General features: G+C 38.6%; 2 protein-coding genes and 2 long non-coding RNA genes across 5 annotated transcripts in view; 1 reads left to right on the top strand and 3 right to left on the bottom strand.

Annotated features, from left to right (window-relative positions):
• Positions 1–5,082: 5,082 nt before the first annotated feature.
• LOC104152899 (ubiquitin-like-conjugating enzyme ATG10) lies at positions 5,083–91,160 on the bottom strand. 2 transcript variants are annotated; one of them, XM_068928412.1, is made up of 8 exons: positions 91,063–91,160; positions 88,980–89,105; positions 83,717–83,836; positions 36,767–36,893; positions 28,842–28,939; positions 8,299–8,396; positions 7,906–8,025; positions 5,083–7,518 (listed from the first exon to the last, which is right to left on the bottom strand). In XM_068928412.1, exons 2-8 carry the CDS (start codon positions 89,103–89,105, stop codon positions 7,506–7,508), a joined length of 702 nt encoding a protein of 233 aa, XP_068784513.1. In that variant the 5' UTR covers positions 91,063–91,160; the 3' UTR covers positions 5,083–7,505. The 2 variants fall into 2 exon arrangements, with proteins under 2 accessions (XP_068784513.1, XP_009686768.2); XM_009688473.2 differs by lacking the exon at positions 91,063–91,160 and adding an exon at positions 90,386–90,953.
• On the bottom strand, positions 90,615–91,574 carry LOC138064808 (proline-rich protein 2-like). Its single transcript, XM_068928782.1, has one exon. It carries the CDS (start codon positions 91,572–91,574, stop codon positions 90,615–90,617), a length of 960 nt encoding a protein of 319 aa, XP_068784883.1.
• Positions 91,575–97,209: 5,635 nt separating this feature from the next.
• LOC138064715 (uncharacterized) lies at positions 97,210–98,761 on the bottom strand. Its single transcript, XR_011137958.1, has 3 exons — positions 98,646–98,761; positions 98,435–98,565; positions 97,210–97,530 (listed from the first exon to the last, which is right to left on the bottom strand). It is a non-coding gene; the product is annotated as an uncharacterized lncRNA (long non-coding RNA).
• An 18,591-nt stretch (positions 98,762–117,352) lies between these two features.
• The window catches only part of LOC138064667 (uncharacterized), a 23,199-nt gene continuing 10,922 nt past the window's right edge, over positions 117,353–129,629 (top strand). Inside the window, exons 1-3 of the long non-coding RNA XR_011137912.1 lie at positions 117,353–117,462; positions 121,050–121,142; positions 122,638–122,763. This is a non-coding gene — a long non-coding RNA (uncharacterized lncRNA). The remainder of the gene's footprint in view (positions 117,463–121,049; positions 121,143–122,637; positions 122,764–129,629) is intronic.

The raw sequence follows: 129,629 nt of genomic DNA on the forward strand, positions 1-129,629 counted from the left end.
GAGTAAGCCTATCAAGATTTTTATGTACATTCCTTAGGACAGATTTCCAGCTGGTGAAATGCAGGTTGAAGATTTCTGCCAGCTTTGTGCTGGCTCTACACTGACCTGCAAATGCCAAGCAATGGGGCAGAGAGGCAACAGAATGTGTCTTTGAAACAAGTTTTACAATTTGGTTTTGTTTCAGCAGGGGAAGAGGAAAGCAAGAATGCAGAAGATAGATAGGTACGTTCTGTGCTTTTAGGAGAGAAGGGAAGAAAAAGAGGCAAAGAGGTGTTTGGTGTAGAGAAGAAGGGTTGAGACAGCAAGAGGCATGGGAAGAAGAGTGCTGAAGAAGCAGCAGAATTCCTTCTGTTGTGAGACAGTTGGGGATAAGGTGAGGAAGAAAGAAGACGGTTTTTAGGCATGGTTTACATGAGGAACTAATATGAAAAGGTTTTTTGAACCTTTGCCAGACGAATCTTGGATATGGTTGAAATCCAAGTACCTGTGGTGCACTTCAGTCAACTAACACATTGGAGCATAAGTCAAGAGTAGAGGTTGGATTGACCATGCCATCAGCTATCCCCTCTGCTCCCCAGAGTAGCCAGTATCACCAGTGTTTTACTGTGATTTGTGGTGTCCTAGCCCTCATGTTTTCTTAAATAGTAGAGGTTAACTGATAGTAATTTTTTTCATGTCTGTGCTGGATGTTTTGTCTTTTCATCCAAGATGTTATGCAGATGGATTTTGAGGATCTTCTCCATCTGCCTAGTATTTCTGACAGCTTCATTGAATCTAAGCTACTGTTTATACACAGTAACTTCAACCATGCTACTGTACGCCCAGAAATCCTAGGTATGTCTTTAGCGTATGCCTGCTGTGGCTGTGTCTAATGCCTCTGTGAAACATGGAATGCAGATGCAATAATCTCATATAGGCCATAGTACAGATGCATAGTCTTCTACAAAGTCTCTGAATTCTAGCCCTAATCTAGGAGAAGAACAATGTAAGGAGACAGCCAGGTTTGAAAGAATTGGCTGCCAGCAGTACAGCTGTATTTACTAATAATTTGCCTCAAATCAAGTGTAGACACACATGTGATAAAAATCAGCTACAGAATTACATGCATAACAGATAGAACTTTGCCAGTTTTTTTCAGGTGAGTCTTGATTATAGTAAGATTGAAAGGTACTGGATTAGCGAACCTGACCATTGAACTCAGGGCTATGGTTCAAAGCTTGCTGGTCTGATCCCAGTTCCTGGTGTAGAGACAGATCCTAGTCAGCTAACTTTGGAAAAGGATTCTACTGCAGCCAGCAAAAAGTATTATTAAAGAACTGGTGATTATTTAACTTTTCTAAAGCCAATCTGACAAAGCAAAGCACAAGAAGAGATAAGATTTACTGGGGAGGTAAACAGATCTATACCAGTTTCTGAATGTAGGGTATTGTTGTGAGGTAGTCTTGCCACTAGATGTCGCTGTCAGTACAATGAGGGGGAAAACTGAAAAATAAGAGGCGTAAACCAAAAAGTTGCTTTTGTGCACTTTTAACAAAGGAAACCTTCAAATTGGCAAATCTAGCTTTTAACTGATTGAATGAGTTTCCTGTTAGGAGAATGGGATACTTGCTGTTTCCTTACTGCCTTCATGTCCCTCACTACCTGCCATATACAAACACAAGAGCTTATGAAGTAAATTCAGCTGAAGCCATGTTAAGACTGCAAAGCATGGAAGAGAACGCAAATGCTTATTACTCCATCAGGCATGTGTACCTTCAACAGATTTGGTTAAATTAGGGGCTTCTTTTAACTTACTGCAACGTAGCAGAAGTGAGACTAAGCTATTATTAAGATGAAGGGATAACATTAGCTACAAGGAGTGGGAGAACGTGCAGAACTGAGAGCAGGAAAAAGAAAGCATAAAGTAATTTAGTTATTAAAGCTATGTTTTGAGCTATGTTTTGTTCATTTGCTTTATGAATGTGTTTATGAGGTCACAGATCTAGTCAACACTTAGGCATCACGATTCTTCCAGCAGATAAAAGATTCTGTGGATTCTGTCAGAGCTCAGGAATAACTTGTGTTATCTAGATGTCACAGAAGAGAAGTCAAAAGAGGATGAGCCAAGCCAAACTTAATCACCAAATCACTACTAAAGTGGTTTTAAGCTTAATAAATAAGCCTTACAACTACGTATTATACAACCCAAATCCTCCAGAACAGAAGGGAAGCCAGACAGATCCAAGAACAGAGATGAACTTGTCTGATAGATATGGCAATCCATGTTTCCATGTTATTAGCAGAACGTGTATAAATATTAAAGTACTTAGCTAATCATAAGAAGCCAGTTCTACCTGACTGTCTACTAGACACAAGAGAATGAACCTTGTAAAGCCTGGCGAAGCAATCACTGCTTGGCTGAGCGAGGCCTGGCTGGAATCCACCAAAATTCAATTCAGGACTTGATTTGGATCAGGTGCAAGGGAAAGAAGGATTTGTTCATTCTTGCAGTCTGCCAAATCTTTTTCCACACACGCGGAGCCAGTGTTCCACCATGCTGTGGACTCTAGCTGCCTCTGGAAGCTGAGCAGCATCAAATGTGCCGCTTACTCAGCAGAGGCAAGCCTCTGTATTTCAAGGTAATGTATTCCAGAAGAGACAGACCCAACGTCAGAGATGTTTTGGTGATGCAGATGACTGCTGGTGAGTATCTGCTCACAGAGATACTTCTCTAGCTATAGGCTAATCCTGGGCAGCAACAAATATGGGAAATGAAGCACCTGAATAGTATCTTTCTCCATCCGGCCTCTGCTGCTGAGGCTAATAAAAGGCTGCTGAACCTAGCAGAACCACAGAGAAGCACACAGCCTAATCTCTTTAGACAGGGTTACCTCTTCCACTGTGTTGTACTAACAACATTATTGAAAAATAATACTAGAGGAAAACATGTTGTTCTCTAACAGGTTTGAGAAAAAGAAGGTGTTCAAGGTAAGCTTCTGTAAAATCATTCTCTTTTCAAACACAGCAGTAAACAGTTCTCTCATTTTAAGTAGAAATTCATGCTCAATAGGTGACAGTTACAACAAGCTCTCAAGTGGTTAAGTGAAAGATTCCTTGCGGTGTAGGGTTTTCTTTTAAGACACTTCAAGACTCGAATGAAAACTAGTACATAAAGACAATAGGCATAACACCTTTCTAATTCTTCCTAAGCATTCAATACACGGTTCTTCTCTTCCAGACTACTCTCCTAGCATGACTCTTACCTGGCTTTTTAAATTTAGGAATTAATGCTACAGCCACTTGATGTCACAATTTTGCAACTATGAATGAACTTTATCTACGCCTTTTTTTTTCCTAGATGGTAAGAACTTATTGCTGAGAGATACTCTAAATTCTTCAAAACACTTTTGAAAGCCTACATGTTATTAAAAAGTGCACAGATATACATGCACACTGTATCCTCTAGAAGAGTTTTGGAGGAATTAATTTTAACTCCACAGCTCAGAGGAAAGAGAAATCATTTTCTTTTGTGCTGGGCTGAAATGCTATGCGATATAAATACAACGTCCAAACTTACCAAATTGCAGTCATAGCAAATGGCAAAAAAAAAAGTTACTGAAAAGGTTTTGCTGAACTTCCTGGAGTTGCAGCAGGAAGTGATATTGATTTCTTCACCATATTCAGCTCTCATTAACTAGCTCAGTGCGTTTACTGTTGTGAAAACAAGCATACAATTTGACTGAGGGAATGTTTCTTTTAGTAACTAACTAGAACCAACCAACTACAAGCCTTCCGGCAGACCAGATTGGGGGTTAAATTCTAACCTGATTGTGCTGACACAAATGAGGGATTATGTAGTTAGTAATTGCGTTCCAAAGAAAAGCATTTTTTTGGCTTAGCTGAACAAGTAAGAATTGTTCTTCTGGCTGATTCTTGTAATCAAGGGCAGGAATGAGTCAGTTCTCTTAAGAAAAAGTCCCTGAAAGCAATGGTCCTCAAGATGTCTTCCCAGATTAACAGGGATGAACAACTGAGCAAACTCACAAAATTCTGGATCCAGAAGTGTTTTCTGCTATTCTGCAATATTTCAGATAACGTATGTAGCTAGAACCCAAAGTTCAAATCTAAGAATCTTCTAAAGATCTGCTAAATAAAATTATAAAACAGCGCTGCAGTTAGTTAACTTGATTTTGAAATAAAATAAGACTTTTGAAAGTAAACATTTTCTGTGAAATGTTCCACAAGTCATTAAGGCACAGATCTAAAGAGGGAATTAGATGCCTATATTCCACTTAAGTCATTACAAGTAGTTACCTAAATAGGATACCCCTCTTTGGTTCCCATATTTATGCTCTCTCTTATTTGTTTCTCAATCTAAGCTTAGGCTATTTCTATTAACTGTCCTGAATTTTTGTTTTGGCCTCCTGGACAAATTTCAGGAAAATATTGACATTGATGATGATACTGCTCTGTTACTTAGCTATTTATGGTGCCAAAAGGTTAAGAACTGTAGTGGGGCAGGGGAATCGTCAGATTGCTCATCCATTCCACGCACTCCATTATCATCTTCATGTCTAAGTAGCTGTGGGAACAAGGTCAAGGCATTGCAGATGAATTTGGAGGGGCTTTATCAGCAGGAAGGAAGCAAGGCAGAGACAGCTTCAGAAACTGGGAACAACTTGAGTTTCTAGCCAAATGAATGTATGGTTATAAGATATCTAGGAGGTGGAGTGATTACTGGCAGAGGATGTCTACAAGTTAGAGTGTGACTGTCAGGATACTGACAAAGCAGTATCCTGCTGTGTGCAGCCATCCATTAGACAAGTGCCTAGGGTTGTCTCTGACAGAGGAAATCTTGAGTTTAGTACAATGCACAATGCCTTGTCCAAATAATCCTCAATTTTGTTTAGAAATGATAAATTAAGCTAGAGAGTAATGTGGTGCACTGAGAATTTCTGCACCTAAAAGAACTATTTATTTCTTATCTACATAGAAATTTCATTTTTCTTGTAATTCTTGAATAAAAGAGGAAAAGATTAAGGTTCAGTGGAATGCTAATGGAGTGGAAAAGGTGACTGGCGTATATTCTCCCAGACTCATTCATACACGCTTTCTTTTGTCTCTAATTACAAGCTGTAAGTTACATAGTCTGATGCACAGTGTTACAAAGATGAGATGCTGACATTCAGAGTAGGACAGTGATATTTCACAGACTTGCAATAAGCAGTCTTGTGTACAGTGAGGAAACCCAACTGGTCAAACCCTATTATGAATTGTACGGTCATACCACGGTTTCAGATTCCAAGAGAAAAACAGGAAGAGCTCATCTCCAAGAAATATCTATGACACTATGAATATACATGTTGCACAGCAGCATCTTGGCAGCTGAAGCTTCTGAAAGTCTAAAAACTAGTACTGAAGATAGTACTTGAAGGTGTTCAAGAGTCACTATTTCTTTCTTTATCAAGGATCCTCTCTTGCCCAGGATATTAAAACAGTGAAACTAGCATTCCAGCTATAAATTATTCCAAAGCCAAAGCCACTCTGTATTCAGGACTGCATTCTATTATTTATGTTCTTTAAAAGTGGAATTTCTTCTGCATATTTGACCCACAGCACAGAGCCAGGTAACATCTGTGATGCTATGGGAAAATGAGCATAACTGATCCTCAACATATGCCAATGTAGCATTCAATGTTGATGGTTTATATGAGCAACTCTGTCAATTTTTTCCACTTCCCTGATCCTAAGGACAGTACAAGCTAATTCAGACCCTGGTGTAAATAAAGCTACCTGAGGCCAGCCGGGGAATAAGGGTCTCAAGGGCTAGCCAGCACGTTGTGCCAGTCTGGATAGAGGCAGGAGAAGCTGATGTAGAGCTGCCCCTACAAATGCTGGGTAGCTGAGAATGGCTGAGTGCTTTTACCGCTTTATTCCACTGCAGCACTAATGAAGATCACGGAGCAGGCATGAACATTTAACCCTCTATATGGGGCTCCTAAAAAACTGTTATCTGTTTTTTGTTTCTCCTCCTGCATAAATCTCCCTTAAATATGAAAATGGGATATGGATGTAATTATCAAGCATATGTTACCATAAGTGTTAAAAAAGACAGTGTATCTGCTGTCCTGTTACACGAACAGAAGGTGGTATTTCATAAATCTAACATGGAAAAATGGTTTTTCAGATTATGATCCAGAATGGGATAAATGATGTGCTTTCATTATTAATTCCAAATGACTGACAAAAGAATTTAACTGCACCAATGGAATTTTAAAGACTGTACTGTATTTCAACCCACCAATAACATATGATGCAAGTTAAAAATATGCAACCAATCAAAACATCTGAAAGCCCAGAATTTGAAATCCTGTGCGTTTTACGTTTCCACCTCTGATGTGGCGTACGTTGGACTCAGTATGCAAGTGACATATTGCTGAACATACAAAGTAAAATCCGTAATTCCATCTCAATTGCTCAGGATTTGTGTTCTGTTTTATACTACAAATAAAATGTGATTGGGAAGGAATCCAAGATTACTTATATGAAGTTACTTCTAATCTGTTTTTCACTGATTGCACTACTATGCAGTTTCTGCTTTCTCAAAATTCAACAGCTATCAGGGGAGGCTTGCATAAGGGCTGCTGGATGGGGACTGAACTTGTGAACAAGTAGGAGTACAATGAGAAATACTAACTGACTACAACAGTAACTCCCTCAGGGTATGGCAAAGCTTCCTTTGGAGGCAGTGAAGAAGGGAAAAGCCAGATGTTCTCCTAGAGCATGAGGCATTTTGAACTCCAGAACTGTACATGCTTAGTCAGATATAGACTATAAGTACTCTATTTGTCTAGAATCTGGATTCTGTTTGTTCCCTGAGGCATGACATACAAAAAAAATTCTCAGCAAAGTATTATTCAGTCCTGGGATTAGCACCACGGGACAGGATACGTTGTGTGCATGGTGCAGGCAACAAAGTGTATCCTGATGTGGAATACGCAGGAGGGCCCGTGTGTCAGTGTGCTGGAGAAGGTGGTCCCTAGGGAAATCAGTCCCAGCCCATGCACTGATTGCTACAGGTTCAGATGACATCCTAAAACGTGTTTTGCTGTACGTGTCCTCACATATGGTGCACGATTTTCTAGAAATATGATTTTTAGCGGATACTTCTAGCAGATTCAAAACCCAGCACTTCAACTCTATAACAAGGCTTGTGCGTTTGGGTGCAGTCCTGTTAAGGCCACAGCTCCCGTAAAACAGAGGCAAAGAAATGAGTAACTTTAAGTGGTCAATGCTATCACAAGGGAGTTCATGTCTTGGTAGCACTTGAGGGTCATTGTCCCAACTGTAGCCAGCTCTTAGGTCTTTAACGGTAACCAGGCAAGCTCTTGTCAGGAAAGAGACCTGAACAGTTGTCTTCCCAAGTTGCATTGCTTACCACTCAGGAGGGATTCCTTTGGTCTGTGTTTGTCTGATTCCTAGGAAAGTCTGCAGTAGCTTTGCTTCAGCTAACCATAATCTGTCCTTCAGCTCAGAGGCCTGAAGGGGGGACAACAAACAGAAAATGGAGAAGGAATGAAATTCAGATCACTGCAGCAGAGTTATGCTAGGTAACACTATCGACCAGGTGCTGGAGGCACTACTAGAAAATGCTCCGACATAGCTGACACAGACGCCAGTACGTCAGGGACCTCCTGAAAGCCAGAAAGGGTGTTGGCAGTGTGCCACGCACGTCTCCTAGTGCAACCTTTCAGGGCAAAGTAAAAAAGGCAATAAGCAGCTCTGTAAGCAAATTGTCAAAAGGTGACTCCTAAATGAATGGAACCAAGAGCTCCAAAGGAGGTGATTTTTTGCCAGCTGTCCGTCTGATGTTCTTCTTGAATGGGGAGTGGGGACAGAAAAAAGGGTGATTTAATTCTCTCTTACCTTTCGATTAAATCAGCGTTTGTATTCTGCTCAGATGCTAGTTTTGCATAACTCAAGGGTAGATTTAGACCCACAACTGGGCCCACAAAACTCAGCCATGATGTAATGTAATTTGTGCGTCTAGAAAAAAACAACAACAACAAAACCCCATAAACACATTATCTCAAACTTTTCTGAATTGCAGACACACCCGACAGTCATACAGTAATTTCAAATGAGGTTATTCTTTCACTTTATCTACACCAAGCTTATTTTGTTTTTCAGCTTTTAAGTGACAACCCAGGATTTTATTCCACTTGGACCAAGGGAGTTGTCTTGACCATGTCTATTTCTCAGCTGATTTATTTTACATGCATCACATAAAGCCTCACAAAGCACATTAGTGTTTCTCACCTATTCTCTTTCCGTGAACTGGTCAGTACAGAAGACATGAATTCATTAGTCCGGCAAGGATGTAGGACAAAAAATGGCTGCCCAAGTAAGGGGTGCTCCTAAGAAGGAAATTCAGCAGTTTTATTATTTGAAAAGGGCAACAGAAAAGACACAGTTTGCATTGGAAAAAGACAAAGCAAGGGCCACTTAATCCTTAATGCAATTTTTCTTGTTTCAGAATTTAACCCACTTTGTTCTTCTAATGATAAAGTCACTGACAAATTCATGTTTGAGAGCACATTCTCTTATCTCAAAAGAGATATAAGACTACCAGCCAGGTTATGTCACAGTGTTACCTAAAATGTAAAGGTTTTCAGAAGCAGCTCAAGTTACCTGTATCAGCACTACCTGAATGCACGTGAGCAAAGCTACTGTGTAAACAATTGTTTGACCAAATGTAGAACATAAAACAAAGATGCTCCATCAAAAAGCTCTGTTACAGCTTTGACTCTTTATCCTTGGATCTTGTTAAACTGGTGCTAGGACATAAATATGTAAGAGCCTGTAGCCTGTGAGGGGGAGCAAGAAGGATGCAGGAAGAGCCCTCGTGGTGGCTTTAACTTCCACGAGATGGGATGTCCTCATTTTAGGCTAGACTAACAGAAAAGGTCCAAAAATGCAGTTGTCTCCCAAGAATCCCAGCTAAAATCAGCCACAAGAAAAAGAATACATCTAGTGACAATTAAGTGTGCAGTCAGACTCCCTACAGCATAAAAAAGACTTTCTATGTTCCTTTCCACCTTCACACTGCACACGACGCTATTGAAAAGTCAATCCAACGCTCCATAAAGTTTTCACTTTCATCTCCAAAAGACATTCAAACAGAATATGTGTCCTGACTTAATCAAACTTGCACTCAAAATGCAAAACCGTAACAGTGATCTCATCTGCTCTTACACTGGTGACACCACCAGAGCAGCACATCTGACTGTCTCACACTCTCTGCACTAGGGAAGTGATTTTCCTTTAATGCTGGTGAGGTCACTGTTACTGCTGCCACACCAAAATAAACAAATCCTACCTCATCCCCACACTCAATAAGGGGCATAAGCATTTAATATAGCACTGTGGGGAACAGCTGGAAAGTGATTTCAGACAAGAAAGATGTCAAATATGAGACACCATGATAGCCTACTTACAAACGAACATAGACTGTGTTTAGCTGTCACTAGGCCCAGGACTGTGCCAGAGCTGAGAGGCACATGATACAGGGCAGAGGGGTGAGGAGAATTGGGTATGGACCATGACTAAAAGAGCAGCAGGATCACCACCCCTACACCGTGCTTTTCACTTAGCTGTGGGTGGCCAGTCCACTGTGCTATGCTGCTCTCAAGAGCCACAGCAGAGATGACTGAGGACTGATGTGATGGGTGCTTTACTTTAGGTAAAGGCCCTTTTCCTTAACTGCTCTCCTTGTGTTGGCTCTGTATTTGGATGGCAAAGAAGAAACTAAAATAAGTTTATGCTCCTGAAGGGGCTTCCTTTGACCAGGTTGCTATAGTTGCAATTAGACTCCAGAAGTTCTGTAACTGCATTTTTTCTCAAGATCTAGCACACTGCCTGCACTAAAGAGAAGATCCTGACAGACTTAGTCTTTCTGCTGTATAGTAAAAACTCTTTCTCCATCCTCCTGCATACAAACAAAAACCAAATCCTGTCCCACCAGATGTTTTCCGTCATCTTCAGAGACCAGGACATGTTCGATATCATTAAATATTAAATCACATCTCTTACAGTTGAAGGACACTTGGTTCTTATGCTGAAAACACACTCATGAGGACAAACCATTTTGTCTCTAAGAGAACTTTAAATAACTCCCAGAAGCTTCAGAGTATATAAAAAACAATGTTCAGAAAGCTTTGTTTTACATTTCAGTGCAAATGGATAACTTATGCAAGAATGCTACCATCTGCTGTCGGTAGTAGTGAACTGATGCTGTTTTCCATTGAAAAAAAAAATGACAGTTTACATTAAAAATCCTTTCTAATTGTCTGCTGGCTTAAATGAGCCTACATCTCTAAATCATGCTGGAAAAGACAGAGTTGGTGCCGATGGTATTCCTCAAAGATAGTAACAAAGATAGTTAACAATTTTTATGGAACTATTAAGCAGGGAAAAAAATTAGAGCAAGTAGCAATTTAAGCCAACTTCCTTATATGAAGAAAGAGTGTAAAGAGAGAATACATGCTCCCTGAAAGAATGAAATGTCTTTAAATGTCTTAGTGCTCTGAACAAACCATAAAAACAATTTTCAGAGCTGACCATTCAGACAAGTTACTCCCAATTATCCTGTGACCTGGTCTTTGATTCTGTCCTGAGCTTCTTGCTTGAACAAATCACCAACAAGTGAAGAATGGAGGCCAGAGCTGCTTTTTTAAAAATAGCTTATTAACTTTATATTCTGTATCTTTCTTCTTTTAGTTCTTTCTCCTCTTACAACACAGTAGAGTGAGCCTGAAAAACATCCCAAACTCTAACAATCAGATGTATATATAAAAAAGCAGAATGCATTGCTATTGGGTTTTTCAAAAGGGTAATGTCTGTGGTCCCGTCATCACTGATATCAATCTATGGCTTAGGAGCATGTGATAGATACGAAATCTGCTCACACGCAGCATTCCCTGCAGTCTCTCCTCCAGTCTTCTAGGAGATGGAAAGGCACTTTCTTTCCTTCCTGATCCAGCAGATGTAAAGGGAGAGGTTTTTGCTACAGGACCAAGCTATCAGCTTCTGGGTTGATATTAAGGCTCCAAGCACATTTGGTCTCAGTTACTCAAAGCTTCCTCCTAGCTAGTCCTCCATGTTCTCCTTTGAACACTGTCAAGGGTTGCTTCCTACACTTTCTGAAGCAACAGCACTGCCAGAGTGATGTAAATCTCACTGTAATCCACAAAATTGCGAATTGTAAACAGGAAATGATCTACGATTTTTGTTAACTTCATGCTGCTCCTCAGCCAGGCTCTGAGAATGGCAGATGCACTAGAGCTGCCTACTTTCACATTCAAGAAGACAGAATTGCTTGGTTTCTGCTTAGCACAGTATCTTTGCAAACTAAGTGCTGTCAATTATTTGTTTACCTCTAATCCAGGAAACTGAAGTTCATTATTATACAGATCCTTCAGCAACTAAAGTCTGTAGGCATCATGTCAAGAATAGTGGTGTCCAAAGTGGGAATTTTTCAATAAGCTTACTGCATGCATGTGCTTTTTCACCCTAAATAATAGGAATGAAATAGAAAGAATGCCATACTGCTCAGAACTGTTGAAAGCCTGAGAAATAGGAATATGCCACACGCTGCGTGTCTGACAGGAAAAGCACAAAAGCACAAGGGATTAAAAGAAATCCTGAGCCAAGGCCCATTAAGCAGGAGCCCACAAAAGCCTCTAAAAAGGGAAAAGGCTGAGGCAAGGAAGAATAGCTGTTGAGCGATCAGGGAAAACATTCTGCTAGCATCAGATCTGATTCAGTCAAATCCTAAATTCCAGATCCTGTATATAATGGCATCCCCACGAGGCTTAATGTATACTCAAGGTTAAATCACTGACACAGCATTCTGACGAGGAAGTAGCAGACAGCTGCCAATAAAAATGTAAGAGTTATCAAAACACTGAATTTTGGAATTGATAATGGGCTACAGAGGCTTTTTATTGCCAGGTCACCTGTTCAAATCTGGCAGAGGCTGCCAGTAGCTAGAAAACATTATTGTACAATGGCCATATATGCAATTGTCACGTTTTACACAATCAAACTGATATTAATTAGTGCCCTTTGTTAGTAGTCACTGCAGGTGAGTTCAGAACTGAAGATAGTGCTTTATCTTGTCACACCCTAGGGTGTAGCCCAGGTAGGTCAGCCCTGAAGCACCCTGACAGGAAAAATCAGGAATCTTGCACTTTTACTACTCACCATATGCCCTGAGAGAGGGCTGCAAATCTCCAATACAATGAATCCCAAGTCCTTCTCAAACACTATCAAAAGTGTATCTTGCGAGAATGAAGGAAAGTTCGTGCTGCATCAACTTCATGAACATATTTACCATCCAATGCAGTCGCGTAATAGAATGATGATATTCCATGTGCAGTGAAATGTGTCTTGAGCTAAATACCACAGCAGCAATACTAGCCTTCAGCTACTCTGATCTGTGCATCAGTTACATGAAAAATATAAAGTCATACTGGGATTTCATGCAAAAATTCAATCTAAATAATAATAAAGTCTTCTCATGTTTTAGTTTAGAATTAATCTTTTCCCAATATGTCATATAGAAATACATTTTCAGAGCAATGTGTGTGTTTCAAGTCAATAATCACAATTACTCGCTGGCACTGTACAGAAAGAACCCATCTATGGGTTGCTCAGCTCTTTTGGACAGTAATGGGCTGATAGATGGAGACAGCTTATTTGAAATCAACAATATTACTTTCTTCATTGACTTATAATACTATCTGTTCAGCACCATATATCATAATCCATCATACATCTGCCTATCCCTTCTGAGTCTGGTCCAACTTTCATGGGAAATAACTGAATTTTCACAAGCAGTAAAGAGCTCCAGTGAATCTGTAGGCCCAAAATTTTGCTTCGTTTACTTTCTGCAGAAAGACCTCTTTATTAGGTGACAACAAGAAAGATTTGTAAGGATGTTCAGTATCCATTTCCATAACTGTTACCTCAACTTCTCTCATACAAAACCACATAAGAGAGAGATTGATGAAAGATGTGGAATGTTTCATTGGGTAGTTTGAAAATGAATGCAGTTTTGTTTAGGGATGCTACCCAAGATTGAATGTGACTGAGCGCTGGCAGCACAACAGCTTACTGTTCGTTAGCTGAGCAACTAGAACCATCCGTGCACATTTTCTGAGCTACCTTAGTTGTGAGGTTAAAGTCGCGAGCTTAAACCTCTTTCACTGAGGTTCACATTAGATAGTGTGCCTGAGCCTTTTGCTACAGCAAAAAGAAACAGGCTACGCTACAGGCTCCCAGAGGACTGAAAAACACTTCAGTTTAGCAGCACCTTTCTCTATGTGTTTGTCAGGGATGTGTCTGTCAGGGACGCGAAGACTTGATCAGCTGTCTTTCACCCGTTCTGATATCGTTTATTAATGAAACTGGACTTTCCTTTCCGAGGTCACAGAGATTTAAAATGTAAAAACATAACTTCCTCCCCTATCTTGTGCAGGGCCTATAACACAGTGAAATGTTAAACATGAATCTGAACAATGGCAAAAATCGGGTAGTTCCTAAGTACAAGCATAATTAAGTACAAAACTTCCATTAGATTGGATTACGTCGGTTTATCTAGCAGTGCACGTAGGAAATATTATCAATGTTAGATCTAAATTAAAAATAAACATTACTTCAGGTAACGGGTAATTGGCTGCAGGTAGCTGTACTGTGTTCTGCTCTTCTCTTCCTCAGCTAGCAGGTATTTTGTTGTTGGTACATCTCTTGAAACAGCACCATTTATTTTCTCTGTCATAACTGGAGCTCTTCGAGTAGTAATGGCTTCTATTTTCTCCAGTGCTACATTAAACTGCCACAGAGCATCCATCATAACATTTATGGCCTCTCCATTTATGATAGTGCAAGGGATTTGTGTCCAAAACTACCACTGCCTTCATCCTGTTTGCATGATGTTGCTTTGAGAAAAATCATTCATGGAGGGATGTCCAAACTTTCATGCAGAATACTACTACTGAAGGCCACGGCTAGCACCAGTCATTTGCTAGCAGTGTTCTAGCAGTGTTCAAAATCCCAGTCATTGGGTCAGAAGAAGGCAGGATTAATAAAACTTGTTCCCCATAATCTCTTTCATTTTGGGAAATGCAAATAGTGATGCAATAAATAAAATTGCACGCCTTCCTCTTTTCACCATCTTAGAATTGTTAGGTTTAAAGTCAAGCCATCAATTTTTATTCATGCTTACTGAAACTAATGCCCATTTTTAAGTTAAAATCCTTCACCCAAGCTTATGATACTACAAGCACTTTATGTTCTTGAATTCACAAGCAATCTCCTTCTCATTCTTTATTTTTATATATGTCAATAATAACTTTTTGTTGGGGGGGGGGGAACACATACTGCTCATTCATAGAGAAACTCATAAAATTTTGTTCTTCAGATTGTCTGCATTGTTCCCCGACCAAACAATAATTGTGCACTTGAGGAACTTCAAGCACATTGAACTTAAGGTCAATGGGATTACTTTATGCTTAAATTACACATTGCTAATGGTAAGGAGTTAAAAGGGAGCAATATTTTTACAAATGAGAGCTAGGAAGACTCTAAGCCTGAGCAGTGAAGCCAAACGAGCACAGGCGCACGTTATGTTTACAAGGCCCAGCAGCAGTGCTTGCAGAGGCAATGGGACAGCAGCAGCAGCGGGCAACAGAAGGTACTCAACTCTTTCTCTCTCTCTCCCTTTCACTTTCTCTCCCCTTCTTCTTACAGAAAATGAAGAAACCGTTTCTTCAATAATGGAATTACTGCAACAGAAATTCCATTACTATAGAATCACCATGTAGCAGAAGCAGCATTTTTAAAGGAGCTGCAATTACACACGGAACTTCTGTCATCCTGATAGAAGCTATAGATCATAGTAACAAAGCTATTAGAATACTAATTGTATAGGCTCTTTCATTCTACTGACAGAGGTTGCAACATTTCTATTGAAACAGCTGTTTCATAAATATAATGTTTTAGTAATAGGACTGGTATTGGTTACAGAGGAATGATAATTGAAAAAATATTCAGAGAGTGCAAAATGGCTGGTGAAAGAGATGTGCTTCTGTAATGGCCATCCACTCTAACAAAGCCTAAAAAAAGCTCCTTTTGAGGGTATGGGATACCATATATAACCTGGAACAGGAAATACATTTATAGTTGTCTCGATTTCTATTTACAAACAGAAGCCAAGTCACGCTACTGATATAACTGAGCAAAGTTCCTAGAACTTTGCAGCAAAACTCACAGAAGCACTCCCACTGCTGAGCCCTCTGAAGATATAAAAACCTACTTCTATCTGTAATGGGTCAGAAGAATGACTATGAAAGTGCAACTACTGCTGTTCTTCTGCATTTTCTTAGATAATCAAAATAAATCTGCAATGGTACTGAGCCGGGGAAAACTTGAAGGGACCCTGCTGAGACAAAAAAAGGGAAAACTAGACCCAAAAAAGCAAAACTGTCATTACTGAACCACTATTTGGAGGAGAAGGCTGCAGAGAGTTTTTGATTTATGTTCAAGTTCTTCTTTGCAGCGGAACAGTTACAATTGTCTTTTTTATTCCATATATTGGCTTCCTGTGTATTACCAAAGACATACCAACTAAGTTTAGCGACAAGTAAGGTTGTATTAATACGTTTATTACTACTACTAACCCCATACAGCCAACTAAGGTGGAGAAAAGTGAGCTGGACACTATTCTTTCTTCATGCACAATCAAGTATGAAGGCCAAGTTGAAGGGGCAATTAATCAAACTGCTGCAGTTTTTCCAAGGAAAATTGGGTTGCTTTAGCAGATTTTGCAACACAAACATAAGAGGGTGCTTAATGCAGCCAGAATTTCTGTAAGATGAACCACACCTACCACTTCATACCTGCTGCTTCAAACCCATCAAGGCTAAGAAGGTGGAAATGCAGGTTCTGAAGGAACAATCACATCACAGTACAAATTGACACTGTTCTTTTCATAAAGGACGCATTAAAACCCAACTGTCATTAAGCCTGGCTGATCACAGCCAGAATGCAGCCTTTTATCTACAGCTTGCTAGAAAACTTCGTCTCTGCCTTTGGACAGAGCTCCATGATCACTATGTTCCACTCAGACTTCAACTCTGTTTTGCTAACTTACTGCTACTTATGTTGACAGCTGCAGCTTCTGCTGAATGCTGCACTTGTTCTTTTGTCATCCAACTGCAGATGCATTCATCAGTCTTGCTTTTCCACTTTTAAAGCTATTAGAAGTATCAGAGTACATCCAAAAACAAGAATAACACCCCATCCATGAACTTTGAAGATAGCTATGCTTCTCCTGTGTAACGTACAGTGCAATTTAGAAACTCACAGACAAACCGTTTACCAGAAATAAAGTGTTCTTAATAGTGGCAGATGACACACTTGAAAGAAATGGGTGTAAAACAGAAGTTTTACAATCTTTAGGTCCTTCCTATTTTACATGGATTGAAAACATAATAACATTCTTCCAAATAGTGACTAGGAAAATGATAACAACAGAAAAGAATGCCGTAAGATCTAACGTGCAGATGCATTTTTGTGCAAATCTAACTTATTATTGCAATATTTTGATACAACAGAATACAAAATGTACAACAGGTAATAAACAGATAACCAAGACCTATTTCATATTGCATCCCCCAAAATCAGCTCACCTGCATGATTCTAGAATACTTACAGTTTGGAGGAGAATGTGATCCTTTTTTTTTTTCAATATATATAAAATATATATTTATTATTTAACATCTAACACAGTATCCTTGAAAGGTGAACCTAAGAGTTACTGTAGGATGAGCATAACACTCATCAAGAGTCAAGAATAGCCAACACTGCTGTTTTTTCTGCAAGTCTTTCATATATATATATATTGAACCAGCTTTGAATTATTAAATTTAAGAATGAGAAGAATCAAAGCGCTAGGTGACGCTCAGATAAAACTATGTTTTAAAAGCCTAAACTGCTCTGAAGCATGTAACTTGCAGTTAGAATTCTTCAAGAAAATTCTATAGCTTAAAATTGGCAGGTCCGTAATTATATTGTCACAATTGGCAATTCAGCCATTTTCGCAAAAAATAAACAGATGATTCTTTTTCCATGCTTGCCAAAATAAGATTAATTCAGTTGTCACCATTTTAGCTATCTAGCATATAGGCTTAATTAATTACTATTTAAAATCTGTTCTGAAGTTAAGAGATTCATCTATGGTGCAAAACTGAAAGATCTAACAAGCTGTGGAAGTATGGAAAAGATGAGATTGGAGCCAGATTTCCTACTCTGATTAAGAAATAATGAGTTAAGAGGAAAAAAATATTTCCACATTGGCATTTGAAAAATACACCCCAAAAGGGTTTATTTTATGATCCAAGGAATTCCTGGACAAACAGATATTGGGAAAAGAGATCTCTCAAGACTTTTGAGCTTAAAATGTTGTAACCAGCAAATGAGATATATTCCTACGTCCTCTTTACAGTTTATCAAGAAGGTAATACGACTGATAGCTGTAACAGAGTCATAAGACAGACAGCTACCACAAGGTAATGAACGGAAAGCAGATTTCTGCTGCAGCAGAGCAGTAGAACACTAATTTAACTATATCAAACATAAGAAGGCAATGAAGTGTCAATAGAGGCGTGACTGAGCCCTCATTTTGAGCTTCAGCCAAAAGAACGCTTTCTTTGTTTCTTTCTCCCGTATAGCACTAGGTGATCGTGTTCCTCTCCTCCATTTAAAGCATTATATACTGCCTATTACTTGAAATAACTTTTGCTGGACCAGTAGTCTGAACTGCTACTGAAACTGAAAATCCTATGTTCTTGCACAGGCACTGCAAGACTGTCAATATGAGTGGTAATTCTCCTAATGATAGACACAAAATAAGGCTACAAACATTGTGCTGCGTAAAAGTCAGTCTATTGTTAGCTTGCCCTAGGCACTTAAGGATCTCTACACACAAGTCAGTAAAGAGTCACATGTTTCAACTGGGATTAGTAACAACCAGCACAGTGAACGCTGGCACAAAAAAGGTAGACAACAGGAAATGCCAAAGGGACACCAAAACCATGTCCTGCAGGGCTGAAGTGCCTGTCTCAGGATTGCAGCTAATGGCTTTCACGAAACTGGGATTCAGAGTTGAAAAAAGACTTTCAGTACATTAGTGTCTCTGTCCATAAAGGACTGAAGTATTGAGCAGTCTTGAGAGCTACAGCTTGAGGCGGCTTGAACCCACAATTCCTGTAGGAGCCATATCTATAGTCTGCAGAGCATTTTGGGTAGTCTCTCTCTCTATTCTCTAATTAGGCTGTCAGGCAGCCAGAAACGTAATACACCAAAAGAAGGACCAAAAAGGGGCTTTGATTGCCTTTGCAGCTTTAAGGATCCTCAGCTGGTTTTGTGAGCTTGCAGTTTGGCAGCGGACAGCAGAACTCAGGCCTGTCTTGTCACATGTGACTGCTCTAACCAGCAGGACAGAATTAGGCTTCTTCCTGCCTGCTCTCCTTCTGCATCTACGGATTTTGAACAGCTGGCTGCACAGTAGTCCTGTCTTAGTAGGAAGCTTGGAAAGAGTTTCCTCCCAGGACATCCTCCTCGTTGCCAAAGAGGCAAAACAAGGAAACATCATAGGCCATTCTCCTGGATGCTATCTCTTTAACACAACTACAGGGTCTTTGATAGTAAGGAGAGTCTTCCAACAACTGTGGTATTACCAAACCAACACCTCTTCTTCCTCAAGGCATTCTGAACAGCTTTGTATACAAGTCTGATTACACAGAGCAAACTTATCTCCTTCAACAAATTCATTTTCTTTTTTGAATCTCAGACTTACGAATAGAAGTGCCCTTCATCAGACCAGTGGCCATCTAGCGATGGATTCTGTCTCCAACAGGGACAGTGAGAAAGGCTATTTTGGGAAAGCACCCAAAAATGCCCCAAGACCCAAAGTCTGGACACTTTGCGGTTCACTTCCTTTGTACTGCTCCAGCATGTTGTATTAGGGATGTTGGAGGGTACCCTCCTGGCTACTGGTAACTTTGTACCCGTTTATGGGCAAGTGGTCTCACGAATTTGTCTAAATGCTTTTGAACTGCTGATACCATCTGCTTTCATAACTTGGTAGGATAGGTGCTTAGGCATAAATTGTTTTCTGTTAACATGGGTACTTTACTTCCATTTAAATGGCACCTTCAAATCTTTTTTTTTTTTTTTTTTTTAAATAAAATACCTGCCAAAGGGCTTGACTAAAAATACTTGTTGCAGAAAATAAAAAGGAAAATAGTTTAAAAGTTTTCAATAACTTGAGTCATATATGATTTATATGATCTTCACTTCCCTCAAATTGTGCAATCCACGTTGAGGGTTTTTTATCATTTTTCCTGAAAACACTGAATAAAGAGGAATGTGCAGTAACAAGCTTCATTCTAATAGTGAATGGTGGAGGTCCACAGAGCTTCTAAGAGGTCTGTTAGAAGTCACTGCTGGGTTGAGGCAGAAGAGCAACCCACCACAGCCTACATCGAGCAATGTCAGCACAGGGAGGGAATCCATTACTAGAAGTCCTTTCACAAAATCTCTACTAGTGAAGCTCCGTGGCACACTACCGTGGAAGCAAAACCACTGCTAGAGAAATTATCTCCCAGACTAAATGGAACACGTACATGGAAACAATTTTTCCACAGAAGTAGAAAAGAATCAATACAATCAATATTATTATGTTGCAATTCATTCAGTTAATTACATAGCTGTGTGGAAAACATCGTTAAATCTCCATTTCAGAATACCTATCGACTCAAGTAACAACAATACTACGACTTGATATTCTACCCTAAACTGCGCACAAGAAATTGGCAAGAATATCCTACCTCTTTTTATCTCCACATGTAAGTTATCTGTTAAGCTCTGTGTGTATACTACATTGTTTAGTACAAGTCCATCAACTGGGCTTTTGCCTCCCATGGAAGCAGCGGACTAGCCTTCGGCTAGTAAAGTGTTTAACATCATACTGAGAAACACATAACTAAACTGTAGGGCAGCTATACACTATGAATTAGTGCTTAGTTTCAAAATAAAACCTATTTTCTAGGTTGCACAATACCATTGCTTGGTTTAAACACAGAAGTTCAATGTATCACAGGAAATTTTACTTAGAAATAAATATTCACCTAATTTGCCCATTCTTAAGATTTTTCCCTCTGAAATAGCTTTCTAGTCTATGCTGGGAAGACTTCCTTTCCTGAGGAAGTTGTACCAATAATTTTCCAAAAATATTAGGAGGGGATCCATAGCAACTGTTGATATGACTCAAAGTGATTTAAAAGCGATCTTAGCAACCTTCTGTTAAGATATACTGTACACAGCCTCCCCCACTTAGCAAAATCCCACAATATGGCAAGAAAGACTTGTATGTCTAAGAATAGCTACCTACACACATTTTTCAAGATGACTGAGCCATAATGATTTAAATCTTCCCTACCACAGCTTCAGCAAGATGTGCCTCTATAACACTGTATCAGTGTTCTCTTCAAAGTTTTGAATCTCTTTCCCTTTTTTTTTTTTTAAAAAAAAAAAAAAATCACACCATTAACATCCCTGACATTTCAGAAATAATGTTTATTGATTTTTCTGTTAACACTGCTATAAATTAAGTGATGTAATGGACAGGATTATTGAAGTGCTATAAACAGTATGTCTTTCAGTTTCTTAATTACATATTGAAAAAGAGCAGACCCTGGATTAATATAAAAATAGTATAGTTCTGTGCTGTTATTTGGGAAGTTTAGCTCTGGATGACTACTTTTTATATGACAGGATGGACATATAACAGGGATAATAGGACAACTGCCTGCAAAGTGTCAAATGGAAGAAGAAAAACACCTAATCCAGATGAAATCAAGAAATAAGTGTTGGAGAAAAAAAAAAATCAGACACAAGAATCAGTGGTATGAAAGCTTAAGATCAGTAATTCATGCAACAGAGTTGCTAACTTAATCCCCTTTTGAAATATAAATGTTATTAGTAAATGCAAACAGCTTTATTAGTCGTAGGTGAGGACTCAAAAAGGGGCTGAATGCTGTCTTTTTAGAAATGCACTAATATTTCAGAGAAATTCATCACTTTTCCATTAGATGATCTGAACCTGAAGATGCATGAACAATGCAGGATGAAAACTGCATAATCATCTTCAGTCCTCACTCAATCAGCATAGCTATCAACAGCCCACACCTTTTTATTTTAAGGGTTATACAAGGTCAGCCTTTAAGCTGACTTGAAGCGTTGTGGAGAATCTTTTAATAGATCACCATATAGACAACAGTGATAGTCCACATAGACAACAGTGATAGTCCACATTCAAGAATCTACTAGAGAGGCTGCCGAATGGCAGGAACACACCAAAGGAGAAATAAACTTTGAAGGGAAGTGTTTTTTCCAGAGATCACTATTCCTTAGGTTAGACCATTAGGTTTACCTTTTCTGTACTGCCATGAAAAAGAGAGGCTCATGAAAAAGAAATTTTATGAGAAGAGAGAGTGACAAAATACAACCAATGCAATCATAGGAAACTTCTCATTCAAAGAATCCCAAAGCTTTTTGCACCCTTTTGGGAGCAGAATTTCAGGTTAGCAGAAGATGAGATTTTATATAATTTTGAGAATTAGATTTGCGGTGTCCTCACAAACTACTGCATTTACAGTCAGTGTCACAATGCTCTCAATGTCATTTTTGGAGTGTCAGCAAAACACTAAAGCAAGTAAAATACTGATCAAATACTGGCTGGCAAAACCAAAACTGAGGTACCATACAAGAAACATCCCTTCCTGCAGCTGGGAGGAGTGCCTCACAGACAGAGTTCGAATGCACGTTTTGATAATAGAGATAACGGGATCTGAACAGGTCTTGGGTTAATTGAAAGAAAAAAAAAAAGGGGGGGGGAGGGGAAGAACATTCTCTGTGCTTCCAGTCTTTCGGGAGTCCTGACTCTCGGATTACTTTTTTAGATAATTTCTGCAGGATTTTCAAGTCACCAAGCTTTCATTCTTGTTTTATTGGGCAGTTTTTCAACTGTTGAGCCTCCTGTAACAAGGCAATTTCATTTCTGTCCTTGGATGTTTGATTTTACATTCCCTCATCACTAAACATTGATTAAGCCTTAGCACATATACTTGACTGCGCTTATAACTTTGTTTTCTCAGGAGAAGGTCAGGGTTTATGACACCATTATACTCTTAAAACCAAGTTTTTTTGGCAATACTTGGTACTGGCTGTGATCAAGTTGCTCTTCACCAGCTTTTAAAATTCTCTTGCTAGTTTGCTTCAAGAGAGGAAAAAATAAACGAGACATGGATTGGCACAAGCAACAAGAATCAAAAATGGACCATGGCACAAGCCATTAATGGGCTTATGTGTAAAATCCTTATTTATGCCATAAATTAATTATGTTAATTCTCTCCCAGAAAAATCCTGCATTTCTGCCACTGGGCATGTGCATAAACAACTAAATCTTAAAAAGATTGACCAGTTTATGGCCTATGCCCTGACATAACTCCTAGAGTACATCTGTTGCAGCCACGTAGGCATTCACACAGCGAGCCAGCCAAATCAGGTCTTGCACAAAACATATCAAAAAGAAACATGAGATGGCAGTTATACCTCCCCCCACACTCTGCAAGAGAGTAGAGAACTCATCTGAGACAGAAGAGACCTAGATTCATATTTCTTTTCTGCCCGATTTAGAGTAAGTCTCTTAACTTCCTAGGAGAGCAGCTCACCATTGACCTACATGGTATTCTGAGGTGGGAGTCTCCCGTTCTCCCCTGTTGAAGTTGTTCTACTTAGTATACATTTTTATAAATATCTATCAGGACAAAAAGAGGATGAAAATGACTCCTGCTTTAACCCATTTTCCAATCTGGTAAATACTTTAATATTTTATAGCAAGTCTCAGAAGGTCTTTGTGAAATAAACAGATCTTTCTAATAGGTAACTGTTTGCATCACCAATCCGGTGCCAGTTCACACTCTCCGGAGAAACTAATGACTTAACTGAATGTGAAGGCTACATTATTGTCTTTGTCTTTGGACGCAGCTGCTCCAAAATAGGTTTGAATCACCTGGCCGGTCTAAGATAAAAATTTTTGCACTGCTGATGCATATTCCATACCCATTCTCAGCAAAAAGGGCTTCAATGTTGAAGACTGTCATCTCAGCATCTTTTCCTAGACAATCAGTTATCTTAGAGTTTGAAAAAAATGTAAACATGAATCAATTAAGACATATTAGCATCTCTGTTTAGTTTTTTTTATTTATATTTTAGAATAGTTCAACTATTACTTGAAAGTCTAGCTGTTAGATATACTTTAAAACTTTCAAGGCAGCTTTACCATTATGTGCAATAAAACATGTAGCTTATATGGAAGTGTGTATATAGTTAACATGCCTGATGAATTAGTTATTACGCTCTTAAGTCTTCATGATTTTCAGGCAAAAACTTTGAAAAGCAGCTCTCTAACAATTAGAGGACAAAATCTGACAGCCTCAGGTACTTAAGGTCTCTGCACTTCCAGCTTCTACAGCTAGGAACAAATATGATGTAACCTGAGGCCAGAAGGTCTGGCTACAATCACACAGTCACCTTCAACTTCTGCACATCTCCATTCATGCTGGGGGATTTTTCCACTACGATAAAAGGTAAAATACAGCCTTTAGAGAGGAAGTAAACTTTAGCAATCATTGTTTTTTACATTGCTAGTTGTTAAATTATGCACTACTCTGTGGTAAAGTATATTTGCCTTTAAAATCAATAAGATTTCTCCTCCTTCATTTCAAATGTATTCTCTGCTGTCCTTTCTGTTTTTGAACCTTTTTCTTATTCTTGTAGATTTTTTTTTTCCCTCCTTTAAATCATCTTGTCATTTAGCAGCTCACCATGGCACTTTTGGACTGTTGCCAACTCACTATGTCTCTAGTAATATCATACCTAGAATTTAATGTGGTGGATCTGCTGTTCAGTTAACACAAAGACGAATCATTGTATTTGAGCTGTGTTACACAATGCCACTATGTATTTACCTAAAACTGCACTGGACTCCTCTGCTGAATATCAGAGTATCAAACACATGTCTCTCTTGCTGCCATCTACTCCCCTAAGAACCTACTTCATCTTTTTCTTTTCTAGACTTTTCTTCCCGTTTACCATATTTTTCTTTTGGCTGGATACATTTGCTTGAGTTTTTGGAGAGTTCTGCTTTTTTTATTTTCCATTAGTAACTGAAATCTCTCCAGGATCCTTAATATTATTTTTATATTCACTCTATTACAAATTCTCTCAGTTTGCCATACGAATCTTTTTTTCCCCCCCTCTCCCAAACATCCAGATTTCTTATTTACTATTAAGGCAGATACATAACTGGCTCAATAAATACTTTTAAAAAGCAACACAGTTTGCAAAAAAAAAAAAAAAAAAAAGGGAACAAGAGAACAGTGCCCTAGGAGGGCTGACAACCAGAGAAGCCCAAAGGTTATCCAGAGCACTACCACACTGGATGTGGGGGCTGGCATTCCAGTCTACTGTAAACTGAAAGGGAGAATTCAAGTGAGGGACAACCAAGGAAAGCTCTGTCTGTTTGCAATTCAAGAAAGGTTACAACAAGGACGTGGAAAGAAGCTTCTTGTAAAGAGCACGTTTCTAGCATCCACTAATCCAAAAAGGGGAAGAGACACTCTTCTGAAATAGGTAGAGAGAAAGAACTAATCCAGGATATCCTCAAAAGCACTCACCAGGTTCCAGGTAAACTATTTAGGACACAGGCATGCAACATCTCAACCCCCTTCCTAACTCTTTGTAAAAGAAGCTAAAATCAGAGTTGGCAACGGTTCTGAAAAGCAACAGTAATCCATAAATACTCCGTAATTTTCCTGTCAGTGCAGAATTAAGCTACTTCCAGCTCACACAGATCTTACCAGGTGTGCTAAATTGATGTCATTATAAGCCATCAGGAAATACCCACAGAGACCTGTAGCAACATTTAGAAGTTTTGTTAAACAGCTGTGTGTTATAATTGATTTGTATTATTTAAAACAGCTAAAGCAAGTTATCGCCGGATGTAGAAAAGGGATGACTGAAGACTCTAGGGAGATTTAACTCAGAAGAAAGCCAATCACTGGAACTTCATTTGAGCGTTTTAAGATTATTACTAGAGGAAGTGCAATTAAATCATCACCATTTATCAACTATCATTATAAAATACTATGCAACCTTATCATATTAATTTATTTATGAAAAGGTAACTAGCTGACTTCTGCTTATAGCAATAAAAATAATCTAGTCAGTAAGAATATTTGCACACACTGCCCCTGAAAATGAGCATGACTTTCCACAATAATAAAAAGCAACCAAAAAAGTTAAAATATTACCTAAATACTGTAAATCATATTGGCAATTAATGCTAAACTCTTTGGAGCTTAGGCAATGTCTCAATTCCTGATCTCAGGCATGTTTTACGGTGCGGCCAAAATACAGCTGTATCGCAAATGTGCAAAAGCAGGGCACCCACATTTCACGAAATACAGAAACCTAAGTTCCCAAAGAATTAGAGCAGGACATTGAAGCTGTGGGACAAAAAAGCACCTCAACATGACTATTTTCCTAATTGGTCTGCCAACTATTGAATCAAAGTACAAAATCAGCCCTACCTAAAAGTGAACTGACATTATGCATTGACCGTGGCTTGCTCAAATTTTCTTCCGTGCGGTGAATTGTTTGTAGAATTTAAATGTTGTGCTCTATTTTGGGTATCCTAAACTTTCTCTGACTGCTGTTCATGTGCACTGAGAGTTCAAGCCTGATTTGGTAAGTCTGCACAGTGACTTCCACTACACAGTTTGTGTCCCTGGGGGCAAAGCCTAACCCATATAACAAAATGGGTCAGCAAAAAGCAGAAGGGGAAGAGAAAACTCGGTATTTCACTTTAGAACTCTGAGCCATTTGGGGAAAAAAAGTCTTGTAGCCCTAACTCTTGTTTTGATCTGAGCCTTGTAGGCTACTGTGTACAGTATGTTTTTATTATCTTTTCTAATTCCTTTGAGAATACTCTGATTTTTACTGCTGTTTTATATTTGATCTGGCATATGTATCTCTCAATTTACAAGGGAAAGGGTTTGTTATACCAGTGGTTTCTGGCACTGAAAATACGATTGGCACTGCTAATTGTACTGGTGCTCTCCTCACTCTCTGATTCAGCTCCAGAGACGTACACTTCCACAAACTATGCGCTGCCTTTGTCTTATCACTTGACTGAATGACCATGAGCAAATGCACCCTCACTGCCTGGTGCCTTTCTGCTTTGGTCTAAAATTAAAACTGTAGACCTCTTAAAGCTGCTTTCCCGGAGGCTCTCTCTCGCAGCCATGTGGGAAAGCACATTTCCAAACCAGGAATGCAGCTGGGGCCTTTGGACCAAGTTCAATACTGATGTAAAGGAGGCTAACCTCACTGAAGTAGATGGAATTCAATGGCCTTAAGCCACAGGTACATGGCCTTCAGGGAGCAACAACTACACACAAACCCGTTGATAGCATGAAAAACATAGAAATAAAGTTAAATAATTCTAAATTATATAACGGAATTACTGGAGGATCTTAACTTCTCTAGCTTCTACCTGCCAGCATTTCCAACGTTATGCCATCAGCCTGAGGCACAGTCTATTATTCTGGGAGAAACAGTTTAACTTAGTCCGTAATCTCCCTACTTAAAAGTTACCTTAATGTGATGTTCAACAGTATTTTACTGCTACAACTACATTAATTTCTACAAAATGTTTTCCTAATATCTTAGTTTCTATTTGCCACTGTACTCACAGGGGCTGAACTGCCTCTGGAGAGGTGCCACAGAGACAACAGGTTCAGCATACCACACATTTTACCACTCATAAAACTTGTTTCTGCAAGCCTTTAGATGTACGTATCTCGTACACATCTTTAGTTATTAGATGCATGATAGTTTTATTTTACTGCTCCTTAAGAGGTAAAAATAATTTCTGGGTGGGAGTGACCTGGTTTTCCTTTTGGCTTCCATCACTCTGATTTTACACATTCCACACATATTATTTATGCTTTATTCTCTGTAGTATTGTATTATGATTTATTACCTACACCAAGCCATAGGTTCTTGTAGTGCTTAGCCGACAGACAGAAAGAGAGAGAGCCTGAATGTGGCTTCAGGCCACAGGAGAACATCGGAGAGCAAAGAGACGGCACAACGCTTCTGGAGCGCACATAGCAGATTCTCCTATACTTTTTTGCAGGTGGGAGTATAGTCTATCCACAAGCCAAAACAGCTCAGCTAAAAATACCAGAGATGTTAGCCCTAAAGGATTCCTAGCATCTGATAGCAGGGTCACGGGTCTCTTTGTACTAGGAATGCAAGAAGGTGGATGTAATGAAGGCAAAGTTAATTGAATATTTTTTTCTCTTTATGCAGTAGTCATGTTTTAGCTATAAATCATCAATATCAGCTATAAATCATAAAATTTTAAACTGCAATATCTTCTTGTGGAGAAAGTTATTTATCTGCTACCAAACGGTACTATTTTATTAAAATCTAATTTGCTCATCTTCCTTCTGCAGAAGGCAAGTCTGATAATTAATAGTGTATTTAAAGGTATGTATTAAGGAGAATCTGCAAACTCACAGTTAAGCTTAGAAACGCTCAGGAAATATCAGACCACCAATGCCTATTAGGTTCTCAACAAGCTATTGTCATACAAATAATAGTTTGTGGCTGCAAAAACATGAACACTGCTTGTGTTCCCATGATTGAGTATCATTTACAAATAGGCACCCTGTAATTAGATTGTAGTAGCTGAATTATGGAAACACCTATAGACCTCAATTGAGATTACTTCCCTGTTGTGCCAGCTGCTATTGTGTGCCTGAAAACAGCTAAGAAACATCAAGAAGCCGATGAAGGAAGGGGTAGGAAGAAAGGAGACATCCTTATCTCCATCTGACAATGGAAAACTCGGACCTGGAGACTCTCTGTTCTTTGTCCAAAGTTGCACTGGAGGCCTGGAGCTCAGTGAGGAACTCAGAGCAACCAACTCAGCTCTGAGCCATACCCCACTCTGTCTATGTGCAAATACGACTGTTTTCAAGACAACCTTCATCACAACTCTGGGAACAGTACATAAATTACTGAAATAATCTGATGACTTTAAAACCACTTTAAATAAAAGTGATTTGATTCACTCTAAAAGAAGGTAGTGATATCACAAACTGTTTACTCATCTGCTTTTTCTTGTGTTCATTAACTAATGATTCTTAAGCACATTAGTCAGCAATAATTATTTGATTGACAGAAACATTTTTTTTCCTTCAATCCTAAAGATTATTGCAGGCCTATTTAAAATTGAAAATTACACAGTCTTTTTGGTTCATAGACAGTCTGTGAAATGTTACAGTAATATAATTTACTTAGGCAAGTCTACTATTATACCCATATTTACCCAAACCAAAGATTATTCAGAGATCATCAAAAATGTTCAGGGTTAGCTTAGGAAAAGTATTTTAAATGAGTGAGACTGCCTCATTTAGTCTTAGAGGGTGAACACTGATAACATCTTTAAAATCCAGGCTTAAAACTACTGTTGGTAACAGGCTCAAAACAGCCTCAGTTGGACTTTTATATATCTTATTTGTGTCCAGGAGGGAAACAAGACCATTGAGGATTCCAGCATATATTGCATTCATCAATTTCGTAAAGGACGAGTGGCTTCTCACCTGCTGTGTAATAGTGTCCCAGGGCCCCTCCAGCAGCCGAGCCTGGTAGCATGCATGAACGCTTTTCCATATTTCATCCAGAGTTAAAGGCCTACCATCTGCGGGGGGAGAGGAGAACAACCACACACATTCAAAACTCTCAAGCAGGATATGTCACAGAATACCAACAGCAAACCTGAAAATACTGATTATTTGGAGGCAGATGAAATAAAAATAAGAGCAAAACATGGTTGAGCCAGTTCTGGCCCCATAACTTCCCAACAGCATTGCTCAAATCCCGACTGCATGTGCCGTCTTTCTTGAGCTGAATTTTATAGCATTGTTGCATCAGGTTTTTATCTGTAATGTCAGAATTACAGACTAGTGTCAATCACTAAAAATAAGTATGTCCATTTTGCCTCAATATTTGTTTTTGACGAACAACAACAGAAGATTTTGATACATTTTCAATAAGTAGCTTCTTCTTGGCATTTATCAGGTGTCAGACACCATTATTTTATGATAAAGAGTTTTATTCCACTGACATCTTCATGTCTGTAAAATGAACATACAATTAACATTTGAATGCCATGTTTACATATAAGTTGAAACCAGCTGCCTAGCCTCTGTTTCATCTTATTTTCTACATACATTTATAAAACAGCACCAAGTTCTGCCCTTACATAAGCACTACGTAGCAGAAACATTAAGATATGAGGCAAATTAAGCATCTGAGAGGCAAGCAGAATATTAAATAGCTATACTTTGCCATCCTCAAGAACATGATGCTTCTTAAGACATGTATGCTCTCTCTTCTATGATGGCAGATATCAAAGCTATGCTGGGGATGGTCTAAAGTTTACTAAGAATTTTGCTACAACAATTCTTAGAGCATAAGTTAACTTTGGAAGCATTTAATAGTGCTCAGATCATCTTCTGTGTGTACCTAGCACCAGCTGGCACGGATACTTGCAATTTTCCATGTTTTCTAGTCAACCTGCAAAGGGAATTCAATGCAAATCCAAATGCAAAATCTAGAACACCACAGATGTATAACATTCAAATGCAAAATTTGATTTACCACTCTGGATTTTGTTCTGTGCATCTTTCTTTGTATCTGTGCATTTTTACAGTGATACTTGAGCAAACTGGATGGATTACTCAGACCCTAACCATCTCATTTATTGAAATGATCATAAACATTTGAAATATTAGTCCTATTTTAGTTAAAAATTACCTGAGTTTCATCTTTTCCTCATGGATTTTATTTCTTCATGTATGAAAAATAGTACATCTCCCATCACATCTCAGGATAAAATTACTTTCATTTCAGAGAAAGCAGAAATAAATCTGAACTCCAAGTGTGGAAACACTTTTGCATCGGAGTGAGATCACAGTCAGTAAAATACTCAATTGTTAATACACAGTAATTGCAAAGTTTCACTCAGGAAAAAATAACAGCGATCGAGGCATGTGGATTAAGTACTTCTATACTGAAATGTGTTCGGATTTAAATTTCCCTAAGTTAAAATTCCCTAAATTTCGGATTTGAATTTCCTGCACTACTTTCAAAATATTTCACTAAACTTAAAATCAGTTTAAAGTCATCTGTTTTTTAAAACTGAGTAAGGTGTCATACATGCTTCCAAGTATTGTGTTCCTGGAAATTTTTGCTGAACTGACTAGCTCAGCTTCCTGGAAGATGTAAGGACAGCTGCAGCAGGAAAGAATAAGTGACCAATACCTAAAACGGACACGAAGGTCAGCTACATGGCTGGGAACTGCAAGACCCTTGCAAAAAGAGAGGGGATGGATGGGCAGCTTCCCCATCCTCTTCTACAGCATGAAGACTTGAAAGTATGGTGGTTTCTCTCTTAAGAAAAAAACAAAACAAAACAAAATAAAACAGCTGCGGTCCCAAATGGCTGATGGAAGGATTAGTATGCTACCAAGCATCTGGGGAAGAAGGGGGAAAGTGGGAAAGTTTGGAGTTTTTGTAGTCTGTTCTGGTTTTGTTCTTGTTTCTCTGTCAGAAGATAAGGATGGCTGATAAAGGAAACATATTTCAGGTAATCTGGCTGGAGGTCTGTTTCATGTTTTAAAACTCATTGGTTTGTGTGAATTGGGTCATCTGCTTAGGATGATGGACATTTTATCACCCTAAGAAATTCACAAGCTCCCAGATCTGCACAGATCACACTTGCATATTCTTTGGGCACTTTGAGGCCTTCTTTTCCCAGGGCTGCCAGCATTCACGTGTTTAGCAGCCTTCTTACACATTCTTGCAGCCCACTGAGACCTCAAATATCCAGCTGAGCTGACACAGTAGTCTGTAATTGTTGCTGCTAGCAACAAGGGGCCACTGTGGCACCTGCTGAGCCAAGCAGCCTCTCTGCTTCTTGTCTCATTGCTTCCAGTGATGGAGTTGAACTCAAATAGCACAGGCAGAAAAAGAAGGCGATAGCAGCATCAAGCAAAGAGAAATGGCAGAAAGGAAAGGTGCAGACTTCAGATTCACCCAACAGTGTATTTATTTATCATCTACCCACAATGACACAGCTGCCGAGATGTTTGCAGCTCCATGTCTTATTCTGGGTATAGCTGGGAACAGGTGTGCTGACATAAGTGAAACTTTGTGGTTATATATACGTTTTGTATAATCCAACCCATGAACTAATTTACAGATTGCCACATAGAGTGAAATGAAATGTATGCCAGCCAGCAATAACTGCTTGTGTGTTGTGCCTGATTTGCTATACCTTTGTCTGAAATTCCATGCCTGTAAAGCCACAAAGCTGGCATATGACACCTCCTCAGCTCATTACTAACTCAGGCTCTACAAAATGCAAACTCTGATGCAATAAACTTGACATCCACCAGGCAAAAAAAAGGCCAAAAGAGACTAGGAAATAACTTTTTTTTTTTTTTTTTAAGAGAAATGAGCTAAAGGATGGGAGTCAAGAACTCCAAAATATCAGTTCTGTCTCAAGCTCACTATGTGGGCTTGAATCAAGCAGGTCATCTGCCTCAATAGTCAGGCAAGAGTAACAATGGTCTTTCTACCAGAGACTCAGATTTTCATTATTTAAACTTTCTTGAATATCACAAACTGTTCTGGGAAAAGCCTCTTGATACTCCACTTGGGGTTAACTCATTTCTACCAGCAGGAATAAAAAATAGCTAACAAGCGGATGGCCGAGTGCCCCATCACAGCAGCAGTGCGTGGCATTAAGACTACAGGAGTTGCACAGTCCCAAATGACTTGGCACCTTCATTTCTGTAGACAGCAGAAATTCTTCAGGCATACAAATTTCAACTAGATTTTCACAGAACTTCACTGCAGGCTTCCCAAGCTGCTGTATTATATTTTCTTGTCATTTACTGATGGGTTTTAATAATTTAATAGATTTCTAACTAAAGTTTGTTGGTTTGTCTTTTTTTTCACATTATTGCACAGTTTGACCTCCACTTAGATTAAGGCCCAGTATCAAGTTTCATGATCCAAACTTTAAAAAATGACTATTGAGAATTTTGGTGAAATGCTGCACAAATCTATCTGAGGCTTCATTCTGGCATACTTTCCAGATACTAGCATTTTCTACTCTTAAGAAACCATTGCCACACAAGAAAAAACACCCTTCACAGCTTAGGAGAGTATTTGATGACACAAATTATTCAATTGTTTTATGTTTGAAGCCATGACAAAGCCAGTTAACATGGGACAGCTATGGATAGCATCGTGGTCTTAAGAGTAGCTACTTTTTCTGAGAAAGGACATAATGGTTACATGCTTGTGAGTTCAGAGAGTAAGTCTGATTTCTGGAAAAGTGCATCAGTCAGGCCCAGTACTGCTATGAATACAGGCAGAAAGTCATTCCTTCAGGACTGGAGGAAGCTGCATTACCTTAGGCCTTCTCTCTCTAACTACTTTTTAGCATGGCTTTTCCTGGCAGGGACCTATACATCAGAGAGCCAGGCTATAGCAGGTCAGCTCGAAAATCCTATTCCTTCTTTTTCTTCTGAGGGAGTGAGGCTGCCATCTGTAGTGATTCCCATTAGTCCTGCTCTTTCTTTCCTATGTTTAGCTAGCATTCACGATTCTTCCTCTACCCTTGTAGGGAAAAGAGGAAGACGTGTTAGTTAAACTACTCTTTTCGTGACACGCAGGGTGCTTCCTGAAGGATGCCCATGCCCACCTATAGTTGCGTTGCTGCCAGCTGCCTGTCAGTGCAAGGGGTGCTGGAATGGATGGCTTTAAGTTGATAACGGTTCAGAAAAGACCAAAGTTTCTTGACATCTTAAAGGCTAAGAAAAGGGGAAAATTACTCCACTGATTAAAGAAAGCTTACTGGACCTAGCCCAGCCCATCTGGCTGATGCCAGCATCTAAGGGGAAGGCTAATTGCCTATACCATCTGTCTCTAAGAAGGCTAATTGCTGACATCAGATCTCAGTGGGGGGGGGGGGAGAGGGGGGTTCATGCATTTCTTCAGCTACCTATTTGGTAATCCCAGAAGCCAGAGACAGAAAGAAGGTCTCCCATTACTGAAAGGCAAGGCAGCATGAGACTGACTTTGGAGAAGACAGACCTGCTCTGAGACTCTGAGGTACTGAAGACCACTGTCTTGAGCTCCTAACTGAGTGGGTCTACAGTAAGCTCCCCCTGAAGAATATATGCTTATGAACAGTATCATGAGTTACTGAAAAAAGTCTTTTACATGTGTGCATATATATGTGCTCTAAAAATATCTTCTTGTATCCTAATGTTCCCAGATATTTTTTCAGACAGAGGCATCATATTTAATCATTATTTTAGCTGAAAGTATTTTTCCATGCACAGAACAAGGCCTTCCTTATAAATCACTCCCCAGAGACTACCAAAAAGTTTAAATGGCATTTGAAATGTTTTAGTTCTATTGCAATTCAAATTTCAAACCTTTTCCCTGCACTACCTTACATATCAAACTTCCTCTGAAAAAAAAAAAGAAGTTTAAAGATGAATTCCAGAAAAGAAGTTATTTCATCCAAGTTAGAAAGAAGTAGGGATACGGACACAATACAACCGTCTATTTGCAGGAAGGACTGATCTGTAATGTTTGAGCACAATCATTAGCAGAGAGGAGGGAAACCTTTATGTCCTCACTGACGCAGGCTTCTAAAGATGCCAATCATGCTGATGCAGCAGTGGATCACAGGAAAAACTCCACAGCAATTATTTTGGAAGCCTTTTTTCTAGGAGAGACTGCCAGATACAAAGTAGTCTGTGAAAACTGGACTCAAATACCATGCGAGAAAGGAAGGTTTTAATTGTTCTAGAACAGTTTTTAAAGAGTCTATTTGGAAGACCACAGATTTGGACAGGCTGGCACCAGTTGCTATTATAACATACAAAGTGAGGAAGTGAATACTGCAAAACATGCAAAACTATTTAGTCAGGTTGAACAGAAGAATTATTATTTCCTAGGCTGGCCTCGAGGCGTAGTGGCCACTTAATGTAGAGCCAGAGAGGAAGTAGAGTTTAGAATTCAAACTCTGTGCCCTGCTGCTGGGGAAGATATGACAGAGCAGGGCTGTGGAAAAACGGGAAGGGTTATAGCTCACCTTCACCTCTCACAACTCACTCTTAATTAGCATGAGGAGCAATATGAACAGGATTCAAGGGAAACCACAAACAGCTTATAAGAGGGTTGGAAATAACCCATTCTGTTAACTTAAGCTATAAACAATAGTAGGAATTTAGATTGTGAAACTGATGTAGGTCTCAGAGGAAGATTTTCCCCCATCTATTTCAGGTAACGGATGCCATGAATATTACTAGATGTCCAAGAAACAGGTGAAGGGGTTATCACAGGAAGACTATTAGCTTTCTAAAGAAAAGACAAAAATCTCAGGGCATTACCCACTCTTCTTCATATTAGATCCAAGGCAAGACAAAAGGTTCTTTGCCTAAATGTCTCAAGTGATTGCGAGTGACCATGACCTGTATATCCCTGAAAACCTCATGTTGGGATCTTCAAATAGCACTGTACAGACACTAGGTAAATAATTTGCAGTGATGATAGAATTTTTCATTTGCAAAAGTAAACTATGCAGAATTACAATGAAAGAATACTAGCTGAACACCTTCTTGGAAAAGTACTTACTGCCAGCGTTTTGTATCCTTCTCCCTTAAAGGGTCAGAGAATATTAAATGTTAAAGAGGACCCAGGTGATTATGGGAATTAAAACAAAAAAATCCTTGTTTTCCATTTTGAAAGGTTCCCAAGAAATGTTTTAAAATGTAATTATACTTGTAGGAACAATTACAGTTTTGTACTGTGAGGGGAGCTGTTGGCACATATTAAGATTGTGCATTAGATCATCCACTAGCTTCTGTAATATCCACTTCCAGCTATAAGGAGTCATGTTTCAACACCTCCGATTCCCTGATGCTGACAAGCTAAACAACTTGTTTTGTCTCTGGGAGCTCTTCTCTGGTGATTAACTGCTTATGGTGAATACTAATTATATGAAAGTACAGTACAGTAGAAATCGTGTCCTATTTCCTCTACCTGCAGCATCTCCATCCCCTTGTGTAGAGACAGTGTACTGTTAATTCAGCTAAACCCAAGACGAAGACATTTTTCAGTACCACAAATAGGTTAATCTGCCTCCTACAGCAAAACTTTCTCTATCCTTCTGTCTGCACAATAAGTTTAAATGCAAAATATTGCACATATTTGTAAATGCCTGTAATAATTCCAGGAATAAATTTACAGCCGGATGTGTGCAAATGAATGTTCTGTTGGTGGTAAAGGCAGAGCAACATCCCCAATTCCCCATGTCCCAGTCTGAAAATCTACCCCAAATTATCCAGTCCCTGAAACTGCACCTCAGACTAAAATCTTTTCACCAGGGAGTCTATGAGAATTTGTTCTTCAATTTTAAATCTAAAGTGCCTTTTAAAATGCTAACACTGCAAAATTAGAAACCATTAAACAATATAAGGCAGAGAGTGATTAAATCTACCAAACACATTCAAAGCAGCTTAAGCCACTTTTTAATTAAAAAGAAAAAGATATCACTGGCAACATTCAGACATCTTCATCTAGATAAAGTTAGGAGATTATTCAAAACACAAAAGATGCTGATGCTACCATGCAGGAGACTGAATGAAAAGACTTGAAGATTTCAATCCCCCAGCCCTAGATACACAGTCTTTGGGCAGAGAGGAACAGAGCACAGACAGTGCTGCAGTGTGATCACTCTATGTTTGCTGATTAAATAAGTGACACTAACAGTGGCCTTGGAGGGCGGCTGTATGTTCCTCCTTCCTTCCTGACAGGATGGTGAGTGAAATCACAGTGGCTGTAGCAATTCCGTAATGAGTAGCAAGATGTACATATTAGGGAGGAAAAAAAATCAGTCTGTATTTCAAGAACCAGTTTTAATACATAGAAAATGACTAAAAACAACACCATATTGGTGGGGTTTTTCAAGCAGCAAATTTAAGTAGGAAACAGCATACAGTTTTAAACGTACATTTAGACCCTAGCTTTGCAGCTCAAATTCAGGTTTCACATTAACAGATACAATTCTGCTGAAGCCACTGTAATTATGCCCACTTATTTCATAGCCAAATTCAGACCTGCAGCTTTAAGGCTTTTTGTATTCATTTGAAGAAAAGAACAAGAAAAATGACCAGCAGTTTTAGTCAACCACAGGCAAGATGCCAGGAGCCAAAGATCAGCCTCCTTCAGGCTGAGATGATATCATCTACTCCAAGGTCCTGAAGCTCAGTGTCTGGAGTATTAGAAAATTTACTGGTGAACAGTCTCATCTCTTATTTTCTTATTACATATGACCATTACTTTGTTCCCTAGTTCAATACAAAATCTGTGTTTTTAACATCTACTAAATCCTGCATATTTTTCATCTTCTCTTTGTCTAACAGAAAACTGGTCTTACCTAAAAAGCATGCCCTAAAATAAAGCACAGGTACTTGGTAGCTGCTGGAGTACAAGACATGATACTCATAGCGAATCACTTCTGCTGCTGCACAAACTCCATCTACTTGAGAATCATCCAAAGATTCCTAAAACAACAAGCATGAACAAAATCATCCATCAACTTGTGTATTTGCAGCAAGGGGAAATTAATTACCACTACTGTAATTAATTTAATAAACATAAAGAGCAGACATAATAGGGATCATCCCTTTCATAGCACTACTTATTTGAATTCCTGAAGACATTTCTTAATACTAGCAAGTAAAACACTGAAGTCCAAAATCTGCAATGACTTCTTGCAAACTTATCTATATAAACTATGAACTGTGTACAAGAATTTGCAGAACTGAGGTCTTTCTAACCGCAGGTTGCTTTTGTAGACAAAAGAAAAAGACAGAAATCTCTCTAAACATTTTATGGTAGAATACTTGTACGATAAGGTGGCTACAGCTGCATCTCTCCTCATTACCTTTAGTATAGACCATTTAAAAAGCATATCCTTAAATAACTTGTTTTTGCTTGCCAAAGTATAGATCAACTGTATCCTCAAAAATTCCTCTGTTTTTAAAAGCTTTTTGGAAAATGTTGCTTTTGCTAATAACATTTCTCAAGGTGAGATAATTTTCTCCTCTTATTGTATGTTTCACATGTAAAGTAAGCAAGGTTTACTGTAGATTTGAAATAAACTGTAAGAGGTGGAACTTTATCAGAGCATTGAGATACAGCCCAGTAACAACGTAAATCTCTCAGCATCTTTAGAAATTTATTAGTTTTGAATGAATATTCAAATAGTGCTAAGCACTCTGTTGTTTTGTCTTTTCTAGAAGCTGTTGATACTCAACATCTCTGAAAATTGAGCTATAAACTTAATAAACCTATTAAGATTAAATATTTTAGAACAAACTTTCCAAGACGACACTATGGGCGTGAACTTGTTCGGTTCTCAAACCCCCAGAATTACATGCATGAAGTAAGCAACCATAATGCCCCACAGGTTGGGTGTGCATTTCACAAGTTCGCTTTTGCCAACCAACTGTGAATATTGGCTCACTATTCCCTGTCCAAGCAAAATGAAAAAGGTTGAACAGAAAAGAAAAACCAACACCCTTTCAACGTCATGTTGGTTTAACACTAAAGAAATTTATTTTGTATTTTTATCTCACATCCTCAACTCACCTTACTTACTCCTCAGCCATGAATCATTCTATGAAGAGATACAAGAACTGATAAATTATAACAGTAATCACAAACAGAATACTTTAAACTTTTTTGATAGCCCAAGTAAAAGTGATTTCATCCAAAGTAAGCATATTAGACAACCAGATGCTGCTGAGGCACATGGAGAGAAGATCATCAACAGAGAGCCCAGATCCTGGGAAGCTACAGACCTAGGTATTGTAAATACAATTTTAGACCTTAAATGAGAAAATCACAGGTACTCAAAGAACAGAAGTATTCTGGGAAATTCTGGACAGCTACAGGAATTCTTGATTTTAGCTTATCAAGAAACAGATATCTAAAGCACTGAAATGGAACATTAAAGAAAATCCTCTCTGTGTTAACCTACCTTTAAAAACTGTGTGTGGAGGGATATTAAAGACTACATGCCAGAAGGGGCAACGGTGATTGCTGTATCTGACTTCACAGGCCAGGTAAAGTTCTGTATACTCTACCTAGCTCCCATAAAAATGTGTAGCAGACTCAGAAAGCAAATTCTTTTCCTCTTCCCACATGTCAGTCCCTATGATCAGATATGAAATATAGGGCTAATACTATTTTAAAAGTCTCTTGAGGAAAACAGAATACTATTTCTTCTCTTTAGTAAACCGAACTTGCTTTAAACTGGATACTTTTTCATTGCTTCAGTGAGGAGCATAGTAAAGGAAGGAACAGCAGCAGATTACTTAATTACTTAAGAAGGTGGTAAAAGAAATGAAAAAAAAACCCAGAACGTGGCTTTCAAGTTTGTAGGGATGGGGAAGGGAAGGACTCCATCTTCAGAACTCAACCTAGATTAAAATTTCAACCAGCCTCCTTGAAACAAAATCACCACGTGGTACAGACACGAATGTTTCATCAGATATTATGGCCTTGCCTATTGCCTATTCACTAGCTCACCCTGCCCAGTAAGAATGACTCTAATCTGTAACAATATAAATTAATACCCAATTTATGATGATTTCAGACTAAATGAAAAAAGTCATATTCTTTTTTTACTTCCTAATACTTCGGAAAATACATAATTTTACTCAAAGCTGTATACCCTTAGGGAAAACATGCTTTATAAATACCCCACTATCTCAGAAAGTCATAAATTAAGCTACGAACAACTCTGTCATTAAGAATTCAGCTTGCTGGTTTAGCAAGGATTGCAGCTGTAAGCAAATTCTACCTTCATTTTCTGGATTAGGAAAAGGAAAGCAAAGGAGCCAGTCAGTCTTTCTAATTTCGCTGTTCCTTGAGATGGCCGGTGAGGAAACTCTCTTGAGAATTCCTGCCATTACCAGAAGGACGTTAGACAGTGAGCTACTTCCCAAAACATCCTATTATTTCCAGAGAAAGGGTGGTTTTATCCAGAAGTGCCTTTCCCAAAGATCTGTACAGTTCGATAGCAAGAAATGCAGCGGACGGGGAAAGACGCAGCTTTACACTGAACAAACTACTGTTATGGAGAGCAGACTATTTGTGGACACATTCTTTTGGCATTATCCTGTGGTTCTTTTTCTCTGAGTGCTAGTTCAGGCAGAGTCTGAAATCAAGCATTCAGCTGAATGCGAAGCTCAAAGAAGATTTGAAAGTCACACTATTCTGCTCTGTAACAAGATGGACTTTAGTCTACTATGAATTTTCTATGCTTATTCAAAATAGTTCCTGATAATCAGATCTTTTTTTTTCTGCTGCACTTCTAGTGACAAGTGGGTGCACTGTATTTGTGATTTGCATACACAGACAGATACTTGAATCCTTCCTAAAGCCATTTCTAATCCTTTTGCCTTTTGGTAAGCAGCAGTGGAAAGACTCCTTACATAAAAAGATATAGCATCGATGTGTAATCCTGTACTTTCACAATCTCTGTTAGTATGACACCATAGAATTTATGTAGAGAAAATACATTTTGCAGCCTAAAAGTTTTGATGGTATCTCTCTAGCTGATGAGATGAACTTTGCTGATGAGATGACTAAAATGAGTACAGTCATTTTAGGATAATCTTTGGAATACCTAAAAATCTATGTATGGCTGAATAAAGCCATGGAGCCTGAGAGAGTATTACAACAACCCAAAAGGCAAGGTTTATTTTCTGCTCTTCAACCAAACAGCCTTCCTTTCCATAAAATTACTGATAAAGCCATAAATACAAAAAGCAGATAGAAATTTCAAAAGAGTCACAGAATTTTATTCTTGTCACAAATGTCATGTGATAGCCTCTTTAAATATTTTGAATGCAATTATTCTACTTTCCCTTTTTATGTATACTATCGTTCTATCTTTTAAGCTAATACTATATTTTAGTTTGAATAGAAAATAGTGAAATCAATTTTAGCATGGGAGGATTGCCCAACCGCTTCCAAAGATTCATAAACTGTAAGTACAATCAAACAACAGGGTTTGCTAACAAAATCATAATTTTGTCTAGATCCTTGCTAAGATAAAATAAACATGCCTAAAGAAAACAATTTATTAAAATGTTAACAATGAAGGTTTTGACTAAATTGCGACCCTTAAAAATGATGAAAAGAATTTAATTTCTCAGTTTTTTGTTTCTGCATTGCAATTTGCTTACATGGCTGCCATGCTTCAAGTTAAAACTGCAAATCCAGGACACACTGACTGTTTCCTAAACAAATTGAGAAGTTGTCATCAGGAAGCATCTGCTACTCTATTACTCTCACGTAAAAGCATTCTTGTGCTATCATAACAGACTATTGAGCAGATGTTTAAAAGCGCTATACCCACAGCCATGTATGTACTATACAAGAGATACACAGCTACCACCTAATTAATTATATTAGTTTCTCCATAAATGAATTATCACTAATTTTAATTGATATAAAGTTGTTCTCAACATTTAAGTATCCCCTAAACTAATTGAGTTGATTTGTTCCTTTTAAAATGCTGAATTATTTAAATCAATAGATAAGAAATTATGTTGCATGTCATTCTGAAGACAAAATCACATATTTGTATTCTTATCAAAAGTTGCTATTTTTTTTCCTCCTGATGAGGAAGACAAGTTAGAAACCACTGGGAACAAGTGAATTTGATAGCTGGAGAGGCAGATTGTCTGGCTACTCTTTAGCTGGAACTGTGTTCACAGGCTCAAGAGCAGTAGCAAGGTGTAGATTAAGGCAGGTTGCTTCTGGAGCCAGGGCTCCAATGAAAAGGAAAGGGCCAGGGAAGTGACAGATAGAGTAAGCTGGGAAGAAGACAGAATTACCTGATAAAAGCGGATTTTTCTCAGCTGACACCAAACATTTCCCTCCCTCCACCTACGCCAAGGTTCCTTACTCAGCCCAAATTCCCTCTGAAATGCAGAAGTAAGCCCTAATGTCTTTTGGGAGGGAAGAGGGGAAGAGAAGCGTTTTATCCTAGGGCAGGCACTTTTCTCCTGGATATCAAGTCACTGTTGCCTTTTTCCCAATTCCCAGGTTTCTCATCCTTTTTTGGTGCCTTGACCTCAATTTCCTCCTGCTTCAGGCAAGCCTCCTGGGAAACTCTCCTGCACAAGCATGGCAGGATTGCTCTGCAAGCAGGAAAGAGAGGAAGAGGTGACGCAGGCACAGTTACTGGTACTGCTAGTTTAGTCGTAAGAAGGGGAAAAAAGGAGATGCAACCCAGATTAGTAAGCAAATTCCATTTCACTGCTTAGAATACATTTACACTTAATTTCATTTCAACCTCTAAACCTGAACACAAATGTCCCATGCTTGTCCTTCTTTAACTATTTCTCCTGTGCTGTGGTCCTCTTTCTTCAAAATGACTGTGAGCTACCGTGTGAAACACAAGAGCTTTCATGGAGTAGCTCCCCTCCCAATTCAACACTTTCCCTTTGGCAAATACAGAGATCTGAACACGAAAAATGAGTGGTAGGACAGTGCTCATCAGATAGAATTAAAACAGAGCTTAATGTGGTGGGTGCGGCAGCGTGGTGAGATGGTATCTGTGTTCTTTATTCTTCCTCTTGGGTGTTCTCCACATTTATTTGGACTGTGTCTCACTTTTTTGCCTGCAGCCCCCACCATTCTAGTCTCTGCAGGTCACTTTGCAGTTGGTTTTGGTCCCTCTAATGCAGAATCTCAAGGCCTCCCCCACCCTTTCACAGGCCTCAGATCTCTGGATCCGATGCTCCCTTCCCTTACTACACTGAAAATCCAGTGTAAAAATCACAGCAGTCAGTGAAGTAACCCTGGCTTGACAGGCAAATCAGACCTCTTGGCTACAGCCCACCTCATACCCTCAACAAGCACTTAGAATAGTCAAGATAAACTGGGTGACGGCAGGAGACAGTAGCCTGGCGGACAGAGTCAAGGCTGGACTGCAAAGAAGCCAAATGCCTTGATTCTAGTTCCAAATTGAACTATTACTTGAAAATTGCACGGAGGCCTATAAAATTTTTCAAAAATCTCCTCACAAAAATAAACATCCTGAGGAAAAGAAACAAAACAAGACTTGCAAGAACCTCAAAACCATTTTAGCATGTTTTTTATTTTAATATAGTGAGACAACTTCAGTTTGCATTAAGTGATTGTCAGTATTTTCCTTTCACTATTAAATATTCATACTATGCTAAAATTTATAGGCTCTAATCAAATTCACCCCGCTGTATCATGGCCTGTAAAAATGCATAAAAGTGTGGACATCTTCCTGAATAATTTAAGTATAAGACAAATGGTATACAAATGTCTTTACCACTACTTTCAAATTTTTTTAAAAACATTACTAAATTGCTCTTTTATCTTAAGTACATATGGGGAATACAAACATCTCCATGTGTTTTCCACAGTCGCTATCATTAGTTACTGATGAGGCAAGATGAGGATAAGAAGAGAGATCTGAAGGAGCACCAAGTTGTCTTAAGGTTTTGTTTTCTGCATGTGGCTACAAAATCCTCCCTACTATCTCTCTTAGATTTCTTCAAGTTCAAATAGCCAGGGGAAGAACTTGGTTAAATACTGCCCTTCAATAACTAAAAAAAAAAAAAAAAAAAAGGCCCTTAATTTAAATCAATCAGTGATGTTACTAACACTAAGTCCAAAGAATCTTCATTTTGGAAAACAGAGAGAGAAACACTGGATCATTTTAACACTACGGCTGCCTTGAAAAATTATTAAGCTACAAAGGGAACAATTCAAAAGTGAGGTAAGGTAAACAGGCAATGGATTCCTATGGGCACACAGATTCCTTACGTATTTCATTTCCCAAAGGAAAATCTTTTAACTGCAATCAGCCTTCTGATTATGCCACTGTTAAAGGATCTAGTCATTATTAGAATGATCATTTTTTCCCAGAAAAATACAGGTTAGTAAACAAAAAGCACAGCCTTTTGTCATCCAAAGCATATGGAAAGCCCCAAACCAAAATTTCCAATCCAAAAAGATGCAGCACAAAAAACTGTAGTAGTCCCTCATGCATTAACAATCATTTCTAATGGTTGGAAATTAGATTTGTCTTTTGATTGCTTTAAAACTGTTATCATAAGTGAAAGCAAAATCTATTCAAGCGAAAGAAGCAATGGACCATGAAAACAGAACAGTTGTGAATTTGTTCGTCGTATAAAAGTGAAGAATTCTTTCAAAATCACTCTTCATTCTTCCTGTGTTGTTGCATATAAAATGCAGAATTTGATGGTTTCATTCCTCCCCCAAAAGAAACATTTTCTTATCCGTTCTGTAATGTAGTAGGTACAAGACTCCATTTTGAGCAGGACTTAAGCACTGAAACACAGCATGTTAGAAAACCTCTTCTGGTGGACTCTACAGTAAACACCTAGCAGAGCTGGGAAAGTAAGCAAGGAATCAAAAGAGCGGCACTGGCAAAGCCCATCTGCCAAGGGAGGAACCAACTAACCTGGACAATGTGAAATTCCAAAAAGAAGGGCACATCCTAAGCTATACGCCTCTCAGAAGACCTGAGCCTCACTTGTAAGCTGTAGGGATGCTTTTGCTTCCACTATCCCCAATGAATATTAATATTCATTGTCATAACTCTTCCTTGCAATTAGGCATTTACAGCAGTTGTTCTTACCAAGGAGGCATGGCGAGCCAAGCAGCAATTAGAAGTGGTAGTACCCGTATCTCTTCTTCTTTGCTACTAGCCCATTTGAAAGAAAATTCATCCAGCATAGATAAGGTACAGACACCACTCTGTATACGTATACAATACTTTTACGGATGCAGGGGCAGGAACTCTGGTCTCTCCTTTCAGGTAAGTATTCTAAACATCAAGCCAAAGAATCACAGTCTTTTCCTCCGTCTCATCCAATATGTACTTAATTGTTTCATCTAGTATAGAACAACTTGAACAGGAGAAAGAAAGAGTGACATTCCAGAACACCTTAAAGCCCAATGAGTAAGGCACTCTTCCAAAGCAGCTTCAAGTCCCTCTGCCAAAGGAGAAAACTGAAATCAGGATTGCCCAAAACTTCCCTTATATTATGGGGTGATACAGAAAAACTGTCATCTCCTCTGGGCATCAGAACACGTTCTGGCACTTGTGTTCTCAGAACTCTTGTTAGATCCGACCCTGGAGGCAAGACAAATGCTCCAAGTCCATGGCATGACCAAACAGGCATTTAGGCTCTTAGGGCCCCCAGGCATGCCCCAGGCTAAGACGGCAGGTGAGAAAGCCTACTGTGGGTCTAAATTTTGGCCAGAGCTGCCATGGGCATCCATGTTCTTTGGTGGATACAACCTCAAGTGATTTAGGTCTGTGAGCTTTTTTATTCTAGGAATAAGAAAAAATATATTTAATAGTAAGTTTTAGAATTTCATTCACACTACTTTATAAATAACACTTGCAGATCATGCCAGTTCTCAACAGTGTTGCTGTATGAGAACACGCAATGCATTTATACAGAGGTGCACACAGTTATTTAAGGTTCATGAAGAACAAATGAAATTGGTATAACTATACATTGTTTCACAGTTAGTTTGACAGAATGATAGAAGTAAAAAAAATTAAAACACTGAGTATGAGCAAAATTGTCTATCACTGAATTTCCTTCAAACATAAACCAAACTGTAGTATGTTCCCATTATTTTTATTACTACCTTGCATTTTTACAAAAAGTTTTTGCAAAAAGTTACTGTTACAAGGCTAACTACTCCTAAATGAGATTATTGCTTTTTAGACCTGAGTGCTTCTTAGACTCTACGCTTTATAATATGCAAAAAGAAAAAAAAATGCTACATTATAATACAAAGGCAATAGCTTAGCTGTATTTTAAGGTCAATTTTTATCTTTTTAGAACAAGGATTATTACTTTTGCATTGAGAATCTCAGCAGCAACCCAGTTTTCGCCACACTCAATTCAATGGGGAGACTGATGGCAAATTCCTGCAACCCTTTACAGAAGACAAACTTAAATCTTCATTAAATTCTCAGATGGGGAACTATATGAAAATGATGCTAAGAGTGACAGTATTTAGAAGTAATTCAAGTGAAAAAGTTATACACAGAAATGATCAAATGTCATAAACTCTGGCATTATAAAAACAAGAAATTTAAAGTTAAAGGCTACAATTAAAAGCGGCTGAAGGGAAAACAGGGATGGCGCAATTCTAAAGTCTTGTGCTACGCTACGCGCCTGGCAGCTGCACTGGGACAGGGGCAAGTGTTTCAGGGAGGCTTTGCCAGTACTGATGCCCTGCTGCATTCTGTTATAATAACAGAAATGCAGTGTCACTGGCCCAGTGACAATTGTACCAGTCAAACTACCGATGATTAATACCTCCTTCACACCACACAATTAAATTAACTATACATTAAGACTGAAGCACACATATTATTCTCTTATTAGGATAACTGGGAGATAAAATTAAAATATAATGATCCATTTTAAATTCAAAATAATCTTAATTCAAAAATCTTTACAATAATTCAAAATAATGATGAATTTACTTGTAAATTCTCAAAAAAGCCTGACTTTTTTCTGGATTTGTTATATAAAACATATTCGCATACTGGGATCCACCATTTTTTTCCGTTTTGGAGAAGAAAGGTATAAGAGTTTTTCTTTGCTAGACTACGGTTTATCACGCAAATGAATTCCTATAATTTTTCCACATAATTCAGTCAATCTTATTTTTTCTCCACTAAAGCTGAATTGAAAGATGATTAGTATATATTTTTCACACTCCAACTATCTAAAAGAAATGCACAAAGAGTACTTTTCTTTCATTCCTACTAAGGCCCTAAAACTGTTTCCTATGAGGAAAATTTCCTACAAGGAAAATCCATGGGTTTTTTAATGGAACAAGTTAAAAGCTTTTGATTGCTCTTAAAAACTGTTTATTTTTTAAATATACAATGTAATACAGATGTACTTAGTTCCTACACTTCAATCACTGTTACATAAAAAATACAAAGATCTGAATTCAGATTTGGACAGGTTGAAAGCCCTTCAGCTCACTTTCAAATGAAATACTCTATAAGATAACGTTATCAAGTACCACTGATCACAACCATCCCAAATGTATACTCCGGAGACATTTATAGTGGACAGAAAGAAAATACTGAATGACTTCTTTTATTAATGTGATATCGGAGTAAAACTGCCTTGCTGTATTACGTGACACTAGTAATTTCCAGGAATGCAGTACATAATAGATCTCAATGCAAATTTAACTGCTAGCAGGCTTTACCAGGAAGTAATTGTAGTTTGATTAAATGTAGCTAAAAAATAAAATTCACAAAATTCAAATGAGAAGACATAATGCAATGAATTCTCACAATTAAAAATAGACTGTTAAGGCATTACCTAACAATACGGACAGCTGCACTTTATTACTGTGGTTGAGTAACACTGTCAGGAGACTTCTACAAGCAAATAAATAAAGTACATATATAAGTAGAAAATAATCTCAACTGTGACAATATACCATCAACAGTTTTACACAGCTCAATATAACTGCACCTTGAAGCCTACTATACGCCAAAAATAAGGATTTTTTTTTTTTTTTAATTCTTTAAGTAGAAAATCTGTATGAATTATTTACAATGTTCCTAACTGGAATGAGCCTTCAAACAGTCTCCATCTTCAGGCAAATTTTGTTTTATTTGACTAAAAAACCTGTTAAGGAATTAGGAACCCAGCTGCAGTATGTGGTTGAAAACACTTGCAGTGGTCAACAGTACTACACGAATCCAACAACCAAGCAACAGCAACATAGCTGAAGGATTACAAAAATCAAGAAATGGTACACATTGTACATACATACACTTGGCCAAGCTGCTAACAGTGTTGCTATGACTATTTTACACAAATGCAAAATTCAGATAATCTCTGAACTATTAAATGTGTAGATTTACGTTCATTACACGAACTTCTTTTTGTAGCTGAAGTAATTGCTCAGTAGTACATGGAAGGACTTGACGAAATCGTTCTATTCACAATCATACCACAGGCGTATCTAAACTCTCACAGAATCACAGAATCACAGAATCGTTTAGGTTGGAAGGGACCTCTGGAGATCATCTAGTCCAACCTCCCTGCATTTCCCTCAAATGTTATAGCTAAACTACGTAAAATACTTTAGGCCATTAACACATTCTAAAATATATAGAGAGATTATTTAAGCTTTTTTTTTTTTTTTTAAGTGGCAACAGAAAACTTGAGGAGGAAAAGGAGAGATGGTCTCCTTGCCTGCTAACCCTGGATGGTGCAGTCGCCCAACTTGAGAAACATTCGGGTTCAGTCCCTCCTTCTGCTTGGAGAAACCTGAAGGCACTTTTCTCCTCTCTCAGACAAGTACTTCACAACCACACTATAGGGCACTGCCAGTGAGAGCGCTCCTGCTCTGCTGGGGATGAGCCACTGACCGTCCCTGGGTGCAGGGAACCAACGCAGGCGCCAGGGAAGTGACTCCATGCTATACTAACCTCTGCATGTGATTCTTGTGTGCAGAGGGCACAACCTTTGAGAAGCTAAACAGTCCCAATTTCCTTCAACTGCATCAGAAAGTGACTCAGTCATTATCCCATCGGATCAGAAACTCAGGGTACCAGAAGTAAAAAACCCAGTAGTAATTGCACACAGATGCACAGAAAGAGCTAGAATGTAGCTCTGACTGTTTGCTACATTATATCTCCTCTAACTTCCCTCAAAAGCTACTCTTATGGCTACCGGAGTTCATTCATTCATTCAAATTTGATTAAGGTATCTCAGGGACTATTTTATATATTTGACCCTATTTACAACTGACTGAAATCATATCTAAGAGATGAAGTACTTAATTGGTTAAATTGCTCTTGCTTTTCAAAACTGAGATATTCCAAGTGTCCCGAAGGCATTTAATTCCAAAACAGGAAGCCAAAGAGGAGAACACTCAGTAATTCTAATCTTGCGCAGATCTCTTGGAAAGTATTTTCCTAAACATTTGCTGAAAGAACCTTTTATTGTGCTGCGTGCTGCTGCATGTACCCTAAATGGGGTCCCACAGAAACTGCAACATATTTACTACTTAAGTTATTTCTAGTTATGTAAAGGAATCAATCTAGAATCAACTAAGAGCATGCTTTCCTAAATACTAAACTTCAGCACCTGCAAAATAAAGAACGTGGGAGAAGAAAACACAACTAAAAATATATGAAATATATTTTTAACAGCCTGGACTATAACTTTATTCATAAGGCAGAGGCTATGAATCATTGTGCTGCAGCAAAATCAAAGACATGATTTAATTGTTTTTTTCTTAACTTCTGTTTATAGGTTTCTGGAACTCAACTACAATCCCTGTAGGAATAATTTTAGAATAAAGGCCTGGTGTCCATATGATATTCTAAACATTACTGCTGAAGTCCATATTCTGTAATGTGGCAGGTACAAGAGGATCTCTGCATTTTTGCAGAGCACAAATGCCATTGCTGAGTCTGGAAATAATATGTGAGCAGATCAAGGATTTACAGTTGTAGGAATCAATTCCTGATTACCAGCACATTTCATATATTGAATTCTATAGAACTGTATCTAGGTAACAGAAAAAAGGCAAAAGTTGGCTTTTTATATCAATGCATATATGTTTTCATACACATTTGCACATGTATGCACACTATGAGAGGAGATATATAGATAGGGTTTTGTAACAGACAGTAAGCTGAAGCACTTAAATGTTGGGAGATAAAAGAATTAAAGTTGCACAAGCAGTTCAGCTCCCTTGAACGCAGGATCTAGTTATATGATTTCATAATCTTTTTCTCAAAGGACTCTTTACCCCATGCCGTGCACAGGACAAAGAGTTAGCAGCAGTACAATGCTTTTTTATTCTTCCCATTCAATAAGCAACTTCCAAGTCACAGATCCAGACGGAAGTGTGGGAAACTTTACTTCGTGTCCTTCATATTGAGACAAATGATACAGCCATACTTCTACAAGACTTCTACAAGAGAAATGACTCACAGACACTACACCAGCCAGAAGAAAACGCTCAAAGAAAGATTTAATGGAACTTTCAGTGGAAAATCTGTGATTCATTGGGATTTACCTTTTCAAGAGAAGGAAAGTGAAGGCATAATATCATTGCGTTGATTGACAGATGATTTATTGATTAACTTTGTTTGGAAGGCCTGGGATATTTAGTCATTGCTAGGCTTTCACCACAGAAAATTGACTTCTCTCAACAAAAAGATATCATTTGAGCATGTGACACTACTGTTCACAGTCAAGTCTAGCATAGTTATTAGGGGCTTTAAAATAAGAAAATGGGAGAAAAAAGTTGTGAAACATTTGTCTTTTACCTAAACAAAGAATAAAACTGTAAATGAAGAAACAATAAATCATAAATAACAACAGAGTAAAAAATAAGGCTGGAAACAACGGAGAGAAAGTGCTATCTTTGAAAGTAATGATCACAGTTAGCATTGTATCTGACTTACTTATATAGGAAACTCAGAGAGGTCAAAGTCAGTAGGCTGACTCAAGGATTCTGGCCACAAAGGAAGAAACAGGGACTTCTGGTGGACTTCTGGTGAAAGACATGGAATTTTGGATATTATAGTAGTGCAATCTATGAGAGTGCAAGTCTGAGAGACAATACTTTCAGTGCCTATATTCCAGCTGTGAATAATGTAAAGAAATATGAGTTAGCATGGACGAAGGTAACTCAGCCTGAGTTAAAATCATCTGAGGGAAAAATTATAAGCATAGGTTTATACTAATACAAATAGGACACACGGGATTGTATTTGGATAGAAATCTCTCAAATAGCATTAGAGAGATGAGGACTACCAGGAGCTGCAAGGGACAAACTTTGTAGCTATAGATCTCGGAATAAACGTTTTAAATGTTGGCAAGACAAAGTTTTTCTTAGATGTGATACTTGAATTATTTCTTCATCAAAAAGTCGTTCAATTAACAACAAATTATTTTTATGCAGATTCACAAAGCTGCAAGAGTATTACAGGATAGCTGCCCATGCAAAATAAGTCTGACTCAGAGATTTCAAAAAAAAAAAAGTAAAAACAAATACAAAAATATCAGTCCATAAATACATTAAGGGCACTTGACTGCTGTGTCTTGCTCAAACCCTCAAGAACAACCAATTGCAAGATTTCAAATCATGTGGGAAATTCTCCAAGGTCAGACTGGAAGAGATCACTAGAATTTCATTATCTTGGACAGTAGAACAGTGTGTGCTCCACTTTCTAGGATCAGCTAGCAATTTTACAAATTAAAGAAGTAACTTTTGTTTTTTTACAATGTTTATAATTGCATTGAGAAATGTGTTTAGGCCTGTAGTATGCAGATGCTCACAGAAGAGGTATTTATGGATCTTCCTGTACTGTGTATCTGTTGAGAGAAACCGGTCATGAAGAGCCTTTCTAAAGCCTGTACGTTAAGATTTTTTAAAACTTTTGAAAAATTAAGGGAGCGAATGAGTTAAGGCAGCTGAACTAAAAAGATGAAGGACTGGAATTTGGAAAAGGCTCAAATTTATTTAAATCAGAGATGCAAAAACTGCCTATAATTTGCATCCTGAACCACTGAAAAAACATTGTAGGATAAGGCTCCAGACTTAACTCACTGAATAATCACCTCAGAAAGGATAGCAAGAGCATGCAAAAAACCTACAGAGAATAGAAGAGGAATGACATGCAAAAAAAGCTACATCTTGAAGCCTAAGTTAGAGGCAGAAAGTGAGAACTGCCAAAATCCAAGCTGAATTTACACTTAAAAATGGCAAAAGACTCACTAGACATAAGTAAAAGAAGAACAAGGAAAAAAGTAATGCAAACATGTAATAAGGCTGAGGTTCAAATTGAAAATAACAAAGGAACAGCCCCAAACCTAAATTCAAATTTCATCCCCGTGCACAGTATAAACAATAACATCAAACATGGGAAGACTGTACAGTGGTTAATGAGGAGGAGGGCACATTTGTCTCATGACACATGACCAAGGCACACCTTTGTCACTGGTAAGAGCCAAGGTAGGGGACCAGAATAATTGCCAGTCTAAAGGCTGAAAGAATGGACACATGTAATTACAGATCCAATAGCAGGGAATCAGGTGAATCATGCTGGGGAGGTAACACCTGAATGAAAAATAGCAAGTAAGTGCAGCATTTACAATCAAGAAAAGGAAAAGAATTATCTAGGTAACTGCTGTCTGACCTCAGTGGTATACAGCAGTTAGAATAATTTTTGAAGGAAAGAATAATTAAACATACAGAGCTATATTGAAGATGGGATAAAACGTTAACATTGGTTTACCAAAGGAAGAGCATGCCAGACTAACTTGATATCTTTCTCTGATAAGATAACTAAATTAGTGGACAAGGAAATGAAGTAGATTCAATCTATCTGGATTCAGTAAATCATGTGACACTGTGCCAAATGAGAAATTATTATTTAAATTGGAGAAGATAGGCATTACATTAAAAAATGTATACAAAACTGGAAAAAGGGCAGATAATAATGGGATGTGCTGGAAGGAGAATTATTGACGTGGAGACAGTTGATTAGCTGAGTACCTCAAAAACTGGTGTGTATAACAATCTCGCTTCATTTTTTCATTAAAAACCTTAGCACAAAAGGAAGAGATTGCTGACAAATTTTATTGATGATACAAATTTGAGAAGCTCTCTCTACAGCGCAGGAGAGAAATGCTCACAGGAAGTACTGGAGGACTTTGTGGGGTGAAATTTGCTAGTACCAAGTATAATGACATGCATTTCAGGACAGCTTGCAAGACAAACGTAAGGTACAGACTGTGGTCCTACTACCCAGACATGACCCAAAAAGAGAAAAATTTGGATTTCCTGGTCAAGGGATGAATGTGAGTAGCAACATGACACGGCCTTCACTAAGGTGGAGGAAGTTTTAGGGTAGTTGATCAGTGGAGACTCCTTCAGCTGACATAAGGAAGTATTAATGCCATTATACAAAGCTCTTATCCAACCTCATTTTTATCGAGTGAATTTTTATTCACTCAATTTATGGAGAAATTCAAAAATGGTTTAACCATAAGAGTACTGAGCGGCTGACAATAGAGGTTAATGAGAACAAAAAAATCTCTTCAGTTTTAAGATTGATATAAGAAATAATGGGTGATATAACGCAAGAGCCTGGACAGCAAAGGAACGGAATTTTTAACACAAGAGTTTCCACTTCAAATTTTGCACAAGCTAATTTGAACTCTACCCTCAGAAAAGTACTGGCAATATCAGCAAATAAAAAGATGAATACCCTTTATTCTTATAGGGAAGCCATGGATGCTCCTTGACATTTTACAAATCTCAGTTGCTCAACCATGCTTTACAAGCAAAAATGAAGACTCTGAATGCTGAGATCCAAGCAAATTATCACAATTTTCATTCCATAAATATTCTAGTATTTTAACGTTTCTCTTTAATCAACATGAAAGTGAAATATGAACATTTTTCACAAAACAAAAACTCTGTGGTTGGAAATGGTGAAATGCTGAAAAAGAAAATGTCACTGCTTCCAAATTAAAGCATGCCACATCAGTTTGCTGAACTGACTCACTTAGTTAATTCATTAATCAGCTGGACAATCAACTTTACTACCCTAGTAGTGTGCATTACCTAACAGATGCTGTCACTCAAGTCTGATTCTCAGTAATAAAGCAGGGTCTCTAGCCAGCCTATGCCCACCATGACAAACTCATAGGCACCTGAATACTCTAATGGCCACACATAGAAAATAATGCACTGTACCAGTGAAAGTATAATGCAGTTACACTTTCACCAGAACACTGGGAAAGAGCTAAAAAACACAGCTCTGCTGGCCAATGCATTTCGTTGTTGAACTGTTGCTAAAGAATATTTTCAGAAGTTTAGTACATTGTCACGCTTCCAGTAGGATTAAACGAATCCTAGGTAAACTACTTCGGTTTCATTTGTCTAACTAGAAAAATAAATTCCTGATGAAAAATTTGACTTTGTAGAAAATTAATTTTCCATAAAAAAATTCTCTGTAAGCCTTACCTCTCCCTTCCACAGTGTTCATTTAAACAGCACTAAGCAAAAGGGAATTGCATGTGTATAAATCTGACTGAAATTATAAACTGGATTGACTGGGGAAAGAAAAATAAGGCCACTTGCTAGTCACACAAAATTCATCTATTGCACATTGATATGAGGGATTTCTCAAGTCATTTTATAAGGGTTTTACTGTGTGAACATACTGAGCATACTAAGTACTTCATGAGCCAAAGCACAGATTTACATGACACACTGTAAAACCAAAATCAATTTATTACAGCTCACCATGTACAAGGCTACTTTTACATCAGTTCTGTTCTGTGTCTCTGAAAACAACTGACAATACACAAATCTGAATTAAAATAAAATCAAAGGTTTAACTTCAAAACAGTCCAGCCTCCAAGGTCTAGAGTGAGAGCACCTACAATCTCTATGGCTTTGTCATATTTATCATCTAATACAGCCAAGGCGCTCAATAATGCGAAGAAGTGGGATAGCAGTAGCCTCTAGTATAGTGCAGGTGCAGTTAGACGAACAGACCTATGGTTTTATCAGCTAGTTTGTCTCATTTGGGAGAAGGGATGGTTCTACTACCACAGTACAAATCACAACTGTGGCAGTTTAACTATGTCCAGAGTAGCAGCAGTTTGCTGGTATGGCTTGCTGGCAGAGTATACTCAGTGCAGACTTGGCTTTTTATTGAGAGACTTTCAAGTAGTTTCTTATATTCTTCTAAAAGAGCTTTGGAAACAGCTATATTTCAGTGGAATTAAAAATGATGTTCCGGTTTTCTCCCTCAAGTACAAACAATCCTATTTACTCATTCCACCCTTCCTAGCAACTGGAACGTATCTAGTAAGAAGAAATAATATCTTCCTCCCACCCCCCATTAGAGACCCAGACCTCCAACAGGAAGTTGTATTTCAAACTAAATTCTAGGGTAGAGGGGGTTAAGCTAGCCCTCCAGTCTTGTTCAAACGTCATTTTTTTTGTTGTTTTTGAATTGTCCTCCAATTGCTCAGAGATATGGGTCACCAGAGAAATATGTAACCACTTACAAGACAATATGTTAGTACTCAAATAGAAAATGTGGTTGCTACTCAAGCCGAATAAACAACCTGCAGCAGGGGAATCTATAATGATATACACGCTCTCATTACTACAGAACATGCAGCAGGAATTCCTCAGATCATACGCTGTGTTTCATTTGGATAGCCTAATGTTTCCCCTCTCCTCTGCTCAGGGAAAACTGTAAAGTTAAAAAATGGATGACAACAAAAACAAGAAAAAATGGGGTCAAATGTTTCCCTTGCCTAATTCTATGTGTTTCAGTGTGTCACATGAAAGACAAACGTAGACTGTTGTGCTAAACACTGGTTATATACAGTTTCATTTGTTTGTTCTAACTTTAAATTTAGGTTCATCATCTATAACATAATTACCAAACAGTTCCGTTTTGAGAATTTTTCCTCACAAATAGTCTTTACGTACACAATTTTTTTTAGTGCCACTATGTTTGCTTATCCTACAATTCCAGCTTAAAAATAGGTAAAATTCTTAATAATGAGCCCGGGAGGATCAAAAGGTAATAAGGACAGAAGGTAAGATCCTAAATACAACTATTCATTGTTTAAGCTGGGAATGGCTGACAGGAAAGTAAACATAGGACAATGAGGGATTAATTCAAGGTAAAGGTCTTGACTTAGCAATTTTATGGGATAGTATGAAGCAGGTTTCCCTTACAAAGTGACATTGCAAGGTTTACTGTTTATTCTGTATTAAGAATACTGTTCAGAAAATATTTTGTTTTGTTCATTTCTACCCCCCTACGAACAAAAGCTGGTCTGCGAAACCTAAGATGGAAAGGTGAAGCGCTTTGATCAAGCTTATGCGTTAAATTAACAACAGAACTGGGAGCAGAGTTTAATTCTTCTGACTCCTTGCACTGCAATGCTGTGTATTTCCAAGTATTCAAAATAATAATTAGCTACCTTAGAGTTCCATTTTTTTTTAGCAAGCAACTTCAAAAATAGTTCTGTAGGCAAAGCATTTATGAACGTTAGCAACCTTTAAATCAATGGATAACAGTAAAATACACCTTAAAGACACACTTTTGTTTTCTAAACAAAACATTCCAGAATGAAGATCAAACATTATCAAGCTGTGTTCACTCAGTGGTAAAATATCAATGCGTTTAGAAAGTCTTTTTCGTAACTGTTTGTATTTAAAACTGAAATCAGTACTAACCACGCTTAATGGTTTATCAAAAGGTCTGTACCAGCTTTAATCACAGGATCATATTAACCTAACCATGTCTCAGAGGACCTTAAAATAGCTCTTGGAACCTTCACAGCTTTAGCCACTGTTGAAACTGTGCTTTGAAAAAAAATCAAAACAAGTAATATGAAGGGGAGTAATGATTCTCTATATTAAATATCTAAGTTTAACAACAAAAAAGACTGACAAATTGTTCTATGATCTATGAGATAATGTGTTTTTGAAAGCTGGATGCCCCTATGTCAGCAAAAGTAAAATTTACTTTCCAAGAACAGGGAAGAACTAAATGCAAAAATACCTCAACCTGGCAACACCAAGATTGGTGAATTTCTTTGGGTGGCACAAGACTATTACCAGTTATAAGTAAGGAAAACAATACCCTTGTACCTGTAACTAATATTATCGTGCTAATAAATAATTCCTAGTGTAAACTCAGTCAGAGAATTTGATACCTGAGAAGCAGCAGTAGATGCAAGGTATGTTTGTATCTTTAGCTTAAAACTCTGACGGAAACACTGAGAGCGTTAGCTCCTTCACAAATCTCTCTCCTGTTCAAATAAGGATTCAAATAAGGATTCTCTGATTTGCAGAGAAGTAGATGCTGAAAGCGTACTTAAAACACAGCTTTTCGCATTCTGACTGAAAATTCTTTTCCCAACACCTTTTCCTGTGTAAGCATTCCTGTTAGCTCCTCATAGTTTTCCTCATAGTAGAGAATCTTAATTTTTAACATAAAACAGTAGTGAAAAATCCCAAATCTTGATGTAGTCTTCAGAGGAAAGTAGAAATGGGGAAAGAAAAAAGAAATATGAATTTGATAAGAACAACTAACTGTATCTGTATTTAGTGACAGCTATAATGGATGACGCGTGTGTCAAACAGGGCTGGTCTAAAGCTTTCCAAAAGTGACTGACTGGCTATAGGCTATGTGCATGACACAACTGCTGATTCTCCAGGTGATTTGGTTTGTTTCTTTTTGCTGTGGTTGATGGTAGCATAAGCAACCTTCTTGACACACAACACAGTTTTACACAAATCCCTTTGATTTGGAATAAAAAGGAAAAGATATAAAAATAAATGTGGAATACCTGAGTCGTGCTAGGCTGGCAGGTTCCATGTTGGGCTTCACTGAGGTCCAGGTTTTCCAAAATGAATGTGTATTAAATAAAAGTCATGTCCACACATTAACTGAAATACTCAGTGTAAGTCAGATGATTGTGAACACAGGAACAGCATGAGGCCTCAAGGCTAGTCCCTGTCTTACGCAGCAATCATGTCATGCATTCCCTGTTAGATGCTATCTCCATCTTGAAACCATTAAGCCTTGCCCCACTTCTCCTTCTGACAGACAGCCTTGAAATTTCACAGTGAGAAACCATCTAATTTTCAATAAAATTTCAGTAGCTTTCATCACTCTAATATCAGGTGCCCTCGAAACAGCTAACTTTCTCTGGCTTGTCTGTTAATCACATTGGTACTAAGGGAAATGTTAGCATTACAGATATTAAGTAATATATATAATTATTGAGCCAACAGATGCATACCATTTGAAATACATACAAAAAAAGAGATGGTAGATAAAACATACAACCTTCCTAACTAAAAATAAAAGGAAACAGTTATACCTAATCCTTTACTATAGAGGTAAAACTCAAGAAAATAGCAAAAATCATATGCCCTGTTGGGATGTTAAGAAATTGAATGCAGATTTTATTGTGGTTTTAAGTCTTAAGGTTAGATTCTGTTGAGAATTACCAGTTCCAGAATTTATTTTACTTGTATAAACTCTAAAATCCTCGTTTCTCTCCCTAAAAGACGATGTATGTATGTGCCTAATTTTGTTTTTGTTTCATGTAACAAGCCTCTTTGAGACGCTATGCATTAAACCATTCCATGCTGTTTCAAATTTCTGAAGAAGTATTTAGAAAAAATCTGTCATTAGCTATGGCTGAAAGTGGTTAGTCTGACTTTTTTAAACGTCCGTTCTGTTTTACATTTACACTTTCCTATTTTCACATAAGTCTTTGTCTCTGGTACTTTACACGTTAGTTCTTTCAGCCTCCATGAACTCATTCTTTAGGAAAAAGCACAGCAATCATGTCTCTATCTGTGCAGAAAGCAAACAATTATACTGTCTGCTCTAAGGCTTGTCATTTTGATGAAGAAACATGACTTAGTGCTCATATTATTGCTATTGATTGCCAATCACAATTGGGAACTGTCTGAGTCACTCAGACAAAATTAACCTAAAAGGAGCACATTAATATGACATTTTCTGGTATAAAACCATAATTCTATAATCAAGGCTAACCATTTTTTTCTAGTACAAACCTCTACTAAGAAACTGACTATACAGATGGTATATCCTCTGCCCCACTTCTGACTGTATGGACACTCTTTACCAAGCACTTTGTCTGACCAGATATAGGATAGGCTTCTAGAAACCTGTATGGAGTATGCACTAATTGTTTATGTGCTACGGCTTTGTTTTTTGGGGATCCTTTTGAAGCTTAGAGGCACATTAATGGGACAGCACTAATAGGCTTGTAGATCAGCGCCTATAGAAAACCCAGAACTACTGGCCATAATTCTAGTATGAGGCTAAAGGCTGCTGAGTAGCTGGGTATTAGAAATGAAATAGAAGTAAACATAGTATTTCTGAAAAAACAGAGAACGCTCCTCTAGTTTAGAAAAAGGAAATGAAAATTCAACGCATTTGTAGATGACTTTTTTTTATTCAGTCTTCATTTTATCATTCTCAAAAAAGTATTCACCTCAAACCCTTTCCCCTGCATTGGCTCGTTTTCCCATCATGAAAGTAAAATCATAAGCTTGAACCAAGTTCAGGCAGATAACGTAGGGTTGAGAGCAAGGGCAAGGGAAGTTAAGAACAATGTTAATATTCAAAACTCATCTATTTCAGTAGGGCAAGTTTTCAGCACAGATACGTAAAATGGCACTTTCAAAAACATTTATTCTTTTTCCAAATGACTGCACCTGAAGCCAGAAGGTGGTAAGTAATATGGACCATTAATAGCACATATGCTTCACCTTGTAGCATGGTTCCTTAGCACCAGTCATTTGTAATGATTAGTTAAAAAGTGCTTCTCTGAAGCTGGAAGCTAGAAGAACACAATGATCTGGGGCTCTGCTCTACTCCACCTGTTCCTCATCTGCCAAGACTTTTTCGTAGACCAGTCTGCAGCTGATGCCAGGTGCATCCTGATTCCTCTCAGTTGGCAGGAGGCGTATGCAGCTCCAGAAAATCCCAGCCTTCTCTCAGGTTGTAGATTGCTCTATGTGACAGCTTTACAACCTGCTTTCCTAGGATACATCTTCTCTGGAGAAGTAAGTTTGCCAGGTCTGTTCATTTTTAACAGTGGATGACTTATAAATGAAAACAAATTTAATCTAACAAAGCAAAAGATTACTTTCTTGGTTATAGAGCTGGAAACAAGACTATAAAGAAAAAAAGCAAAAAGGCAAACTATGTATAATCTAAAATTGTATTTCAATAAAAATAGTATTCTTGACTAGCAGAGTGTTTCTCTGCTTCAAGGCAAAGCTCAGCTACACAGGTGAAGTAAACGTCTAACTTGGCAGTGTTCTCCTTCTACAGTGCCATCCCTCTGAGCTGAGCTCTAAAGCTAAGTTGCAAGGCCAGGGACCAAGCTTTCACACTTGGCGGCTGCTCTGAGACAGCAGCAGCTCTCAGCTCTCTTTCTCTGCTTTGTGCTCAGGATGGGATCGCCCATCCCTTCTCCTTTCTGGCTTTTTAATCACTTCCAGGTTCTTTTTATCTAGTGAGAATGCAGTTTTTAGACCAATAAGCTAAAAATGGCTATGACAACTTCCATTTCAAATTCAAGAAAAAAAAAAAACCCAAAGTAGCTATGTGGATTTAATATTTTTTATCTCATCCCATTGCAATTACTAAGTGTCTAAATGCTGAGTACACAGTGGACATAAGTTACCTGAGGCCTATAGGCACTGCTTAGCACTACTAATAATGATACTTTACCTAAACTGTGGAAGCACAAAAGTTTCCAGTGCAGCCTTGGGGGGGGAAGCAGTGCAATGAGTATCAAACTCAAGCAAGCTTTAGCGGGGAACAGTATTAGTCCCTATCAAGGACTGTCTGCTTATTTCAGATTCTCTCTGTATGTTCCCTCCGTGGCCCTCCTCTTCAGATTAAAACTGTAGAAAATACTCCTACCCTCTTTCTTACATGTATGGAAGTGTGATCATGTGATCTCACCCTCACGTTCTCAGCCTACTTTAACTAAACCAAGTTCTTTCCCCATTTTCTGTTGAAAACTTCCATGCTGCAGACATGCTCCCAAAGAAGTATAAACTGGTTTTGAGCAGGGCCAAGAAAGGTGGCGGTAGGAACTTTTCCATCCAAGCCTGAGAAGCAAGAGGTAAGATCAGAAAGAACTACTCACTGATACCGGCACCAGCAGCATGGCTCTTGGGAAGTGAGCTATCAGTAGCAGCAGCAGAGAGCGTCTGAGTCTAACAGAACAGTCACAAGCTCGTCCTGCTCCATGGACTTCTCCGACTTATTCCACAGACTCCCTCAACGTTTATCCTTCCCCTTTTGTTCCTTTACCATATACCTAACTGCCCGCATAGACATCAGCCCAGCATAGCACTGTTGATGTGAGGAAGGAAACTCTCTCTCAGTTTCTCAGCACATTTTTGTATCATCTCAAACCACTAAACAGTCACTGCATTTCCAATTGCAATTTAGAATGTTACACATTTTCCCTCATATGTTCCTTAGTTTACCTGCCTCTGCCACTGTTTAGTGCAAAGGTTCAGTTTTGTAAAAAATCATAGGTTGTAAAAAGCATTTCATTTACAATACAGTCTTGAAACAATTTTGGTATCTAAAATTCAAAAAAAGAACACAGGTAACAGAAGTCAGTGGGGGGGGTGGGGGGGGGGAAGGAGCATTCAATCCCCCTACGAGGTTTCAGCCAAGGAGAAAGTTCCATTGCTTTGTGCCCTAGAGCAGACTCCATAGGCAAAAAGATAGGCTGGTATTTGTTTAGCCAAATGTCATCTAAAATCATTATGGCTTTTGCTAAAACACTTATTCCCCACGCTACATTGGAGTCTCAGTAATGAAGCAAGACTCCAAACATTAGGGGGAAAATGCTCAAACAGTGACTTGTTAGCATAGTCCTTGAAAAACGTTCCTTATTTTCTTCCCTCTATATTTCCTCTGCAGTAAAGTGTGTCTTTAATCTGTTTGGGGGAAGGACAGAAAAGGAGAAAGAACTCCAACACAACTTCATGTGAAATTAGAACTTAGGAGCCAAATTTTCAAAAAATAAGATCTGAGGAATTTTCAGGATAATGTTTTCTCAAGATTAGATCCCACATTTTTAAGATCCTTTATTCAGAGCAAAAGTGAAAATCTCTCTCACATAGATATTGTAAAGATGGGGGCCCTATTTTACAGGGTCAAATAAGCACTTTGCGCAACCCTTGCTCTAATATTCTGATCCTTAGAGCAGCTTTGCAAAATGCAATATATACCAACAAAGGCATTAATTCTAAATATGTGTCTTTAGATAACACAAAATGATTAATAGTAATGAAGGAACAAAGGAGGGGAAGGGACATCCTGAGTCATTAAGTTCAGTCTCTCATTATCAGAGGTATCACACATTATAAAATAACTTTTACCAAATTTATATAGTTTTATCTGAAAACTAATTGGTTTCAGGATACTATCTTTCCTTTTGGAAAGTTATTTCAGAATCTCTACTGGTTAAATCGGTCAATTTCTAACTTTTAATTCTAGTGCCAACATTTCAGTTTAGCTTGAACAGCTCCTTCACTCCCTGGCATTTAAAATCTCTTTTTCCACAATGCATTAACAGAGATAAATCATATTCTCTTTCAGGTTTTGTATTTTTCTAGGCTAAACAAGGTAAACTCTTCTGGTCTTTTCTCAGAAGATAGGCTTTCCTTTTGCCCAGTCACCATAACAATTTTCTATACTATTTTGTTTGAATTTCCGTTTTTCCTGAGTAGGAGAGACTAGAACGCTACACAAACAGTGCTCCAGATGAGGCCTCAGCAATGACTGTATAATGCCACTAGTAACTAGCTCAACGGGGAGCACCTCACCAGACAGGACCCCATACTGTCCATATTCTATTCATGACCACTTAACATAAGTAACTCACAGTCATCCTGTGATCAACTAAAACAGGCATTTCTTTCTTCTCTTCCACCATTTCCAACTAATGAGCTACTAACTTCTGAAACAGAATTATCTTGTCCTTACTCCCTAAGTACATGACCTTATATACTTTGCACCAATAAATTTCATCCCATTTCTGTTACATCGGTCCTCAAGGTCCTCTGGTTCTTCCTGTAGTAATTTTTTTTCTTCTGCTGTATTGACAATGCCTCTGAATTTTTTGCCGTCAGCAAATTTAATTAACCCTCTCCTACTTCTCGTACTATAGCTAATAGTTAAAATATAAAATTTTGTCCAAAGACCAGTTTTTGAGTTAGTACCACTCTTATTTTCCTGTGTGCTACTAATATAAACAGATTAGAAGCAATACCTTTTATTTTTCCCGCAAATCAGTTATTTTGCCAAATAATATATCATGGTTCAATCAATACACGCTCTACCTTTCATAAACTCATCTTGCATTCCATCCTATTTCCATTTTCAACCTTTAACCATTTCTTCTTTAAGAATTTGTTCAAAAACTTTGAATATTATTGTTTCAGGTTAATGAACCCATAGCTTTTGCCTGTTTAAATAGAAAAAACAAGTTTATTTTTTGCACTGCAACATTATCACCCCAGAAGAGATACCGGAGAACTCTGGAACAGAAATCTGTTATTTTCTACTTTAAAGTCTTCCTTCAAATTATGCTTCCTTCTGGACTGATTTGTTTACATATACCCATTCTCATTAGCCATCCTGCCTTTTCTGAAATTGTCTTTACTGAAAATAATTCATTTTATTTACTTACAGGAGTAAGTAAATTCATTTTATTTACTTAAAGGTAAAAAATATTTGTCTGCAATCTTTTCCCTAGGCTTGCTTCTCTTGTTTTAAACTTTTCATGTGTAGGGTTAAAGAACCTTTGTCATTTGTCTTAGGATCTTCTCAGACCTATTTTCAAGATCTAAGACACATTTACTTTTTGACAATTCTCACTTTATACCAAAAATTTTACGCTGTATCTTTCCTCCATTTCTTGAGGATGCTTTATTTTCCTAATAATCTTCCGACAATGTTTGGGTTTCAGATTGTTTGAATTGAATGCACAGAATGAAGTCCAAGCATCTTCTACATTCAAATACTTAGGTTTTCAGCCAACATCATTAAATAAATTTAAGAAAATAAAGTTTTTTCCTTTTGCAATTAAGACTTAAAGACTTAAATTGTTCACTTATTTTAAACAAAATGAACTCACAACACATCCATTCAAGCCCGTTTTCTAAGGCCAGCTATTCCGTAATTCTCATTACATTTAGATCTGCTAAAGCCAAATCTAAATGTTTCCCTTTCTGTTGACTGAGAAACCCAACTGGTGAAAAAAAAATCTGCCAGCTGTCACATCCAAAAGAGTTTTATTTTAGTAATAATAAATGAATAATAATTAAATTTAGTAATACAATACTTATCAACAAATTACTTGCAATAGATTAGTAGGGGAGTGTAATTTTACAAGCTTGCCTTCAAATGCTATTATTGACGTGGTGAAAATTTCTTGTTTCAGCCATTATTTTAACCGAAAAAGCTGTAAATCCTCCAGAACTGATTTCTAGTTCCATGGCAAATATTTTTCTTAACCTATTTTTGGAGGGATGAGTTGTGGAAGTTTTCTGTATTCTTCAAAATACTATGGATATGATTGCTATTTATCTACCATTACTAAAAATACTCAAGAAGAAACATTATCTATAAACTGCAGCAAAAGGAAAGAAGGAAAATAAGGAGTGGAAGAGGATCATAAGTACTCCTTTTTATTTTACAGTAGGACTCAGGGAATAACACACTATTGAATATGAATATGGAAGGCACAGTCGGACGGAAAACATTCAGTGTAAGCAGTCATTTTATTCTATTGTTTGTACTGGTTTCCTCACGTTATCAGTATTAATCATCTGCATTAGCAAAAGCTTATGTACAACTTCTAGAGGTATATGGTTCAAGTATCAGAAACAACATAGCCATATTAGCATGATACTCTGGTTGGGTTAACATAATACCCTACTTCTGTACAAGGTTAATTACGTCTAACAAAGCAATAAATTAATACAGCTACTCTGTTTCCATGAGTTAGCACTTACAACCACTTCAAAAAACAGAAAAAAAACAAGGTCTCTGAAGAAAACAGTTTACAGCATAAGTTATTTCCTGGATTTAGCTAAACGTTTGAAAAATCTGAAAAATGTTTTTTCTTTTTATCTCTTTTCTGTGATTTGTAACAAATAATATGTAATTACAAAATGTTAAGTGTAGTAGGAGAAGGTATTTGCAAGGTTTCTTCCCCCTCCAGCTGGCATGCTACTGGCTAACTCAATAATTTTTATAGAGCTTAATTAACACTTTGAATTTCTAGGGATTTTCGTTTGCTTTCCAGGAGTTAGGTGCTGCTAGGGGAGAGCTTAGGAGAGAGACCAAAAAAAGAAAAAAAGGGGGAAAAACATAATTCTGTTCTCCTTTCTACTCTCCTGATCCTGAAAGTGAAACTATCTTTAATCTAACTTATGGCACCCTGCAAACTGCTCTAAAATTAGTCTCTGACTGACTAGAATGGGCTCATCTGTTTCTCTACTAAAGTATTGCATCAGCTCCAGCTCAGTCCCCTCCTACTCACAACACTCGTTTCTGTTCACTCATCCACTTCTTGTATGTCTACATATTATTAGTAAGTTCAGTTCAAGGTGTAAGTGCTCCATTCTTAATAATTATTATTTTTAAATTTCCTAGGCACTTGATTCTGATTTGATCTGCCTGAGCACTTTGTTGTTGTATTGCTCATGTATGGTTATTAAATGTTCTTCAGTCACTAAAGAAAACTGATTATGTTTTTTAATTACATATTATTTGTATCTTTAACGAGTGCTGTCCTTTCTGAAGAACTTCATACATCTTAGGGAACAACAGTAAGATTTCACCACAGCAAGATTTCTAGTCTTTTATGAAAAATGAGATAGCATTCTCTGGAACACCTATAACAAAACCAGCTGTCAAAACTGTAGAATCTTATAAAACTGGTGTTTACAGGTTGTTAGGAGATCTATGATAGAGGGCTGCCTTTGAAAAGCAAGAGGTAGGTAGAAGTTAATCTTCAAACATATGGCTTAAAATAATATCAACAAGCGAAAGCTAAATGTACCAGCTAAATAAAATATTGTGAGGACACCTCCCAGAAAAATAAGCATATCAGATTACAACAGGGATTTCAATTGAAGATAATAAAGTGCATTAACTGAAAGACATCAATAACAACTCTCTCCTGTGGTATTTTTCTGTTCCATCCCCTTTGCCAATATTTCCATCATAGTGGTCTCTGAGCCGTTTTCAGAATGAAGACTTTAAAAAAGGTCATTGAAGTCTAATAAAGGGCATTAAAGTCTAATATTGTAACAGGTATTTCTAGAGATGAGTTTGAAATAAAATTCACTAGCTAGACTCTACTGTGGCAGCAGAATGCCCTTCTGATGCAGAGACAAAGAAAATACATAGTGTTAGAACAAGAAGTGAAAAACCTGGAGAACTACATGGAACATAAATAAAGTGTAACACAACAAATCTGATCAGCAGTGGCAAAAAATACGGTATCTAGATCAGTGATGGCCAGATTACTCTGGAGGTCCAGGAAGCTCTGCATAAAAAAATATTTAGACCATCTAAAATGCTTGAAAATAAGGCTTAAAAATACTTTTACTTTATCAGTAAAGTATGATTCGGTTTGATTCAAAAACTTGGACATAACAGAGTCTTGCATGTGTGGCAACTAAGTCTGTCACCTGAAAAGCAGGATCACACGCAGTTCACAGTGGAGTCAGACAGAGCAAGTCCTTTTACTAACTTCAGTGAAAGCTGGATAGGTTATTTAACATACCCTTGCTCTGAAATCTGCTAAAGCTACCAATGCCCATGCAACAGTATAGTTACATAATTTACAAAACCAACCAGAAGAAAAAAAAAACAAACAAACCATCTTCAAATACGCAAAAAGACTGTTAAAGCCATCCATAAGGGAAAGTATTTCTCATACGGAATTAAATATGAGTATTCCCACTATATTTTCCTTTAAAAGATAGCCATATACCATATGTATGAGGGATGCTATACCATGCCTGCATGGTTAAGTCCAATGTTTTCCCAAGAAGTGGGAACTTTTCGCACAGATGAAGAACTGGGTAATAAAGCCTGGTGGAATCATTGGACTTTCTGTATAGGTTCTGGATTTATTTTGCATGTATGTTTAGTACAACAGACATGCCCAATAGCTACTGATAGGAACATGTATGTCCAGAATTTAAGGACAGATTTATCAAGTCCTGAATGTCTATAAAACGTAGGATCAAAAATTCATACCAGCATAAAATGATGACAGGCTTATATGTTGACCTTATGATCTGACAATGAGTGGTAAGAAAGCTTTGGCACAGTTCTGCTATTCACACACATATAAATCTTCCATTCATGGGCACGGAGTTGTCAGCTAAAGGGATGCTAGACCACGCTGAAGAGTGCAATGTCTTAATATCCATATACCCAGCATATTCTGAAAGAGCCATAGGCTGCCCTTTAGATACATTGCTTTACTTACAGTTAGTCAAATGCACTCTCTGTGTTCCCACAGCACAGGTGTTTGAAGGAAGGAAAAAAATCTCAATAGTAAAAAGCAATCATTTATTTATGTAAGCACAGTTCTTTAATCAACGCATGTTTGTTTTTCCATATTGCATCAAATTCACACAACAAAACATTTTGAAATTGCTCATCAAGTTGTTTGTTAAATATTTCACATTCAAATTACCTTGAATTATTTTGAAACATTTTGTCTGATTGATTTTTCTCTCTTTCAGATTTGGGTCTTGTGGTCAATTGAGTTTCAAGGAAGGTTCAAGGAAGCACAAGGCTCTTCCTACAGCTGGGACATATATAAGGTCTTTCTCATGTGGATTCTCTGCCACATAGCACGTTATCAGATCATGCTGCGAGTTTTTCCGCATGCAGGGAACTTCTACAGTCTCTGTCCCCTACTCAACCATTTAGTTTCATGAAACTTACAGGAGCTTAACTATCTTTAAAAAACTCTACCCTACTCCAAGGTTGTGAATATCATTCCACTGATGGAAGAATAACTGACTAGAGGCTAGGGCAGAGACAGAAACACAGACATGATTATATTTTGTTTAATAAAAATATATTAAAAATTAGAGAAACTCGTGACAGTTTCTTCCATTTACATTCATATTTACATGGCTGCAGTTGTAACATTTAACCTCTGGAAAGCAAAATAATTCTAGCTAACACCAGACCATAGGATCACAATTTTAACTACATGCTCTCTTCAGGTGTTCTTTAACTGTATTTCTAAATCTCCGTCAGTGTCACTGAACTGGTTAAAACTTATTTCAATACAGACTAAAACTGATGCACAAGTGCAGGAAAAAAATTCCTATGTGAATTCTTGAATCCCAGGCATGAAGTTTCTTCTTTCTCTTGTATTCATTCTTGTGAACCAGCATAATTACTCAAGACAGCTAACAGGAGTTTAGCTTCTAAATCTTGGACAAGATTCTCAAAATCAAAAACTTCCATTTAGATTAGCAGGATTCCATTTTCGGGGCCTATGTGGCCTGATTTTCCAAAGCACTATGTACTCAGAAACTTCCACTATAAACAGTTAAAGGACTCATCACTGCTAAATATCAGGTCAGTTCAGAAACCTAAGGATTAGTTTCTAGGAATTACTGAAAATCTTATGTCCCAGATGCCAAAAATGGGACAATCTTTAATCATGTTTAACTAATTTCTCTCACTTCCCACAGTATCAGTATCATTTGCTAATATTCCAAAAGTGAGCATTTGAATGAGCAATGCAGAAGAACTAATGAAGCTGGAGATGGGATTCAGTTTCCTTAAACTAGACCTTAATCCATGTGTTTGTTTTACATTTAAGGGAACAGTGTTCTTAAAGGACTAGAGTTCCGACTTGGTCAGTGGAGAAATAACTGGCTTTGAAGGTCTCCTAAAGCAGACCATGTCTGCATGACTACTGCCTAAACTCAGACAGACAAAATCTCCATTTGGAAATACTTAAAAGCGCTTACCTCTCTCCACTGACTATACAGGAACTTGGACCCTTACTTTAGGAGGACTACCCTATTAGGCACAAATACTGGTACACATCAGGTGCTTAAGGCTATAGCTGTATCAGTAAGTAATCCAGCATAATAGTAACATCAAAGTAGTTGGTGTAGAGACCCCTACATCTACAGTCATCTACAGCATGCGCAGATGCTGGATTTTACTTCAGAGTGGTCTTAGTCTGATTCTCCGAACTTAAAAACCCATGACATATGGGTTTTAGGTTGTGCAAAAAAATCACTCATTGGTTTGGACACTTGCATCCTCATTAGGATTTGGTGGCACCTGGAACAGAGCATCCAGTTTAAGTTCCTCCAAAAGGACTCTGGTTTCCTTGCACCTCAACTGCTCTGTGAGCCAAATCAACTATGTGGGGACAGTCAGAGGATTTGCTCCGAAACTACACCTGAACCATTGTACTAAGGTAGTACTGAAGTACGGTACTAATGCAGACACAGATAAATCTGAGGATCCCACTATGGTTTCTGCTCCTTCTTCCTTCTGCCTTTTCTTCTTTCCCAGGTGGAAATTAGTCTTTGGAGGCCCTTACTACCAGGGCCTTTCTCCTCTATCTCACTGACTAGTTTTGCAAAACTTGTTAGGAACTTAGTGACTTTGAAATATGAAGATATTCTGCCAAATGTTACTAAAATTGGTCAACAACTTTTAAAGTACGTTATGGTGGAGTGACATGGTGGTATGACCTCCTTAGACCTGTTTCCTTATGAAATCAGTCAAGAAAACGGTTAATGACCACAGTCACTGGCTTTCTCAAATTACTGCCTATAGGAGCTATGCTTCCATCCTAACATCCTCGATACTAAAACTCCTAACACAAAACCTTAGCATAAACTTCACTATGTACAAAGTTTCACATGAATTTAAATTATTTGTAAATGTTATAACACAATAGCTGGTTGTTCGAAATGGAAATGTGGAAGTTATTAGCATATTATAATAATGAATCATAACAAGTGGCAAAGTATGAACATCTTAAAACTATGTACCGGGAGCACAGAGTACATTTTTAAAGAAGTTTTTATAAGGACATTTACTGCACAAACTACAACGCTATATATCTGTATGTTTATATCTTTCCAAAGTTCTGCAGTACTGCCAGCCTACCAGCTACAGCTTGTTTTTTCAAATTTCTCTCATTAGCTGCAAGACTAAATGCTTCATCTAATTGTGTCTCTTCTGCTTTCCATGAAATATTGATTCTTTCCCCACAAGTAACATATTAGTAGTTAAAAGAACATCAGTGATGTTCTAGCAGCTGTAAACTGGTCCTCTTTCAGAAGGGTTCTCCAGTCCAATAGCTGCCTGTTAGGATTTCAATCACTACAATGGCAGCACTTAAGTAAACAACATACAGTGATCAGCTCCATAAACAAACTAGCATAGATATATCATTGCAAAGAATACCAAATCCTCAAGAAAAGAATAAAAAAGACAGTTAAAGTTGCACAGTTAAATATCTAAAACCCTCTACACGCCAAAATGAATGCTCCACACGCACTCTCAGTTCAGCCCCTTGTTCATGCTTTCTAAAAGCAAGATAGTAAGACTTACATAAATGCATATTGTTATATAACCTTTAATTATAATGTTAATAACATTATAACATTTAATTATAACTACAGGAATTCCTATAATATTTTCAGGAAAACAATTAATACATGTATTTACTTGCTCATTACTGCAGGACTGAAAGGACTAGTTTCTTCTCTGGGAGGAGAAAATGGAAGATAGGTGAAAGCTAACCTAGCAAGCCTATGCTGCTGTGAGCCTATCATCAAAGACTGTTACCATAGGAATATAATTATTTCAGAGAATCAGGAAGGATCAAGGTTTGGGCGTTTTTAACAGGTTTGTGCTACGTTTCTCCCTCATCTCCTGGTTTAGCAAGAAATAAGCATCCTTCCTCTGCACTTTAATCACTTTCCTCCTAACAGAACTTGCAACTTTTGTTATGAAAATTGTAAATATTAACCCTGCCAGCAAGCTGAGAAGTCATGCTCTGCTCATTGCACCACATGCTCTGGTCTATTTCTTTCTGTTGATATGCACACTTTTCTCTCCTGACCCATGTTTCTTCCAGACAAGCCTATGAGAGAAGAGAGAAATAAGGAGGCAAGTTCCAAAATAAAGTTGTTCCCTTTTGTTCCTGTGAGTGAAAAAGTCAACTCCAGTTCTCTCCCATCTTTTAGTTCATAACACCTTTCTTCCTTCTCAGAATGACACCTTCCAGTAGCGATCTCTCAATCCTGAAAATTAACCAGTCCAGATGTAACAGAGAAATTAGCTACAGAAATCCTAGGAGATAAAGGAGTTTTAAGGCTGTGATGTTAACTAACATAAGCCAGGAAATTTAAAGCAGAAACTGAAATTTCAGTCCAAGACAGACATGTTGGCACAGATATTGCATGATTTTCCTTTGAGTATTGTCAGTCAAGATCCTCACTCCTGGGACTACACCTTCACAGAACATTCAAATATACACAACATGCAGAGTTACTTTAAAAGCTGATGGTATTTGCATTTGGACTGACATCTTCTTGTAGTACGTTTGACACTGATCACTTCTGCAACAAAGAACTGTGCCGGTTTCAACCCAAGACTTTTCCAAAGAATAACGGGCAAGCTACACATGAATGAATAAGTGAACAGTTTGCTACAGTAATGAATGCCTCTGAAAACAGCAAGTTTGCAGGCACCAGATGGAAGAAGAACATTATTGCAGTTCCTGCATCCCATTGTGCAACAGCCAACAGAGCCGTTAACGCTTTCTGGTGATTTCTAAGCTTTTTAATGTGCTTCCCTTTGAAGGTGTTTTTTTGTTCCCTGTCAGTCTGTATGCTAGGTTCAGCCGCCTTGGAAAGAAATTTTATTGGCAAGCTATCAAATAGGGAAAAATAAAAAATATAAATGGAAATAAATACTTATGATCTTATTACAGAAATGACTAGATGGACACAAAGCTTATGTTACAAAGTATGACCTATTATTTACAGCACAACATATCCTTTGCCTCTTACAAGCCACATCTGTCTCCTTCTTCTACGTCTGTCTTTCTGCATCTTAGTTTATCACTTATCCCACAGAAATAGCTACCTCTTCAATCCCAAGGAGGGCCCTTATGCCTTACTGGTTTTTTTCTTTTGCAGAAAGCAAAACTTAAATCTTATTCAGCATATGACATTAAGTCATTCTCCAGAATTCTGAGGAAAATGGTAAATGCTCTTTGAGTTCAATTCAGATTACCTATTTTCTTTGCTACTGCCACAGGTCACCATGGGAAATCTATCATTGAGCAACATGAAACACCCCCAGATGTCAGTTTATGCCAAGCAGTATATCCTCCTGTCCCCAAACATATATGATCATTTAAACAATGTTCCCTTTACTTGGAATCTGCTTCCAGTATCTTGTGTATAGTACAAGTGTGAGTATTAAATTTAAATTGTCAATAAACATGTCTAAGCAATGTCTGAACTAGTCCCTGGCAAACCAGGGCAGGAAGATTACATAACACTAACAAGCTGAATTCAAGTTTAAAAAAAAAAAAAAACAACCCTGCTTTGTATTAAAAATATATTGTCTTATGCATTCAGGAAAACACCTGTATCTCATACAAATTCATACAATCAAATTCATTCCTGCTGTAAACTAGAGCAATAGTTTTGAAGTTAGAGGTGTTCATAATCACACTAATACCAAATTTTAACATTGTGCTTTGTTGGTATCGTATTGAATACCAGTCTAGTATGAAAAAAGCATATTTTCATAGCTTTATTTTTTAGAGGACACACACTGACACTCGACCCTTGTAAAATAAGAAAGCAATCTCTCTTCATAGTGTGAATGTCCATATGAGGCTAGGTAAGTTACTATTAGTACTGACATCAAAGTATTTAACTACGGAACATATTTTCCTACAGCACAAGTTCCTAAATCTCAATTAACGTTAATGCTATTTAGTTATATCTAGGAAGGACTAGGACTCAGAATCACATACAGACTACTCAATAAACTCTACAATATATCTGAGAGACATTTTGCATTCTTATCTTGAGAAGAAAGCTACAGTGAGAATATTAACATCAAAGCAGCTGTAGCTGCTTTTTTTTTTTTGGAAGTAGGATTAATAGAGGAAGTTAGCAGTATAGAAAGAACTAGCAGACAGAAGAGTATGGGATTCCACCTTTTCCCACAAAGAAATAGGAATAATAACTGTCCTTTGTAAAGGAGAGGGGAGAAAAGGATTGTTTCATGTACCTTGAGAGTGATCCATGTCAACCAGACAGATCCATCCAGAGACAATGATGCTGAGATGGGGCAGGGGGGATGGGGCAGAAAACCAACAGTTAGACCTCATAGTTAAAAGGACAGTAACAATGATTAGCAAATCTTAAGGTGGATAAACTCACAGGAAACTAGGGCTGTAATTGTGTGGCCTAACGTTAGCAATAACAACAAATCTGTTCAGAAATAGTATACTCCTTTTAACTTTTAAGATAATTTGCTGCTTACCTTTCTGATATATTTAAAGTTTTAGTGGCATGACTCAAGGTGGTCTAACATCAGCAACAATAGGGGATGAAATCAGGTTCTACATTCCCCTGCTCCCCACCTCCCAAAGCAGAGTCCTCTAGATTGTCTGCTGGATCGTGATCTGTGCTACGTAACTCAAGCAAAACAAAAGGGACCGTAATTTAAATGAAGAATCTTTTTAAGAGAAGTGAAATAATTTCAAGAAACAAACAGAATAAGCAATCTATGAGCTTTCAAACTATTAAAGTTTTTACCAAGCAGCAACATGTGGAGGTTTGGCGATTTTGCCTGTTTCCCAGCAAAACACGGCTTACTGAAAGGCCCTAAACCTTCAATACTCACTCCAAGCCAGCATGATCTGTATGTTACGGGTGAATAATACAAACACACTGCTGTGAAAGATATCATATAATGCTGCTGCAGAATACAGGCACTTAGCCAAAATAACAGCATTGCTCCAGCAGAGATGAGCACTGTCCCTAGAACATTAAGAGGATAACACTGTACAGGTACAATTTGATTTAAAAGAAACAAGGAAAGGGTATGTGCAATACTGTCAATATGAAGTATTTTGAGACTCAGCACAAAAAGTAAAATGTTAGCTTTTGACTAGACTGTGATTTTGTTTCCTTTGTGGTAAAACAGTATTGACAAATACTACAGTGTCATGTTTCTTGTTTGTGAGCTCATGTCATAAACATTTGACAAATACAGTCCGGAGAGAAAGACAGTGATCTGCCCTGAGTTAGGGCAGCACATCATCAGACTGTCCCTGGTGCAGCCAAATACTGAAATTATGATTAGAGTGTTGCAATCCCCCTCAGCACTCCCTTGCTGCTCTGGGAGGGAGCAAACTAATCTACACCTGGCACAGCATAATACCACCTAACAAGCTGGTGCAGCAATGCCACCCAGAGAGCTGGGAGCAGGGCTCATGCTTCTGCACTCTGTCCAGCCCCATTTGCCACCATCACTAACTTATTATGTATGGGCATAAAATAGAAGCATACTTTAAAATCCAGGCCTCCAGAAGGCTACTCGTGATATGGATAGCTCTCCTACATCTCCATGCCCTGTACCAGCCAAACCAAAATACAACCCTGTATCAATTATTTTCAAAAGCATTTCTAAAATACTCAAACCCCCTTATCTTTCCTTTTGTAGGGCTAGATTATTCTAAACACATAGGACAGAGTTGTCTTCAGGAATGCACAGATTTTAACACAAACATTCTTTCTTATTATATTTAACATCACTATCAATTTCAATGTATGTTTGCAGCGTACTCCTTTTGCATTGTGCATATCTCAATGATTGATCAACTCTGAACAACTACCACCCGTGTTTCATGTATTCTACTAAGTTTTAAAGTGCATTGTTGAAATATGCTACTAACACTGAAACTATTAGTAATAACCTAAAGCAATGTTGAAAGTATAGGAAGTAGCAGATATAGCAATGAGCATTCAAAGAAATACACATTTTAGGCTTATTAGGGAAGCCTATACCATTTAGAGATAAAGCAAAATCAGAGTAAAATTCAGAGTAACAGATATGGGTCTTTTATGCATTCTGTTCAGCTTTTAGCCCTGTGCCTGTCCCCAGTGATGAGTTGTACTGAATAAAAACACTGCTCAGCTTCTACAGTGTACAGCCTCTTTTAGCTCCCAACAATCCAGTTTTGGAGGCTTAACCGGGGAAGTGTTTGGTATGGTAGCTGGACAGTGTTTTAATCAAATACATACATACCAGGCTATTTAGTAAAAGGTATCTGCTCATAAAAGACAAAGAATTATTATATTCTACTGATAATACCCCCCTCAGCTTCTTCATTGCTATCACCCTCAAGCATAGCAGTGCTTAGGAAACGCCACAGTGTGTTATAACACACATCAGTTGTAATATTTTAAGTAATATAATGCAATGCCTTGGTGCTTACCACAAGCACTGTTGATATACCCATTACTTCACTATCTCTTCCAACTATGGTAGCTCCATTTAACCTTTACTTTTCAGGAAAAAAAAAAAAAAAGAAAGAGAATCCTAGACTGGAATGACAAACCACTGTATTTTTAGGATTTTTTTTTTTAAAACATTGTAACATTGACAGATAAGAAATATCTATTTTTATAACAGTTTTTTCAACAAGCCTACTATAATAACATCTTAAAATTGAAAACAGAAAAACAGATTTTAATTTCTCATAAGCTCTTCCACTGATAAAACTACATAGGTTGGAATCTCTGGATATTTTGCCCAGATAGGAAGGCATGTCAAGCATGCAGCTATTAAAACATGTGAGGCGAAAGCCACCAAACTTTGCGTAAAAAGACATTACCCTAGTAAAATGAGGGAGGAACAGAAAGGTCAGCTAGGTATCAACCTAAATCCCTGGTCTCTGAGACTCTTGTTATACATGCCATTAAATGCAATGTTAAGGTAAATAAATATGTATAATTCATAGGGCAAAGACAACTGCTGTGGAAGTGTAGTCTGGCACCATCTTTAAAAAATATTATTTACCACCTCACAATCACAATTTATTAAAAAGGCACACATAAAAAAAATCTGCAATCAAATCATACTGTAGAAAAAATTTTAAGCGTAACTTGATGAATTAAGAAAGAAAAGGTTTAGAGACCTCAGTCTGGATTTGTTTTTCTTGCCTAAATTTGATAAAACCACCCAGATTTTTCAAAACAACATTCTAGATGTCATGAAACAATGCACTAAACAGAAACAAAGTAATACTTCTTTTTAATACTGGTAAGATAGGATCACTGGGCCAAATGTGGGAGCTTATAAATAATTTTGTTTTGTCAGCGACATTACTAGGCTTTGAAAATTCAGACTTTGGGAAAACCACCTTCATTTACCACAGTCTCAATGTGCGCTTCACAGGGAAAGGGGGGTTATTTATTACAGAAGTCAAGGAAGACATGCTGCCGGGATTATGCCATGTCTTCAACCACTGTAACTCTAACTGAACTGTCATATTCAGTGAGAAAATCTGAATTAGAATATTTTTTCTTGTGTTTGATGTAGCATTTATTTGCTAATATCAAGTGACAACTCTGAATGCCAAGATAGCAGATAAAAAGTTGAAATCACTCTACACTAGCATCTAAACTAGAAAGAAATCACTTTTGGAGGTCGTATAATATGCTTCTTCAGTTCTCCCAGAAGCTTCATAATTAGCTCATATATTTGCTTTGATATCATTTCTAAGGTTTGTGAAAACTTATTAAGCATATTCTACTGGGTAAAACAGAGCAGAAATCAAAGACTGTTAAAGATAGAGAATTAAGATTAGAGTCCCACCACCCACAATGACAGTCAAGCCAACAGCATGTCATCAAAGTTGTTGAAGGCTAAACGTAACTACTGTTAATAAGATTTGCCAGGGATACCAGAGTGACACACAGAAAGTGATCTACAGAGGTCAGTGCGTGGGACAGAGAAACTTCCCACGCCTCTAGGTCTTTATAAGAGCACAAGCAGTTAGGCCCTTCCACTAGGATTGAGACATCCCATCAATGAAGGAATCCAGAAGCACGATGTATCTGGGATTCAAATGACTTCTGTCACCACAGCATTCTTCCTTTATTGGGGTTTCTCCAGCTCAAGGAAAGGGTGTAATGTCTATCCTGAAGTGTCTTTCAGCCATCATATTTCTAAACCATATCAGCACCAAAAGCAGCTCTGGTTCCAGGGAGACCTAATGGAATACTTCTAAGCTGAGCACACTGAAGAGTGTCTGAGTAGATCTGAGACTGGCTGAAATTAGAATTCTTCCTTCCTTCCTATCAAAGCTACCAAAGCTTCCTACATCAGCTTTTCCAGGGAACATATTTTGGGTTGAGCAAAGATGCAGCATCATTTACGCCCTCCTCAGAACAACAGGGAAATGAGGAGAAAGACGAGGCAAAAACTCATCTGTTTGTGAAGCAGCTGCATTGCTCTTAAGCTGTGATCATTCATGACAAACTGATGTTTTAGGTGAGTATGTAATACTTGATTTTTTTCCCTGTACTAAGGTCCATTTATTATATCTCCAGTGAGTGCTGGATCCCATTAAATGTATTTACATTTTTCCCTTTGAGTACTGTTTACTGGGTTTTTACTTCACATTTTTTAACCATCCAGCAAATACTGTGGTTATGCAAATGTTTACACTGAGTTTGTCTTATTTACTTTTGCACAAAAAAGGAGTTGTTCTTAATTCTAAAAATACTGGGTTTGTTTAAAGAAAAAATGATTAATAATTACTGAGAATTGGAATTTTCTAGTTGTTATAAACTGAGCAGCACAGCTGAACAGCAAATCACATGGTATTTCTGAAGTATGAAAAAGATGTCAGACTCATTCCCACATCCTCCATCAGGCAGATCTTCACTAAACGCTAATGAACATCTGCCAGCAAAGGTGGAGTCCACATAAAAATAAATACATAACTTCATCAACATGTCTGCAAAGCTCAATGCTCATTTTCCAAAGGCAGCATCAGGTACTAAAAGATATTCAGCGCTCCCAGTCTGCCCACTCCTTCATAAACTAGCAATGGTTGTAGCTTCAGAAATGGTTCCACGCTGACTCACTTTTCTGCAATACCCAAAAGAGCCGAGACAAACCACACACAGAGAATTATTACTCCAAGTTATTGCTTCCCTTGAGCTATTTGAATAATAAACAAAAAGAATGCATAAAGTGAATCCAGATTTTTCTATTTTACTCTTTTAGAATTTAAGCTCTTCAAGGCAGGACCGTCTTCCTTTTGAATTTTGTATACTGTTCATTTCACCTTGTCAACAACTCACATAATGTATGATAATAATTGCTCTGTCCTTGCTTAAAAGGTGTCCACATAGCACTTAATAAAAGCTGGAGTTGGATTCAGTTGATGGTAAATACTAAAGTCTACAATGAAAGGCAGTATTTAAGTGCAATGGACTACCCAAGGCTCATAATAAAATAAGTGAAATATGACTTTATAGCATTCGAATAGTTTCAGTCATAGGGAGAAAAAAATATTCTGTTCATTGTGATTTACTTAGACTGAGGGGAAAAAAAAAAGGATGATTGAAAAGGGAAAAAAGAGCACAAACATAGAAGGATAAGATTCCAGTTTCGATGAAAGTGGAAGCTACTGTCTCATACAGAGTCAAGATACCACTGGCACAGTGTCCCTCAAAACCAAGTCTGGGTTAAGTTCATCAACCTTATTACCTCCCCTGCACACCTGTTCATCATCACATCTAGTCTCCATGAAGAGCTTGTGATGAAGAACTTATATGAATCATGTTTATAAACTTGCATAACAAAGGTTGTCAGCAAAGAAGTATTTATTTGAAATATATGATTCCAATATAAAAAAAGTCATACAAACCAAGACACGATCCCATGCTCACTGATACAGATCCTGACTGACCTCCCGATAGGACAGATTTGATCTGAATCAAGCAAGAACACAAACTCAGATTGTTGTGAAATCAACCAGAACACAATATGAGAGTTAAACAAGGTTTATGCTGAAAAATATCAATGATATTCATCTGGCATAAGTTCAGGGCAGCACAGACAGGTAACAACTGATCCAATAAAAATTTAACCAGAATCAAATTGCAACTTGAAAATTTTAAAATGGCACAGTGTGTTTGTACCAGTTCCCTGCTTTGCATCTCATCCTATTTTTAATATATTGGAAGATACCCTAAAACAGATGTACGATCTCTTCAGCTCATGTTCTAAGGATTGAACACGAGCTTACTGGTTAAAAAGGAGTGTCCTCTACAAACTCAGTCAAAGGTTCATTTAGGCTTAGTCACAATGTCATTAGCTTCTGTTTACCATCTGGATAGGTATACTACCATGAGTAAAAGCTGGGTGGGAGCAGGAAACAATTCCTCAAGAAAAAGGACACACGTAACTTTCTCACGTTAAAACAAACATCCCGATTAAAATAAATCAATAGAAATCACAAAATGGCATCCCAGAGGAACTTTCTCAATCCTTTTCTACTAAGAAGACAAACGGAAAGAGATAGGGTCTGCATAAACCAGCATCCCCAGACACATGGTTGGATAAATGACTTGACAACTCAGCAACCAACAAGTACAAAGAGAAACTTTCTGAAACTGCTATAAGTAGGTATTAGTATTTAAGCATACTTGTGTGCAAATCCTTTGCCTTTATAATGTCAATGCAACTAGGCAGACGTAAATCCTTCTTTTTATTCACCTTAACCTAAGTTTGTATTAAGGGTGACTTCAATGTAGAGAATAAAACCCAACTCATGATTCTTACACTGTACCCACTTAAAAGTGGACCCTCTGAACAGTTTCCTGCACCCTATGCACTTCTCATTTGAGTTCATAAGATAATTCCTCTACTGCCTAGGACAGTTTAGCACTTAGCAAGAGTGTGTCTGAAAACTAGATGTCAGAGGACTACTGCCATGTGAAAGTACAACAAGAAGACAGACTCTGAAGACTTGCTCATTAACTGAAGCAACCATCAATTAACTTACTTATGTGCACGGCAGAAGCCTTCAGTTGCAGAAATCGGAGAACCCGCTTTATACTAGGTAACAACATGCCAACTTGCTGTAGAATAGTACAGTAGTTCCCAAACCTATTCTTAGCGTCCTTCCTTCCAGAACTATAGAGTGAGCTGCCTCACATTATAGCAACTTACTGCCAATTAGCTGATCATTAGCAACTTTCAATACCTGCAAATCAGGAACCACTGTGCAAGCCAGCAGTTCCAACAGGAGCTGGAATACAGCAATTTGTCAAAAAAAAAAAAAAATGGTGATATTGTGCTGTTCAAAAAAGAAAACAGTGATGCTTCGGTATACTAACATGTACAGCTCCATTACATGCACTGGCTGTGACTGACTATTCTGACCCCAAGTATGACAAAGGCCATAGTATTCCACTGCACAAAACCTAAAATCACCAGTTCAAGTCAAGCATGCGAGTCTCAATATAAAGACTTCAAAGTTTAAGCCAATGTCAGTTGTTCCAGTGGCTTACCCTTAAGCCCTTTTTTCGAGTCGCTGCTTTACAAAATACAGTCCTCAACCAACTTTAAGCTTCACTGTCAAATTGAAATCTTGGCCTCAGTGAAGTCAACAGCAAAAATTATTACTGCTTTTAATGGGCTCATACCCATATTTGGTTGTATGAGATTCATGCGACAAAGTGCAGACAACTTCATCTGAGTTAACCATCTAGCTTCTCTTGATTGTGAATGAAAGAAGCAGATATTTCTAGATTCATCTTGTCCTAGAGAAGACATCAAAAATAGGTTGACTGAATTGTACCAAAAAATGCTTTTTTCCCTTCTCAGGCTGTAAACAATGATTTAAGTGACCAGATCTATATTGCAGATACCTAAAATAAGCAAAAAGAATCCCACATGGGACTTTATTCTTGGTTTGTAGATACTTTTGCTTCTCTTCATTAAAATAAAGCTGCATAAATGGAACAAAAAATACCACATAATACAGACTGCCCTGTAGAAGAGACCAGAATAGATAACTCCCTCATCAGGAAGACTCCAAATATTAGGTACCACAGAGTGAGCTAGAAAAGTTGGAAAAGTTAACTGTCTTTGTGAGTAATGAGCTGAAATAAATTTCTCAAATAATTTCATTAGTTTCCCTGTGGATCATATAAGATCAGCAAATTTCTGATACTCTGATACCCGATAATTAATTTTCTATTTTAATAAAGTTATTTCAATTCAGCTGCTCTGTATTCTTCTGCACTGTATCATCATACTGTAGGATCCATTGACAGGTTAAAAACAAACAGAAAAGTAGTAATTTTGCTTCTCTGTCATTTCAACATCCTATTTGTATTCTTTGCTACAACAGAATATACCCACTGATTTATTCAGCACCACCTCTTTTCTGATATGTTCTTTCGCTCAATTACTTAAGTAGGAGTTATAGTCTCATCATGGATAATTTCACTATTTCGTTCCAGCTTCAAAAATTTGTCTTCAAATTTTCTTCCTAATTCTCACCTTGCCTGACAAAACTAAAGTTCTGTTCTAATAGTAATTTCCAAACTGCATTCCCAGGAACACTCTAGAAGAAAATCTTGTTGCCTCTTATGCCATGTCAGATACCACAGAAGGTTTTTTTCCCCTATCTTTGTCTTTGCTTGTTCTTCCAATAAATGGATAACATATCTTTGTTTATTGATTATATGCACTTCATTTTCCTAATTTTTTCTTTCTGGCTGTTCCTAATTAGCTATCTTATAAAAAACTATGTATGGTATTTCCTACCACACCTTGAAGGAGAAGATCAGACAACAAACACAGATGCATCTATCTCGGTGAAACGTGTAGTAAAGATACCATACGACAAAGATCTAGATCGCAATAGTAATTCTAGACTGTAAAACTGTCAGACAATGGCCATAGACTTTGTGAAAGAAATTTATATTCTTCTCTTGAGCTCCTTCAGCTTTCAAATATATACAAATAAAATTTCTAGTATTTTCTAAGAAAATATGCTAACTACTGAATTTCCAAGTTTCCTCAAAACCAGCACTCTTTGTTGAACTCTGTTTTATTAGAACATACTTCAACAACATTTAGAAAGAGTAACCGTAGTAACTATTTAACACTATGCAATTTATTGATGTAAACTGTGTTTTTCATAATAACAAAACCTATTTAAATAACAGACTGTTCAAGAATAGCACAACAAGGACTTTGACATTCAACATAGGTGGAAAAGAGCACGTTTCCAATACACACATGAGTTTACTTAAACAGATTTGTCCCCTCTGCAGTCATTACTTCCATTACTTTCTCCTTATTGTTGAATATACAGTTTGACACATCCATAGCAAATTTGATTTTCTAACTTACCTCTGTGTTTCTCCCATTTTCTAGGTTAAATAACTATGTTTTCAATGGCAGGGTTCCCCTTCAGTTTAATGAAGAATATAAATTTGATATAATCTCTATTAGGCAATAAATATTTTGGGGAGGAAACTCAATTTTTTTTCTTATATGTAGGCTCATGTCCTATAACCTATGTCATATTCTAAGATCGTTCTCTTGCTTCGCTCTTCCTCTTTATTGCTACTGTGCAACATGAGCAAAGACTCCTTCTGAAGAGGACCAGATGATGTTCAAAGGTCTCTTCCAAACTAGACACTTCTATGATTCTAAACACAGAAATCTTTTACAATATTTCACAAGGTAATTATTAGTACCTTGATAAACCATAGGGCTTGATCTGAAACCATGTTTCAGTATATTAAAGACTAGACCTCTGAAGCCCTCTTTTTTGTGATACTTTTTCTGCAGCCAATACTTCTTTCCATAAGAAGGGCCCAACAGCTTTACAAGATGTTCATTTAAAATCTACTCTGTAATGAAGACTTGATTCATTATAAAAACAATGGCACAATCGTCGAAAGTAATTCTGAACATAAATAGTAATCTGTTCTTACAAGTCAGGACTGAAGTATACAAACAGAGTGATAAAGTAAGCAAAGCACCGATACTAACCTTTATTTTAAGAAACACTAGAATTTAAATTAGAGGAAAATTTTAAATGCTTCAGGTACCTTTCAGGTAACTTGCACATTATGCTTATAATTGGCACCTATCAAACAAATATAAGGTAATGATTCTAAAGATGACACGGATTCCAATTTGTATAAAAGCTGGTGTGTCAGCAACAGCCTTGTAAAATTTTATAATTCCTTTTTTTTCTTTTTTTCGGCCGTATTAAACAAGTGGTTCTATCAGCAATGGAACTACATCACATTTCCAGCCTGCTTGTGTTGTTTGAACCCTAGCCTTCAAACAACAATTCCAGCACTCATCTGCTCCTCATCATACTCTGAAGGACCAAGGTGCCACTCCTACACTTACGCTGACTAGCCAAATAGAAGGTAAAGACCAGAATTTTGTCTGCTAGTAAAAGTCACCTTTCATCCAGCCAGTCATCAGCTTTCAGTAATTTAATTCTTTTTGATATCTAACCTCTCTTTAAAATTTGGATGAAATTAGTCAGTGAACTCAAAAATCAGTAGAAAGGACAATATCACAGACTAACAGATAGCATGATTTTATAAACTGTCATTTCCTTCAGGAATCAGGCCAAAAGAATACTCATTTCAGATCCTGTAGCAGAGTTCTCTGGGAAAAAGAGAATCAATGTGCTGATGAAAAAAAGAAAAGGAATTGCCACAGAAAAAAGTAACTGAAAAATATACCACGTCAATCAATTCAACCGTTTATAACATAAAGAATGTATTGTTTTCAGTCAATTAAAATCCATTACTTCTTTTCACATATATGATAATAACATAACAAGGGAGTAAATTTCTCATGTTTGTATCCCGATTAGTCAATAATCTGGATGTCTAATGCAGAGTCAAACAAGCAAATAATTATTCTAAGCAATTCACCTTGAGTTTAATGAACACTTTTCATTTCCTGGAAGAAAGAAGTTTTTTTTTTTCTTCAAGAACTCCAACGCTATTTTCTCCTTCCACCACTAGTTAAAATAAGTGCTCAATATTTGTAAGAATTAGTGCCACAGTAGCAAAGTGTCCAAATACTTCTCATACTAATAGCCTTATGAGTATAGAACTCCTATACATGAGTTATTTCTTCAGTAAATATAATCTCACATTAATATTAACCTCAACATTTGCTTTAATTAATATTTACCTTTAACATAACTAAATCTTGATGCTTAATCTTTTCCAAAAAGCTTAATGTTAGTGAATTAATATGTAAACAAATATCCTTCCGTGATGAGAATAACACATATATAAGATGCTGTAACCTTTCGACTTCGTCCCAATTTTCATCTCCAATTTAGCTGCATACATAAGAATTCTATGAAGAATTATTAAAAGCCATTCATAACTTAAGACCTGAAATCTTTCTGGAGGGATTAGGTGTTCAAGTATTGAATAGTATAATACATAATTTGTTAATGCTCATGATTTATTTTATGAACATAAAAGTCTATAAATACAAAAAATCTGTACTTACTTCAACATGCATAAATAACGTTTGTTCAATGTTATCATTGTTTTTTTCCTTGAGATCTGGTGAGACATTTCTACTTGTTATTTGGAAGTGCGTTTTACTAAGATAACCATCAGCAAAGTCCTGTGTCCAGAAAACAGAAAAGAAAAATATTTTCTGTAACCAAAATGCTACATGCTATCACTGTTCTATAAAATAAACACTGCATGGTAATTAGGCATAAGCTCTAAGTCTTTTTGTAGGCACCAATGACTGCATTGCTTCTCAGCATCTCCTCACAGGTAGTTTATACAAGTTCTCGGTGTTACGGAAGTCAAAGACCTGAATAGTGAAAATAAAATTTAATATAGCTATTAATTGAATGAGTCAACTGATATCTGGGGACCAGGATTAGTGCCAAAGAGTTGGAAGACAGTGCATTAAGGTCATGAAGAAATAAGCAGCTGACAGTGATTTGGACATACCAATTTCAAGCAATGCACTCACACCAGTATAAAGTTCCCAGTTCTTGGTACTTTGGTTGATATTAGTTCTGCTCCCTCTACTAACTTTGATAAAGTCCTAAAAAAACCTCAGAACCTGTGCGTGCAGAGTCACAACTTGTTGCTTTCTCTTGATCAGCTCTGAGGGTCAAATGTAAGGGAAAACAGACAAAGCGATATCCATACCTTCTCCCAGTTCCCTTTTTATCATTCTGCTTTCCCGGCCACGTGGTTTGCTGTTGTGAAAGGCCCCTGTGCAATTTCACAGTGGCAGAAGAAGCTTTTAAGGGCTTTCCCCCATTGCTGACCTGACTATCTGCACACATATATAAAGATTATTTTGTCAATTAGAAATAAGAAGAGAGAAAAGAGTTTAATAACAGATCGCTAGAAAAATGTGCACTTTGGAATGGAGGAAGAGCACACAGAACACAAAGAACAGTAGTTGCATGTTAAGGACTTATTTCTCAAGGAAACAAATAAATAGGGTTTTATTAGCTGTTTCATCACATTTTATTTTAAACAAACAAATACAGAAAGCTTATGTGCAACATCTGATGTGAAAGGATTCTACTTAAAACAGTCTCTCTACAAAATTCATTAATATAGCATTAAATTGCTTGACAAGGCTGCAAATTTAACTGTAACTTAACTGTTCAGTTAATCCATCACTTCTGACACAGTTTATTTCATGTAGTCTGACTTTTAAATCAACATGTGTTCTATTCTGACACATCAGTTCTCTTTTCAGTGATACTGTAGAAATATATAATTCCAGCATCTGCTATAGGCTGTTTGTGTACTTTGTTCTTACCAACTTTCATACCTGAAATAAAACGACCATGTTATTGATCTGCATTTTTGTCTGTGAAGTTTTAAGCACGGATGCTATTATGGAGTTTGGTATTATGATATTACCTTGCTCATAACTTCTCTTACTGCTACGCTTTTTTTCTCCCACTAAATATCATCAAGAGCATGACTACTCCAAACTTTTCTGGACGTCCTATTGTAGAACCAACAGCATCTTCTGCTATGAAAAGTCAAGCACGCAAGAGGACAACAGTGACAGAAAAATTAGGCCTAACTTGGCAACACAAAAGTCATTTATTCAAAGCTCTCTGAAGTCTCTCTTTCCTGTGGAGCTTCCTGTGAGGGTCAGCAAGAGTAAAGCTCCCTACATTGGTATTTATCCCCCTGAGAACAGCAGAGAAAGTACTACTGCCGCCCACAGAGGTGAACTGCCCCAAGGCACCATCAGCTTTGCCAGAGAAGGGCTGGATATAACACTCACCTCCCTGAACCAGTTTTTCCTGCGAGGGGAAAGAAGGAGCCAAAGCTCTAACAGCCTTCACATTCTATAGTATTTGAATGCCTTGAAAAATATCTACGGACAGATGGAAACAGGGAGTTAGCAGTCTCTGCATTTGACAGTTACACGTCAGAGGTCGGTGAAGAGGAGACAGGAAAGAGAAGCATCCCTCCCGTTGCACTCTCTATAGTGTACATACTTTGTATACTTCTTTCCCTATAAACAAATCAATACTTTAGTGCAGACTTTGATCCTCAAAATGGGTAATGGGAGTTCCCTTCTACTCCAACTGCCTTATAAGTGTGCATCACAAACAAGTGAAGCCATACACACAGCCTTTGACATGATTACCTAGGTTAACCTAACTAAACATGAAACAAAAGAGACAGCAAGAGGAGCAACAGCATTCACTGATGAGATTTAACTATCCAATCCGAGTAACATCAGCGTTAATGCCCAAACTCACCTCCATCAGGTCCTACAACTGAGGTGCCTTTGGCTTTTTTACAGATTTATTTGGAAAAAAAAACAGGTTATAAAAATAACACAGTTTAGAACACTTCACTTAAAGCTGTAAATATAGGGTTCTGCTTGGGCCATGTGAGCTTATGCCAGAAGAGCCAGCTCAGCAAAAAAAATGGATATCATTTCACCATTTAAGTTTAATTTCCACAGAAAACATAAGAACATAGTTCTACAAGTCTAGTTTACTTGTGTGGTCTTATTGCTATCAATGGGTCTATTCACGTGAGCATGGAATGAGGAATGGGATCCAAGTGAATTACATCAGGAAAATTAAGAGTGCCCCAAACTACCCATAGCACATAAATTGTTAAAAAAAAAAAAAAAAAAAGAAAAAGAAAAAGAAAAAAAAACAATGAGACATCTTGTTAAAGACAAGTTCTCTTCCCTGATTATATATTATAAATGGATGTTCTTAATGGCCAGGTTTTTATCACACACTGAAATCACAGAGTCGCCAGCTTGGCCCACTAAAAAAAACTCTCACCGTTTTTTATAGTGAGAACAAAAATCTATCTCATTTCACTATTTCCAGCAAAGCTTCCTATTTCACAGAAAGTTCAAACTTTGACCCATGTATTGAATTCCCGATAGAGGTTCATAGCATCTTTCTTTGCTGAATAAATCCCTCATAAATACAGCCTTGGACTGAAATCTAAAGTTTCAAATGGTTGCCTGTAAGAAAGGGTGTTTTGTAATAGCTGGCTAATATTTTCAGCATTTTAAAAACCCATATGTGTTCTAAACAGAATGTATCTACGACCAAGCTCTTTCTTCATACTGAAATTCAGTTTTATCTGTGATGAAAGGGTTACAAATGCTAATGTATAATTATTTTGTAAAAGCGATATCATGTATTTACTCCGGGACTTCTTGCACTTCAGAATGGTACCAGGATGACTTTTCTCCCCAAAATTCATGAAAGGATGGGAACTGAGCCATTAAAATAAAATAAAAAAGAAAACTAGCAACATGGATTCTGTAAACGGAAGAAACAAAAAGTTAATAATAATGAGTATATATTCCAAACCATTCCTTGCTGAGAATCGGCATGAGAAGCAAGAGAACATAAGAAAAACTACGTTGCCCACCTAGCCAAAAAAAGCGTGGGAAAAAGAAATCATAAAATAATATGGATCTATTATTAGATAGCAAATAACAGAAGCATTTGAAGTAGAAAAAGCAAGTGTTCAAAATATTTGTTGTTACTCGAGAACAAATATAAATGATATAGCCATATTCTACAATTATTACAAAATTTTCATTTCAGAAGTGGTTAAGTAGGACAGTAACACGAAGTGGCTATCATCAATATTCTTAAATACACCTAAGAATTGTTGATTTTCTTGGAGCGCTGCGGAAGTTTCAGAGAACTTGGGAGAATGCCAGCATGTACCAATATATCTTTAATATACACATACTGGATAGCTTGAGTAACTATATGCATATTAGCTTGACATCATCCCAAGCAACATAACAGAAGATTTGATATAGAATTCAGTAAATGAAAAATTGAAGCCAGTAAATGTAATTCCTTTTAATAAAAACAGATCTTGTCAAGGTAAAAAGATTTGTTTGGTTGATAAAGATAAAAGTGGTGACAGTATATGCACAGAATTCCATAAGGCAACTGTAGATTCCACAAGCAGAAATTAAAAAATTAAAATAACCCAAAACTAATGTGACACACACTAAAAAGATGAAAAAATGGTTAACTCACACATCTCAAATGTAACTTAAAAATGGAGAATCATCATAAAAGAAGTGATTCTAATGGGGTCCTGTGGGATTAGTTTTGGCCCTGTGCTATTTAAAATTTTGATTAATGACCTAGAAACAATATGTAATTATTATTGGTGAGGTTTGAAAATGGTGGGGAAGCAGTAAATAATGAGGATTGATCACTCATATAGATAGATTTTACTGGTTGCTGTAAGCAAGCAAATAACATGCATTTTTAAATACAAATAGATGGGTGCATCTAGGACAAAGACTGTAGGATGAAGGATTCAATCCTTAGGCATAAAACCCATGCAAAGGCTTATGGGTAATTAGATGTATAGGAGCTCACCATGTGCTATTTCAGCTTGAAGAGTTAAAGTGATCCTTCGGTATATAACCAAAGAAACTTGCTAGGAGCAGGAAGGTTATAACATCTGAATTTAGCACTGCTATAACATCCACTGTCTCGTTCTGTCCTCAGTTGAAGAAGGATGTTGATATACTGGAAAGGATTCAGAAGAGATCCACAAGAATGATTAAAGGATTGGAAAACATGCCAAACAGCCAAGGAGCTCAATATGTTTTGCTTAACACAGGCAAGGTTAAGGGGTGAATTGATTCTAATCCGAAAGTACTGAAATAAGGAGAATTCTGATAAAAGAAGGGTACTCAGCCTAGCAGACAATGTATAAGTTCCAATGGCTAGAAGATGAAGGTAGATAGTTCAGGTCAGAAGTAGAATTTTTTTTTTTTTAATTGTAAGCATAGTCAGCCATTAGAATGGCTTGCTAAGAGGTGTGTGATTGTCCCCCCAACACTGGGAGTTTTGAGCGCTCTTTTTCTGCTCTGAATGCTTCTGTTATTTGTCATCTAATAAATATTCCTTGAAAGATCATTTCTGATCAGAACAGAAATTATTCCGCATAATCCTACCCCTTTGCTATGTAAAAGGTTGCACTACACCATCACAGCAGTTGTTTCTGGATTCATGAACTATTAATCTATTTAATAGATGTACTGGCCTACATCCTCAGCTAAATCACTTTTGCAGTTTCTTGGTTTTGCACCAGCTGTTTAAAATGTCATTTATTTCATGCGATGTAAACCACTCTAAAGGACGTTCTAGTTTGGAAAGGTTGTCAACAAATCAACAAAGGCCAGCAAGGGTATTTAAAACTTGAGAAGAAGATTAGGTAGGAACTATTTACTGATACTTAGATTATTTTACCTTGCTAGTTCTCCACTCCCAACCATCTCCTATTTGCTGTGAATGTTTAATAAATTCTTCACAGTCCTGCTTGAATCTTTTTTCTTCCAAAAAGAAGTCGTCTTCACCAGCCACACTAAAGGACATCTGCAGAACAAATGATGACAGACGAAATAAACACTAAAAATTTCACCGATTCATAGCAATTGAACAGTAAAATAACAAAAAAATGGAAAAAATGTTGTTTCTTAAACTAAAAGAAAGATGTGTTTCTTCAACTACAGCAAGACAAGGACCTCTTAAGACTGTCTAATCCAAACTCCTCTACTCAAAATAGGGTCAGCTAGAGCAGGTTTCTCAAGACCACATCCAGTCAGGTTTTGGCTGTCTCCAAGGATGGAGACCCCACAGCCTCCATGGGCAACTCGTTCCACCTTCACAGTAAATAAGTTTTTTCCTATCTGAGAACAGATTTTCCTGTATTTCAGTTTGTGCCCTTCGCCTCTTGTTCTTTCACTGGATACTACCAAGAAGAGTCTGGTTCCATCAGCTTTACTCCCTCCATCAGGTATTTATACACACTGATAACATCCTCCTGAGCCGTCTCTTCTCCAGGCCGAACAGTCTCAACTCTCAAGCTCTCCTTGTAAATAAGATGCTCCAGTCCCTTAACCATCTTCATAACCCTTCCCTGGATTCACTCCAGTATGTCCATGACTTTCTTGCACGGAGGACCCCAGAACGGGACACGGTACTCCAGATGTTGTTTACATTCCCTTACCAGTATGGTCCAACTGACAAACAAAAAAGCTGAATCCAGCTCATGGGCTAATTTCACGTGCGCGGCCTGCCATCTCTTCCTTCGGGAATAGAATGGCTCCACAAAGAACATGCAGAGGCCTAACACCTCTGGTGTCCCTGCACTCAGAGGGAGTGCACGTAAGGACCCACGTAAGGACCAGGCAGTACAGCTCCTAACAGCCAGCATTGTGCCTTCAGGGGGCTATAGGGCACTGTGCTTCAGATGAGCCCCTTCCCCACCCCCTGTATGCTTCTCAAATCTGGTCTTAAGGATCATATAAAGACTATCTCAGAAAACTTGCCCAGTTTCCCCCTTTTTTTTTTTCTCCTCTCCTTTCAAAGAGGATGTATTATAAATGTGGCTGTTTCAATCCTTTTTATAGACACCAGGTATCATTGCAGCACCATACAGAAATATTTAGCAGGAGTTACAACCACTCCACATCCTGTTTTAACAAGAAATCAGAAGGTCACAACACGTCATGCAGCGTTCATTACTTTTCAGGATTTGGCCCTAAACTGCAACATCTTCCTGCCTGCCTGTGACATAAATTATCTACACAGCACTTCAAAATACATTATTTTCGATGGCACTTAACCCAAGCCCCTGTTAATCTGTATGTTACCTGGATGTGGAGAATGAGCAAAGATGGAAAACAGACACTATATATATGTCTGCAATTCCTGAATTTCCCAGTCCAGATGATGAATTGCAAAACTGCAATAAGTATAGGGCATGTGAAAACACTGTAGTTCTCACATATGTTTTAAATAGAGCTATGTGTTTTAGGAAATTAGCAGATGTAAAGAGATAGCAGACTGCTGGCAATCGAGCAGTATGCCTCCTTTTCTTTCTTAAACCATCACGGAAAGAATAAATAGCAGAAACGAACAGATCGGTGCCACCGAGCTAAGGGGCACTCGGACATCACGGTGGCGAAGGTCGGGCGAGCGCCTGGCGCAGGTACGGCGGGACAGGCACACGGCCCCAGTCTCTTCGGCCGAGCCCAGAAACGAGGGTGAGGGGCTCGCCTCCTCCTCCTCACCCGGCGGCCTGCCCGCGGCCAGCTCGGCCCCGCGCAGCCCGGCCAACGCTGCCGGCCTTGCCCGAGGGCCGCAGGCCAACGGCCGCCCTACGGCAGCCAGGCGGCAAGGGGCGAGCCCAGCCGGGGCAGCGGAGGGCAGACGGGCCCCGGCCGCCCCGCGCAGAGGGCGGGGGGCGCCCGCCGCCGCCGGCCCCGGAACGGGCGCGGCGTGGGGGAGAGCGGGAGGAAGCAGCCCGCAGCGCCGCCCAGCCACATACCGTGCCGCCCTCCTCCTCCTCCTCCTCTCGCCGGCTCCAGGTGGCGGCACGCGGCCGACCCCGCCCCTCCGGCTCGCCGGGAGGCGCCAGCGCCGCGGGCCGCCTGCTGCGCCTGCGCGCGCTGCGGAGAGCCGGCGCGCCCCGCGGAAAGCGCGGCGGGGGGAAGGGCCAGGGGGGCTGCGCGCTGCGCGCGCATGCGCGGGCGGCGGGCGCGGAGGGGGGAGGGGGTGCCCGTGACGTAACGGTCCCAGCGCGGTAACCGTCGTGCTGAGGCGGTTGGCGGCCGCCCGCAAGGCTGTGGCGGGGAGGCTGTTACCGTCTCCCCGGTGGCAGTTCCCCCTCCCCTCTTCCAGAGAGGGCTTACTAGGGCCTGGTGGCCAGTCCTTCCCCTCCGCCCCGGGCCGGTGCTCGGCGCGGTGGGGCGCTGGGCTGGCTGGCCTTGGGCCGCGAGCTCGCGGTCGTGGCAGGCCGGGCGCGGGCTCCCCCCCCTGCGGTGCAGGCGGCGCAGGCATGGCCCCGAGGGGCGAAGGCGGGGCTCGTCGTGGCTGTCTGCCTGGCTGTGCTGCCCTGAAAAGTTGGTCTGGTGTGAGGCAAGCTGCCATAGGAGTGGGAAGGAGGGATTTGCTCCTGATGATAACCTCTTCTTCAGCTGCTGAGGCCCTTAATTCTCAGTGAGCTGTGGGGTTGCTCTCTGGTCCTCACTCAGGTGTCCTGCCTGGGCTCCTCAGAGGGGCTGTGGGCCTCATGCTCAAGTCTGTGTGGGGAAGGCACTGAAATACTTACTGATTGCTTTACTTGTTTAAAAAAGAGCTTTCTTAAAAAAAAAAAGCAGGCCTGACATCTAAATACCCATGTCAGTGTGCAGACTCCGCAAAGGAAGTTTGAGCTCTCTCACATTAGATTATAACATTCAAGTTACTACCAGGCAGCACAGACAGGAAACAGTGACCTAGAGGTGAGATGTTGTATATTCGATTACCGATCCACTCCATCTTCCAGCCCTTCATATTTATGGCGTTTTGGTGTATGAGAGTATGTAACAGATATCAAGAGTTTTCCGCAGACACTTCAGTACTCAACAGGCCTCTGGAAGGCCTTCCTTTATCTCCTCTCTCTGCTCCCTCTGCCCTGAAAAAAGAAGAGATGCTAGAGCTAGAAAAATTTAGTGCAGGTTGGCCTTAGTCCAGAAACTCAACAATGCCAGTTTTATTTGAATGTTTCTAATTAGTTCTGCAGACTTAATCTCTGTACTCTCTCTATAATATAAATATATAATGATATATTGTAACTTTTCTCTAATGAAAACAAGGAGGAGGGAAAATGGAATTAAAATGGCCAGATCACCTGAATGCTGTTGTATGACATAACATGATGGTTAAGTAGGAAATGGTTATATAGTTTTCTGGATGAAGATAACCTTTTTTTTTTTTTTAATAAATAAATGTGGGATCTCACCCACGCTGGAATCCTGAGCTATTTCCAGGAGATACTTGATGTAGATTTCAGTATGCATTTTCTTACTTAGCTATGTTGTCTGTTTTAAATTGCTTTTAGTTATGTGTATTTGCTAGGTGCACAGAAACCTTTGTGCTAGACAAATGGTAGAGAAGTTATTTTTGAAATTACGAGTCTATTACAGAACTATTACAGAAAAAGTAGACAAGAGTTATCCCATCAGCTTTGGAAACCATACTGTTCAGTGTAAAGCCTGCATATGCAAATGCTCTAGCTAGTTATATTATACAGTTTTCCAACTGTGCCGTTCCTCATTTGCTTGTGATCTGCTGGATGTGAAGACCTTACAAGGGCCAAAGATTTTTGCTGGAATATTCTTGAGGCAAACCATTCATTGTGTTCTTAAAATTCCATTTGCTAGATTTCGGCTGTTGATAGCCTTGTTCTTCAAACACAGACCATGATTCATATTTACGTTATCTTCACAGGTATTTGTGAAAAATGAAATGTTCCATATAAATCCCTCATTTTCAACATTAGCTTTATACAAGCAGTTTTGTTTCAGAAAAGTATTCTAGAGAATGATTGTATGCTTTGCACAGATAGCTGTAACTGCGTATCTTATTATTTTGACTCTGTATATTATTTTGGAAAGCAGTGGCATAGTTTGGGTATAGCATCACAACTTTAATCTGTGATGCTATAGTGACCATTGAATTTTCCTAAGAATTAATTATTTATATTGTTCTTGGCTGTTTCTTTTAATTGTAGGGTTTTAGAAATTTGGTAAGGAAACACAATGTTGTCATCCAACCCTGAGTTTTAAAGGAAGATTTTACTTTGTGGAATATATTCTGTAAGCCATTTTTGCTAATAGAAAATGTGTGTGTTATTGAAAAGATGTAGCATAATATGCATTGCCTTGGAAGCTAGAGCTCCTGAATTCTAATTTTAGCCTCACTACTGTCTCTTTGGATTTTCTTAAGCAGGAATCATAGATTTAAGACATAACTGATTTTTAAAATGGCTGATAGAGCCCTGATTTTGCATTAGAGTTAGCAAAAGTGTTGCCATGAATAGAAGACTGCAGAAGACTAAGCCATAGTTTCCATATATTCAGATCCACTTACATTATTTAAAATTGTGAGTATACAGCCCTGTAAAAATCAAGGACACCCAGTAACTGGGAACTGAACACCAGTTGTCTTTTTTTTCATGAACCCAGGCTTTAGCCATACTGTTTCTTGTCTCAGTCTATAAAAAACAGGCAATATTATATATGTACCTTACACCAAACATACACCATGTTAACTAATTATGTTTTGTTAAAAATAATAAACAGTTGACCTTTCAGGACGTGCTGGCTTCCTCATGGCAAACATAACTAACTGTTCATGTCACAGAAGCAAAGGTCTAAGAAGATGCTTAATTCTGAGAAAGTGTTACTATCCATACGTTATTGCAAACAGTATCAGTGAGATGCTATATACCTTCAAGTAGATAGGATACTGTAGCTGCTAGAGGTGGATTCTCATCTTGAAGCTATTGACAAATTTGGGCTGTTAGTTTTGCACTTCTCTGCCCGTTTCCCTTGTCTGTTTTCAGAGCAGATCTGACTCATGGCGTATTGTTACAGTGTCTGCTACCAGTTGGGTCACCTGCAATACTCCAGCCAGGGCGTTTCAGTAACGTGTAGTGCCTCTTTAGGAAGGGAAACATTTTTGCCCTTGTTTGAAATTACTTAAAAATAGGGCCCAACATGGGGGTTGCTCTCCTTTCCCTTCGTTCTCTCACCTGTGCTCTGAATAAATGCCCCAGGTTCCTATCTTATCTCTGCCCTACCAAAGCATTAATAGCCCTGTTCCTTGTGTCACTACATAGATGTTGATATACTTGCAACAAATACAGATAATAGCACATCAGATATTTTATTCTAAAACACTGATAATTCTTGAGAGTAAAATACAGTCGTGACTGGAGCTTTGTTGGTTGGGACTTTCAGAATTAAATTGAACAAAGATTGTGGAGAACAATCCTTCATCAGCCAGGAGGTGGACTGAATGATCTTTAAAAGGTTTTTTTCATCTCTTCTTCCTATTATTCACTCCCAAGAAAAACAACTTCTTTCAAAACCCATTGATCTGTCAAGCAATTCAGGCAACACTCTACTAGTAACGCTCCCTGAAGAAAAAAGGTAACATTGTAGTTCTGGAACTGATGGAATTAACATGATGTAAATTCAATTTCACAAATCCTCCTTAATATGATGCAGATCCTGAGCAATTCACAGTGGTTCTAATGCTATTTCTTCCACTTTGGGTTTCTGATCACTCTTGATTTCTGATGCTGTGCAATGTTGCAACATAAAAAGAGAGAATAATCTATTATTGCTAGTACCTGACTCAGAAGAAGAGTACCAGAGTGTTTCAAAGTGTTACAACAAAGGAATATTGCTAGTTAAGCCAAATAAAAGCTAATGGAATAGCCAAAGCAAAATGCTCTCGCTTGTGTCTCATGAGGATATCAGACAGCATACTTAAAACTAACATATCATCTGTGCTATAGCAAATTCTTTCTTCATTTGCTGTACTAATATGCTCATAGGAGCAAATGTACCGTATTTACAATTTAGGAGGGATTACATATACGGGCAACGTCTGCAACAATGAAATGCTGGACTTCATTCTAGTTGAAATTGGTAGTAGCAAACACCCATCATGGCTGATTGTTTAATTTAAATCTCTTCATTGATTGTCATTAAATTAATAGAGCTCGCAGAGATTTTGCACCAATGATACATAACAAGAATTAAAAATAGTATATTCTACATTCTTCTGCTTAGTTTGCTTAGCAGACTTCATAGCTGAAATTCTCTCTGACAGAGCTTGGTAGGTAGAGAGTTACTGTTTCAAAATTGTTAATGGAGGCGCAAACCTTATTTTCCAATAATAACTAATAGTCATTCTTACAGTGCTCTTATGAAGTAGGCCTGCAGTGTTATTTTCCTTCTGCTGGTAGAAAAAGAGGAATTAAGTAACTTGTTGAAGGCTATGGTGACTCAGCGTTAGGATGGTGAATGGAATTAAATTTTCTAGATCCATGGTCTCTTCCTCCGATGTACTTGCTTTCAGGTACTGTGATTGTTCTGAAAGAAAATTCAAAAGGAAACAAACTGAGAGGCATATAAGCAGCATACATTTTTCATGGGTATTTTTATTCCACTCCAGCAGCTACCAACCAGCACTGAAGAAAGTACTAGTATAATGCAGCAGTTCTTGCATTCTTCTGTTTTGGGCAATTTTTCTACTTTTATTTTCCTCTAAAATTTTAATAATTTTTGCAGCTTTCAGATTTTTTCCATTTGTTTCATGTTCTCTCTTTGTCATCATTCTTCATGTTCCATTCTTGTTTCATTTCATTTTTTCCTATTAGACCAACACATACTGAAAACAATATGAGAAAGGCTGTTTCTGAAATACTCATGTCATTAATATAAGATGATATCAGGCTGAAGACCTCAAAAGTGATGCTGCTAGGCAGGGAAATCAGATTTGGTGGACTTTGAGAATAATGAAGAGGACTAAGTGATAGAGAAAGATAAATACACAGAGTATACTTTTCTAAATTAATTTTGATTAATCATCTGCTTACAACTTCATGGGAAAATCAGCATTAAAATATCTGTAGACAAAGCTAAGGTCGTTATAATGGAGGATTATATGAAAGTACCCTAAAAGAATACTGTTAGGATCTATAATAAATACATATGTTAATCATAAATAAACAAGATATCACCTATCTCTTTTGTTTTCTTAAAAGAGCAAAACTATGCTATCACCATCAGTTTTACTAAAATCAACAAATCAGAAATCAGTCCAAAGTACAAGAATATTTCAAGATGCTAGCTGGATGAGAACTATGATTCATTTTACATACATAAGGTAAATATGACTTGGTTATTATAAATTCTAACCCAGTGTTAAAGCTCCAGACAAAATTATTCCAAAGACCTAGTTTATCTAGCAGGTCCACATATAAAATTTTCATCTCATAGTTAACACTGAAGTGAGTCAAGACTGTCAGCTATTGATGCTGAGGAAAGATTTTTATTCTTGATTCTTACAAAATATTATGTACCCAAAATGATATGGTATAACATGCAAAGATATGTTTTGAGAACATTTTCCTCAAAGGATAGATACAAAGGTCAAGAGTAAAGCTGGCTGGATAGGAAATGTCAGGCTAGAGCAGACCAATTATCATCTACGTCATCCAGAGGAAAGACACTGAGCTTTACCAGAAAGTTTACTGTAAAAGTTAAAAACTCTATTGTTTAAGGAGACTGACAGAAGTAAAGAACAGGAGGGAATCTCTTCATAACTCTAGCATGAAGAATGGCGGGCTTTTTTTTTTTTCAGTAAAATAATTCAACAGCAGCTGCTGTCCTAAACTGAAAAAAAAAAGCTTAGGCTCTCCACTGCCACATTCTGCAGAGAAAGATATATATGAAGAAATGGTCCATTCGAAAGCCAAACTTACAGTAATACAAGTAGTAGCAGGCATCACATAATGCTGCTGACCATTGATCAAAAATTGCAGATAAATTTCTGTAATTAGAAGGTTGATACTTTTGAACAAATGAATAGTAACTAGAATTAAAATTCATCAAAATGGAACATTAGTTTTGCAAATATATTAACAATACATTACTTTAAACAAATGATGTTTTTAAATAAAACAGTAGTAGTAGTATTATAATATAACAAAATATAATATCCAATCTGATTTATTAATACATTCTGTTCTGGCATCTCTTTTGTACCAATATGACTAATATGTAGCCACTAGAGAATTGCGATGTTGGAAAGGACATCAAGAGATCATCTTATCTGTCACAGCAAATTGCAGACTGCGGATACGCATCCTCATCCAGGGGTGTTCACATCATTAACGTTTTCGTACTGCATTCTTAATAAATTCAGTTGAGGTACAAACCAAAATATACTCCGAATCCTACCTGTGAAACAAAATGCGTGATGAACCAGGACATTAGCCTTACCTGTACTGAGAGTGCAGCTAAGTGAAAGACAATACGGGAAGTACTAAGCCTCTTTTCCTCATTTCAGGCTGTCTAGGAGAAAAATTTCCCCTAACAGTATTTTGAAGTTACACTTACTGAAGTAATCCCTTCAAGGCTGTTTTCCAATCCATATCAAACCCTTTTCCTGCCTTAAACACCACCTAAGCGTTTAACATAGAGCTGACTACATCACTAGAGGAATCCCTTTGGAAAAATCTGACTTGAAGTATATATATCTACACACTATATCTGTGTCTATCTATATGTAGTTCAGTGTATGTTGTATCCCAGCAAGTTTTACTTAGGTACGTTATTCATGTTACAGCATTGCATACACACAATATCCTACACTATATCTTATCTGTATGTTTGATTTTAGGATTTCATCCTAGGTGTCTTTCTAGGAATTAGCTTGCTTTTTGGTTTTGATTTTTGATTTATGGTCCCAAAGGGAGACATAAATGGCTTCCAGAGCTGAGCACGGTCCCAAATAGTTCTGGAGATACTAAGGGACCGCAGATGCCCCTACTTTGTCCTCCTGCAACACCTGTCAGCCAAAAGTGATACACTCTGGTTCAACAAAGGCTTGACAAAAGATAAAAGACAGAAGATAAAGACAGTGTTTTGGACATCAGTGTGGGACATACAGCGAGGTCTGTGACACCAAAGTAATGAAGCTAATGCTTATGCTCGTGGACAGAATAAGAGCCTTCGCAGTAGTATTGTTACCCAGGGAGTGTTACTCCTCACTGTTATTTTAGTAACAACTAACTTCCCCTACTAAAGTTCATGAAATCCTTCTCCAAGTGCATCAGTCCCAGGAGAAAACTTAGTTACCTACCTAGCAGCTGAAGACCAGTACCGGAGTGTCCATTTGGCTGACTGAAGACAAGCTGATGCTGTCAAAGTGATTACTTCTGGATGTCAGTTAGGTGAAAGCTGTGGATGTGACTGTGGACTTCTGCACCCTGCAAAACATTTGTAGGGCTAAGGACATGGACCCACAAAACTGAAGCTAAAATGGTTTATGCTGTCAGAAAATATATACCTGTTAAAACTAGTGCAGGTTTATAAATAGTAGATTGGAGATACATGTGTAAGAAAAATCAGGTTACTTGGGAAAAAATGTTATTAAATATCTCAAGACTGCTAGTACGTATCATGGGGTGATTAGCTTCCTGTTACCAGTTCAAAGTGCACTTTTTGAAATGTAAGCTAAGTGGTTGCAGAAAAAAACAACCTAAAACAAGGAACTTGAAGTTAATGTGCAACAGAGAAAGCAATAAATAAAACTGCAATCAGATTCGGTGGTAATTCTGTTTGCTGGCTGTAGTGTCTCTATCTTTCTTGATACCTCATCTAGCATGTTTTGTATTGGTACAAGCAGAGGGCCAATTGGTACAAGCAGAGGGTCTATTGGCCTCTTTCCATGCCAATTCTGAAAGTGTCCATATCCCAAGATTTCCAAATCCCCTGCAATATGTAAGTACACAGCAAGGAACTGGAGAGGAGTGCACCTGTACAGCACTTGCATGACCACCTATAGATCTGTTACTTGTTGAGATCCACTGTGGAGATACTCCATGACTATACAGTTTGCTTTCAGTCCCCTCCTTTCTGAAGATAAAGCTTTCTAACATTTTATTATTCTCTAGCAACCCTAATACAGTTGTGGATGCTGGGGAGCAGACCACAGAAAGTGGTTAGACTCATTTGTTCTCCCTGAATAGCTTCTCCTGTTGCCATTATCAGAGCTAGATAAGTAGGCTAAATGGGCCCTTGATCTGACCAACTAGGACATCCCTTACATTCTTACCTGCTCTTCCGAATTTCCTTTCATAGCTGCTGAATCCACTTGTCTTCCTCACTCTGTGTTGTCTATGAATCACATCGTCTGTGGTTCTTTCTTGTTTTCCAAACAGCTGGATTGTTCACTTTAGCCTTCTGGATGGTTTAGCGGCCTATTCTTACCTGGAAGTGTCTATCAAAGCAATGAGAAAAAGTGAATTTATCTGGTGTGATATAAAACTGAAAGAAAGCCCACTACTTTATTGTCTTCGTTAACATAAGGTCATAGTTTGTGACTTAGTTTACCTTTGTTTCCCATTTGTGAGAAATGTAGGAAGCGCATAGCCTCAGCATGATAAGAATGTTAGAATCCTTTCTGAAATTACATTTATTTTATCACTGTGGTGTGTGTTATAAGTTGAGAAGAAGGTTGATTCTTAACACGTCCTCTGTTAATGACATCAGACCGGTCTATTTTTCAAGCTTGCCACCAAATTTAAAATGTACTGAATGTTTTAGAAGGTAAGGCAGAAATGGCATTTCAGGCCAGTGATGGGGTTTTCGTCACTGTATGCAAATGAGATTTTTAGAAGCCCAGTGGAGAACAGCACATCCATAAATAGAGAGCCTAGTGAGTTGGAAAAGTGAATCTGTGCAGTTTTCTTCTACCAACTGGACTGACAGAGAAAATTCTTGTTGCCTGAAAAATATACAAGTATCACCTACCAGGGCTGGAAAGTATCAGGAACAATCCTGAGAAAATGCTGAAGTGAGCAGTGAGCGATTTGCAGTAATGCAGTATCGTTCACCATCAAAGCACCCTAACCTTCGCAAATGGACAAGATTACAAGAACCAAATCTGGAGGAATATCATTGATGGCTTCTAATTCATACAGATATAGCAAGTGGTCAGCAACGTTGCAGAAATTTCATGTCTTTCAATGCATTTTTGTAACAGATTGAACAGAGAGCATGCTGATGCATGGAGACTCTTGCATATTAAACAGGCCACAGCCCTGTAATCCATGATTTGTGCCTTTAGCGTAAAAATACAAATGAACAAGAGTACATTGAAAAAGCCCATTTACCAAAGGAGTTAAAAAAAAAAAGTAAACATTCTTAAAATATATCATGCTATAACCACTAAAGTAATGCCATGAAACCAACTGTGTTTATGCATTTACATTTCTGTGTGTGGCATTTTTTGTCATGTATTGCTAAAAAGAGGGCTGAGGAAGAGCTGGAAAGTGACTTCTGGAAATTAACAATCTGTTGTCTGCCCAGAACAGAAGCTAAACATATTAGTGAATAAGGCAGGTAGCCTCCCCAAATCATTTCAAGCTAATAATGAAAAAATTCTTCACAGAAAGAACAAATGTAGAAGGACTGTGAAACAAACATCATGTACTTTCTATTTATGTATGTCCTGCCTTTTCAGACTGCTTTTGGTTTCAGCCTCATGCAGGTGCTTGGTAAACCAGACTTGGTTGGGACAAGTCTGAGCTAAGCAGGACGTTAGCTGGAACATCTTAGCAGGTTGTTCCTGGTTAACCATGGGCTGATCTGAGTTTCCCACAGTCTGCTCCCAGGATCCCCTTTCAAGAGCATCCTCTGTTTCTGAGATCCTCAGCAGGAAAATGGAGTCTAAGGAACCCTGGCTTAATGTTGGAAATTCAGTTCTGTGAAAGGACTATAATAGTCCTGGGAGCCGCATATTGGGAAGTCATCCATGGCTCCACAAAGCAGTCTAAAAAGCGAATGATGGGTTAAACATTGAGCGCAATGATAGAGAGTGCTGTAAAACTTGTAGGGAAAAGAGCAGGGGAAAAAAAAGGGAAAAGTCCGAAGAGTACCTGGAAGATAAAGGGTACAGAGAATACCTCTGAAGGACTTTGTGCTGTATATGTATATAATATTGGCAGATAAAGATGATTCAAAAGTGTGCCCACTCTATATGCATACCTATGCCCATTAGCTGAGCTGTTGAATTTCTCTCAGGTCCATGTCTAGAGATTAAAATATAACTGATACAGATGAGAGGCCATAGACATAAGAGAACATGGGGAAACTTTAGTTAAGCTCTGTGGCTTTGCAGGTCTGAGCTCAGTATTTCTTGTTCTGGCAACTGCACAGTCAGAAAAAACAAAGCTTGTTTAGAGGAAAATGTTAAAACAAGTTGTTGGATAATAGGGAAATTCTATACTTGTACAAGTTGAATGCAGACAAGAAGCCTTACTTTAAAAATGTGCTAAACAGAGTAAAATAAAACCGAGTCTCCTCCCTCAGCTTTAAACTGGACAGCTTAACATGTCCTATAATTTCTTATCAACACTAGACTTAACAAAATTCTCAGTTAACTAATATTAGTCTATATGTGATAATGATGCTATTTGACAAGGCCAAAGGCTTTTTTCTTTCACTTGAACTACACTCAAGAAATTTGTCAGACCTTCAGAATTCACATCAGCTGCTAAATTACTGAGATATTCTCAAATGCAGTTTGTAATTATTTTTCCAGTAAAATTGCACTTTTTTTTTTCAGACACATGCAGACAACAGCTAGCTTCTAGCATGACATAAAAACATTGAATATATCAGGTAGAATGATATGTCGAACCATGCTGGCCTACCTTCCTGATCTGGAAACTGCTGATGATTGCCGCAAAGAAATCAGTACAAAGAAGGGGTCCAATTTTCTAAACTTCTGTCTGTATGTATAACATCAGTAGAATTTCCAAACACATTGTCTTGAGGTCTCAGTTCCCTTTTTCCCTCTAATACACACCTTGTAATTTTTTAGTCAAATGCTTTGACCCAAATGATCAAATTCACCCTCGGCATAACAGGCTGTAAGTCCACTTCTTTCACTGAAGTTATATTACGTATAATACAATTGCATTTCATGGGAATATTTCGCACAGGGAAAGCATAGAGGTTATCCAAACCCTGAAGTTCAGTGAATACTGAAGTTCAGTCATCATACTTTAGTCACGTGCAGCATTTTTTACATGGTAAATAATACAGTAAGAGTCAAAGAAAGTCAGGAAGACAAGAGGATGAAGAGCAGACTGTCACTGAAATTAGAATGATTTATTTAATAACACTGTGAAATAGCATACTTTAGCTTCACCAGCTCCTCAGTGTCAGCTTTCCTAATCTGTACATGGCACTGACAGCTTCTTAACATAACAACGCAATCCATGGGCCAAATTCACCTCCTGCGTAACTCTGCGGAAGTCAATGAAGGTATATCAGAATTAATTTAGTCCTACAATTACTCTCCATTATCTGGAATAATGGCAGGGCTGAAATACCTGACTAATGAAAAAATCCAGATATTACAGGTATTACGGAGCGTGTTTGAAAGTATTGCAGTGACTTGACAGGGAACTAACCGAGCTCCTGCTTAGCCAGCACAGGCCTAGAGCTGGACTTGAAATGACTGCTGCAGAACAGCTCGGGCATCTTTGTACCAGGTGCTCCAACATGCCCTGGGTCAAATATATGTTGCAGAGCTAGTGAGTCCTCCTAGAGCACAGAGAAGCCTAGTGCAAAGAAAATGAAGTACAGGAATCAGGTTCGGTGCAGCTGGATTTATTAGCTCCATTTCAGTGTCAGCCAGATAGGTTCAGGCAGAGTCAGTGCACCTCAATTCTCCCAGCAGCTGGAGGACATTGCTGAGACAAGGAGGCTGGATCTGCACAGAGCTGACTTGGGTCCATAGGGTTTTTTAGCTTAAGCTGTGTACCAAAATGGGCTATATCTGGCACATGCTGTCCACAGATAGCTGAGAGTTAACTGAATGAGATTCAAACTAAATCATGTTTAACAGACAGATTTCTTTTCCTAGGGATTTTCATGAAAACAGCCAAATTCAAAAAGCAAAGACAAAATAAGATGTAAATTTAAATTGTAGATCCCTAATTTACCATGTATACATATTGTATGTGTTTTTTAATTTAGAGGCCAGAGAGGTAGTAATTTCATATGTAACAATAGCAGAACGTACCCCCAAGCATGAATTCAAATGAGACCCACCCCACACAAGCCGAAGGGAGTGCTGTGTTCTCCCAGCCCTCTTTCTTTTGTCTGACATCCAGAACGTTTACCCAAATCCTGGTCACTTCTTGTTGAATCCCCTTTACCCCAATGCTCTGTAACTTTTCCTGTCATCTCACCCGTTTACAGTCAAACAATATTGTTTTATTGACGAATGCAACTTGTTTATGTAGAAAACATTTTTATGTATGTCTTCAATAGCACTTATGAATGCTGTCTGTCTGGTAAATGTTCTCCCTTTTTTGGAAAAAGTGTTTAGGCACAGAAGCAGCTAAAAGCAGTGGTTAGCACATTGGGAGATTACAGCTTTTTGTAGGTATCCTGCAGTTTAGGAACAGCTGCTATATCCTATTTCATCAAACTAGAGGATTACTGGGGACTAATGATGAGGGTGGTGTCATCTCTTTTCAGTTTACATCTGGTTTCATCTCGGCCACTAACTCTCTCTATTACCTTTGGCAGGTTACGTGCTTCTTGCTGTTATTTTCATCTATGTGCAAAATGAGGATGATGATGATAATGTAATAGGTGTTTTGAAGATTAACTCAATAGTACTTAAGGCCCTTTCAGATACTCAAATGAAAACATGGGTGTATAGGAAATCAAAGTATAATTATTATGAAAATGTACATTATTGTTTAGAGTAAAAAGGAATCGAAGACAGGATGATGAGATAATCAGACCACTGGAACTGAAGGATTTTGAGACATGATATTAAATAAGTAAAAAGCAGAACATTTAATTGAGCTTACAGAGGATTTTCCTAGCGAGCAACGTTCATTTCCTTCATAACTTTGTTCATATTGGTGTCTGAGACAAGATATAAGATGTTGCAATATGACTGGAAATAGGAAGTTGTAATAGAATATTTTTAAAGGCCCAACCTTGTAACTATAACCATAAACAATGCCAGTGAATTCATCAACAGCAACAATATTAACAAAGTAAATCCAGATTTAGATCCTTATTGTTTTAATATCATTGATTATATCATTAGATAAAGGTCTATTGGAGACAATATGAGTTTATTATAATTGCAAGGCTTTTCAAGAATTATGTAATCAAAAAGTACCCCAAGATTTACTCTATTGTTGTTTATTAGATCCAAGGTCTAAACTCATCCATGTTGCCATCAAGTCCCTTGGCTGCTCCTAAGCCAATGCTCCTTCTGTAACTAATGTTCTTTTTCAGAGAATATTTGGTACTTCATGAGATGGAGTATCTGCAACTCAATCCAGAAAAGGCTAAAGGGATGACATTTATAAAGCTCAGGTTGCCACAAATCAGATTTAACTATAACTGTACTACGAATGATGTAAAGTCAGACATAAATGAGATATAACACTAAGAGAGTGGAAGTTATATTATCCTACATTTCATTTATTGAACTTTCTTTAATTTATCTGCTTGTTTGGATTACACAGTATCATGAACGCTCCAGCAGCAACTCTCTAGTTGGGATTTCTATTTATAGCATACTCTCTCTTCATTGGATGCCCCTCCACATTATTTTCAATGAGGCAATAATTAGACCCTTAAAGCAGAATTAAGATCTCTTTAATAACTGGATTTAAATACAAAATTTACCCAGTATTCTTTCAGAAGATGATCATTTTTATAATTCTTTGGGACTGTGAAAGAGGATACATTTCTAAATGTTTTTCTTTTACATATTCCCCTGTTTTTCTTTTATTTTTATGTATTTAGGGGCTAAACAGCCACCATCTCCACAAATTTGAGATTTCACACATACACACATTTAGCCATAAGGCAATTTTGAACTTTCAAAATTAAGCATACAGTTATTCCCTGTAGGATAGAGGATTTCTTTTGCATTCTAAATAAATTCTGTCATGATTAGCCAGGGGAACTGCTTAGCTCTATGTGATACTTAACTGAATTAGACTAAAATTTTAAAGAAAAAAAGCCCAAGAAATACTCAAGAACCTTAATCCGAAGTATATTTGCTAGTGCAGCCCTACATGCAGGTTTCAGTATTGTAGTTGATGCTCTTAGAAATATCTGGAGTCACATAGGTTTCCTAGACATTACAGACCAATGTTTCTTCATCAGCATCTGTTATCTGACATTAACTCAAACACCAGTTTGAGTTAAACTATGCAGTAATTTTCACTGTGTAAGGCGTGCAGACTACACTAACTGTTCGCTAATCATCAAAACCCAGTCCTACAACCTATACACATGCTGTGGTCAAAGCTACAGCTCAAGGTTGCTCAAGATGGGGGGATGTGATATGTCAGCTGTGGGTGGTGGGAAAGACGTCGCAGATGTTGAGAAAGGAAACCGATGAGTGTATGTGGGTTTGCATGACATAGCTGCATATTTCTTTGTTTTGACTGTTTGGGTTGTTTTTTCAGTGTGGAAACTTTACTTCAAAATTACCTTTTTAGTGTGTGAGAAATCAGACAGATAGCAATTTTGAGAATGTCTTGAGGGAGCAAGGTGATTTGAGTGATGAGACTCATAAGCCTTGTAATTACAGTAATTATGAGGCCATACCTCTACAGGTAAGAACTCATAAGCGAAAACATCGGCATGACCATTTAAGAAGCTCAGTAATTCATTCCAGGGCATGTGGTTACAGTGCAACACTTAACATAAACTTCATGACTGTATTGGCACCTGGTCTTACCTCTGAAGCGTGTCTCCATCTTATAGACACCTACCCCTTTGTGCTTTATTATTTGTGCACGGTCTTTTTAAGACGGGTTTATAGAATCTATAGCAGCTGGTTATAGGTAGTCAAATCCTACTGCATGGTTTAGGCATCATTTTCCCTGGCGCTTCATAAAGAAACAGCCTGAAACACTGGAATGTTCGGACTCAGGCAGATTTTATTCAGCGAAATGCATGCTGGAAGAAGAGTCTACTCTTTCAAGGGAACTTTTCTGTCCTTTGACCTGGTGCATACCTGTACTGTACTCGAGCCCTGACCTGCTGGCTAGCGGGATGGATGAGCAAGGAAAGTTAGGTAGTATGAGCAAATGCCTCCTTCCTAGTCATTTAGTGCTCTCTTTCCTGATTTATTTACTCGGCACCTCAGTGCCAGGTATGTCCTCTATGACAGTGAATTGTAATGTCACAAACCATTGGTATTGGGAAAAGGTGATTAGAAAGAAGAAAGCTTCTCGTTAAGTAGACGTGCCAAGACACAGAATATAAAAAAGCACAGGGTCGTTAGATGGGATATTATTAATATTCTTCAAAGTTTGTATCCATGAGTTATAACAATAAATGGCAGTCGTAAAATGATGGTATCACATGGAAACTGCAGATGATCCTTCTGATTGCAGCAGTATATAATATTTCTTGAAGGTGTGTGCAGGACAAGTTCATACAAATCTGAGCTTTTTCAGTGTTTATTTAGTTACGTTTTGCTCTGTTGAGTTTTATCCTCAATGGGGAATACCTGCATGGTTCATTGTTTATATTTATGATGCTAACAAACATTTTATCATACAATGATTTTTCATCTATTTCATTGTTACTATTTTGTTACCGGAAGCAAAGCCTTCTGATCATACAAAGTTACTACTGCATATTAAAACCACTTCTAATCTCCATCATCAGCCTCAGCTACACCTGAAATTTCATATTTAAAAAGTTATCATTAAGGAGTCAGAAAAATTATTTGGAATCCAATTAAAATATACATTTTTTTTAATACATTGGGCATAAGCCCAACAGCAAGAGAGGCTGTGATAAGGCATCGGGGAAAACTTTTGCATCATGAAAACAGTCAAGGTTTTGCATTCTCCAGTCTTGGAGGTTTTGAAGACCTCACTGGAAAAAGCTCTGAGCAACCTGGTCTGATCTCATAGCTGGTCCTGCTTTGAGCAGGAGGTTGGACTAAAGACCTTCCACAGCCTTTCCAGTCTGAATCATCAGATAAGCCTGCTACTTATTTTGGATATCGGAAATAGCTAGCAACAATGTAGGTATGTCAGGTCTGAGAGCATGTATGCCTTACAGTTCTGAACAACTACCAGAATAGTGGGACATCTTAAGGCTTCTGTCACAAGTAGAGCTCAGCTTTTCTGCACAGTTATATATTATGCAGTTAAGACATACTTCCTCAAAAAAGGCCCAGTTTTCAATCATATATGAAATCAATGCATCTGTCTTACCAAAACCGGCCGTATAACCACAAAACCAGCCTCATAATCTTTGCATTATCCGTATCTTCGTATTTGTGCTGATCTTGCATTAAGATATTCTCATTATAAAGTCACAAAAGCTACTTTCCAAATAAGGCAAGATTTGGGGGTTTTAATATAAACATATTTGTAAGCATTTTCTCCCCTTTGTCTTTTAGCTTCTGTAAAATAAAACAATTCTCCCTAAAATTTCGAATCCTTTATTACATCCAGAGATGCTTTTAAAAGAGATCTAGGTAAAATATATAAAATAAGAACCTGAATTACACTGTTTTGCAAACACTCTTAAAAAATTCTTTTTTTTTTTTTTTTTTGGGGGGGGGGGGGGGCGCTCCTCAACATTTCTCTGGAATCTTTGCTTCAATTTTTCTTGTGCTGGTCTCATTAAGGAGAAGTGCCCTTTAGTATTTTAGGAAGATTGCTGAGGGATTAAAATATATATACACATTTATTTCTTAGTATACTTTTATGTTTATTATTTCTTCAGTTTTATAAAAGGGGGATTTTTCCAGGACTTTAAGTGACCCTCCCACAAGCAAAGTGGCCCTCTAAAGAGCAACATTTAAATTAGCAGTATTATCAGCATTTATACAAATTGTACACAAAAGAACTATGTTAAAAGAGTATCATTACATTTGCAAAGTCAAATACTCGGAAGTTGTAAAACACGGAATTAAGCTTAATTTATCTCCCTTATGCATAGGCATTCTGATATAGTAATTAGTGACTGAATTGTACACTATTTGTTCACCTTTTTAGTGCACAGAATAGATGATGGGCCCTTAATGAGCAGCTATACATTTTCCATGTTTTCCCTCGTTCTCTAATACGCTGTTGCAGGCATTATTTACTGTGCTGTATTTAAACTCAGTTTGGAAGACAGAATTATGAATTGGTTTCTGGAGCCACTCATAAGAAAAGCAAGGAGCTTCATCAGAGGAGTCTTCTCAGTACCCTGTGAGATGGGGCAGTACTCCTTATGACAGTATGCTGTTTTACAGAAGAGAACTGAGGTGCCCAGAGGGAAACCAGAAGTATTTGTTAATTTGGGATGCCCAGGACTTCGTTTTTGTCAGAGAACTGCAACCATGAGCCCTCAGAACTTCCACAAATTGATCCCAGAGTCTCAAGTCAGGAACCTAGAAAAAGAGGAGGACGTATTTAATGACCACCTGTGAAAAAAATGGTTAAAGGACTTGCTTTGTGTTACATATGAATTTTGTGGCAGGGACAGAATCCAATTTTCCAGAATAGCATTCAGCTGTTTTAATCATGAAAACATCCTTTCTGTTTTAGCAGTTTCCTGACTCACCAACCAAATACTTTCTAACTCCTGGACCAAACGAGTTAGAGGTCCTACAGAAAAGGCCCTCCTTTCTTACATCCCCTGATTCATCTATAAGCAGATCCACATGGCACTCAGGTGGGAGGACTGCCTATGAAAAACACCATGTGCTGATGTATCTTTTATATATAAGACAGTGTATACGTGTCTAAATTGGATGTGGACACCTGGCCTGGAAAACTTCATCCAGAAGATCAGCAAAATTACTACCAACTGAATACACTTGCTTTAACGGGAAATGTTAGTCTCAGTAACAGGAAGGTACTATCAAACCCACTCACAAAAAACTTTTAATAATGTAAATATTGATGAAATAAACGGCCAAGTACTCCCTTCAGGATTATCAGAATATATGAACGAAATCTATGGGAATGGTCCTGGAGGAGGGGGAAATACAGCAGGGACAGAATATATCAGAATACAAAGCTCAGGGAGCAGAGACTTGAAGGCACAGACCAGGGATAGGATAGCAGGGGCACGCAGCAGAGTTAGTGCTCACAGATTATGAATTTTGTAATCACAGGAAGGCATGGGCTTGAAACCTTCTCCAAGGAAACAAAGACAAAGACTTCAGGTAAAAATTAGAGATAACCATCCTTTGACTCTGGATTGCAGCAACTCCTTGACAGTTCAAGTGCCAGAGCTTTACGATAAGACAAGGAGAAGAGCATTGGTAGGACCTGGGCTGGTGGGTAACCTGAGCCCCTGACTTGGAGGGAGCAATCCAGCTGTCGCCCTCAGAGAACATCTCCATGCCATCCGACGATTCGGTTGCACATTCTGCCCAGCTGAGCTCCAGCCCAGGAACTCTTCTGAAGCTATTTTGTCATCTCTGACCTCTCTGCATCACTCACAGAGCGTCTCTGCTTGGCTGTCTGAGGAACGTGTCCTATAGCTCCCACTTGCATGAAGACTTCAGTAGGTGAAAATCAGGAATTGCTGTTCTGATGCTTGCTCTAACATCACTCTTCCACAAACCTGTTAACAGAAGTTGGGACTAGCTGAGTGTGGGTGGCTTCTGGGATCCTTGGGAATCCCTCTCTTGTTGCTGTCCTCCTGAATGTGCAAGAAACAACTTCCTAATATCACATCAAGAGGATTTTTCCTTCTAGGAAAAGCTGCAGCAGTTCTAACTATTCACCTTTTAAAAAATCTTAAAGGAACTGATTTACTTGTTTTTCTCTTCCATAAAAACAGTAAATAGCCCCAACATTCTCTTTCTCCAAATTCCTCACATGCCCTGTCTTAAAAAAAAAAAACAGCAGCATAAGCTTTGCTTTGGTTTTGCTTCTTTCTCCTCAACTTTCAGAAATAAGTCTGTGATTACTGCCCCCCACTCAGCTCATTTTTTGCCAGGGAAGAAATACAGCTTTCACTGTATAACTGAGTAATCTGCTTTCTTGCACACTGGCTATGTAATCTTTCATCCACATATTATTCCCACACATTTTACACCATGTATGCAAGATCTATGCAAGTATTTTTAGAATACTTGCATAGATCTATGCAAGTCTGATGATGATATAGCCATTTATACTCTGCAGCCAAAAATGCTAATATCTAGAGATGCCAGTATAACAATAGCAGTAGCCGTCCCCGCCCCACCCCCCCAAAAAATTAAGCCCACCAAACAAAACAATCCACACAAACTATAGTGGAATCACAGAACAGTTAAAAATACAAGCATGCTAGTCTACATATTTACGTAGTTACATAATCATATAATCAACACACTTCCTAGTACCAAGCAGATCAATCAATGCAATTCTCTTCATTAAGAATATTTCTTTATTGCACTAACTAATCCCAGCAGGAGTGCATCTACAAGTTAAGCCGATGTACTTTAATATACCTTGGAGTGGCATTTCTTTTTACATCTTTGCGATGTCTAACATATGGTATACAAAATAAACAGACAACCACAGGACTACGAGAGAGCAAAACAGTAGGTTAAAGTTAAGGTTTAGCAGCTAATGATGAATGCTTGCAAGGCTAAGGGGAACTGGTTAGTTTCCATGAGACTTTTGTAAACAATATCTGCACATTATAAATGGTGGATACATTTTTTGTAGCTAAAACATAATACTAAATTTGCCTGCTAGCTGAGTTCCATACCCATATTTAATCAATCTATCATCTCAGCTATTTGATGACAGAATCAATCTTTATCATTATCAGGCAAAAATACTTTTAATTTTCGGGTGCATTTATTATCCAATCTGAGAGCATCACAGTACTCTTTCAAAAAAATGTACAGGCAAAAAGTGGAGACCATTATGCTAGTGGAATGCTGTTCATCCCTAGTGTATTACAGTGTAACTCCTACAGTTTGTGGGAGTTACATTAGCACACACAGGTATATGAAAACAGTCATTTTGCCCTACTCTAAAATAACTTTTTCCAGCCTGCTCTAGGGAGAAATAAGAATGGTTCCTATTATGTTACCTTGCTATAGATTAGCATGGGATGGTATTACCCCACAGTGACTCACGCTCTTGGTTATGCAGTCCATGTTCGTATTGTATTATGCTGATTCTTTCCTCCTGGAACAGGCAGCTCTGCCCCACCTGGAATCATCCAGGAGGAGATCCAGGGCAGACCTCTAACTAGCTCGTTCTCCTTTCCTTGATCAGCTACGTATAGACCATGACCCTTTTTTCTGCGGGGGAGAAACTCTCGTTCTCAGGATTAATTTAACCGTTCTCGGGCACAGAGTATATCTGAGCACCAAAGGTTTAAAAAGGCTCTGAAATCACAGGGCGCTTGGGTCAAGATTTGGCCTTTAATGACTGATGAGAGGAAACAAACACTCCTGAAATGTTACCCTATCTCAACAGCAGGCAATCAAGGATTCGGAATAAAGTTTTCTGACATGTTACATACTGAAATGTTTCAAATAGTCAGAAAACTTACTTGACGGGACCTGCAGCTTGGTAGTATTTGCCTCCTTTTTGTCTTTTGTTAATGTAGTTTATTGCAAACAAAAACTAAGCTTAAGACTACCATTACCTTGTGGAGGTAAAAGAAATAGAAGCAGATCAAGTGCATAAGGAAAGAATAGAACAAGCTGGGTCTTGGTTAGTCTTATGCGCAGCTTTATGAGGTACTGAGCGAAAAGGCTTATCCTACAGAAGGACTTTCAGACAGAGGATTGTGCCAGCACTAGCAGCAGCCTTTATACTGCAATTTACACTGTAATTTAGACCTGTATCATTAGTGGGATATAAATACAGAATTCAGTTTTTACTGAGTTCATTTGCAGACCATATTCACATTTTAGAGAGCCACTGAAATGTTAAATCCACACTTCAGATGTTTATTCTTTTTCTTGTATATATATTCATTAAGCAAGCCACATGCTAAATGGGCATTTGGTGCATTATTTACATAATTTCCTAATATGCACTGAGCCAAAACATTTTATAAGTTCTGCTATAAGAAGGATACATTTAAAATTTTGTCCACAGGGGCAACTTTTAAATGCTCTGCCATGACTCATGATTAGGAGACTGGTAGCCACTAAACCAATGAATAAAGTGCTGCCCTAATTTACAGTACTTCCAAAGGTAATAACTGTAAGTTCTCAAATTTTCTTCAGCATTTGATCCTTCTAGGCGAAGAGATTTCTTTAACAATTAGACAACACAAGTTTTTTTTTTCAAGAAAAAATATACTTTGAATATTTATTATAATTTAATCCATTTTAACTATGCATGCAGATCTCAAAAATCTGCTCATCTTTACCTTCATTGCCAAAGGTAAGCCTTAGACACATTTTAGCCAAACATAAAATTAGTGCACCCTCTACGTACCGTACTTTCATTCGCACTACTGTTAAACATGTATAAACACGATACACATTACAAAACGGCATCAGATTCCAACTTCAGGCAAGGTATTCTCGGGTTAAAACTGGCATCAACACTAACATAAGATCACTCTTACAAAAAACATCACAGAGATGGCTATCAACAGCAGTGAAGAAGAAAAACAAAAAGCAAGAAGATTTTAGAAAAACACGAATTTCATCTTCATGTATCATGGAACAGTTTGTTTTTCTCAATTATTTACTCTTCTCCTCTTTTATTATTTGTATTACCGTAATATTTTTAGAAAACTGATTCACTGGGAGTTTTGTCACTGACTTTGGTGGAGGCAGTAGTAGGGCCCTGCAAAGATGCCTTATGCTTTTAGATTTTGACCATGGCTACTCTCTCCAGATATTATATTATGCTTTTTATTAGAAAAAAATGGACTTTGATTAAGTGCCTACACAAGATGCATTTACAGTTACAAGACAGTTAAAAGTAATTTTGTGTAAAATGCAGAACAGGTCATAGCTCAAATTAGATTCATAATGATCCTAAAACTAATTTGAGAAGTTTTGGATACTACCCAGTTACCACGAGGTAATATGCAAGGAAGATAAGTTTTAGCTGCTATTTTAAAGCGTCTTTTAAAATACTAGTCTATTATTTACAATGGAATGTATTCTGGTGCTTTTGCATAGTTTGTATTGAGTTAGGACTTTAGGATTTGTCCTTCACTGAATATACAGCATTTGCATTATAACTTCAATAGACATAACCATTTTGTTACAGATAGATACTTTCATTTTATCTGTGTATAGTATCTGTACACCAACTATCTGTGGACTACGAACGACCATATTGCACTAACTCTTTTTGTTTATCTTAGCTGTATCTCCTGCCCCATCGTATTTCTTTTGTACGGAACAATGCTGCACCAGGTTTGTGTCTTTACTCTTATGCAATAATACGTCCTCTACACCTGCCTTATTATTGAATATGCACAAAATCAACCCTGGAGGACTTGGTTAAATATTCACTATATTAGGGTGTTTGTTATAAGAGGAATTAAAAAGTTAATGCACGAGAATAACGAACAGTGAATTAATTTTAATATATGCTGTTATTCCAGAGAATATTTCAACATTTATACAGTATTTTTAGAAGAAATACTAAATAAATGAAAAGATGTGTACTTACAGGCTAACTATTGAGAAAAACAAGAAAAATATGATGACCTTGTGTGAATTTTCTCTCAACTGGAGTTGATGACCAGTTTAAAAGTGCTTGCTGTTGAGACTTGTATAAATGGAGATATTTTAAAAACAGTTTGGTAGAGTGAGTTTAGACTGTAATTTGTATATACAAACTAAGACTACAGAAGACAAACTATCCAGCTGAGGTTACCTTTTATTCTCCATACTGTTATCTTTCCTGTTTACCTCATGTTGGACTGAATTTACAAAAATTTGTCATGGGATCTGTGTGACTAATGACAAGAAAATTAGAATGTTTGCTGGTTCAGAATGTCCTGTGTGCAGGCACTACTGATGCCTACTTGTGTGCGTGAAGATCAAATTTTGCGCTCATATTGATGTGCCCTGCAAACAACATGGTGGTGAGTGGGTGGAGTTAGAGTACAGGCACTCATTTGTCATTTTCAAAGAAATTTGTGTAGGCAGCCTCCAATATGCCTCAGCAAATTTAAACGAATGAATGGGTCATCTTAGTAATCGCTGACATTATATACTATGTGTGCATACATGAAACCATGAAATTGTTTAGTCATTCATTTCCAGTTACAAAAATGTTTCTGGAGATACAGATTAGAGAAGGAACCCCTGCAAAAGTCTCAGAAGGAAATTTCTCACAATGACGAACGTGTATCTTGGGACCTCATTCAGAAAGAGCTTTGATAAACAGTTTGATTGAATAATTTGTGCCTCTCCAAGATTTAAAAAGTCAAACACACAAAAAGTCATTATTTGTCTGTATTGTTAAAGCATTATATTATCCACAGACTTCTTAATGGCAGACCTACTGCAGTCAATTGAGACAACGGAGAGCCCAGGGCCCAATCCATCAAGGTGCCAGCCATCTCATGTGCAAAGAGCGCCACTGGTTCCAACTGAGGGGTCAAAAGGACTGAAAATATTATCTGTCTTCCAGAGGTCCTGAAGAGCTTACAAGGTTATGTACTTAAATAAATGAGTAGTCCCATTAAAATAATTTTACACATCTGAAGGACCGTAGTGAATGGTCCCTTAGTTAACAGTTCATGGGAGTAATGTGGTTCCCATAGGAAGGTACATATTACTATCCTGTCAGTTCTGAGAACTGTGGTTGGTATCCATATGTCATTTTAAAATAAGCTTTTTTAAAATGAATATTTCAATGAAATAAAAGAAGAAAAAGCATGCAATTAAAACATGTAATTAATGTGACTTTAATATGCGATGAAAAGTTTCAAGAAATTATTCACTTAACATCCTCACCACCCAGTCCTACATGTATTTTATACCTGAATGTCCTCTCAGGAGAACCCTGCTAGGGAAGACATGCTAGTTTAACCCTACGCTGACTGAGGCTGCTGCTGATGACATTTTCAAATTAACTATTTAACTTGCAAGTACTTGAATCCAAATGAGTACAGCACTCAGAGTGTTCACATATGCTAATACCTTCCATTTAAGGTTTGGGCAATTAATGTTGGAGAAAAACGCAAGTAACAGTGTAAAAGTATCACAAAAAGTATCAAATTTTGCATATTCAAATGTGTACAGCCATATAATCATTCATTATTTTCCTGAGTCAGTCAGCAATTTTTGAAGCTTTTAAAAATTAGGTAGTGTTGTCATCACTGCTGTAGTTTATTATGGTTATAAATTAGGACTGGTGAACATGTCTTGGCTGTATACCTGAACACTTGCCCTGAAACACCGTTGGCCTCTGTCTCATCTGTGTCCCACAACCGGCATAGTCAGAAGCATGTGCCAGGCAAATTACTGTAGGAACTCTCACTCCATTCCCCTAAATATGACTGTACTGACTAAAAAGACAAAAAAGGACAGAAAGAGAAATAGGTCAGCATGATCATCTTAGCCAGTAATAGGGTATTTTCCAGAAACTGCACAAGGGGACAGTGAGATTTTTCTTAAAGGGCAATGGCAGCATTTCTGCTTTCTATTTAGGCAGCTTCCAGACATTCAAAAATATCTCAGCGATGTTTCATTTGTGTAATCGTAATTTTTATTTAAACAAAGTAAGAACATTCATTCATCAGTTCAAATTAAGTTCAGAGGCACTTAAAATGTGTCTCTTTGATCACCCCCCAAAAAGGAGGCTTTATATAAATCTGAGGGGTCAAGGGCAAGTATTCCCATTCACTCTACCAAATGGTAAAAATATTCTTCACTACTGGAAGACAAATAGCCCTTGATCAACTGTTTGTGTTCAGGACTTTTTATGGTTAATACAGAGTATATAATGTATAAATACTGTTTCATTCAAAAAGTTGATCAGGACGAACAGTTTGCTGTCTATAGCATAGCAAGAGAAGCTGATTGTCTTGCTTTGTCCCTCATGAATTGGTTGCCCTCACAGTCCGCATAATACTCCTCCTCACACCTTCTTCCCCAACACACACACACCCACAGGCATATTCATTTCAATATTCATCTTCTCCTCCTTTTCCCTTATTAGGGATGCTGGGGAGGACTGAGCCACTGCTGCATCCTTATTAGATACCAAGAGACTGCTGTAGACAGACTCTTCAGTGTAGCCTGAAAATAGAAAACATGTTTGGGGCACTAGTACGCTAAGACTAACACGGTTATTGCACAGAGAATGCTGTGTTTCTTTCAGGGCCGTATCCGGCCAGGCACTGAGCCCTTCCCCAGCAACTGGGACTGCTCCCGTGGTAAAATGTGCATCTGTCCTTTGAGCACTTCCTTAGCATGAGCTGCACTAATAATCAGCACTTTGCAGGACAAAGCTTTTCAGTTCTTTGATTTCTCAGTATGTATGAGCACATTGGTATGGGTATGCTTGCCTGCTTTCTGGTCACAAATGCTCTGATGCTGTAAAATATAAAGTGAAAGAGAGGGGGAAAAGAGCAGCTGCCAGTAGTTTAAGTGGTATAGTTTTGTGTGCTCTGTTTTGCTTCCTCCCTTTTGTCACGACCCTTATGTATGTCCAGGTTAGGGCCTTGCTAAATAGGCCCATTATTTTTAAGAGGACAGCACGGCAAAGGTTTGTGCATGCATAACATGCTTTGTAAGCCGTACAAAGAGTTAATCCCCCTTTCAAGAAGCCTTCAGAGAACTCAGATGGCATGAGGCCAATAAAACCAACCTCCCCCCTCCCCAAAACCTCTAAACCCTAAAAATTATGTAGAAGCCACTTCAAGCAACCTAGATCCAGCGTTAAGATCAGGGTAAGGAACCAACTAAAGTTCTCAGATATATGACAATAAAGGTGTCCAACTACCTGACTGTTCACATGTATACGTGTGCATGTATGTGCTTATATATAAAAATTCCACTCAGTATTTCTCAATTTTGCTCGGTTTCTGAGAGGCAAGGAAGGACATTTTGGGCATCTCTCTTTGTTCGGAGGAGGGCGGCGGCAAGAGCCGATGCCTCTGCGCGAACAACATCCCTGACTTTGCCATGCCGCCGTTCCCAGGTAACCTCTGGTTACGCTCCGGGAAGCCAGGAGAGCCTGGAGACTTTCCTCCTTTCCCCGCAGAAAAGAGGAAAACTCACCCGCCCAACTCTCCGGGGCAGCCCCGGGCGCTGCCGCGGCCTGCGTCGGGGCCGGCCGCCGCTCACGGCCCCGCGCCCCCGGCCCGCGCTCACCCCCCACCCCGGGCGCCTCCCCACCCCCGGGGCACCCCCGGCACAGCCGCCCCCCGCGGCGGGCCGGGCCGGGCCGGGCCGAGCCGAGCCGGGCCGGGCCGGGCCGGGCCGGGCCGGGCAGGCCGGGCGCGGCCCTCGCGCGGCTGGCGGCCGTTTAGCGGCGCCAGCGTCGGAGGGAGGTGCGCGCAGCGCGCACAGGGCAAGTTTGATGTTGACAAACTTCTTGTGGCAGCGAGACTGTGTCAGCACAACTTCCAGGAGGATGAGAGAGCAGCTCCTCGCAGGGCCGGCGGGAGGCGGCCGCGGGGACGGAACAGCAAATGCTATTCAGCCCGAGCAGTTTCAAGCCGCCCATGCTGGGGAATTACTGTAGTCTAGCTACGGCTCTTAGCGCTGGCGCTGGCTGTGTGTGCGTGTGTATGTGTGTGTGTGTGCGCGTGCGTGTGTGTGTGTGAGTGCGGGTGCGTGTGTGCGCGCCGGGGCGGGCGGGGGAGCCGAGCGGCAGCCCGCGCGTGGCCGCGGCGGGGCCCCGCGCACCGCGGAGGCCGGCGGAGGCGGCGGGCGGGCGGGGGCGCCGCGCCGAGGCCGCCGGGGCGGCGGGGGGGGGGGAGAGGGGGAAGGGGTTGGGGGTAGGGGCAGCCCCCAACTTCCCCGCACCCGAAAAACTCCCTCTTTTGTTCCCCGATAGGACTCTCCCAAAAAAAAATGCGTGCTCGGGCAGACTGACAGCTGGGGTCAAGAAACAGCTGCTGGAGTTAATGTTTCTTCCTCCCACTTCGTCTGATGGCGGTGCCCTGCCAAGACAAAGTGAGAGCGGGAGGGAGCGCGCTGCTCCCACCGCCCCCGGGCGGGCGCCGGCCGGGCCTCCGCGCGCGGCCCGCTCCGGGCGGCCGCCGAGCCCGCGCTGCCACGGCGACGGGGCCGGCGACGGGGCCCGGCCCAGCCGGCGGGCCGGGGCAGGCGCGCACGCAGGGACAGCGTCGACCTATATATATGTCTGCCGCTGTCTTTTTCCTCCTCTCTCCCTCTCTCTCTCCTCCAAAAATCTGACAGGCATAGGAAAAAATTGCATTTGTTTGCAAGGGCTGATTCACGCTGCGGATCGTTACCCGGCAAGGGCTGCCAAAAAGTCGGCTTGTTTGCTAAGCGACTGGCCCAAGCCGCGAAACTTCCTGCCCAAAATCCGGATCCGCGCCGCCGCGAAGTTTGGGGCGGCCGGGTCCGGGCTTTGGGGGCGGCCGGCGGCGGCGGCGGCGGCCCCTGCGCTGACCCCGGCCTGGCGCGGACATTCCTCCCCCGCCGGCGCCCGGCCGCGGCCGCGGCCGCCACCGCCCCGCCCCGCCCGCCGGGCGGCAACGGCTCCGCGCGCGCCCCGCGGGCGGCAACGGCTCCGCGCCCGCGCGCGCCCCCCGCCGCCGCCGGCCGGGCCTGCGCTCCCCGCAGGCGGTGGGACAGGTGCCGGCGAGGCTCCCTCCCGGCGAGGTGGCTTCGCGCCCGCCACTGGCAGCAGGGCTTTTCCCTCAAAGGACGGTGGAGGGTTTGTCGCCGGAGACTTGTGTGAAGGCGCGGGTGCGCCGGCAGGCCTCAGCGCACGCTGAGCTTCTCTCCTAGCGCGACGTGGAGGCCCCCTTCTCGCACGCAGTAAAGCCCACGCTGCCCAGGGCCCGGCTGACAAAGAGCCTGGAGAGCAACTGGTGCAAGCGTCGCTCCCTGCCCAAGGGCCACATCCTGCCCCCAAGGAAGTCAGTGGAGTTTCCCTGAATTTGGTGGACCTGAAGGTAGTTTGGGTTTAGATGTGCTATGGGGCTGGTCCTCTTTGAAGGCACAGTGGTTCAAGTTTCAAAAATAGTTTTTCGGATACCTCCTCAGAGGCATATATTTGAATTCTGAAGAATGTTCGATGTCTAGCAACGGCCACTGACTCAGCTGCTCAACACTTTGAAAACCAGGCTCTTAAATATAAGAGCCTATCTTTGAGCACCCGTTTTTTTAATGTTGGGCAGTATTTCATGTCAGCGAATAGTAACATTGAGTCACTCTGTTTTTCCCAGTAAAGAGTAGACTGCCCCTCCTTTCACAGGTTATTCATGTCAGATTAGTCCTGCTATCTACAGAGTTATGGTTGCCATTAACTGCAGTATTCTGATATTTCATCATCACATCAACCACTGCTTAATGTCATGACACATTTTACTGTGTTGTGACCCAGCTTTATCATGTGAAGATGTTGCATTGACTCTTATGTATCTTTAGAATATTTATTTATTCACCATTGCTACAGAGATGTCTAGTCATACATGAAATAAACACATCACGAGTACTATTGACATGCTGCAAACATAGCTTGTGAGAGACTCATTACAATCAGAGCTGTCCAGTAAGCCCTGCTGCCTCCTGGCTAGCTGGCCTATTTCATTTCTTCCCTAATTCCCTGTCCAGGATGGTTCACTATTCCAGCCTATTGCTTTATATCATTCTGTGAACTCCGCTCCGTCTGCTGCTTTTTCCAGACTGGTCCATTTTGCTCTTTCAGCCGTATTCTCCACACAGCTCTTCGCCTGACTCCACTCCTTGCTGTTAATTAATGCCTCAGTTTTTTGCTATCTAAGAAAGATAACACTTTGATTAGATACACACACATGCACATATACCAACATTAACTCTTCTGTTTCTGAAGAATAAATGACATGAAATCCAGATGAGATCCAAATATCAATTAGAAAATTCCCATTGACTTCAGTGAGATCAAGATTTCACATGTGGTACCCCGAGCTTTATGCCTTTTACATTCTCCCATCAAACAGTAATTTCTATTTATCCTAATTCACCCTTCCTATTTAATTCCATAATTCTGATGAATTTCATCAGAAAGATATTTCATTTACTCTGAGGAGTTTTCTCAGCCAAATCTTTGCTACTGCAACGTATACAAAACTGAATTTTCATTCTTTCTTTTTTCACGCTTTTCTACAACCTCAGAAGAATTAACACCTTTGATCTTGCTATTTGGAGACTTTTATTTCAGACACTCAAGTTGCAGTTCATGACAATTAGCTCCTTGAGTTTTTCTTTTTTCATGCAGGTAGCTTCCAAACATTGGCCACTCTATGGCCAATTTTTTCTCAGGTTTAAATAACATGGAACTTGGAACAAGAGGTGGAGGGTAAATCGAGGAGGAATTTGGTCTAGAAGCTCCATGAAGCTCTAAACTATTATTTCCAAATGGCCTGAAGGTCATGAGAAATCATCCGCTTCTAAGGCTTAGTGGGACAGCACAGTGATTTAGCACATCAGAACCCTGAGTTTGGGAATTTGCTTCTAAGTCAAATGGGAGTAGGAGAGAAAGAGTGTTTTCATCCTCAGGCGGGGGAGAGACAAGCTCTGACATGTACTGTTTTAATTTTGCATTTGGAGGAGCTGTTTGCAGTGTCTTTTGATAATCCTGGGAGAAGCCAGTTGTCCTACAGAAGCCTGCAGAGGAGCTGTGCAAGCATCTCCATTTGCAGGGTAAGAAGGGAATTTATGAGGAATTGGTGGGCTTCCTATATGCAGTCTTAATGCCTGCAGCCAAATAATTCTTCATGTTACATCTTTGGAAATTCGCACAACATAACTGAAAAGTGAATCTTTACTTTTTGGGGTTGTTATTTTAATGCTTGTCTGAGCCTTTTAAGTTATTCACAACTAAAAATCAGTCATTTTAAGATAATATTTCCAAAAAGTATATGATCTTGTTGCACTAGCAGAAGCCAGGCGGCATTTTGGACAGTTATGTCTGCATAGAGATTGCTCAGTGCAGTTCAAGCCTCCCTTGGTATGTCAAAGCTGATTCCATTGTTTCTGGCTGCAAAAAGATTGAGAGCTTCTCTTCCCACTGTCTGATACATAAGAACAGTGGGTCAGTCAATGAAAACGAAAGTTTACAAGTTCACTACCAATGAAAGAAAATATTATATCAAACTACATGATTTCAGACAGAGGAACTCACTGCCGCTATAGATGATCAAGGTCAAGAACTTCCCAAAATACAAAGAGAAAAGCCCTACCTTTTAAATGGGTAACAAGAACATTCAAATCTATAGTAGTTAAAGTAAAACAAATACGTACAGAAGGAGATACAAAACCTGAGGTTCCAGATCCTTACTCAATCTGAAAATAAACACGAGATACAGATAGATACTCTGCAGATTATGACACATCTTTACTGAGGATTCCTTGAACTTTTATTTGAAGTATCTGATTCTAGCTCCTACTGAGACAGATTAAAGAGCTGAACAGAATAGGTCTCATCCCTAAATGATACACCTATGTTTGTTTTGAACTAAGAGATTGCAAATTAATGACTTGTTTCAAACAATGTGTGGCCATGTGGCCAATGTGTAACATTTTCACTTCCACAGTGACACTTTGTTAAGCATGATTACCTTAGGATGTAAGGCACATGAACAAGTTACCACACGCACGGTAAGTTAGGGTGTGAATTTATAACAGTCAGCTACTGTGGTGGAACTGCCGCTGTGTGTGCATAATATAAGGGGTAAGCTACTTCAGATTACCTCACTGTTATCCCTGAGTAGAGGTGTGCACACAAGCTGTTATTGTGGAGTAGGTAACGCACTGCATTCACAGTTTCCCTTTACCCTATGTTCAGGGCCAAGACAAGGTTCTTCCAGCCTACTGAAGCGTTGGAGATGCAGACACCTACCACACTTTGCTTAAGGCTGCTGGCAGAGAGCAGGCTATGAATGGCCTGCTTTGATTCTTCCTGCTGAAGCACAAAGTAGATAGCCAGAGAAGTCAACCCATTGAACTGGGCAAACAAAGCCAAGGTAGCCTGAAATAATATTTTATCCAACTATGTGCCTACCCCTATGCAGGAGATAACGGAACACCTCTGCTTTAAGCCATCCTCATTCTGTGAAGTCTGTACTTCACAGTGGGTAGTCTGCTGGACTGTGAACAGGGCTGGCTAAAGTGCAGGTGCATTTCTGCTCTCTTATAGACTGCTGCCTCCCTCATCCTGTAGTTTTTTAGCTGTCTGCTGGTCCAGCTGATCTGCCCACTACAGCATTTCTTGAGTGCACAGTCTGATGTAGAAAAGACATACATAACTGCTGTTATGGAACAGGTGAGAGTATCTTTCTAATTTCTAATTTCCATGTTTGTACCAAGCGAAAAAGAAAAATAGAGAAATGATAACCACTAATCTTGACAACGCATTTTTCAGTATATCTCACTGTGCTGCTCAGATTTACCCCAACATAAGCAGCAGAAATAGACATTTTAGGACACCAAATTCAACCTGCGTAGATGACTGTTACAGGGCACAAGGTTGTTGCTTATCCAGTTAGTTGTTACTGAGATTTTTGCCGTGATTGTGACAGGTGGGGTTGCACCTTTTATCAGTACACTGAACTAATGCTGTGTGCCAAATGCTGCAGTAAATCTTCGCCAAACCAAAACTTGTTCTAATATCCATAGGAGATGATGTCTCCCACTAGCTTTGTTTCTACAGTTTCATCCAGTAATCTGAAGTTTCATTAGTGTATTAGGACACAAATTAGTGGACTCAGTCTTCAGCATTGACTGATACAGCAGGGAAGTCACAGCTGGCCACATGATATTTTTCCCCTCCATTATCCTGGGGTTGCCCCCAAGGAAAGATAGGTATAACTGATATTTAAGTGATGCAGAGTAATTGTGCCCTCTGATTGAATGGAGATAGCTGAAAAATTTTACAAAGCACCTAAGGAACTTAAGCGCTTTATGATACTACCACATATATTTTTTCAGTGATTTAAGCAGCCCTCCTCATTCCCAGCCCTTGTTCTTGTGCCGCCCACTGCATTGTGCTGGCACAGCTGTTTGTTTGGCTGTGGGCGGCCCAGGGGTGGGAAGAAGCAGCTGGAGGGGTGGGAGAGCTGCTTATACCGGCTTAAGCAGCTCTGCCATCAAATGTGTAACCATGGCCTAAGATCCCCTGAAGTTCCTTAGAAGGCTAAGCTGTCCGATTTTCAGATCTCATCTGAATTGCCCCAGTATTTTTTTGTACTTTAGGTAGGTGGTAACTGTAGTATCTCAGATGCCATTGTATGCTAATTGTTGGTAAATGTTGTCTTATTCATGGTGACTGCTCTGTATCAGTTTTCATTAGAAATGTAACATAAACTGGAAGCATAGAAAAACAGCAACAGCAGCAATTATGCATGTGATCATCACAGAGAGTGTCAAAATCTTGCCTCAATAAAGCCTGAGTAGAGAGAAAGCAAATTCTTACACATGAATTTGATTTACTTTACTAAATGATGGCAATTATCAGTGGCATTAAAATATATTATTTTCATATTTTTCACATAATTCTGTGACAGTGAGGGTTCTGCATTAAAAACAACATCTTCTGTTAATCTTAAAGCCACTATCATACACTAGATAGTAACGTTCTGGAAAAATTCCAGAATATAGGACCCTTTCTCCCACGTTGTTAGAACATTTCCTGAGAAGTTTCCAAAGCCAGTCCTTATCATCTAAAGGAAAAGAAGAAATTAATTAATAAAAGTTCCTCTTAATATTTGATCCAGAGAAAGTGCTTAAGGGGCTTTTCAGAAGACAACGATTCTCATGCAGCTGATGATTCAATAGAATCAAAATACGCTTTTTTTTCTTTCTTTAAAAACATCTGGTAGAAAATCTGCTTTCATGATGCTGAAAGGCTCTCCTAAATCCCCCCAAATTCTTCCTAATAGCTCCTCTAAGTATCTGTGGAGTTTCAGTAACTCAGGGAATTTTTATATTATTAAATTGCAGAAATTTTCACATATTTAATTATTTCCTCAAAACTGGGCTGTATCTTAACAAGCATTTCAAAAACCACCTTTCAAGTTAGCCCCAAGGTCATCCTGCTATTTTGCAGTTTTTTCAGTAGAGTTCTTGATGACTTCTGGTAAAATTACATTATGTTAAAGGAGTCTTTTTGCCTTTGCAAATATCAGAAAAATGAAAGAAAAAGGCCTTACCCATCTTTTTAAAAAGTATAGAAAAGTCAGTGTTGGAATTTATATTTTTTACATACTTGACGATAATTTTGGTCGGATCAGAATATAGCCGCTGACTCGCCATTTTGAGTCAATGATGTGGACTACCTGCAGAGGTCTAAATGAGTTATCCAAGAATTCCCCAGGTTTCAGTTGTACTAGAGTTCAAGTGCATTTTTATCTTCTTCCTGGTTTCAGAGTACATCTGTACTATTTTTCAGACTTAGTCTAGGTCTATATTAGTCTGAGGTTTAAGCATACTCTTGATCCTTTGTGACGCCTGACCTTCAGCTCACTGCTATGCCTCTAGTCTTGAAAAAGCCAGGTGGCACCCTATGCAGAAAAACTCAGGTATAGGTGCAAAGTGGCTCACACTTGAACTCTGATTCTACAGTGAGTACTAGTGCATGATATGAACTACATGACTGTGTGACTTAAGCCCAAAGTCAAGCATGACTGTGCAAGGCAGGATAGTAACCAGACTGCAGCCCTCAGATTTCAGGCCTAGTGCTTCAACCCATCTTCAGGGAAATCCCGCACTTCTTTCTTTCGGTCGTGGTCAGAGTACTTGTACTTCAGCCAAACAGGTGCTTAATTTTTTTCCTTCTGCCATAATAATATACATAAGTTGGTCAAGAATTGCTTGCTTAGCAGTGGAATAAAGTTTATGGGGAAGAAAGACCTCCAAAAAAGATATTTTATATACATATTTATCTTATCCAAACCTCTTTCCTTTCTGACTGTAATCCATATGTTCCCTCATGTCTCAGTCCGGTTCCCTCAAACAAATACCTTCCTCCATGTGGATGCTCTTAATTTGAAGCCTGCCAAAGGTTATTTGATCTCTTGTTTTAGCCAGCCCTTTACTTTCTTGCTTCAAACCACTAGTAGGTTAGCCAAAGAGTCTTTAAAACTCGTTGTCCAGGTTTATCAGTCAGTGTTAATTGTGATGGCATAGACTTGCAACCACAGTTAGGGGGACATTAAATTAGAAATAATGATAATTTGGGACGAGAGTCCACTTGTATTAGAACAAAATGCAGATCAGGTCACAAGCCTATGAGCAGGATAGGTAGAGATATACATACATAATGGAGTTATAAGAGGGACAAGAAGGAGGATGAGGCAATCTACTCAATTTCTTGCAATTCTGTATAGCAAAAAGTATGGGGATTAACAGGAAGAGCTGATAGTCTTAGTACATGATCAAAATTATAACTTAATTGGTGTGACAGGCACTTATTTGAGTAATTTACATGACAAGAATATTAACATGGAAGGGTATAATTTGTGGAAGGAATATGGAAGGGTGGTGTTTTCTTGCATATCAAGAATATACAATTTTTCCTAATGTCCAGGTTGTGAAAGAAGATAGATGGGTTGTAAGTTCGTGACTGAATGTAACAGGAAAAAAATGAGGGTGCTGTGACAGTATAGGTTTTTGCAGGCCACTGAACCAGGAACATGAAAAGAGTGATGTTTTTGTAATTGGATAGAATCATGTGAAAGCTCCAGAGTTGGTGAAACGCAGGAATTTAACTGCTCAGGACATCTGTTAGGAAAACCGAGAAATAGGACACAAACCAGCAAATTCTAGGAGTGTGTTGGAAACAAATTCTTAGAACTTTGGAAAAAGAGGTGGCTCTTCTAGATTTGATTCAAGCCAACTGGATGGAACTAGTCGAGAAGGAAAAGGTGTAAAGCAGCTTGGGCATTAAATGTCAGAGTTCCTAATCTTTAAGCCAGGAAGGAAAAATCAAAGCCTCAAGAATTCGTTATTCAATAAATTCACAGAATTGTAAAGATAAATTTTCTGGGAAACAAATCTAAGAGATTCAGTAGATTTGATAGTTTCTTATAAAAATTATATTGAAGGGAGAAGCATAAATTCTTCTAATGCAGAAGCATGTTAAAAAAACAATGTAGCTAAATCATGAGCTTTTCAATGACTTAAAACACACAAAGGAAGAGTACAGGAAGTTGGAAACTTAGCCAGATTACAAAAATGAGTAGAAAAACGTGGGGAGAAATCAGAAAAATTGAGACAAAAAATGAAATACAACTAATAATAAATATTAAGGATAACAGGAAAGTATTCTAAAAATGTTTTAGCAAGAAGAAAACCATGGAAAGAGCTGGTCTATTTCTTGAAGAGAAAGATTCTGGTACTGAAAAGGCCAATGCTTTTTTGTTTCCATCTTAACACCACCAGCAAACCCATGATCAGACAAGAAAAATAATCAATATCAAAGATAAAGTGGTAAGAACTGAGATTAAAATTGGGAGAGAAAAAATCTTTGCTACTCGAATAGCATTAGATGTGTCCAAATGAGTCTAGTGAAATTCAGCCTGGGGTATTTTGAGATCCAGCAGCGGCAGCTGCAGAATTATTGCTGGTTATTTCTTAAAGAGCATGAAGGATGGCTGAGGTGCCAGAACACTGAAAAGGGGCAAACGTGTTACCTATATTTAAAAATGAGAGAAGACAAACTCTTAAAAGATCGGTCATCTTAACGTCAATCCTAGGCCAATTAATTAAACTATTTACATGCCTCTAAAAGACAACAAAGAGATAAGTAGTAGCCAACATGAGTTTGTCAAGAGCAAATCATGTCAAACCAATCTAATTTTCTTCCATGACAGAGTAACAGGCATTAAGAATAGGAGGAAGCAGTAGGCATCATGCATTTTGGACTTCAGTAGTTTTTTGGCACTGTATCATACAATACTCACATACAAGGTAGAGAAACACAGTTACATGAAACTACTATTATGTGGTAAACAGAAAATTTATTTTCAGACTGTAGGTATCAGAGGTTCATTTTCAAATTAGAAGTACATATCAAATGGGGTTTCACCTGGGTCTGTTCTGGTCCAATACTGTTTAACAATTTTATTAATGGCTTAGATAACAGAATAGAAAATATTCCTTAAATCTGAAGATAACAGCAAGTGTAGGGGGGCAGCAGTCATGTTCAAGGACAGGGTTAGAATTCAAGATTTCAAAATTAGAAAATCTGGAAAACAGGATGAAACTCAACAAGGACAGCTGCGAAGTTTCACATTTGGGTCATAGTAATCAGTTGTGCAAATACAGGATAGAAAGGACAGGCTTTATACTGCAGACAGAAATACTGGAGTTATAGTAGATCAAAGTTTAACACGGCTCAACATCAGGCTCTTACAAAAAAGACAGACATTATTCAGAGATGTATATTTTGGAGCATCATTTATAAGACTTGCAAAGTAATCCTTCTGCTTTACCAGTGCTGGTAAGGCCTCTGCTGGTACACTCTTTATAGGCGTTTGCTCACAATTCAAAAACTAATTAGAGAAAAGAGAAGAGCAATGAGAACAAGATCTAGAAAATATCATCTATAAGGAAAGAGTGAAGGAAATGGGGCTGCATAGTCTATATAGGAGAAAATTCAGAGAAGCGTTATAAGAGGCTTAAGAAGCCTAAAAAGTAGCTGCAAAAGAAAGGCAATGCATTCTCTTCCACATTCACTGACAGATTAAACTGCATTCTGTTTAGAATTAGGAAAATCTTTCTAACGGCAAGGTTAATGAAACACTGGAATAGATAGCTTAAGACCAAACCTTCATCACTAGAGTTTCTGAGATGAGGTTAGAAAAACATCTGTGCAGAATGATGTCCCTAGAACTGAATCTGCACTGAAGCAGTGGCATGGACTAGAAGATAGATATTCCAGATATTTATTATGATTTGTCTGATTTAACAACTTTAAAGTACTGTGGGGGAGGTGGGGTTAGTTAAACCAATTTATCCTGAGCTGCCTGTTTTTTCAGTCATTTTCCTTTGGTTTGAACTAATTATAGTAATAAAATATTAGAATAACCAGATCAACATACAAGAGCTGCTGCAAAGCATCTCCAAATCTGTCACATTCCTATGAGTGATGCACGTTAAAATATAAGATGTTGTATACTCGTTTTGCCCCTTACATGGGTTCTGAGGTTTTAATAAATTTACAAATGCAGCACACATTTAATCTAGTTACATTAGTCTCATATGGGTGCTGCAGATCTCTACAGCTACTTCTCATTGACCGTGGTACATGTATTAATGAATAAAAAATTGATGAGCTATAGGTCTTCTTCCTTGCTTCCTTTCTCCCCTCTCATCAATGACTCAGCCAGTGAGCTAATAGAAATTTTACTGGGCAGCAGAAGCTTTCACAGAAGTAACTGCCGGCATGTTGCAGAGGCTAGAAACGTATGGATATGAAGTACTGAAGAACGTACCCAGGTGCTGAGAGCGGAACTCACTAAGGAACAAAAGCATGTTAGCTGTTAAGAAATTTAATTTTTAATATTCAGTATTTGTGATGCTTAACTCATGATCAGTGGGAGCCAGGATTAAATACATTTGATCGTTAGTATCTGAAAAGAACATATGACTTGCGCCATAAACTAGAAATATTTTGTTGCCTTTCCTGAATCAGGTGGCAGCAAAAGCACAGAATCCTGCAGGGTGTGTCTGTGAAGGGAGAGGCAGATAGGGCGCTGGTAACTCTGACACAATCCAGTTTATTTGCCAAGAGCGTACACAAGATGAATGAAAAAAATACCACTTCTTCACTTTCTCTTTGCACTGCTCTACATGTACCCCTGATACTGTGCCTGATGCTTCCTTGCTCTTAGCTTCCCTGGGTTTTTTTGCCTACTGCATTCATTGACATTAAAACAAACATCAGAGAGATCTCTAATTCAATTAATGTCTAACCTGCATACCCCTCTGCATTATATATATAAGCCCCAACAGGCAACACAGCGTAGCCTTATTTCCTGTGTTCTCCTCCATAGTGGCCTTTATTGTTTAAATTACCTGGTTACACAAAGTCCTTAACAGTTTCTTTACATTTACACTGCTTTGAAGATGCCTGTTAAAGTGACCAATTTTAACTATGTTTAGACCAACCAATAACATAACGGACATGTC

Source organism: Struthio camelus, chromosome Z (genome assembly GCF_040807025.1).
Source record: "Struthio camelus isolate bStrCam1 chromosome Z, bStrCam1.hap1, whole genome shotgun sequence".
Taxonomy (NCBI): Eukaryota; Metazoa; Chordata; class Aves; order Struthioniformes; family Struthionidae; genus Struthio; species Struthio camelus.

Excerpts from the sequence above, each read along its gene's own strand:
- LOC104152899 (XM_068928412.1), bottom strand. The coding sequence starts at position 89,105 with ATGTCCTTTAGTGTGGCTGGTGAAGACGACTTCTTTTTGGAAGAAAAA. Across the intron at positions 8,397-28,841 it reads GGGACACTATTACACAGCAG|GAGCACCCCTTACTTGGGCA; the intron begins GTGAGAAGCCAC and ends TTTCCTTCTTAG. Across the intron at positions 8,026-8,298 it reads AGTTCACGGAAAGAGAATAG|ACGCACAAATTACATTACAT; the intron begins GTGAGAAACACT and ends GTTTTTTTCTAG.
- LOC138064808 (XM_068928782.1), bottom strand. The coding sequence starts at position 91,574 with ATGCCTGCGCCGCCTGCACCGCAGGGGGGGGAGCCCGCGCCCGGCCTG.